General features: G+C 39.0%; 7 protein-coding genes across 10 annotated transcripts; 5 read left to right on the forward strand and 2 right to left on the reverse strand.

Annotated features, from left to right (window-relative positions):
- The first annotated feature begins 4640 nt into the window (after positions 1-4640).
- Positions 4641-14524, forward strand: papolg (poly(A) polymerase gamma). 3 transcript variants are annotated; one of them, XM_017696505.2, is made up of 23 exons: positions 4641-4793; positions 6375-6542; positions 7005-7071; positions 7155-7236; positions 7364-7473; positions 7563-7616; positions 8099-8210; positions 8337-8426; positions 9329-9467; positions 9563-9635; positions 9731-9851; positions 9974-10058; positions 10146-10199; positions 10337-10456; positions 10690-10799; positions 10941-11065; positions 11161-11324; positions 11465-11574; positions 11724-11923; positions 12233-12313; positions 12625-12684; positions 12779-12894; positions 14183-14524. In XM_017696505.2, the coding sequence occupies exons 1-22, from the start codon at positions 4777-4779 to the stop codon at positions 12875-12877; spliced, it is 2241 nt and encodes a 746-aa protein (XP_017551994.1). In that variant the 5' UTR covers positions 4641-4776; the 3' UTR covers positions 12878-12894; positions 14183-14524. The 3 variants fall into 3 exon arrangements, with proteins under 3 accessions (XP_017551994.1, XP_017551993.1, XP_037394806.1); XM_017696504.2 differs by lacking the exon at positions 14183-14524 and having other exon boundaries at positions 12779-14141; XM_037538909.1 differs by lacking the exons at positions 10941-11065; positions 11465-11574; positions 11724-11923; ... (2 more) ...; positions 12779-12894; positions 14183-14524 and having other exon boundaries at positions 11161-11322.
- Positions 14525-16987: 2463 nt separating this feature from the next.
- rel (v-rel avian reticuloendotheliosis viral oncogene homolog) lies at positions 16988-26719 on the forward strand. 2 transcript variants are annotated; one of them, XM_017696506.2, is made up of 10 exons: positions 17054-17108; positions 17697-17717; positions 18886-19025; positions 19145-19293; positions 19989-20080; positions 23176-23316; positions 24268-24372; positions 24580-24795; positions 25021-25146; positions 25244-26719. In XM_017696506.2, the coding sequence occupies exons 1-10, from the start codon at positions 17102-17104 to the stop codon at positions 26044-26046; spliced, it is 1800 nt and encodes a 599-aa protein (XP_017551995.1). In that variant the 5' UTR covers positions 17054-17101; the 3' UTR covers positions 26047-26719. The 2 variants fall into 2 exon arrangements, with proteins under 2 accessions (XP_017551996.1, XP_017551995.1); XM_017696507.2 differs by lacking the exon at positions 17697-17717 and having other exon boundaries at positions 16988-17108.
- A 14593-nt stretch (positions 26720-41312) lies between these two features.
- Positions 41313-46725, forward strand: pdlim1 (PDZ and LIM domain 1 (elfin)). The gene is made up of 7 exons (XM_017696508.2): positions 41313-41516; positions 42358-42509; positions 42975-43059; positions 43992-44176; positions 44407-44552; positions 45361-45478; positions 45819-46725. The coding sequence occupies exons 1-7, from the start codon at positions 41424-41426 to the stop codon at positions 46003-46005; spliced, it is 966 nt and encodes a 321-aa protein (XP_017551997.1). The 5' UTR covers positions 41313-41423; the 3' UTR covers positions 46006-46725.
- Positions 46726-48100: 1375 nt separating this feature from the next.
- On the reverse strand, positions 48101-48839 carry neurog3 (neurogenin 3). The gene has a single exon (XM_037538666.1). It carries the CDS (start codon positions 48837-48839, stop codon positions 48213-48215), a length of 627 nt encoding a protein of 208 aa, XP_037394563.1. The 3' UTR covers positions 48101-48212.
- A 10201-nt stretch (positions 48840-59040) lies between these two features.
- On the forward strand, positions 59041-73038 carry sgpl1 (sphingosine-1-phosphate lyase 1). Its single transcript, XM_017696509.2, has 14 exons — positions 59041-59192; positions 64667-64832; positions 65332-65399; positions 66099-66246; positions 66551-66630; positions 66833-66961; positions 67225-67313; positions 67465-67573; positions 67673-67771; positions 67890-68036; positions 69378-69616; positions 69812-69958; positions 70232-70352; positions 70862-73038. The coding sequence occupies exons 1-14, from the start codon at positions 59181-59183 to the stop codon at positions 71024-71026; spliced, it is 1719 nt and encodes a 572-aa protein (XP_017551998.1). The 5' UTR covers positions 59041-59180; the 3' UTR covers positions 71027-73038.
- A 293-nt stretch (positions 73039-73331) lies between these two features.
- pcbd1 (pterin-4 alpha-carbinolamine dehydratase/dimerization cofactor of hepatocyte nuclear factor 1 alpha) lies at positions 73332-78550 on the reverse strand. The gene is made up of 4 exons (XM_017696510.2): positions 78447-78550; positions 76726-76857; positions 76527-76607; positions 73332-73873 (listed from the first exon to the last, which is right to left on the reverse strand). The coding sequence occupies exons 1-4, from the start codon at positions 78447-78449 to the stop codon at positions 73781-73783; spliced, it is 309 nt and encodes a 102-aa protein (XP_017551999.2). The 5' UTR covers positions 78450-78550; the 3' UTR covers positions 73332-73780.
- Positions 78551-80969: 2419 nt separating this feature from the next.
- On the forward strand, positions 80970-116976 carry si:dkey-192p21.6 (uncharacterized protein LOC565246 homolog). The gene is made up of 18 exons (XM_037538493.1): positions 80970-81084; positions 81772-81866; positions 82303-82424; positions 83641-83774; positions 86832-86901; positions 87530-87596; positions 88269-88348; positions 94547-94623; positions 95768-95798; positions 96294-96454; positions 102938-103050; positions 104767-104888; positions 105785-105908; positions 107006-107092; positions 107962-108039; positions 112817-112887; positions 115525-115637; positions 115837-116976. The coding sequence occupies exons 1-18, from the start codon at positions 81006-81008 to the stop codon at positions 116016-116018; spliced, it is 1806 nt and encodes a 601-aa protein (XP_037394390.1). The 5' UTR covers positions 80970-81005; the 3' UTR covers positions 116019-116976.
- The last annotated feature ends 991 nt before the right edge of the window (positions 116977-117967 follow it).

The following is a 117967-nucleotide window of genomic DNA, read 5'->3' on the forward strand; positions in this document are numbered from 1 at the left end:
CTTGTTTTCATATTTATTAATTGTTCATTTGTAAAAAAAATAAAAATAAAAATAAAAAGGCACGCGAGCGCCCCCCTGGACAGACGGCGCCCCTAGCATTTGCCTATATCACCTAATGGAAGGGCCGGCCCTGCGAATGGGAGTCCTGCAAAACTTTAAACCAGGCTTTTAATCACATCTGTCGTGCAACCTACTCCGCAACAAATTTTGGCATATTTGGGCTGTTAGTTTAAAAACACCGAAGAAAAGCGAGCAACGCAAATCAACGGCAAGTGCAGTTGTTTTCACCCCACTGCGTGGGCGTGGGCTACATGCGCTCTGGCTCACAGGACGACGTGACGAAGTGTCAGCTACTAACGTTCCCCTACGAACCCGCAGTCAGAAAGCAAGCATGAAGCATTTCCCCAACGTTAGCCAAGATAACACCTAGCCAAATACAGAACCTATAGGTTATAGGTATCTAGTTAAGGACAATAACTTATCCTCTAAGAACACAGTCTAATATACAGTGATACTACAGTATAATCATACGTACATTATTAAGTTAGCTAACCTCCAAACAGAAACACTGCATTAATTTAGGTTAGCTAACCTAGCTGCCACGCAATATGAGCTAGCTGATATGGTCAATATTAAACTGTATGCAAACATTAGTGGATATTTTACATTTTACTCCAAGCGGTAGCCTTAGCTGGCATTTTAAAGAAAATCAAAACAGGTTTTAGTAAGGTTAACTAGTTAACGGCGTGCTACTTTTAACCTATCTATCCTGAGCTTTCCAGATGTAATGTTATTGGTTGTTACAACTTCTTGAACTTACTACAAGTTCAATTTTCTATATTAATACCTCACAACCTTAGTTACACTCACCTAAGTCATGAAATTACACAATACAAGTATGTATCTGAATATTACGCTACCTTTTTGAAGTAATACTCTCTTTTGTTTTCTTTTGTTTCATCTTTGCTCCTGCTGCTTCATCCATTTGAAAACCAGGTGAAACTGAGCGGGAAAGTCCGTTAACATTTGAACTCTCCACGGGGGCTGCGCATGCTCATAGCGCACATCCACTGTGGCGTTCCTTTTTGAGGAAAAAGATTCATCTTTATTTTTTTTAAATGAATACATAAAATCGTCTCGCTAAATAGCCCTAAGAAACCAGCCAAACGATCTTTTAACTGGAAACCTGGAATTTTTAACCTGAATTTTTGTCACTTATATATAAGAAAAATCATATCCTAAAAATACTCCCCCACCTAGGCCTTGGTTAAGAACCCACTGTAATACATTTAATGCACCAAATGCAATTCACTGTCATCACTGGTAAATAACTGTCAAAAGAAATTGAATCTACTCTTCTGTAAAACTAAAAAAGTAAACAATATTTGCACAAGAAACAAAAATACACTGCTCAAAAAAATAAAGGGAACACTTAAACAACACAATATAATTAAATATAAGTAAATCAAACTTCTGTGAAATTAAACTGACCACTTAGGAAGCAACACTGACAATCAATTTCACATGCTGTTGTGCAAATGGAATAGACAACAGCACATCCTAGATCTGAATGAATGAAATATTCTCATTGAATACTTTGTTCTGTACAAAGTTGAATGTGCTGACAACAAAATCACACAAAAATCATCAATGGAAATCAAATTTATTAACCAATGGAGGCCTGGATTTTGAGTCACACACAAAATTAAAGTGGAAAAACACACTACAGGCTGATCCAACTTTGATGTAATGTCCTTAAAACAAGTCAAAATGAGGCTCAGTATTGTGTTTGGCCTCCACGTGCCTGTATGACCTCCCTACAATGTCTGGGCATGCTCCTGATGAGGTGGCAGATGGTCTCCTGAGGGATCTCCTCCCAGACCTGGACTAAAGCATCCGCCAACTCCTGGACAGTCTGCGGTGCAACGTGGCGTTGGTGGATGGAGCGAGACATGATGTCCCAGATGTGCTCAATCGGATTCAGGTCTGAGGAACGGGCGGGCCAGTCCATAGCTTCAATGCCTTCATCTTGCAGGAACTGCTGACACACTCCAGCCACATGAGGTCTAGCATTGTCCTGCATTAGGAGGAACCCAGGGCCAACCACACCAGCATATGGTCTCACAAGGGGTCTGAGGATCTCCTCTCGGTACCTAATGGCAGTCAGGCTACCTCTGGCGAGCACATGGAGGGCTGTGCGGCCCTCCAAAGAAATGCCACCCCACACCATTACTGACCCACTGCCAAACCGGTCATGTTGAAGGACGTTGCAGGCAGCAGATCACTCTCCACTGCGTCTCCAGACTCTGTCACGGCTGTCACATGTGCTCAGTGTGAACCTGCTTTCATCTGTGAAGAGCACAGGGCGCCAGTGGCGAATTTGTCAATCCTGGTGTTCTCTGGCAAATGCCAAGCATCCTGCACGGTTTACAGCTTGTCCAAGGGGAGGGGTCAAATGCTGAACATAATGAAAACCAAAAAGAAGACTCGAGTGAGGGCATTCATTTTTTCAGAAAATTCCCTTTAGTCTTAAGGGCAATTTGAGATACCCCAAACCTTTCCTCAATTCAAACCCTGCATACATGACAACCTAGACTAACTGTCAATGCATGATTGCTCCACAAAGGCACGGCTGGGTGTCCTTTTGTATGATCCTAATTTGTGGATTTGTGGCACTTATACATTTTTCACTCCTTCTTTATTGCATTAACTTGATACTTAAGGAGTGTCAATCTAATATGGTAACAGTAATCTAATACATTATGGAAGCATATCAGCAGCAGAAAATGTAATATGTGAAAAGACAGTGTATGTGTTTGTTTCCATGTAACTCACATAAGCAATGATGGTCTCACAATGAAAAACCCCTACTGGGCAGAACTGAGCAGCTTTGCAATGGAGACACAGGAGCATAAAGGACTACAAGACAACAAGCTGTCTGAGTGACGTACTGGTACCTCTCCTCAGTCTAGCCTACATACACATGCCTGTTCCATGTGGCTTAAAGTTGCATACAAGCCAGAACACTAAAGCTCAGAGACATGAGATAAGAACTTGTTTATGTCCGACTATGCTATGCTTACGGACATTATGGAACCATTTCTTACTCATTGAAACTGAATGACAAGATGTACATTTGCCACTACCCACACAGTCTATGTTGGTTAATACTATCCAATATTCTTTCCTGTAGTTATTAGTATTACATTTTTGCATGATTTCAAGACCAATCATAGATGTATTAACAGCGCTGAATTTAATATAACAAATAAAAGTCTGATTAGTGTGACAGATGTATCATTTACATTGAAGTATATTTGTTTGGGAGCAGAGAAAAAGCAAAGAGAACCTGCAGCTGTAATAAGATTTTAATGATCTGCTCTACTTTAGTTTTGTTTTTGGAGATTATTCATCCAAGATTTTTTTCTTCTGTCTCCTGTTCAGTTCATTGTTGAGCATGCATGTAATGCTGAAAAGATTTTCAAAGAGGAATTTGAACCTGATTTTAATTTTGAAATTTGAAATCTTTTTTTTTCCACTTTTAAAAATAACTTTCAAGATTTTTACATTTGTCTTTTAAGTGCACTCTTACGGTGGCAAATTATCCAACACTTTTTCTCCTAAGCAGATTTAGCAAGTTGGCATTTTGAGTATTTTTGAAAACATTCACTTCTGTTACAACATACACTCTGGTTTGGGAACGTGTTTTTAAATCCTAATTTTTTCCAGACACGAAACAGAGCCCTGGCATGTCCTTCAGATCTTGTAAATATAGATAAGGGAAAAAAACAGGGCCGTGGCATTTTTTTCGGGTCTCGTTAAGGACATCTGTAACATAGGAATGACATCAAAGCAGCTACATGTCAGAGAACAACCAGGTAAATGAGAGAGACAAGACAAGAAACAGGCAAGAAACAAGGCTCTAGTACTGTTGGGCTCTGGAAATTGTGCTGTCAACACAGAGTTTGAGTGAGCTTGGTTACAGTATCTTGACTATTTTAATTATGAATGAAGCTTAGAAAATATTTACATTTACTGCATTTGGCAGACGCTCTTATCCAGAGCGACTTACAATTTGATCATTTTACACAGGTGGGCGAAGGTGGTGTTAGGAGTCTTGCCTAGGGACTCTTATTGGTATAATGTAGGGTGGTTTCCCTGGTGGGGGACTGAACCCCAGTCTACAGCACAGAAGGCAGAGGTGTTAACCACTACACCAACCAACAAATAATAACTATAAATGTATTAATATTAATATTAATACATAAGATTAATAATAAACTACAAATGTATTAATCATTCCAGCTACGCTTCATGTGTATATATGTATAAATGTATATTTTTACGTGCACCTTTTTACTTTTGTTAATTGATTATTTAATTCATTTGGTTTGATTTGTTTATATTTATTTTTATTTTTTGTGGTATAATATCATTGTGATTTATGGCTTCCTGGCATATACAGTATGAATTACCGCGTGTACACTTCGATTTTCATTGTAGCAACGTGGATAAGTTGGAATAAAGTAAATAAACACACACACACACACACACACACACACACACACACACACACACACACACACACACACACACCGTCATCGCTGTCTAGGCGCAAAGCGTGTCGGGACACGGTGGTCGGTGGGCGCCATATTGGAGTAAAGCTATTGTTATAAGGAGAGAGGGGAGGAGGAGAAAGAGGGGGGCTGCTGCTGGCTGACTTCATTTTTTCTACTGTTGCGATCTATACATAGAGGGTCTTTTCTACGAAGGGTCATGAGAGAAATGTCAGCGTAAGTAACGCGCACTTGTGCGCGGGCTGCTCTGTTTTCGCTGTGCTCTGTCGGGGTAACGGTAACACAATAGTCGCCGCTAGGCTAGTTTAGCCAGCTAACAGCTTGCTAGCAGGTGGAAGATCAACAACCAGCAAAACTGTACTTTACATAAACATTTCCCTGCAGCTTCACGAATCCTTCGTGCGCTTAAAAAAAAACAGACAATCTCAGCGTGTAATGTGGGTCTGATTTGCAGTGTCTTCTTTGGGGTTAGGCTAATAATTCTGTTTTGTTTCCCCTCCAAGTCGGGTCGCTAAGTTGGAGTGAGTCGGATAAAGGAACTGAGATTTGCAAAGCTGCAGTTCAAGCGCTTTGTTTTGTAGCTTTAGTTAGCAAACGTAGTGGCATACAAGCTAGAGAACAGCCGACACCCTAGCAGTTTCTGATGGGTCCTGGTTATGTGTTTAATTTAGATATGTCACATCTTATTTACGGCTGTTGGAAAAGTCTGCTGATCGTTTCGCAGCGTGCGATCTTAACTAGCTTGAGTTGGCTATGTTTTAAGAGTTCAACAGTTGGAAGTTAGTTAGCTTAGCTAGCGAAGGCCCTGGCAAATAGCTTGGCTAGTTAGTTAATGACTCCGTTAACCAAACTTGTATGTCAAATATAAATATGGTGATGTTCGATTACTGTGTTTTGATAGAAGATCCAGTGTAGTGTAACATAAGTACCCCTCATTTTTTACGTGTCTTCTTCGCCCGAGCCGGTGTGCTGGGTGTCTGAGGTCGTCTATTCGGTTATAGTAGCTTATAGTAAAAGTGACACGCCACCCGTCTCGACGTGTGTTACTGTCAACTGGAGACTATAGATTACTAGTTCATAGTCTACATTCTCATCAGAGTCCACACAAACTGTATGCCCAAAAGGTGAAGCCAGTTGCTTTAAGATGTGTACCGATTGTTTACACAAGTGTGCATATACACGTATCTTATATAATCTCTACAGCAAAGCATTGTTCATAGAATGAGTCGCCCTAGAGCAGCTGGACATGAGCTAAGGTCACCGTGCTCAATACTAAGTATCAGCTGGACAGGTAGGCAGCATCGATTACCAGTTTGAGAACCACTTCTCTTGGGAGATGGAACACAATTGAATACCTCACTAATGCTCTTGCGGCTGGTTGTATTCAGATCTTAACAGCAGTGTGCCAAGATCTAGATAAAATCCCTGTAGGTACCCTTGATTTTATTGGCAGAGCAGTTGGACTGTTGGACATATAGTGTATGCACAAGCTTTTGATCGGTCTGTTGGCACAAAAGAAATTGACTTACTTTGTCTGCAGAATTCACGCAGAATTCAGTTTTGTTAGATAATATGGCATTCTTCATCATTTAAAGTGTGAAAACAACAGATTAGCTTAAGTCTTTTTCAGTTATTCTTGATAGTGGAGATAAAGCTTTATGTATGACCTCATACTACAGTCCTTTTCTCAGTTTAGGTCCTCAGAGTTGTGATCTTAACGCTGAATGGTGTGGTAAATTGTGGTTGATGAGAGGGAAAGATGTGTGCTTAACTGTTCTTCATTGTTCTGATCACCAGAGCCAGTACTAATATGCTTAGTGGGCAGCAGCCTCAGAAACACTATGGCATCACGTCCTCGATCAGCCTGGCCTTTCCCAGGGAGATAGACCTCCTGTACACTCAGAAGCTCATAGAGGCCATGAAACCTTTTGGAGTGTTTGAGGATGAAGATGAACTCAATCACAGGTGAGGGCTGTGAAAGAAGCTTATTAAGCTACAAGTGGGCCCTGAAGATTCTAATGCTGAGTGCATGTTTTGATTAATGTTTAGCTCTGTGTATATATACTAACTCATACTCAACTTCTGCTTGCTTTGTTCACCTCTGAATCGGCTCTTAAACGAATTCTGCATACTGGCCTGTAGTTAGTATCACATGCACCTTTGGGTTCTGTCGATTTTGCCAAGTGCCTTTGCTGTTAATGTTGCTAATGTTGAGAACTGCGTATAATTGTGACTACACTGCTTAAGTGGAGGAAATTTAGACTTGCAGCTGTCTAATGTGTTTTATTGGTGTCTTTCTTGTTTGCAATGTGACACTTATGAGATTTTCTGTGATAGGATTTGTGTGTGGCAGAGACAAAGTTTTGTGAGCTGTTTGTCATGGTGAAAACTAAGCTAAAGTTTTTTTTGTTGTTGTTTTATTGTCAGACTTGCAGTTCTTGGAAAACTTAATTCATTTGTTAAAGAGTGGATTGCAGAAATCAGTGAAACAAAGGTAAACCTGCTTATGAATTTCTTCCTTTTCATTTGCCTTTTTATGGGCAATAAGCAGTCATAAACAAACATCATCTGTTACAGAATCTGCCACCTTCAGCTGTAGTGAATGTTGGAGGCAAAATCTTTACCTTTGGGTCTTACAGACTGGGAGTGCACACAAAAGGTATTCTTGATTATGTTGATCAGCTAGACCCAAGATAACCTTAGAATTCAAATATATGCATCTCATTTATGACGTTTAACTAGAAGGAAGAAAGTGCCTCAGACATCAAACTTCTGTTCTGGTGCAGGTGCTGATATAGATGCTCTTTGTGTGGCACCTCGTCATGTTGAGAGGAGTGACTTTTTCTCATCTTTCTTTGAAAAACTGAAGCAGCATGATGAGATCAGGGACCTACGAGTGAGTACTCCATGTTTCTTCATGTGCTGCTCTGTTACAAAATTGTATACAGGTCTGTCATTTCAGGTGTCACAATGCTTCTTTTTTAGGCTGTGGAAGATGCCTTTGTACCAGTAATCAAATTCAAGTTTGATGGGATTGAGGTAAAGCAGCTCTTTTTAAATTTTATAATAGATTTCTGACAGTGTTGTCATGACCATATTAAGGAATCCATGTCTAATGTGGTTTGTGTGTTTGCACCTTATAGTAAACAAAAACATTTCAAAGCCGATACATTTTGCTATACATGCATTTTTCTTCAGAACGTCACCAGATCTTCCAGAATAAAGGAGCTGAACAAGGCGATTGCTGCATGCAAGCTAGTGCTGCTGCACATTGAATTAATCTCATAAGGCTGGCAACCTCACCAAATGTACACAGGACAAAACATATAGGCTTTGTTACATTTTTGTTAATCACTGAATGCAAGAGGGTGTTGGGATTTTTTTTTTTTTTTTTTTTAAAGTGACTCTCTTCTTTGCCATAGACATAATCAACTTGGACCCAGAGTTTCTAATTGTTATCCCTACGACAGAATGACCCTTTACTTTAGAGGTATTTTCAATCTCAACCTGTTTGTCCACAGATTGATCTTCTTTTTGCAAGACTTGCTCTGCCGTCCATCCCTGATAACCTGGACCTTAGAGGAGACTCTCTGCTTAGAAACCTAGACATAAGATGTATTCGCAGTTTAAATGGTAAGTTCCTGAGTTTCTCCTTGATGTGTTTTAATATATTGTTGCTGTTTAATTTCTGCACCTAGTTAGTCAGTCTTACATGTACTGTTATGTCTCACCCTAACTCTCAAATGGTGATTTGTACAGGTTGCCGTGTTACTGATGAGATCCTGTACTTGGTTCCTGATAAAGAGAACTTCAGACTTACCTTGAGGGCGATCAAACTGTGGGCTAAGCGTAAGTTAAATTGAAGTCCTAAAGCTACTTTTGGTAATTTCATGGTTCTGTGTGGTGTGGGTTTTTTTTTTTTTTTTTTTTTTTAATTTATTTTATTTTATTTATTTATTTAATAAAACGCTTGAACTCAACATGAACAGTCTGAAGTTTGAAAAAGCATGTCCTATTTCACTCTGTGGCACAGAAATTGTTACCTGACTGAACAGCTTTGAACAACACTGCACATAAATTTGGTGAAGGCAAAGTATAGCCATCTTCTTTTGAGGGTGCATTCTACAGCTGTACTCTTGGATGTAGCAGTTTGCTATAGACCATTGAATTCTACACTTTTTTCATCTGCCCAGTTGTAATGCCTTTAGACCAGTGATTTGGATGTGCTATTATTTTACCACTTTACACTCTTTATATTATTTTTTTAAAAGCTATTTTTTTGGGCTTTGGAGACACATGGTCACTTCTGACGAGTGCAGTCTTGAGGGTTTTTTTTTTTTTTTTTTTTTTTTGGTCCTCCAACAATATCCTAAAGGTCCACTAGGGGGCTGCAGAGTACAGCTTCAGAGTTTCTGTGCTTGGATACTGGCCTGTACTCATTAAACTTGGGAGTAATATTACTGTTTATGTTCTGTAAATAAACTACATGATGTCTGAATGAGAAGTTGAGCCTTGTAAGTGCAGCTTTTGGTGATTGATATAGGGACACTGATGTATCTCAGAGAAGATAAGTTCATATTCGCATAGCATTTATAGATGGAAAATATCACTATAAATACAGGTAGTTAGTTATTGTAATGATTCTACCATATGCTGCCATAATTCTAAAAACATTCTATCATAAATCAGTGAAAGACATTCTTAGACCAGAGTACATTTTGGTTTTCATTATTTTGAAATGCTTCCTATAGGCCGTGGAATCTACTCCAACATGCTCGGTTTCCTTGGTGGTGTGTCCTGGGCCATGCTGGTAGCTAGAACCTGTCAGCTTTACCCAAATGCTGTGGCTGCCACCCTTGTGCACAAGTTCTTTCTTGTCTTTTCCAAATGGTGAGGTCCTTAGCTTACTGTGGTTAAATCTATACAAATCTCAAGTATTTAAACAAATGTTTTTAAACACAATTTTTATTTTGTGTGTACTGCAGGGAGTGGCCAAACCCTGTGCTTTTAAAACAGCCTGAAGACAGCAATTTGAATCTGCCAGTCTGGGATCCTCGGGTGAGCATATTCCCGTACTTGCACCCAAAATATAAGGCCCAGTGTTTGTAACCAATCATTTTTCTATCTGTCGTTATTTATGGTTGTGCCCCTAGGTAAACCCTTCAGACAGATACCATTTGATGCCGATTATCACACCTGCATACCCCCAACAGAATTCCACCTACAATGTTTCCACCTCTACGCGCACTATCATGAGCGAGGAATTCAAATATGGTGTGTGTGTTAAGGAATAACACTCTGCATAAAATTATTTACTCACATGCACATACTTGTATTTGCCAATGTTTAGACTTCTCCTCCTCCTCCTCCTCCTCCTCCTCCTCCTCCTCCTTCAGGCCTTACAGTTACAGATGAAATCCTTCAGGGTAAAGCTGACTGGTCCAAGTTGTTTGAACCGCCAAACTTTTTCCAGAAGTACAAGTAAGTGACTGCTTATTGCAGTTCTGCTGTACTGTGTTACTGTGTATCAAGGCTTCAGCAGTTGGCTTGTTTGTATGTTTGTTACAGGCATTATATTGTGCTCACTGCCAGTGCATCCACTGAGGAGAATCACTTGGAATGGTAAGCAAAAAGCACTTATTACTGCTTTTGCATAGAAAACCTGCAAATTGTTGTTATTGAACTTCACACATCAAGCGGGGGCTGTCCCCATGCAAGTAGCACCACAGACCTTTGATGCCTCTGTCTTCTCTTCTTAGGGTTGGTCTGGTAGAGTCTAAGATCAGAGTTCTGGTCGGCAATTTGGAGCGCAATGAATACATCACTCTTGCACACGTAAACCCACAGTCTTTCCCATGGTCAAAGGAGAGCCGCAGCGAGTAGGTATTTTGATTTCACCGTAGAACTGGAGTGCACTTAACACTTCATCATTGGGTTTGCACAGCACAAGTTCACTTGTGCAGAATGCACGTCAAAGCATTTGAAATGTTAACCAAGTCGTGGGCTTATGTCTTATGTCATACCTTATGTCATCCTTGATACAGTATATCTGTTGGAATAATCTTTTGCTGGTTTCCCTTCAGTGGCATTTACTTTAAACTTGTTTTTACAGGAATGAGTTTGTGTCAATGTGGTTTATTGGAATCAACTTCAAGAAATTGGAGAATGCTGATTGTGTGAACATTGACCTAACCTATGACATCCAGTCCTTTACAGACACCGGTAAATTACTTTCTTCATTTGTGCTAATGTTTTCATGTACAAATTAACTTTATTTAGATAAGTGTGGTCATAGAATTTAAAGTGTCCTGAAGATTTGCCTAAAGGAACTTTATTTATTTATTTTTGGGGGGCGGGGGGCAGTCTACAGGCAGGCCAGCAACATTAACATGTTGAAGGATGGGATGACCATTGAAGCCACACACGTAAAGAAGAAGCAGCTACACCAGTACCTGCCTGCTGAAATGGTGCACAGGGGCAAGAAGAAGGTTTAGACAGCTCTTAAAATGGAAATGTTGACTAAAACGATGACAGGGTACTTTTGCACAACTGACATGAAATTCTAATTTTGCCATCTTATCAGAGCCTAGGAGACCTGAACCGCAGTTCTAACAGTGGGGGGTCAAAACGCTGTTCACTGGATGGCAGTCAGCTTGATAGTTCCAGAGATACAGATACAGGCACCCCTTTCAGCTCACCCACCCCAGTCAGTAAAGCATGCAAATCAGCATCCACCCCTGGCGACAGGTAGCTGCAAAATCATACTAGGAATGTTTGGATTGAGTTAAACTGACAATGCTATTCTGAATATTCTTGTGTCTTGCTTTTTTTTTTTTTTTTTTTTTTTTTTTTTTTTAAATCAAATTGTTTTGTGATTCTTTGATCAGTATTACCCCTCCCAAACCTCCGGCCCCACTGTATGTGGAATGCTCCCCAGTCTCTGAGCCCTCTCCTTCTGAAAATGAGCTGGGAATGTCCATACCAGTCATTGGAGCAAGTGAGTGTTTGCATGCTCCTGTGTTTATTTGTTTGTTAACTTGGCTCATGCTGAGTTTATTGTGGCTTGTTTGCACAAATATAATGATGTATCAATGTTTGATCTGGGTCTGTCTGTGTCTTTTTTCTTTCTCGGCTCTTAACCTTTAGCTGCAGTAATGGCCAAGTCCACTGCACCCCCTGTAGGCAGCACTATTCCCACTGTGGTGGGCCGAAATGTCATTCCGCATATGAGCTCGCCAAATGCCAGCCCATCTGACCTGCCCAATGGCCTTAATGGAGCTGCCCCTAAGAGACCCCATTCACCCTCATTGGAGGAACCACCCAAGAAACTCAAGGACACCGAGCAGGTAAACTCAGTGTCTCCATACATTTACAGTTGTTTGAAATAATCACCATGAAAAAGATATTTAATGCAATATGTCTTACATCTGTGGTCTGTTCTGTATTTTAAAGTTGTCTTCTCTAAATGATCAAAAATGCATTCACTCAGTATATATTTAATGTCATGAAGAGTGCTGAATGTTTTCCTGTTAGATTAGCTTTTGTTGGACACATGCTTTAAGTAATTTAAAAGTAACAGTTTATGCAGTTTTCCATTGTGCTTAACTGAGGTACTTCTCTTTAAGAATCTCATAGTTCTTATGTTTTTACTCCAGATGTTCTCAGATGATTCTGCATTTAAAGAACCCTACCCACCATCTAGTAATGGACAGGATCAAGGAGATGGCCCTGCAGTGGTGAGTTTAGTCCACAGGTGCATGCAGTTAGTCTAGATTGCAACTATATTTTACTTTATCCACTTAACATATTCGGTGATAAATGTATATATGCTTGTCTTAAAGGCAGTCTACTGCAAAGGAACTACACGTAATTCGATTAAACACAAGCCTAATTGTTTTTTTTTTGTTTGTTTGTTTTTTTTTTCCCCCAAAGAAAGATGCAGTTGGTCAGTTCTTGATGTACTGCATGTTATTATTTATTACAGTATGATGAAATATGTTGCCTACCTTTACAATCAACTGACTGTGAAATCACCTGTTTTAAACAGGAGGGCCTTGCAGTGACACAACCTATGCCTATTCCAACTATTGATACATCAAGGACACAGGTATTTAGTATATTCAGGATGTCATTATTAAGGACACTGATTAAACGTGATATTTTGTGACGTGTAGTTTGTGGGTTTTTTTTTTCTTTTTCAGAGACTGCCCAGTAAGGAGCTGCCAGATGCCTCCTCTCCCATTCCCACAAACAACTTGCGAGTCATTAAGAACTCAATCAGACTCACTCTTAACCGATAGCAGTGAACTCTCCACAGGTAATGTTGAGTGTGGCAGCCACTCCAGGTTTTTGTTTCTCTTTGAGTTTGCCCTCTTTCACACAGCTGTCTGCACAGAGCCAGACCAATGTGGCCAGAGAGAGTGCTCTCGCTGCCTATAGTGTGCATCTGATCTTCCAGATGACTTGTAAATGTTACAATTGTAAAGTATTAGACTCTTGAATTTTTTTTTTTTTTAAATACCGCCTTAATGTGTCAATGCTTGCTGAGTAAACACCTATCTGAGAGTGTTTTGAAGCGTAACTTGTACAGTAGGTGTAGTTTGTATATAATGTCTTTAAAATCCATTGTTAGTCTTTCTATACCATTCTAATGTAGTTTTTACTAACAAAAAAAGGTAAAAAAAAAAAAAAAAGTCTTGTTTGTTCTTGTAAAAAAGAATCCCCATTGTTTTTGTCAGTCTTCCTCCTCACTCACGGTCTTTTGTTATCACTGTATATGTTCTGATGGGGGTTTGAGGAGGATTGGAGGGGGGGGGGGTGCGAATGGGCCTGCATTGTCATAACTAGGACCCCTTTACTGATATCAACCCAGTCATCCATTACAGATGTATTTATCCTTCCAGCATCAAAGTGAGAGGGCTGCTGTTGGGTATGGTTAGTAGGGCGAGGATTACTGAGCAGGTCATGAGTAGTCTTGTTTTGCTGAAATGGTTTATTGCTTTGCTGAATGGCCTCAGAGTGAATTTAGTGTGTATGCGTGCATGTGTGTGAATGACAGAATTATTCCCTGACTTTAGGGCTTCACCCCTGCGCCTCCCATGGAGGTTTCTTTGGCAGCATCTGAATTTCATTGAGCGCAAAAATGACATGTTGAATTTCCCATTTGTTTTTTTCCATAAACTACTGTTTTGCCCCTGTTGTACAGAGAAGCATCAATATGTATTATTTCAAAAAGAGGCTTAATATTCATTTTGGGGTTCCTTAACCTTTTATTTATATTTGCTTATTTGTACCATGTAATTTTTATATCACAGGCGTTGCAGTTGGAGTTTTCTTCAGAACATCATTTACACCATTCAGTTTTGAGACAGACTTCTTGTTGAATTTGCTTTAGGGAAACTACTGTATATGTATTATATAGTAGTTAGTTGTCCTGTTATTTTATTTTTTTTTTGTTTAGTTTTTTTTTTTTTTGGTAGGGTAAAAGTTATTTCAAAGTGTATTTTTGTATGTAATGTATTCTGCCTCCTTTAAACAGAGACCATAAAATTTCACAAAACCCCATCCTGACTCTGTTGACTTTACTGCTCCTCTTCTGTTTATAGAACTCTGTACATTCCATCGTATTGCACAGAGGGGTCGATTTCCCCATAGGAAGTTTGGTGGAATAATCCTTTTCTGCTCCTGCGCAGAACGACGTGACGTCAGCGAACCTCCACCGTTTTGCCTTGGAGAGGAAAAAGCTGAACTAAGCTGAACTGCACCGAACTGCCAAACCTGCCCGGGTTGCGAGCTGTTTTACACGGTCGAAGCATTTGAAGTTGCGGAAGCTGGAAGTGAATGTGGTGGAGTTGGAGCGTAGGGCGAAATGCCTTATAGGCTGTTAAAATGAGATCGTATAATTTACTATGATTACAATAGTTATATGGTAGTAAATTGAGACCTGATGCCTGGTTGCTTTGCGTTTCATTATATACTCTAAAAAGTGATGTTAAAAAAAAGCACGCTAACTTATGCTACAGAGTTTAACCCTTTGTTACTGTTTTCTGATTAAATACATTCGGTGCTAAAAGTAACCAAAAATGACATCCATAACTGACTATAGAATATTTTCAATAAATGGTCTGTTAAAAGTAACACACTGATGTGTCTCGTTTGAGACCGAATGTGTGTATTTTTTTATTTTTTTTTATTATTATTATTAAAAATCACATCTTTTTTACAAGTGCGCTGTCGTTCTCTCCGTATAGTTTGCCCCCTTCTCCCTGCTGTGATGAATGTCGCGCCGCAGTTGTTTATTTTTTTGTATTTATTTATTTATTTTGAGAGAGAGAAAGTCCCTTTGAGGCGTCTTGTGCAGAAGACGAACCGTCGCCCCGCCGCATGTAGTGTGTTCATTATTATTTTTCTCGGCTGTGGTGTGCTACAAGTAGAGAAGGTGACAGACCCGCTGTGTGTGTTTATTGTCTGGACCAAACTTCCTTGTTCGTGTTGTTTTTCTGGGAGATTCCCGGTTGTCCGTGTAGGCGAGTGACGTCACGAGGGGATTACCCTTGACAGCGGCACAGGCCCTCTCATTACTGCGAGGCACTCCTGCCTCAGTTTTATCGGACCTTTTTACCGAATGCGTCTCAAGATATACTGTGTCCAAAAGTATTCAGACGCTCACGCTCATTCGTGAATTCAGCTTCTTTAAAGTGTACTCGTTCAGCTCCACTCACGGCTTGATGCCCGTACAAAAAAAGCATATGCAGCAGAAGGAGACGCACAAGAGCAGCCGCACAAAGCGTAAGGTTGCCATGCTCGGTACCAAGCGTCGACTAGAGGAGTATCCGTCTTCCCAGCGCTGAACAACGTTGCGTTGAATGGAGTTATGGAGCTCCATCAAATACATTCAGAATAAGCTGGAGTGGTGTTTGTGGTCTAGAGTTAGTCGTCCAGCCTGAGTATCTGACTTCACTAATGCTCGTGTGACTGCAATCAAACCATCATAGTAGCGTTGCAACATTCAGTGTAGCCCTTTATAAGAGGAGAGCCTGTTTCTGCAGCAAAGGGGGATTAATTCCTTATTAAAACCATTGATTTTGAATCAGCCAGTGGCAAGCGTTTGGACATTCAGGATAGTCATGCAAAGTGTTTAATAAACTTTGAAGCTCTGCTTTCACCTAAGCAGAGATAGAATGGGTTATACAGAAATCATTCACCTTCCTAAGTTCCTGAAGGTCAGTCAGTTGCTTTATATTTTTCATAATAATCAGGAAAGGTGTCAAATCTAAATGGCAGACATCCAAGTGTCCTTTTTCGAGTTCCAAAAGTACTGAAAGAGCCTGCGTGCAACATTGCATTCAGTTTTGAGCTTAGTTTTCACACCAACTTTAATTGTATCTATGAAACACAAATATTCAAGACCTCATATTGATGTCCAAAGAAGTAAATCAGTAAACTTCACCTTTTGGCAAGCGTTCTGACATGGTGTAAACATTGCTATGATGACCCTTATTACTGAAAGGAAGTATCAATAGGCTAGATATGTACTTTTTTGCAATTACAAACATATAAATAAGGGACAGGAACAGAGACGTCAAGACAGAAATCATTTATCTTGTGTGTTTTTGCCAGAAAAATCAAAATATACAAACACAAATAAACATAAATACCATAAACTAATAAGAAATTTATGCTTTCAAAAAACGAGTTGATCTCACGAGACTGTCTGTGTTCCAGGTTTCAATTCGATGCCCCCAGTTCAAATCCACACACCTGACTTCAGGTTTTGGATGCTAACTACAAATAATACTGGACTGCCACGAGGACAGGCTTTAAAAGGGTTAAATAAACATATTGACAGACATATCAATAAGCAAACCAATGTGTAATGCCCAGAAAAATAGAAACTTCAGTGCTGCTGTCCACTCACTGTCCGCCGTATTAAACACACCTACCTCTTTGGTCGACCTTGTAGAGTGAGAGACAGTAGCTGATCTCTTGCTGCACAGCTTGTGCTGGTCATCCGTCTTTCATCAGGGTGTCGCAGGACGCAGCTGGATGTTTTTGGTTGGTGGACTATTCTCAGTCCAGCAGCGACACTGAGATGTTTAAAAACTACAGCAGCACACACACTAACACAGCTCCACAACATCAGTGTGCAGGATAGTCCATCACTCAAATGATACCTGCTCTGTGGTGGTCCTGATAATTGAAGAACAGGATAAAAGGGGCTAACAAAGTATGCAGGGAAACAGATGGCTGTAGAACTACAAAGTGTCCCTATATGGTAAGTGATATATATATATATATATATACATATACATATATATATATATGTGTGTGTGTGTGTGTGTGTGTGTGTGTGTGTGTGTGTGTGTGTGTGTGTGGGTGCTCTCTGTGTGTGATTGGCTGCGTGGTGGAGGGGAGGAGCTCGGAGCACAGTGGGAATTCCCCACCTCTCTGAGAGTAACACTTTACTCATTCACTTCAGAGCTCATACAGATATACAGTGCGCTGCCGTAAGGGTGTCCACCAAAATGGATGGTGAGTAAAAGTGTTTAATGATTCTCTGAGCTAATTCACTTTTCCCGCCTTAACAGCTTTTCTCTACTAATTAAGATGTCCGACTCCACAGTTACACAGATGCGGAACAAAGGATAACGAGTCTAGTTTGAACGATATTAATGACAACAGGCTCCCAGTTCTGTGTTAGTGGACTGTTCTGTTCTAGTAGATTAAGCGCTTGTATTTTGTACTTGATTCCAGTTACCACTGGACTAGAACAACCAGTTCATCCGTTAAAATAATGATTGCTCTTTGTTTCTCAACTTGGAGGAGGTCTCGGCCAGAGGCAAGATGAAGAAATGCTTTTTAATTTCCCGATTCAATATTATAACGAATGTCCTTCGCGTTTTAAACGTCATGGTTGATGGTAGAATGTAGTCTACATGAACGATCTGACTGAGATCCATGACGGCTAAATCTGCACCAGGAAATCAAAATGAGGAACCTCCTTCTACTGGTTTTGGCTTGAAGTTCCCATTAGCAGAACTGCTCGCAAATGTCTTCTGATTTTGCATTTGTCTGTTCACCGTATTGATTTCCTGATCCATTTCGTCTTTCCTTGCGCAGCTCATTTTCCCACGCTGAACAGTAAGTTAACAACACTACTTCTCTGACAAGTGTGAAGCTTTTTCTCTACATGCTTATGTGCTAATAATGATCTATAACTGCCTTTATAACTTTTTTTGACTACTTCCCTCTTTTTGGCCATGGGTGGCTTGCCGAGTGTTAGTTTGTAGAGTGACACTCACTTCCTGTGTGCTGCAGAAAGCAGGTAGAAGTGAGGTCAACTCTGTGGATTCACTGCTCTACACACTCAAAAATGATGGTTCTTTTAGTAAAAAAAACGGTTCTATAAAGAACCATGAACACGAGCTTGACATAGTAATGATAGAAGACCCATACAGAACCATCTACAACACGTTCTCCATCAATCATGATGCAGAGAATCCTTTAATCATGCAAAGGGTTATTTGAGCATTCATGATTCTATATAGAACCATTTTCTGTACTAATGAACCCTTGAAGGACCATCTTTTTTAAGAGTGAGCCCTGCTGAAAAAAGACCTTCAGAACCATTAGGATTAAAACCTGATGTTTAATGGGAATCGGTCCAGAGATGACCAGGTTCCTGTAGCACACCTTTAGGACCCATTAGGGAACCATGAAATGCAGTTGGAATCAGTTCTTGGACCCCTGTGAAACCACAGTAGTCTCTGCTAACACTGCCATGTGTAAAGGTCAGACAGATGCACTTACTTAAGGTGTTAGTTTGTGTATAAAGAGAGAAAACTGGAACAGGAAGCGTCTCGTGCCACACACAGCTGCGTCTGAGCAGCTGTATGAAGCAGCTTTGTTAATCATAATCTGTCTTTGTGGTCCACTGTGGTCCACTGATACGAAAGGGTCTGTGGGAAGTGCACTGACAGGTGTAGCAAAGGGGAAATTATTTTATGTTTTTTCTTGTTTGGAGTGGTTTGAGCAGGTTCTGAGGAAAATACAGCGGTCTGCAGATGTTTAGATCTTTACAGTGCAGCGGTTCTACTTAGGACCTCACACTGCTTGCTAATGGTTTATGATGTCTTTCTGCTGTCTGTCTTGATGCTTCTTGCTTTAAATCTTTTGCTTTGCTTTACTTTGGAAAAGTCTATGATTAGCTATGGTGTCTTCTAAAGCTAACTGATACAAACCATTGTAAATGATTGCAATCAAGCCTCACTGTCTCACCTCTGCTCTCTCCCGCCATGTCTTTCATTAGTGGGAGAGCCCTGTGTTCAGATCTTTGAACAGCCCAAACAAAGAGGCATGCGCTTCAGGTATAAATGCGAGGGCCGTTCAGCGGGCAGTATACCTGGAGAGAGAAGTTCGGATAATAACAGGACTTACCCAAGCATTCAGGTATCAACAGGGCCTTTTCTTATAGACTCCTACAGTATTGTACTGCCCTCCTTTGCCAGTGTTTTCTCTATGCAGATAGGCAGTGATCGTTTTTCTAACATTCTGCTTTTTGCTATCAGATTCTGAATACCTGCGGAAAAGGAAAAGTGCGCGTGTCCTTGGTGACCAAGAATGATCCCTACAGACCACATCCACACGACCTGGTTGGAAAAGACTGTAAGGATGGTTACTATGAAGCAGAATTTGGACCTGAACGCAGGGTCATTGCGTAAGTCTGCACTATCAATGAACTCATTCGTCAAAGCATTAAAACAAAAAGTGAGCCAGGACACTCTGTATGCACTCTAAATATGACTATTTATGCTGAATCATGCTCTCTTTGTACATTATGTTTATCAAATGCCCATGAAAAAACCTGTAGATGGAACAGTCAGTGTAAAACTTGTGAAGAAGCTGGCTAGAAAATCCACTGCTTATTTGTTCTACAATGTGTTTTTGTCCTGTGCCATTTTTTACCTAATGAAGTTAAAACATTACTGTGCTCCACATCAAAGTCATTCCTGCTGTCCTGCTCTCTTTGTGGAGTCTAATGTCAGAATACCATACACCCACCTACCCACCCCCATATGTACACACACCATGTGCATGCTGCTGCAGTTCTCTTTAAAAGATCTGTCTGTCTTTTTTTATTATAAAAAAAAATGTCCCAGAGAGGGGAAGCAGTGAGGGGATTCCCCTGGTATGCAAAATGCATACCTTAGAGCTGCAGTGTTCTGTCCAGCCCTCAGAATTATCAGCCTGGCCATCTCTTGTGGTTTAAAATTCAGAAAATCAGTATGATTATTCTTAGTGTGGTTAGTATTGGACTTACTGGAACCACCTAATTTGTGCGAATCGATTGACTTACTGACTTCACTTTAAAAACAAGGGGTCAGTTTGACTGTCATTTAATTTATTTCACAGTTTCCAAAACTTGGGCATCCAGTGTGTACGGAGAAGAGAGGTTAGAGATGCCATCATGCAAAGAGTGAACCGAGGCATCAACCCCTTCAATGGTGAGATCTGTTTGACTTTTTCCAGTTTGCCAGTGATCAACCTTTACAAGTTGTATTAAGAGTGAAAATAAAATAAGAGTGATTTAAGATCAGATACATGAACAGGTGACTAATTGTAAATCACTACAACATACAGACCAGTGACTTTCTTTCTGTTAGTCCTGTAGTTAAAGCTGTGGTGGTATCATTAGGATAAGTGAAAAAAAAAATCACTTCTCTTTTTTAACTGTTGCACAACTGGCTGCGGTGTAACATTGCATGTGACCAGGGGAATTTATTCAGAGCAGGAATAGAGGCGCATTCCTGAAAAAAAAACTCTTTATTTTGCATTGCATGAAAACTTCAAGAGGAAGTAGAAACTATATAATGTATTTTACATGGCCATGTTTCAGTAATTAATAGGTATTATTGCTTGTATTTATTTATCAATGAGCATTGGGAGGGAATCGAAGGGGTGTGAGGAGAACCATTCTGAGACTTTGTAGTATTAGATTTTTTTCATTATTAGTATTTAGAACCACCAAGTTGTTTTGGAGTTTTGTGTAGGTTCTGTACATTGAAGTGTTCACCAAACCCTCAAAAGTTACTGGTTCAACTGGTATATAGGACCTTATTCATGGGCACAGTGACTAAAGGAGGTGGAGGAACAGGGATGTTATAAGACACAGATCAGATATCTGACCTAATTTGGTCAGTGAAGGTATTTCATCATTCTGAAATGACGGATGGCACTGTACCAATAAGCTTTTACCGTCAGCATCCAGAATTCTTTAGTGATGCTAATATGCTAACATGATTCATCTTGCTGGCAGGAACCCTAAGGGTGAATGGCTGCATCCATTAGCCCACAGTGCATCTTAGGATCTTTTAACAATCCCTTTTTGGACACTGAAAGAATCAGATCATCAGTTGGTCACTGTAGAAGTACATTTCACAAGGGGCCACATTGTCCTGTTATTACTTCCTCTTGGTCGTTAGTTTGTCTCCAAGGTGACTTGGTGATCACTCTCACTTCCGCTCTGAGGGCTCAATGCTTCCTGAACTGATGATGTGTCCCACTCTGTTGCTTCCTAAAACCAACACAATCCTTTACGATCAGAGAAAGTACGTTTAGCATGTAGAAGAATCTACTAAAGGTGGGCAATGTGGCTTCACAATCCTGTAGACATTTTCACAATTAATTACATGTATTCTGATATTCAGGTTTTTCTGAGGGTTAAACAACATGAATGCACCAGCTGAGAGTTTGCCATGTTTAAAAAAGGCTAACAATTTTGGATATAATAATTTGCTATTTCTTGCAGTCTGTGCTGCTACTGTGCACTGTACACATTGTTGGCGTTTCCATGCTCTGTTTTTCAGCGTTATTTATGATAGATTCAGTTGATCAGCGTAGCAAGGCAGCGATAATCACTCAAACACAATAACGATATATCACAAGTGATAATAATTTATCACCATACTGCAAACTTATCATCATTTTGCCTACTGCTAGAGTCTCCCATGGTAGTCTAAGTAGACTATGACTGTATCATTGTAATGAGAATGCTTTTGATATTAGTCGTGATGTTTGGTCAGGCTTGCAGTGCTATCACTTTCACTAAAGTAGTCCCACAGTTATTGGCCTTTCTGACTCATGCAGTGACAGCACGAATGGCTGGTAATTAGCTTTCCACAACTGTTTGAATAATATCTGAATGTTATTTAGATTGATGACGACGTGCGATTTGGGTATGAGGTGAGGGAACACTGCCAAAAAAGAACTCATGAATAATGTGAGAAAATGTGTTAGACAGTGCAGTGGCTGGAGAGGTGTGTAGGTGCTGGTAATGGCACCATGCCCACTGGATGGAGAATCTACCTTTCCTTCAGCTCCCTCTCTCTGTGTTTCGTCCGCTGCCTGCCCACACTAACCCAAATGCGCGCCCTCTCTACACCCACAAGCCTTGAGTGTTTGTCTATGCGGCTCTCTGTCCCCTTATGCACACACATTTATGTATATGCAAAAAAGCATGCACGCACACCACCTCCTCATTTTCACACTCTGCCTCTATCTTCTACACCCACTCACAGCCTCCCACCTTCTCTCTATACATCATCTATCTGTCTGCTTAGCTATTTTTCTGTCTACTTCTCTCCCCTAGTGTCTGCACACTCAACTCCCATTTCAGCATCGATCCTCCTCTCCCTCTCTTTTTCCCTCCTCGGAGCTTTGTGGTTTGAGCAGAGGCAGTGTTCTAAGCGTCAGGTTAACAGCCTCTTCGCTGCAGAGTCGTCATCCGTCCCCAACCCCTCTGACTTCTCGCTTCGCTGTGATATTTCCACCTGTGACCTCACCTCAGGCTGTCACCCGCACGTCACACAGGCAGTAGGCGGGCTAGTCCACTGCGAGTGCCGAAGGAGAAGAAGAGTGGGCTAGCATGCACGCACCGAGAAAACGTCGCACACATTTTGTGTGGGATGTGAGTGTGTGTGTGTGCGTCTCTCAACATAAGCCAATGTCTCTGTGTTTGTGTGGGCGCATGTGTCAGTGGGGATACCACTGAGTAGTTTTTGCAGTGTTATGACGTTGAGAGAGAGAGTCACTCTGAGAAATTCAAAGAATCAGCCTTTGAATTAAGTCATTTTTTCGTCTGGCACACGCGTTATCATGGTGATGCCGTCTGCTGCTGTTTTTGTTTTTTTTCTTCGTCTGGCTGTCAATCTTTCTCATATGATGTGATAGCATTAAAGGTTAATGAAGTTTTTGTCTTCTCCTGAAAAGTTACTACTTTGGACAGCAATATATAAATAATATATTTATGTTTATTAATTATAATGACGATAATGATAATAATGTTTGTAATAAATAAACTATTATGGATTATCTGATAACTACTTTAAAACTAACAGTTATTAGAGTCAGAAACAACCGAGTTGTGAGCCCAAGCCCTTACAAGTTTAGGGGGTTATGGACTGCAAAGGAAAACAAAGGAAAATTAGAGGGACAATAGAAAACACAATAGAAGAGAACCCAACAATGAAGCACTGCGCTATCAAACACAAAAAGGAAATACATGCTAATGTTTGTGCTGTTTGTGTTTTTGAATGTGCAGTTCCTCGGGAGCAGCTCTTGCAGACGGAGGAGTACGACTTGAACGTGGTGCGTCTGTGTTTCCAAGTCTTTCTGCAGGACGAGGCTGGACGTTACAGCATTGCACTGCCCCCAGTCATCTCTAATCCCATCTATGACAACCGTGAGTGCCCACCAAATATACCCACAGTAGTCACTAAGCAGCACTAGAGCTGAATAGGCTTTGTGGCATGATACCTAATGAGACACTTTATTTGATGATTTACTGAATAAATTCAGTTTTAGCTTCCAGAATGCTATATACAAAAATGGAGCATCAGGATGGAGTTTCAGTTAACTTTTATTCAGCTATTAATCTTAAGGCTTATTATTCAGTAACAACTATGAATTATTTAGTAACTACTATAAATCATTAAATTTTACTATAAAGTTAATACATAAGTTACATAGTTATGAGAGTGAAGAGCTCAATTTCAGGCTCACGTAGAGCGAGTTTAGGATTGGGGATACCTCACAATGCAGACAAGCTTAAGTAACATGCTAGAATATGCATGATGTTTCAGAAGTCACAGAGCTGTCATTGGGGCATAGTACTTCACAGGAAGTGAGCATGGCCCCATTCAGCGCTTCCTGAGTACAGTGCACAGCGGAAGCCACTGCACAGAGCAATTTATGAGCCACTGTGCTTGTCCATACTACATGTTGTTAGAGTGGATGTCACAATACAGAGGGGAAAAATGTTTGGGTGTTTATTGTTATAAGAGTTTTGGGAAGCCAGGTGAGATGAGGTAGAATTCTTTTTGCAGTGCCAGATACGAAGCATGGTAGAATAGATCTACTGTTATTAATACTGTTATTTCAGTTGCCCCTATCATAGACACCTTTCTGTTTTCAAAGTCAAGGCCCCAAACAACCCAACCATATTGTTCTAAAACAGCTACTTCATGCACTTCTTGGTGTGTTGACATGCTTGCAGAGAGCAATATAGGAATTCCCAATCATCTTATATGAGCTCATACTTGTCTCTGTTTTCATGGCCTCATGGGCATTTTTTTGTCATAAATAATGACTTGACATTTTAATCTATGACCTCATTGCTTTTGTCGCTCTCCAGGGGCCCCAAACACAGCAGAGCTGCGCATTTGCCGGGTCAACAAAAACAGCGGCAGTGTGAAAGGTGGCGATGAGATCTTCCTGCTCTGTGATAAAGTGCAGAAAGGTAGAAACCTTGTTCGTAGAGCATGCAATGAAATTACTCATTTGAACCTCTATTCCTCTGTCCATGTGTTCATTTTCCTCATCCACTCATTCATCCTTTCATAGATTACATACCTTCAGCCATTCATTAATGAATTCATACTCACATGTTTTCTTCCTCATTTCATTAATTCTTACATCTTTCACCTCATCCCTCATCATAATGTAGATGATATAGAGGTGCGCTTCTTCACCCAGACCTGGGAGGCCAGAGGCTCCTTCTCTCAGGCAGATGTGCACAGGCAGGTGGCCATCGTCTTTCGTACACCTGCCTATTGTGACACTTCCATCACATCTCCCATCACTGTACACATGCAACTGCGCCGCCCCTCTGACCAAGAGGTGAGCGAGCCCATGGAGTTCAGGTACCTGCCTGATGACAAAGGTAAGACTTCTCTTTCTCTCACTTTAACCTGACCCATAAAGTAATTTATGAATCAGCATGTCACCCTTAAATCGACATCTATAGTTGTTACACATTTGTTACACATTTATAACTGTATGTAAGGTTAAACAAAAAAAGAAGGCACCTAACAAATGCTGAAATGTTTGCACCATGTGTCCTAGCCTCAAGTTGTTCCCTTGCTCAAAATGTGTTCATTTCATTTAGATCCTTATGGCTGTCAAGAGAAGAAGCGAAAAATAGACAGTCTAATGAAATCCTTCTCCAGTTTTACATCTGGACCTATGGGTCCTATGAGCAGGACAAAAACAATGGCCCAAAGAATTAAAACTGGTAAGAAACTGTCTTTTTGGTTTGTGTTCTTAATGCATACAAACTGCCATGTAGGACTGTACATAATATTGTACATATCAACATTCATCTCCCACAGAACCAACAAATTTCTATGGAAAGCTCTCCAGTCATGGAATGATGAGACAAAATCAACAGAGCATGTACAACAGCACCTACATGATGCCATCAACTTCAGCATCTCCAGCTCCTGCAACATTCAGTCAATGGCCCGGTTCTTCACTTCACTTTAACACAGCAAATAGTAGCCCTGGGCCCAGTAATGGGGTGGGCATGCAACAAGTTAACCCAGTTAACCCTGTTCCCACCGTCAACACCACGGGTGAGAGTGGAAGCAGCCTACCTATACTGAGCTCAATAGATCTGGCATTTCTCGACACCCAGAGCCCTTCAACCAGCCAGCCTCGGCAGGAGCAACAAGACCAGAATGTCCAGCATGCCCAGCAGCCTCCCCACAGAAAGGAACCTGTTGCTACTGGAGAACCACTGTGGTTTAACTATGAGCTCCAGGGAGCTCAGGGGACACAGAACGGGGCACCAAACACAAGTGGTATGATGGGGATGAGCTACCCATACACAGAGGGCCAGGATGGAAGTGAGATTCTCCAAAGCCTGGTGGGCACTCAGACGGGTCTGCATTTAAAACAGGAGCCTCCAGGTCAGAGTAATCTTACCATGTTAGGACCTGTCAGCTCTTCCTCCTCTGAGTGCACACAGTCCTTCACCTTGCTTAACTACCCATCAACCAACGGTAGTTCCCAGGAGGCCATGAGGCATGCAGCCAGTAGTGGAACCAATGGGCCAGGGCAGAGGAACACACAAACCCCATCTTACAGCATGACCAGCATGGCCCATGAACTATGGCCCTACTATCCAGAGTAACAACACACCACAGTTCAGTGAAAAATAATTAAAAGTATCAAGTTCAACACTGCACTGAACTATGGAGAGTACGATATACATGCTATTGTTTTGAGATTTGATAGCTGAAACTGTTATTTCTGCTATAAATATAGGCTCAATTTAATGCTTTGTGTTTTTTTTTTCTTTGCTTCAAGATCAGGTGTGCTCATTTAAGTATGAGGTAAATATCACCTCTGTCATATCAAAAAGGCAGCATGATTTCAATGAACATTTTGTACATAGATTTTCATTTCATTTATTTGGGAATTCTGGAAAAAGCATCCAAGCTTTCCCAAGTGTGGCAAAGTAATTCTGTTCTCTGGAACTTGTAGGGACTTCAAACCCTGCGTAATGGCTATGTCATGTTAAAGAAATGTTCCATCCATAGTTCTCAAAATACTATGTTTAAAGAAAAGTTTCTTACACAAAGCCTTTACAGAATAACTGAAGTTATGTTATGCCTTTAGAACATGTTGATATTTTTTCTTTTCTATTTTATAATATTCATTGGCAAAGAGCCTACTTTGTTGCTTACTGGTTTCTGTGCTACTTGTTTCAGCTTCACTGTGAAATCAATTGTACTTCATATTTTTCTGAATGCATTTTTTAAAATCTTTGATATTTTTATACAATAAAATGACATAAAAACCACTGTAGGTGTTTGTGTGTGTATGTGTTTTAGACGTTCTTCCTGTTGAACTAACTGCATTCATCCACAATGCTTGCAGCAGTGCTTTAATAACATATTTGCACAGAAAGGACACAGTGAAATATGTATTTTGGGGTTTGAAGCCCATAAAACCAATTAATGTGTCACATTGCTTATTCTGTGGTTATGAAGTCTTTCACAAGGGCCATTGCAGCATGCCACCATAACGATGATTACATATACTTGCTCAGCAAAGCAGCATGATATATTTGGAATATTCTGACTATGAAGGAAGTCTGTGTGGCACACTTTTTATTCCAGTATTTCAGTAAAGCCTAACATTAACACAAGAAATACATTGTTAGGTGGGTTGCCCAACCTCTTTTACAATTCTGGATTGTCTTGACTGTCATATGATCATTTTGAAGCAGCCAAAGTACTTTCATTTCACTTTCTCTTTCGCATGCAGTGGCGCAAAAAGGGGGTATGCAGCGTATGCGGCGCATATGGGCGCTGCACTAGAGGGGCGCCAAAACGATGCCGGAAAATTATTTCTAGTCTGCATTTTCTGTAAGAGCTGTTTGTTCAAGTATGATAATACACATCAAAAAACAGCACAGCACTAATCAGGCGCCCATCCACTTCTCAAAGTGGTTGAAAGACAGCAGGTTGGTCAGTTTATAGGCTTTATTCACCTACGTCACCTTTGTCTACCAAAACGAGACTGTAGGGTACGAAAGTAGCGTTGGACCACTGGTTTCTAGCAAAGCTGCCTCACTGCTGCGTTCCCAAATGCACTTATTCAAAAATAAAGGAATCTAATAGAGGTCAAACCTTCCATAGTTTCCTCAAAGATCCCGTATTTCACCGTGAATAGATTCACACAATCAGAAGAGATCGCCTTTCCAGTTTAAGATGTATGTTACTGTGCTAGCTAAGGCTAGCCATATTAATATTACCCAGCCAGCCAGATGAATGATAGCAGTGAGGCAGCAAGCTAACGTTAAAGCTAAACTTGGTTCTCCAGCTACGACCTGATTAACCCTGAACTGGTTATTTTCTCGGTTTAACTTCAAAACGAGTGACATTAGTCAAGCCATAGCTCTTTATAGTAGCCTGTTTAGCTAGCTAACCTAGTCAACATTCTAGTTAATATCCTAACCGTGGTAGCCTGGTCTAAAGCTCAGCTCGCTGGTGTCACTAAATCATCTTAAACTCTTAGTTTCTAGCCACATTCAGACACATTCAGCCTGTAACTGTTTTAGTTGAGTTTTCCTTTACATTTTTATTTATTTTGTCCTTTTATTTATTTAATTTTCTGTTTTACCTTTTTATTTATTTTATTCCATACTTTTCGCCTTGTACCTTTTTATTTCATTTATTTTTTCCTTTTATTATTCTGTCTTCTGTTTTACTGTTTATTTTATTTCCATAATTTACTTTTTTTATATAAACTTGGTGTTTTAACCCTCTTTCTTTGTGCTTATATTTTATTATTCTAATTATTAATCTCTATTTTATTGCGTTACATTTTAGCCTGTCCACTTATCAGTTTATTCTGAATTATTTTATTTCTTCTTAATTAAATCCTCATTGCTTGTTTTTTGCTCTTACCATTTAATTTGTATTCTGTTTATAAAGTTCCTTATTTTAGCTTGCCTGCTTAAATATTTGATTTTAATTGTAATTTTTTTCAGTCACTTTAAGTTAAGGTGCGGGGTTTTGGGGGGGGGGGGGGGGGCGCCGATAATATGTTTGCATCCACCTCAGAAAGTATGTAGTTGCACCCCTGTTTGCATGTATGTATAGATATACACATACATCATACACACACTGTTCACTGTATTAGATCTCCCTGAAATGTGATGTGATGTCAATCAAAAGCTTTACACTTTAAGTGCACTTCAGTGAGCAGATCCAGTAACATCTTCACATTATTCATATAAGAAACATTGTGTGTGTTGTGATGAATAGGATATTCACCCTGGATCATTGCCAGGTCAAAAACATCATCATAGTTAGTTCAAGCATGAATAGCATGGAAACCCTCTCTGCCCTGGAACACTGCCAGGGCAAAAAGATCATCACAATCAACTATTTCATTTTCTATCATGCTCCTTGTCATGTGTATTACTCACACGACACAACACGCCTTTGCTTTGGTCCACTGGAGTACATGTGAACTACCACAAACCTCATACATCATGAGCCAAACAATCGTAAGTTATCATGAATATTGCACTACCAGCACAAGCCAATACCGAGCGGCCCACTGAGTAAAATGCTGACTAGTTCCTGTAACAGAAAGTACCTCTACTTCTTGTACTCTGGTTGCTCTGATGTACGTATATAAGCTCATTTAGACATAAGAGGCTGTGTGATTGTTCTTTTATGACGCACCATCCTCGGAGCCTTCGCAACAAGATCTGGCATGTCGTCTAATAGCCTGCTGTGCTGCAGTTTAGAACATTAGGTTTGGTGAATCCCAGCCTCAAAGAGCACTGCAAGCTTTTATGCATCAAGTGGTCCAAAAGTCTGAGGATACAAGGGATGAATAAAGTATTAACTGTGAATTTAAATGTAAGATGACTTTTAAAGGCATGCGCAAAACATGATTTGAAAAAATTATGTACCTTTTTTTTTGTTTACATCATTTCTCATATTATTTTTGTCAAAATTCAATTATACAGCTCTACCGCCAAACTCTGTGATGCAAGAGAAACACTGTTTCTTGTAATATAGTCCATTTCTCCTTTTATGAATCACAAAAGGTGAGAAGTCTCTTCTCACGTCAATACCTGAGAATTTAGGACCTTTCACGTCTTATCAAGAAGACTGCAGGTTAAAATCGTAGCTTCCTGCCTGTCTGTAGCATAGCAAACCACAAACAGCAAAACAATTCAGGCATGTGCAGTTATAAACAGAAGGAAGACGATAGGAGGGAGATTAGCTGAAAGCTGCTCTGGTGACGAAGATATCACTAAAGGATTTCCTTCACTTGGCTTTTGTCTAAGATACAGGCGATAATTTGGATTGAATATGACGTTTGTTTTAATTAGAGACATCAGTCACAGCTATGTAACCAAAATGTAGTAAGAGGTCTGGTTTGATCTGCCTTGATCCAACCTATTGAGGTTTTACTGCAAGATGAAGCTCAGGATAAATCTAATCTACATCTGTGATCTAGGTTTGTGTTTTAGACCGGTTTGAGCTGAGAAAGGGTGACTATGGGAAAGGCCACCACAAGCATCCAACTGCTGTGAAGTCCTAACCATGAATGAACAAATTTCTAGCCTAGTTCTGCAGCATATTTTCTGTTGTACGTGTCTGTATGTGGGAGGGAGGTGGGGGCAATTACGACAGCTTGCAGCTAGGATACAAATCTCATATTACACAAACTGCTGGGCCAATAAGAGATATGCACCAGAGGTTTACTGTTCTTTTTTGTGTGTGTGATTAAAAGAAACATTGTGAGAGCTATAAACGGTATTTCTGCCCTGGAGCATTGCCAGGGCAAAAAAAAAAAACATAATCTCCAACAGCTCTATCAGTTCCAGTCAAGCTCCTCCCTCATGCTTCGTCACAAGCGCGCACACACACACACACACACACACACACACACACACACACACATTAGTTTATGATGGCACATATCAAAAACCTGCTCACTGTGAGCTTTGGGCCTCTCCAGGAGAATGGGGAAGTTAGGAGATTAGGTTACAGCTCATACAGGTCACATCCATCATGCACACAAGCCATCAGCATGCAGTACACGTGTGAGAAAGAGGGCTCCAATCAAATCAAACATGCTAACTATCACACACCATAGACATATAGTGTAGACAACCTGATTGGTCAAACATTGAACTTGGTCTAAAGTTGAACTGATCCAACAACCGCACTGAGACTGAGTGGCAATGCTTTTGTACTTGTCCTTATTTACTTCTAGATTACAAAAGTCTTTTCATCAAGTTCACTTTCTTGTAAAGACTTGAGACCCTTCAGAGGCTTATAATGCTACAGTAATCGTTTTTTTCATCTCCCAGGAGACAGTTGGCGGAAAATAATCTTTGTGAAGCTCTGCTTAATTACATACTTGCTGTCTGTTTGGCTGAAATGCTTACCTCATACAATGAATCTCAGATTTCAGTGCACAGGGAAAATCCCTATATCTTGCAGGTGGCTCTTACACCAGAATGCTTGCATTTTTCTACACCACTAAACTCAGACCATTCGGAGGGCACCCCTCATTTACTGATTCTGCCAAACTGCAGGTTCATTTAATTGTTAATATAGTTTGTGCAAGAGAAAGGTTTCCCATACATATAGTTAGATTATTTACTAAGCAAACTTTTAAATGTAGAGATATAATTTTCCACTTGGCTTTTTATTAAACAAAATTAGACTCAAACATACTATGACAGCATTCAATCAAGAAGACAGCTAAAACAGGAATATAAAACAACAATCAGTTACTGAATTTGGATGGGCATTTAAAGTAAAGCTTTTTAAAACTGTTTAAAAGATGAGCCAAGGTCCTGCTTAGGGCGCCCAATATGTTAAAGCCGGCACTGCATGAAGGCAATAGCTGCGTATGTGTGTACTGTGGGACCACAGTTTGAACTAATTCCCTAGAATACTGTATATTGGATGAGCCATGTAGAAATAAAAGCAACCAAACACATAAACAAAACTGGAAATAAAACTGACACTTGGCTTGCAAATATTTTGAAATCAATGCCTTTAGCTAGATATCAGGAGACACTGAGTATCTTCCCTGGTGATGCTTTGAGCAGCCTATAATGAAACCATTTTCAGTTCCTAATGTTGCCTTCAGTTTTCAGTTAGTAAAATAGTGGTGGTGAAGCCAAAAAAGCCAAGACTGCTTTCTGACTCTGAAAAACTCCAAAGTTGCTTCATGGGTGGAAAATACTTCTTTGAATTGCTCTTCGTTAGGAGAATTTAAATATTACTTTGGAAGACTTGTACTTTACTGAAGTATCACTGAAACTGAACAGTTGTACTTTTACTTTTTTAAATTACATTTAGAAAAGAGAATTACAAACTTCTCATGCGCCTGTGCATTTGAACTGACATCCAACCAAATTCATATCATTGTAAAATGAATCTGCTCATAACTATGCTAATTTATCTTTTTGTAAGGACTGATACTGCCAGTTACACACCATCACAGAAAACCTTTCATTTATTTGTTAAACGTTTTACTTTTTACTTTTATGTTATAAACTAACAAGCAGATACTTTGAACTTTCACTCAAGAATCTTTTTGGCTCCATATTTCTGAGTAAGATTTTGACAAATGTCCTCATACTTTCACTTAGGTACTTCTCCAACCACTGAGTTGCGATTCAGGTCACTGCCATGCTGCCACGTAAAGCACTGTGAACTAGGTTTTGAAGCCTTGTGTTGGATCTGAGAGGTTTAGATGCTTATGCATCTATCAGTAATACCATCATCAATAACAAGGGAGTCAGTTCCATTTGCAACCATGTAAATCTGTGCTACCCTGTTCCATTGAGAAGTTGATATGCTGGCAGTCTGCACTTTACATCATGTACGTCACATTATTGTCAATTCAGGGTGAATGTGCTGGAAAATACAGATTGTACAACAAAAATTCTGTCATAGTTACATATAGACTGCACTGCAAGCACTGTAAATCCTCATATAACTGCTTATGTAGCAAAATACGCTTGTTATGGTACCTCACTATGTAGAAACCAGACTACGTAGCGTTTTAAAACGAAACGCTGATCAACTAAAATGCACCCTTAATTTTTTCAATCTAATCATTCAGCAATATTAAAGTGGAGTGTGTTTTTAAACACAGCAGACTATTTAAACTTAAAATTTCCTTCATGCTAAACTGAATTAGGTGCCAAGTAGGAATTCCTTAGACTCCATTAGAATTTGAACCAAAGAAAGCGGAATTTTATCTCAAGACATTCAAACCAAGCCAAAACACTTGCATGACCAAACCGATGCATATGAGAAAATACAAAATTCTGTTATTATGCTATTTTCTTAAATGCAAAGTGCTACAAACAAATGGTTAATACAATACAATTAAAATTATAAAACAAAATATCTCATGTTCATGACAGGCATTCAAGTTAATCATGGAAGTTAAACTAAAAATAAAAATATGCATACAATTTTCACTTATAAAATACTAGAACAAATTTTGGAATTTCTGTTTTCATTAATTATGAATTTAATAACTGTAATTAACCAGCTCACATAAAGTAACTTCTGAATTTATAACTGCTTTATTTTAATGTTTGTGACAGGAAAAAAGCCCACTGGCAGCGCCCCCTCTGTTTCACTTTGTTTCATGTTAGATGGTATCTCACATGTTGTCCTCTGGTTGTATTGTAATAAATGTGCCCTCTGCACCTGCTAACAACAGTGGTCAAGCCCATGTACGTCAAAGTCTCTGGATGGGGGAGGCTCAGTGGGAGAGAGAGTGTAAACGCAGCTGTAAATGTCACAGAGAGCCCCCGAGCCCAACAAAACCACAAGCTTTCGTTCACTTTCGCACTCTGACATCAAACGGCATGTTCCAGTGTCACGATCCGTGTCCGTCATTAGGACCCTAGACCCACGCACTGTCATCACACAAGTCCTCTCTGGCGCTGCCTGTGACATGAGAAGGGCAGTAATGAGAATTTGTGGCTGACCAGAATCCAAACAGAGTAAAGGCTACTTTTGAACCTACTCTGACTCTCTACCCTGGTCACATGGTTCACTTCTGCTTTTCAGCTGTGCATATTTTCAGAAGGGAACCACAATAACAAGCACACCTGCTTAAGCCCTCTTTCATCTACCTAACACACCCTTAGCTCTTATATCAACCTAAATATAAGTAAGAATGATTTTCATAAACTGAACAGTCACTTCATTTAGTGTCTTTATGTTGCTCAAAATAGGAGGTTTACTTTCCCCAATGAGGCAATAAAATTCTACAGATAGGCTTTTACATGTATATATAATACACATCCAAAGATGCAAGACATTCACTTGCTTGTCATGTATATACACAAGTGAACCACTTTCAGTGTTTTATCTGTTCTTCTTTGTAACACTGTCATGGAAAAGGGGAGTGGAAAATGAAACATCATAAAAGGGCCACCTCTGACTTTAGTCTCAGCAGAATGAGTGTGCCCTCTGCTGGTGGAAAAGATTGTTACAGTTAATGACTCACAGCGACAGTTGATCATCCATGACCACACTGAGACTAGCTAGAAGCAGCTAGCACCATGATATGATATGACACATGATATGTATGATATGACACAACATGAGATGACATGACATGATATGGAAAAGTTTTGTACTAAGCAACTGTTTTTTTCCCCAGAATTGATGATTTCCCCTGTGTATATAGTATGCTTAGTAGGAACCTCTTCCAAAGTATAAGTGGTGGATGATGCCCTTGGTTTATGTATCATATAATATAGTGAGAAGTGGGGTTTGTTGGTACAACTTTCACCCTCTGCCCCATATACCATACATTAGAATAACACAGCTTGTTTTTTTTTCTTTTTACTTAAAATAAAAAGTTTATCAAGCATGAAACACGATTTTTGTTCTGTTAACTTACTATTCAAAGTTCAATTAATTCACAATTTTAAAGTAGCCCAAACACTAACATTTTAAAATTAAAACTCCATGTTTTTACAACACATGGAGTTGTTTGGCACAAAAAGTAAATGAATAAACAAACAAACAAATAAAAGCAATAATATAAAAATAAAAAATTACAAATAAAAGCATTAAATGAGGAACAATTTCAAATGAAACATTAGGAATGTTTCATTTATTTTACTAATACTGTATACTGAAGACAAATCATTAAACAAATAAAACTGGACCATCTTATTTAAAAGACCTTTTGTTTCTTCCATTAGACTTCATTAAAACATCCCAATTTACACATTATACACATTTGTATATATATTTAAATATTGATTTGTTAAACATAATAAAATATAAGTTATAATATAATAAAAGTTTAAAACTCTTTTGTACTAAGACATTATTTAATGCATAAATACTTTGGGTTCAATTTCATTTTAAGTCCCTTAAGATGGACTCATTTATCACTAAATGGCCTAAAGCTTAGAGGCATAAACAAACTGTTACAAACTTAGAGCAAATTTAATCTCAACAGTAAAACTAGTTATTCATTATGTTTGCAGTGTATAATATAAACTACTATATGTTTGTGACACTAGCCCTCCACTTTGGGCAGGGCGAGGCATGTGCCAACAAATCCATGTGCTAGCCAACCCCTTTCTCCTCTACTTATAAAAAGAGAGAAAAAAGTAAAACTTCCAAATGTTTAGAATTAAATAAGTAATCCTATTTATATAGAACTTTTTAAAGTTAGTGTATATTGTGTTTCATTACAATGAAACACAAGGGGAAAAAATTAAACATGCTACATGTGTAACAGCCAAAACACTGACGAAAAGTTGGCCAGTAAAACATAAAATTAAATGGAGCTCAGATCTTCTCTTAAAACAGCTGTTGACTCCGAGAGCCTAATATCACAGAGGAGACTGTTCCACAATTTATGGGCAGTTTATGAAGTGAAAGCAGCCCCTTTCACTTCAGTTTAGTACTTGGGATGACTGAAATCTTTGCTTAAAAAGGTTAAGTTGAGTCTTTGTAAGAAGACAAGCAGCTGCATTTTGTGAAGTAAAGTTGAGCCAGAGCTCCTTGACTAAGTCAAAAGTCCATATAAAGTTAAAATAAAATAGCACTAAGAACAGGGTCCTGGGGCACCCCACATGTAAGATCAGCAGTAGAGGACATCTTATCAGCAACAGATTCTAGACTAGTGCTCACCAACCCTCCTCCTGGAGATCCACCTTCCAGCAGAGTTTAGTTCCAACCTGCATGCATCTAACATACTACTTCCATGCATCTGATCCAGCCAATCAAGACTTCTGATGAAGTTATTTAGCTGGAGCAGGTGTGGCAAATGGTGAGTGAAATGAGTCTCCGCAAGTAGTTATACCTCCAGGACCAGGGTTGGTGACCACTGCACTAGACATTAGACAAGAAACTAAAATAATGTATAAATAATATAAAAACAATTTAAAAAATCTGAGCAGTTTATGCCAATCCACTGACTGAGCCAGATGATCCCCATGTGCCAGCAAATATAAACATGCCAGCAAATAAACAGTAATTGTGCATTAAAATGTATGCATTAAAAAGCATGCTCTGTAGAGGATGTGTATTTATGTTTACTTAAATCAATAAGACAGTGCTATGTTTCCAGAGGAATCCAGATTGATTTATTTTCTACCTCCATTGTCGACCAAAGTAGATTTTAGACCACTTAGTCCAATAAAAGTCAGTTTTTAAATACTTAATCACTGAATGGCCTAAAGTTTAGCGGTAAGAATAACTAAAGAATAACTAAAATTATTACAACTGGTTGGTTAAAGGCCAGGTTTCCTAAGAAGAGGCTGAGCACTAGTCAATTAAGACAAACCCCTGAACACACTCTGAACAGTTAAACAGTTAACTCTAAATAACTTGTAAATGGGCACAGAGAGATTATAAAACATTTTGGAGAAAATTGTCAGTTAAAAAAACTAAACTAAACTAAAAAGATTATTAGTTTGATCAGTCCTTTAGCAGAGCACAACAACACTGAGATCAATAACTGGTCATCACATTGATTTATCAGTCTACTCAGGCTTTAGCAGAGCTCAGTAACACTGAGATTAACAAATGATAATCACTTTGATTTATGAGTCTATTCAGGCTTTAGCAGAGGTCAGTAAGACTGAGATTAATAACTGATCATCACTTTGATTTATCAGTCTACTCAGGCTTTAGTAGAGCTCAGTAATACTGAGATTAGTAACTGATCATCCATTGATTTATCAGCTATTCAGGCTTTAGCAGAGGTCAGTAACACTGAGATTAACAACTGATCATCACATTGATTTATCAGTCTACTCAGGCTTTAGCAGAGCTCATTAACACTGAGATTAACAACTGATCATCACATTGATTTATCAGTCTACTCAGGCTTTAGCAGAGCTCATTAACACTGAGATTAACAACTGATAATCACTTTGATTTATGAGTTTATTCAGGCTTTAGCAGAGGTCAGTAACACTGAGATTAATAACTGATCATCACATTGATTTATCAGTCTACTCAGGCTTTAGCAGAGCTCAGTAATACTGAGATCAGTAACTGATCATCCATTGATTTATCAGCTATTCAGGCTTTAGCAGAGCTTAGTAATACTGAGATTAACAACTGATCATCCATTGATTTATCAGCTATTCAGGCTTTAGCAGAGCTTAGTAACACTAAACTTAATAATTGGTTCATCACACTGATTTGTCAGTACTCAGACTTTAAAAGGTTTGTAAAAAAAGCCATTAATTGATGTCCTCTTTAGAATTAGTCTAACCAGTTGCTTTGCTACATGTGCCTGATTCTAAAATAATATAAACAAGCATTGGTGATGTTTCTTTATGGGTAAACATTCTAAAAATGTAAAAAGTAACTGCCTTTACATATTGTACTGAATGGACAATACAGGACTGAATACACTTAATTTCATACACTGAAACACTTAATTTCTATATTCTTAAAATTCCCTGATTCTGACATGCATTCTGATTCATCCCAGCCCTGTTAATTCATGACTCTCGCATCCCTAACCATCCTATTACACAAAATCAATAAGCACTTAACACAGAGGTAATGAACCTGAAGCTCAGTCTGTTTCCACCAGTGCTTCAACTGCCTGCATTCTCTTTTCAAATGCTTTACCAATACAACCAAGGGGAGGACTTACTTAAGGGTTTAGGCCTGATAATAAAAAAAAACAACATCAGCTAATGTGGCAGAGCAAAATCAGGCTTGTAAAACTGAGGGCCTTCAAAGCCAAAGTGCTGCAGAGATTAGCATTTACCCTCATCAAATGCTCTAAAATCAGTTCATGAAGGCCTTACTGAAGTGCTGAATCAGGTGTGTTTAATGAGGCGGTGTGCTGAGGTCTGCAGTGTTTCGGCCCATAAGGACAGGAGTCTGACACATGTGGCATAAATTATTAAAGCATCTAGACAAATCATTGATTTAAGTGAACTGAGAGAATTCTGCACTTAGCCAGGTAAAAATTGCTCCAATTTTGGCAATCCAGTTTATGAGCACGAAGGGCCAGGAACATTTGCAAAAACCTAAGACATTCAATATTCCTTAAGAATTCTGAGGTAGGTCCATCAGAAACATCATCTACACGAGTATTACAATCCAAAACTGAATTTTATCATAAGCAAATAGTATGGAAAATTACTTTTTTAAATAAATAAATACAACTCTTTAATTTTTTTTAAATTTATGCAGGTAATAAATTGCAGTGCATATTTCTGGTTTGCCACAGAGAACTTTAAAGGCCAACATTTCAAAGCTTGAAGATTCACCTGAAGAAACAGAGAAAACTATTCCCTAAGTACCCCTAAAGTCACAAATTAAAACAGACAAAAACTTATGCTGAATTTTAAAAAATGTTAAATTGTGATGATGTCAGAGGGAGCTGACACATCATCAAAATTGTTTTAGCGCAATGCACCTAAAGACTCTGAAGAGACATTCAATTATGTATTTATAACATAATAAATGTATTCTTAATGTATTCTATGATGGAGGTTAACTGGGGAGTCAGCTTGAACTTTTGTTTTTAAGTCCTCTTGAAAAGGTAAATACTTCTTGTGTGTAAACACTTCAATAAAAAAGGAGCTCTTGAACTTGAACCTGGATGTATCTGTGGAGTTCTTTTGTAGCAAACCCATCTCTTCACTTCTGCTCAAAGTCACACTCTCCATCACATGAGTAGTTTTACACAGTATTGTTACACCCAAGAAAATGCTTAAAATGGCACAGGAGCATCCCTAACCCTCAACCCTCATTAAGAATTTGAAGACATAAGAATATGCACAATTATCTAATCGTTTGATTTCACTCCCTCAGATTTGAGTTTTTATCCTCTAAACTTGGAGCATTCGTGAGCCAGAAGCACTGGTGGTTTAACCTTCTTGCTATGTTAACATTAAGCTTTAGTGCTACAAAAGTAGCTGAAGCTAACACACAACACCAAACACAAGCTGACCTGCTCAGATTTAATCTCATTCACTAAACTTTAGTGAGCAAGAATGAACTTGTGGGCTTATGTGTAAAGCCTTATGTTAAGGTAGCACTTGTTTCTAGTGAATGTGGTCAAACATAGTTTAAAAGTCACTTAGGCTAACAAGCCCACACTTAAACACACAGGTTTACTTGCTAGATTTAAGTTTTTACACTGAACACTTACATCAGTGAGGCTAGGTGAGCTGTGCTGTTGTGAAACTGTTGCATGCTGGTACTAGTGCCAGGTCTGACAAGAGGCAGCATGAGGCCAGCTTGGACCAACAGGCTGGTGAAAGCCATAAGTAAGTAAGTGATACTTTTTTGATCCCACAACCATTGAAATTCCACCTCCACATTTAACCCATCCATGAAGTGAAACACCACATACACACTAGTGAGCACACACACACACACACACACACACACACACACACACACACTAGGGGGCAGTGAGCAGCCCTGTCCACAGCACCCGGGGAGCAGTTGGGGGTTAGGTGTCTTGCTCAAGGACACCTCAGTCGTGAACTGTCAGCCCTGAGGATCAAACCGACAACCTTCCAGTCACAGGGCCAGCTCCCTAACCTCCAGGCCACGACTGTCCCCTAAAGCAACCACAGGTCACGCCCAACGTGGGGCACGATGGGAAGTGATATGAGTCCTGCCATAGCCCCCAGGCCAGCCCTTGCCTCATTGCTGTGATGGTCAAACAAGCTCTTTCTGCCCTGAACCAGAGCTAGGTGATGCTGGTCTTGCATTAGCAGTGTAGACGCATGCTGCTTCTCACAGCTGGCCCCCTAATCACCGTGCCCTACATTTGAAAATCACTATATAGAACACTATTATGGCACACTATGGGGTGGCACGGTGGCGTGGTGGGTGGTGGGTAGCGCTGTCGCCTCACAGCAAGGAGGGCCTGGGTTCGATTCCCCAGCCGGGTGACCGGGGTCCTCTCTGTGTGGAGTTTGCATGTTCTCCCCGTGTCTGCGTGGGTTTCCTCCGGGTTCTCCGGTTTCCTCCCACAGTCCAAAGACATGCAGTCAGGCCAACTGGGTGTGCTAAATTGTCCCTAGGTGTGAGTGTGTGAGTGACTGTCTGTGTGTCTGCCCTGCGATGGACTGGCGACCTGTCCAGGGTGTATCCTGCCTTCCGCCCGAAGACTGCTGGGATAGGCTCCAGCTCCCCCCCGCGACCCTGACGGAGAAGCGGCTTAGAAAATGGGTGGATGGATGGATGGAGAACACTATTATAGAGAACTGAATTTGTGATGGCAGTAAATGATTTTGGACACTACACTATACAGGTTTGCCCATTACTGTGCGACAGCTGATTCCATCACATAAACACTATAAACATCATTCCACCAGCCCACTGTAACCGCTGAGTTTGACTGCACACATTAGAAGAGCTTACTTACATCCTCAACAGGTCTGAATAGAGGTGTGTGGAGACATTGTAGCTGAGCTCATTAATCTTACTTAGAGAAGTGTCATGAGGATCTACAAACCAAACAAAGTGCATTATGGGTATTACCTGTCCACCGGGGTATATCGGCTGTACACTGTTATTGTGGTGCATTGTGGGATTGTTTGAGTGCACTGAATCATCTGAATTATGCTTTTGGATACCACTACAAAATGACGGAACCCCTAAATAGTACACTATTTAGTGAATAGGACGCAGTTCCAGACGCAACTCGTGTTTATAATGGAAAAACATGAACTCTGTGTGATGTTAACACATTTGATCCAAATATGTCTGTCTACGTAGTTAACTATTAAAAACACTGTACAGTATTATAATTGAAATAGTCAGAAAAGTGAAGAGACATTGTTATACAGAGCAATAGGTAATTCAAACTAAGGATATTGTTATACCTGTAGTAGCAGGTGGAAAAGTACAGAAATGAGAAATGAGAGGGGAGAGAGAGAGAGAGAGAGAGAGAGAGAGAGAGAGAGAGAGAGAGAGAGAGAGAGAGAGAGAGAGAGATTCCTAGACTACCTTTACGCCATCATGTATGCTTACCCATACTTACATTGTCACATTTGGGAAAGCACCTTTAGCACATTCAGCCTTGTACATTACACAGGTATGTAAGCCTGAGAGACCGTTTGATTCTCACTCTTTCCCTCTTTGGTTTAGTCTAAACTTACCATCGATAGGTCGAGAATGTGACCCCCACTTCAACATGTTACCATCTGCCCTATCCTATCGCTGCCAGGAATTCGCAGTCGGGAGTGGCGCATTCCACATCCTGGGATTTGGCTCTACCATACATGGTAAGCTTCACAATGATGATGTAACGTCCCACCTCTAAACAAACATAGGAAATGGGTTCTTATCAGCGAAGAGCCCCCAGAGCTGATTGGCTCATTCTGCTGGAAGCCCCGCCCCTCTCCCCTCTTTTACCAAGTTACCGCCCTGCCCGATTGAACTTCCAAGAAAGATTTTGTTTCGCCTTGCTCGTCAAACAGGGAAAGCTAAGGGGTCTAACCTAAAGCTTTTAAGGAACCATCGTTTAAATATGCCGCTGCGAGTTGTAATGCAAGGTCCCGGACCTTGGGGCTTTAGGCTGGTCGGTGGGAAAGATTTCGAGCAGCCCCTCACTATTTCACGGGTAAGTAAGTGCATCGTTTTCACCCGGGTTAAGTATGGAGCTCTGGATCAGCGTGTTATTGGCCTTTTTTTTCGAGCTCTTGCTCTCAGCGAAGCGCTGACTGAAGCACGAAGGGCAAAAAGTTACAACTAGAGTCTTCGCGAGCTAATCGAAACCTTTTATTATAACGTGGTCGTATGGTTTCGGTTCATTGTGGAGATGAGCTTAAGTGATATCACTCTTAGTAAAGTAGTGTAACCTACCTTATTTGAGGTCACCTCTAGATCATGAATCCCTGAGATTCACAAAGTTACAGCCATGCTATCGCCATCTGCCCAGCGCCGTATGGTGGCTAGTGCTAGGGTAACAGAATATGTTTGTAGCTGCTGTATTGAACTGTATGGTCCTCCCTTGCTGGCTAGACAAGCTTTCAAGGAAAACTGTAACAGTCCCTAATATCTGTTAATTAACAACCTCTGTTACTTCAGTAGAAATTTTTCTCAGTTTCCATGTTTTAAGTGAGTGCATGGACTATGAAAGTCTTGCCTGCATAGCACAGCAACTTCATTCTTGGGCCTTTCTTATGTAACCTGCATCTGCAACCAACTGCCCAGAGATGACTTGCTGTTCTTGGGCACTTACAAGAGAAGGCTGTCCAGTTAGAGAACTTCCCTTATCTTCTAAAGACGGAAATCCTCCTGTGACAAGAGAACGTTTGGGACCTCGGGGAGTGAAAACTAAAAAAAAAAAAAAAGTTTCCCCTGATGTAGGCGTATTTCTCTACACTGTTTTGCCAACACAGAATAAATGTGTAAATACCAGGTGAGGCCAACTGACACCCCCATTCCTGTTACATCTCCAGGTGACCCCTGGAAGTAAAGCTGCGCAGGCCAACCTTTGTATTGGGGATATGATCCTTGCCATTGATGGGGAACCAACTGAAGGCATGACTCACTTGGAAGCACAGAACAAGATCAAAAGCTGTGTAGAAGAAATGATCCTCTCCATTGACAGGTACATTGGAAAGTGCTTTTTCTCTTCTCTGAAACCATCTAAGATATAACTGACCCAAGCTGAAAGTATTGTCCACTCAAAGGCCAAGTCTCAGCAGCACTGTGGTGCCAGTGGCATAATTTCACTGCTTTTTTTCTTCCAGACCAGTTCACAGAATTGAATCTTTTGCATGTCTTGCTTCATTGACTTTTCTCTGAAACTTTTGTGTTGGTTATCTGTATTTGCTCTTGCTGTCTCAGGCCCTGGGTTGTTGCACATTTTCCTGTTCTGTTTTCAAGTAACTGAACTGTTATTGATTAAAATGAGGCATATTGCCATGGAATGGAGAGCCATGGCAGTTTTTTTACAAACTGAAGCTTTGCTACTCCAGGGTCCTGCTTGCATGTGTTTAGATTATATTATCATAATGTAGCTTCTCACGGTTAAATTTCTTCTTTGAAATGTCAATTCCTTTTCTATGTTTAGATCTGAATCTAAAATGTGGTCTCCTCTTGTTGCTGAAGAGGGGAAAACCCATCCATACAAGATGAATCTGGCATCAGAACCACAGGTATTTGTGCGAAGTTAACTTTATGTGGCTTTCAAAGGGACCTTTGACCAGGTCTTGCTGTTTTACAGTGGCCACTAAAGGCATGCAGAACAGACTTTTCTCATAGACAAAAAAAAAAACAAACAAAGGCAGGGCCGCACACGCTGCCAAGTGAAGTCATTATTTATATTCCAACAAACTATATCCATGGAGACTGGGGTTTATGAGCCAGACCATGACGCAACACACAGTTCCTGTAGGCTAACTTGGAAATTTGAGGTCAAAGAGTGAACGTGTCCCGGAAATGTATGTGCTTGTCTCTGGGGAGAGGGAGGTGTAATATTTCAAATTCTTACTGTCATAGTAGGAAAGATGTTTTAACTAGATAAAGCATATGATAACTTAAAGAGAACTGAAGGCAGTCTACTACTGCTGATGTGCAAGAAGGATAAATTCGCCTGTAAACTAACAACTTCCAGAATTTAAATTATTTTATTTATTTTGTCTTTTGTATTCTTAGGCAAACTCTGAAGTGACATTTTTAGAAAGGAATGAAAGTTTTATTTGGCAGCAATAAATCAACTTTGTTAATCCCCTGACAAATTAATCCTTTTTTTTTTTTACGTAATTTGAAATTTGCATAATGTCAACATTCATAATGAACGGACCAATAAAATTGGTCCGAAGTTACTTGAAATAAATTCTGCATTTCCTTCTTTTAGAAGTTAAGAACACATTTCCCTTCTCCTGTAAAGATACCATTTTTGAGATGAGGGTTTTTTTTCTGACAGTGACATCATTTTCCATGTTATGCAAAAATTTATTTTTTCACAGAACTGTACAAAATTGTTATTCAGTAGTATTGTTTTATATGGTTTTGTGTCTTATGGCTGTAACTCTTACTACCTTATATTCTTTCTGGAATCTGTGACCTCTTCCTCCACTCTCTATAGGAAGTGAAACACATAGGCTCTGCTCACAACAGGAGTGCCCTTCCTTTCAATTCACCTGGTTCTAAGGTGGTTACTAGCCAGTACAACAATCCTGCAGGCTTGTACTCTTCTGAGAACATCAAGAGCTTTAACAGCACTCTTGATGGTGTCAAGACTGTTGCCACATCTAGCGAATCCAGTAATATGTAAGTATTGTGTGGATTTCTGCTGTCTGGTCATTGTGCAGTCATAGTCTAGCCTGACAACCTATTGTGTGAATAATTTTACCGTTTGAAAGCATGAATGAGTCGTGTGACACCTTTTACTGACACAGATCCTATTTCAGTATGTTTTGGGTGTTATAGTTTTGGACTATGTGCCATCCATTAAACTGTTCTGTATCTTTTTTTCTTTTTTTCTTTTTTTTTTTTCTCAGCCCAGAACCTCCAAGAACTGGCCAGCCAAGACCACCAATTGCCGCCGACTCTGAGGTCTACAAAATGCTGAAGGAAAACCAAGAGACAGATGAGCCTCCACGCCAGTCTGCATCATTCAAAGTCTTGCAGGAGATCCTTGAGACTGGTAAGAATAAATAAATAAAAACAACACATGCACTCTACACCTCTGCATGCAGCATTAGTACATGATTGTCTCTACCTATGGGCAGAAGCTGAGTGCCCACTGTAGTTGGGCTGGAGGTTAGGGAACTGGCCTTGTGACCGGAAGGTTGCCGGTTCAATCCCCAGGGCCGACAGCACATGACTGAGGTGTCCTTGAGCAAGACACCTAACCCCCAATTGCTGCCCAGGCACCGTGGATAGGGCTGCCCACCGCTCCGGGCAAGTGTGCTCACTGCCCCCTAGTGTGTGTGTGTGTGTGTGTGTGTGTGTGTGTGTGTGTGTGTGTGTGTGTGGTGTTTCACTTCACGGATGGGTTAAATGTGGAGGTGGAATTTCCCCGGTTGTGGGATCAAAAAAGTATCACTTAAATTATATATTGTTACATTTATAGGTAACACAAGCACTTATGTTCTGCAAATTTTAGTGAGCAATTCCTTTTTTTAGAAAATGTGATAACTTTTTCACAGGGCACATTTGTTTTTAGTCCTTCTAATTTGTTAAATTCAACAAATAAACAGTACTTGTGCTAAAATTTGCAGATTAATGTTTTTTTTGTGGAAATTGTGTATTTACTTTCACATAATCAACAAAACGTGAAACTTGACTGGGATTCTCAAACTTTTTTGCATACAACTATATGTATTATTGGTGTATTCCTCAAAAACAAATGTAAGCAAACTTTTAGCACCCTTTGAAATTGCTTTTCGGACGTTCCTGAAATAAGGCCAAACGTTAAGGTGAGCTTTGTTGTTTTCTGAATCTTTGCACAGGTGATTCTGACAAACCTTCTGGCTTTAGAAGCGTGAAAGCTCCTACTACAAAAATTGCTTCTTCTGTGGGCAGTGCTGAGAAACTCAACGTGTGTGACAAATGTGGCTCGGGGATTGTGTAAGTAAATCAGTCTGGGTTTTGTGAATTATTTTTATTTTTATTATTTTTTGGAACAAGAGTCCTAAGTGCTAAGCTGATTTTACTGCATGTGGTGGTTTCGCCACCTAGTGGATGGATGTAGAATTTCCCACAGCTCTGTTTTTCTTTTGATTTACTGTGGCTCAGTATTTACTGCACTAGCCTTTGCTACTGGTTGTAGCTTCTTTGTTTTTGTAATTTGTATGATTTTAATGAATGGAATGTAAAAACAACACATTGTGCTCATTCATGTTTTGTTATTATATAGATGTATCTTTTTAAATTTATTAAAAAAAAATTTTATTCACTTTTCAAACAGGGGAATGATTGTCAAGCTCCGAGATAAATTCCGACACCCTGAGTGCTATGTCTGCACGGACTGCGGGATAAATCTAAAACAAAAGGGGCACTTTTTTGTTGAGGACAAGATTTACTGTGAGAAGCATGCACGTGAACGGGTGACTCCACCTGAAGGCTATGATGTCGTCACAGTCTTCCCAAAGTAGAGCCTTCTCCAAAGCTGCTTCAGAATTGCACATTTTCCCTGTTCTGGGGAATTCCCCACAGGACATTTCCATCACTTCATTTGGATAGTTTTCCAGAAGCTTTTATTGGAATGTTTTGAGGGGGAAAAAAACAAAAACGCTTATCTGTTCAACTTGAGGCTCTGTGGATGTCGATGGCAGTATTTGGTTATTCTCTCCACATCGTATTTCTTCGGTGACTATCCATATGAAGTGGTACTTGCATCAAACATTCCTGTATCGTAGTCATTCCATATGTAAAGTAGTAAAAAGAAACAGCGGTGCATTTGTGACAGAACTACAAAAGCTGAGACTCAAAAAGACAAAATACCTAACGTTTTTGCACTTGGACATTGATTGTGTGAATAACTTACTGTAGTGAATATTGACCTTTTGGCACATTTACTATATCTCAAGTTTTACCACTTTATTTTGGCCTTCCATAAGGATGAAGGGACCAACTGTTCTCATCTTACTGGAAAAGTGAAATGTTATCATCTCTAAATATGAGCGACATCACAGGACGCTCTATAGTCTCTAAATTGGTTAATTAGGGACTGGTTGTTTTATGTAAAGTATTATCTCCCACTGGCTTTGCTGCAGCATTTGTAATAAATATGATGGAACAAATAATCTTTTTTTATGACCACCATGTACAGCCTGCATAACTTGTTTCAATAAATAAATGTTTACATAAACACATGGCCACAAAGTTCTTCTCAATGATGGTATTTATCTTTATGATATTATTACAATAATTGTTTATTATATTTAGGTATAGATATGTTCATTTGTTAGTTTTTATGTGTGTGTGTGTTAACTGAAAATCCCTTTTTGCCCATTTTTATTTGTGCATTGTTTTATATGCCACCTGTCATCATTCATCCATCCATCCACCCATTTTCCAAGCCGCTTCTCCGTCAGGGTCGTGGGGGATGCTGGAGCCTATCCCAGCAGTCTTCGTGGGAAGGCAGGATACACCCTGGACAGGTCGCCAGTCCATCGCAGGGCACCTGTCATCATTTTGATGCTTTTAATTTATTTTAAGTGAATTATTTTGACTAATTTGCTTTCAATATGAGAGGGCTAATCTTTACAATGAGAGAAGGTGGTGGGTCATGCTGGAATACAGGAAAAATGACAAAGCCCCCCACCACAACAAAATATGTAGAAACTTGCCAGAATGTCAACTGAGAGAAAATCCTGAAACAAATGTATTAATCTTTTACAGTGTGGGGACCATCAGAGAAAAAACCTGATAGATTCTGAGTGATTTAACTTTTCCTGTAATGTAGCAACAGATGAGTTTGATTTATTCCCCCATGAATATACTAAAGGGTAAAAACAAGAACACTTAAGCCCATGTTGGGCTATTACGAGTGGAAGCAAGGCTGTTGTCCTAGTACTCATACTGGGTGCTTTCATCAGATGCTACTAGCTTTGCTCATTTACTAGTAGTTTACAGCATCTGATCATCGTTCTTTCAGATGATTCTGAGGAAACTGATCTTACTTTATATCATGAAATTATGTAATGTGATCTAGTTAAACCCCAAAATGTAATAAATGATCACTGGAAAGCTCTTAAGAGAAATAATCCACTCACTCTATGTGTGAGGGAATCTTTTTTTGTGTGTGTGTTTGAGGCACAAGATGGTAAAAAGGTGAACTTTCAACTGTTACAGTAAGAAACAGGAATGTGATGTTCCACTGAAATACAAGTGTATTATATACACAATTAAATATTATCAAAATACAAAGAAAAATGTTACCATTTTACTTCCCTTCTTTGAGGGAGATTCATCGATTTTTCAAATAATTCTGCAAAATTACAAAGTTGAGATGTAAACAGTCATTCAGAGACTGCTGTAAAATGCTCCATTCTAGAGATACTTCAGTCCGAATTGTTCACAGTGGTGGTGATAGGAACCAGACGGCTGAACCGTTTAATGCCTTTAAACATGACATGGTTATGAAAATGCTGCCTGTTGACTGAGACTTGGTTTTAGGATAGAATTGAGATGATAATATCATGTTCGTGGCGGAGGAGCACATGGAGTCATTTTCGTTCATCATGCCCTGTGAACTGATTCATTTGATTTCATTTAATTAGACGCATAAAATACATGCAGCACAAGTAACCAAAATGGCAACGTCTCCAATTTTGTCGAGAAAATTCTCTATCCGTCCTCACAACTTGCAGTCATTAATGCCAGAGCTGTGTGTCTTTGGAAAACACGCCCATCCATTCCTAAACACCTCATCTTCATCAAAAGCGAGCATCAGGTTCTCTTGAAACCTGCAGTCCACCTGGTGCAGCAATATGTCCGTGTAGTGTCCTTGCGCTCCGTGCCAGCTCGCTGGACACGCTGCGCCTGGCGCGTGGACACCTTCCACGTCCTTCTCCAGGTCCGCAGGGCGCCAGGCGGGCTCAGCAATTCGGAGAGTCTCGGTCAGCGCCCAGATGTAATTGTGCGCAAATCTCAATGTCTCTATTTTGGTCAGCTTCGCGTCGTCGGGGAAAGTGGGCAGCACGTTCCTCAGCGCGTCCAGGGCGGAGTTGAGGTTGTGCATGCGGTGCCTCTCGCGGTCGTTGGCCTTCGTCCTGCGGTTTCCCCCGCACGCCCTGGACGCGCATCTGCCTGACCACTTGGTGCTCCGGCGACTTTTCCTCGGGGTCGAAGCGAGAGCGTCTTCGTCGTTGCTTAGGTCAAGTTCACTGCTGGAGGTGATGACGTCGGCAGTAAAATCCCTTGCGGACTGAGCGCCAGATGCGCGCGTGCCATTTCTTTCCATGGATGCGCACTTAGGGGACATCCTGCAAAATGAAACAGAGCAACAAGTTATCAACTCAAAGTCCTTAATGTAGAGGTGTCTGCTCAAAACTGGTAAAGAGAGCACGTGCCAAATTTGACTAACTTTTAAACAGCAAGTCCGCTTCAGTGTCAGGCTCTTGGAGTGCCAGGTCTCACTAGACTGAGAAGTGAAGCGAGAGCGCTTCGTATCCCCACTATATAAATCTGCAGAGACAATAAGCAGGTGATGCTCCCCCTGTTCATGTATGTTCCTTTTATCTTATCTGGATTGTGTAGGGCAAGAGCGCCGGTAAAAAGAAGGGGGGAGGGAGGAGGGCAATCAGATTTCCCTGAAGAGCGAGCGCTCTCTTATTACTCGTGCACACACAAAAACTCATGCTGAGTCTTTTTTAGGGTCAGCTTTGTTTTTGATCACAGTTAAGAGAAGGTCTGGGGAACAGGTGTAAGAGCAGATCATCAGAACTCCATGGTAACAACAGGCCGAATTTACCAGCATTTCCAATTATTCTGGCACACTCTGTGGATACTGGACTTCTTCCGAGGCATATATTGTTTGCAGACACTTTTACCGATTCAATTATTTGTGCTCAGGATGTCAAAAAACATTACAAGATGATATATTTCTATATGACACATAAATTACTTAATCAGTAAAGATATCTCGTGGCAGTTCCCCTCGCTCCACTAAAAGTTACCAGAACCAAAGCGCAAAGAAGACTGTATTGTTTTCCATGTTTGTTTTGCTTTCAACCATCTAAATCTGCCTATTATAAGTAGGCACGCACGAGGACAGCCTTCCTTTAAACCTCTCTCAACAAAAACTGACTTTATTCCAAGTGTACTTTGTACTAATATTCTTTGCACCTGTGCCGTCGTCGTGCGCAACAAACACTTTCTTGTGCGCAAAGGTAGTTTTGAACGCAAAAGGGCCTGGGAAATCCTTTAAAACAATCCTTTTTTTTAAACAGATGATGTCTATGGCGCGTGCCATTCACGGTCAGCACAATAAGTCCCCTCTATATCCAGACTAATTATTCAAATAAGCGTGCGCACTGGGGTCTCCAACTGGAGCTCCTGTTTGCTGATGGCCAATGCGCATTCCCTATCTGGTGGCGGTGGCGCATAAAAGAGTTTTAAAGATGAATGATTGACCTAAGTTTACTCTCTGCCCAAGTCTTGATAAATCTTGGTTTATTGGAGAGAGCACAGCATGTTACCGTGGACGAAAAATATTTGCCATCGTCCACGAAGTCTCCGCAAAAGCACTCATCTACAGTCTAACTAAATATGTATTTTGTAGGGTATCTGATAACCATATGCTTTCAATAAACTGGACAAATAAGGCAGGGAGATAGGGGGGGTGTCGTCGTGCTGTTGTAAAAGGCTCGAAATAATCCAAAGTAAACCAAATCTCACCGCTTTACAAATAGCCATTGATGCCAAATCTGTATTCGGATATCGCAGACAGGTGTGAGTTTGGGGCTGTCAGTTTTTTGGCCTCCTTTTTTTTTATCAGTGTCGTGTAATATCCTGCTTGTTATGCAAAGTATGGGCAAACATGAGCGAGCAGTTGCTGTGGAAATCTCAGATATCGGCAAAGAGTCGGTCCGAACGCGATTTAACAATATTTAACAATAAACGAGACTTAGGAGAGCAGGTGATACCTGCCCTCGCCTTCTTGATTAATACTTCCTCAACTACTCCACTTTACAATCTGTTGTAATTATTTATTAAACGAAATCTATTTATTATTATTTTAGCAAACAGAAGTACCAGGTGGGGCTTTATTTTCATCCTCAGCTTTTGTTTGGAGGACATTTGAAGAGGGCAATCAAAGACTAAAAACTCGCTGACCAGCTTTTTGCCATCCATTTGTCCTAAACTGGCAGACAAGCTATTGAATTCTTCCCTCTTGTTCAGACACGGGGGAAAGGCTGCTCATAAAGAAGAAAAGGAAACTTCGCTCCGGAGGAAGAAAGAAAACACACAACTTAAAACATTTAATTACAACCCGGATGCCATATGTACACCTCTTGTAAAAACTCAAACAATGTCAACTCTTTTGTGAGGTAAAACGTGCGCTTTTGGAGACGTGTGCGCTTTTGGAGAGGTGTGCGCATCAAGACCAGAATGACCTTGAGTACACTTCTTGGAAGAAGTAATGCTAGTTTAATGTGCTGTTGAAGCTCTTTTTAGAGTCCTCCCTTTGTGCTATAACGCATATGCTTGTGATGACCGAATACACCAATTATAAGTGAATAGGGAAGAACTCCTTGGTAAACCCCAATTTCGCTTAAGCAACTGGGGTCACGCAGATTAATCAAGCTTTGGCGCTGTGAATGGGCCAGTTCAAGGCAGAGGGTTTAGACACCGGGCCCCATTTGAGTGGTGCGCACCGACTCTAGTGAATTTGGCTCCTCTAAATATTTATATATTTACGCCCCAAGACAGACAGAGCACTATAGTGAGGCGGACCCATTAAAAACGCGGATTAGCCTTGTTATTTGATCGCGCACAAGCTTAAGGCGTGCTTTTTTTTCGAGGGGTCGTCTGATACAAAGTTGATTATATTTTGATACAATAAATTAATTTACTGTTTCGGTTTAATAGAAGTGTGACGCCACTCTAATGGAACATAACACATTTTAGTAAACACAGCTTTATTTCTTCATATTTTTTGACCTCCTGTTCACCAGAGAGACTAAAAATCTGTGATAGCACAGATAGCAGCGTGAGACTTTAATACTAACTCTGCACTCTTGAAAATAAGGGTTTCTAAATGTTTCTTGGCTTAGATGTATGGTAAAAGCCTGTAGAACCTTTGAAGTATGTGGAGGTTCTTTGAAAAAAAGTTCTTCACACTTGCACCTATCATTTACACAAATGGTTCCAAGGATTCTACAGGGAATCAGAAGTGGTTCCCCTTTGGCATCGTTCCAATGAACCCTTTAGGGTTTCATTTGGCACCTTTATTCTTACGAGTTTGTTTTGTCTGCCAATTGATTAACATTCACCACCTCAAGTGTCTTGACAGAGTGATGAGCAGTGATGAAAATGCCTTAGCTTTGAACATTGAGCAGTGAAAGTGCTTCTTGAAATGAAATCTCTCATTTGTAAGGATTTTTTTAGACTGATATGGATTACCTTTAGCTGGTCTTATAGTGGATTTACCTTAACATTACAAGGAATAGAATGTTAATGATGCTGAGAAGCTTGCCCCACCACTCCACTCTAATTTTTATTAAGTACATTTAAATAATTCAATCAAGTCATCAATACTAATATTAAACAACCTAAGAAGACAGTTAATGCTGATGATGTGTAACCTCTTGATCACACGAGGCAGTGCAAACTATAGCAAAAGCTTGTACAAGCAGTAACATGATGTGTGACAGTCATTCAATTTTTCCTTCCCCACTTTCCTCTTTTTCAGTTAATTCAATTTGTCAGTAGCCTAGGTTACCCTTGTACAGCCCAGCAACACTCTTGGAGCTTCAAAATCCAACCCTGTCATTCATGGCGAGCTGTGAGACAAGCAACTTACCTGCTCATATTACTCTGGTCAACATACACTATATGGCCAAAAGAGTGTAGACATTTCTTCTTAGTACTGAGTTCAGGTGTATGAAATCAAGCACACAGTAATGCAATCTCCAGAATGGGTCATACTGAAAAACTCAGTGACTTTAAACATGGCACCGTATATTGCATATTATATCACATTTGCCAAGTCAGTTTGTGAAATGTTTGCCCTGCTAGATCTGCCCTAGTCAACTGTAAGTGCTATTATTGTGAAATGCAAACATATAGGAGCAACTAGAGCTCAGTCATGAAGTGCTAGTTCATGCTCAGAGTGGGGTCACCAAGCATTAAAGTGCATAGTGCATAAAAATCACCTGTCTTTTATTTCATCACTCACTACAGAGTTCCAATCTCCCTCTGGAAGCAATGCCAGCGCAACCTGTGTGTCAGGAGCTTCACAATATGGTCGTTCATGGCTGAGTAGCTGTTAAACCTAAGATTTCTATGTGCAATTCCAAGGATTGGCTGGAGTGATGTGAAACATACCAACATTGGACTCAGCACTGGAGCAGTGGAAATGTCTTCTCTGCAGTGATGGGTGAATAATGCTTTGCTATCTGACAGTCTGATGGTCTAATCTGAGTTTGGCAGCTGCCAGGACAACGCCACCTACTAGAATGTATAGTGCCGCTTATTTTATCTGTATATTGGCCCCTTATTTCCAGTGAAGGATAAATGTAATGCTACAGCATACGATGACATATTAGACAAATATGAAATCCCAATTTGTTCCATAAAGACATGGTTTCACAAGTTTGGTGTGGGGGATCTCCAGTGGCCTGCACAGACCTCTGACTTCGACCTTACTGAGCACCAGTAGGATGAATTTGAACGTCAATTGCGAGCCAGGACTTTTTGTTCAAGATCAGTGCCTGACCACACAAATACTCTTTTGACTGAATGGGCACACATCTTCAGAAAAGCCTTCCCAGAGGAGTGAAGAATGTTATAGCCTTTGGATACCACCATATATATTCTGCTAAGTCACAAGCCCTGAGTTGCCGTATCAATGCCATATCAGATAAGCAAGCTACTTCCCTTACTTACTTCATAGTTTGGAATAGACCATCTGAGACAAGCTCTGACCTGTTTTGGGTGCCCCTGGCCAAATTATATATTTAGTTGATTCTCTGCAGCAAACTTTAAAATCGAGAAATATTACATTAAAAACACATAAAATCTAAACTAAAACAGCAATTGTGGCATGTCCAGTAGGTTGGACACTTGCAGTTGTACAGGTCTCAGAAATTCATTAACTTGTTACACCTTAATTGACTTGCTAGGACTGGTTAGGCAGGTCAAGAATTGTCACTAGGAATTGTTAGCTGATGACAAATCCAGAGTGTAATAATTTTGTGATTTTTTTTAAACCTTGTTCTAACATTCAATAGCAATGGGCTTCTCTAAGCAGCTGGCTGAGAATCTGAAAATGAAGCTTACTGATGCCTACAAAGCAAAGGAAGGCTATAAACAGATATCTTGTTGCAGTTCATAATTTCCACTTTCTAAATTGTCATCAGAAAAATGGTGTTAAGGCAAACCAAAAAACTCTTAGATAGAACTGTTCATACCCTGTCACGAAAGGATTTGCAGGAAGGTTTAGCTGACACAAGAGTGGTGGTTCCTTCGTTCTGCTGTGAGGCACTGCTTACACAACATAATCTGTGTTGAAGAGTAATCAGAAGAAACCTTTACCTGCCATCTCATCACTAAATCAGTATGTATAGTATACACAACAGCATCTAGTTAAGCCAGAGGCTTAAGACAGGACAGCATTTGATGAAAAGAATATCTTACCAAGAGTTATGCATGTGTATCTGCTATGATTTGGCACAGTGTGGCAACCTAGGACACAGGAAATACTGCATGGGTAGATGGAAAACTGGATTCCATTAAATATCACTAAATATTCTTCTTCTTATTATTATTATTGTTGTTGTTGTTGTTGTTGTTGTTGTTGTTATCAGTAGTAGTAGTAGTAGTATTCATATTATTATTATTATTATGTTCCCGAAGCAAATGGGACAGTCAATCAGAAAAAATAAGCTGTAAGGAGTCACTGCTAAAAAACTACATGATCCACCAAAAACTACTTCAAGAAATGCAAGTTCAAGCTATTATTATGGCCCTTACAGTCCCCTGACTTGAACATCATTGAAAATCTGCTGGTTGATCTCAAACATGTGTGTTGTGTATGCAAGATTGCCCAAGAATATTGCAGAACTAGAAACATTCTGCCAGGAAGAGAGGGTGAAAATGTTTAAGCAAGAATAGAAAGACTACTTTCTGTACTGGCTACAAAAAGCATTTGCTAGCTGTAATACCTGGCAAAAGGGGTGTTACTATGTACTGATGTAGTAGGGTGGGGCACTTCAAGAGCTATGGCTTTTTCTCACCATTTTGTACAATGCTGACTAATTAGGAAGTTAACCACCACTCCCCAGCTAGTGGTAGCCGCTTCATCTAGCCACATCCTTCCTTAGGTTTCATTACTCTAGACCCTGGTAGCTGCAGCATTGCATACACCTCACAGATGCCGTAACCCAGATGCTAACTGTTATCTTTTGGTTATAGTGGTTTTTGTAACATCGTGTTTAGCTAAATTTTTTCAGTGAGTCTGCCTGTACTAAGTATTGTGGGTCAGCCATAGCATATTTACTTCAACTGCAATTGCTGTTCTCTCTTGGCCAGTTCAATTACTTAATGTCTTCTTTTCATTTCCCTTCATCCTGGGAATGTCACACACAACTCAGGGTTGCAATCATCATGTTTTACTAATGGCTTTATGAAATACCAGACAGCTGCTCCCCTCACTAAGCCTGCTTCCTTCACCAAGGACCTCCAGTGATAGCTAGGGGTTTGAATGTAAGCATTTACATTCTAAATGAATGTGCCTCTTGTCCAGAGACTTGGCTGATGGACTGTAAGCCAGCAGACCTAGAGACCATATGGAAAGCATGAGCCTTGCAAGCCTTACATGACTGTAATTGATGAAAAAAATGAGAGTCATTTCTAGGAGCACTGAGATGTTTTAGATGGTCCACGCTTAGGTGGACCAAGCATGTGTTAAACAAATTTCACCAAAATTGCTTTATACTTACAATTACCAATTAAACGTGTGGGAGATCTGCATGCCTTTGCAGTGAAATTTTGATATATAGGATACTCGATCTTCTCTGTTATCCTGAGTTCACACTTTGAGTAAATTTGCATTATGTAAATTTGCCCATCAGACAATCATTTATTTGTTTTTGCTTCAGTGCCAGGATTGAAGGAGTTCACTGTCAAAACAATGGCTTTAACCTAGGTGGTATACAGATTTGCTATGGCCTGATTGCAAAAGTCCATCAAGCAACTAATACCATGGCCAATGTTATGTCACACCCTCAAAAATAAAGGTACTAAATTGTCACTAGGGTAGGGCTACATCTCAGTACCTTTAGTCAAGGAACATAACTGTACCATAATCCATTAAAATAAAATTTTCTAAGTTGTACTGACACCATACACCCCGTCTCATCTCCAGCCTTTTTATTTTATTGTTCTGTTTTAAAAAATTAGGTTATGAAAATGTAGGACTACATACTTTTCACCCGGGAAAAATTTACCTAGGGTACAAGTCAAAATCAAATCAAATGTATTTGTATAGTGCTTTTTACACAAGGATGTCACAAAGTAGCTTCACAGAATTCCAGAAAAGACAAAGTTTTAACATGAATGTAAAACCCCCAGGTGAGCAAGCCAGGGGCGACAGTGGCAAGGAAAAAGTCCCTCAGAGCTGAGGAAGAAACCTTGGGAGGAACCAAGGCTCACAAGGTGGGACCCATCCTCCTCTGGTCAAACTAGCTACAAATGATTATACTATTAATATTAATAGCAGTAGTATTAGTAGTAGTAACAGCTAGGAGTCTATGAAAACTTCAATTTAGGGTGGGCAGCTAGTCCAAGGCAGGTGGCGGTAGCTGGGGCGTGGGCAGCTGGTCTGAAGCGGGTGCCAGGAGAGCTCGACAGTCAGTTCTCCTTCAGTGTCTGGCCGGACATGTGGGCAGTCTGTACACAATTGGACCTTAAAACCACTGTTGTACCTTTGAGGGTACATATATATTATTTGTACTGTGATGACTGAAAAATGTACCTGCACAATACCTTTATGTCTAACAGTGCACTTCCTGAGAGCAGGCATAAATTATTGGTATTGGTATTTGTATTTTGTATTTGTTATATGGTATTGGTATTACAGATCATGTCATATAATTAAATGTACATAAATGTCCGCTACACCCAACATTTTTGTACATTCTTAAAGAAGGTTAACAATTTGTACCAAAAAGGATTCTGCTACTGTTACGATGTCAAGCTTGTAATAATAAAAGAACCCTTCTGGTTTAAGAACGTTAATGATAAACAATCCATTAAAAAGTTTTATTAAGTCATTAATTATTTATTAGTTACATCTTTATAGAATGTAAAGCTTGACTTATGGTTCTCCAAAGTGGTTGGCTGATAATATTTGAAAATCTCAAATTTTCGTGGCTGTTGAGGAATGTAAATTTGTTTTTGATGTAATTCTGTCTGGAGTTTTAATGCTGCCGAGGAACGTTATCTTATGACAGCCACTTGCAAATTCTGTTTCTAAAACTCATAATGAGGTGAATTTCAACAGAGCATCAACGATGGCACAGAATGCAGTTGTTAGAGCTTCATCCCAGAATAGATTTCTACTTAATCACATGGACATGTTGGGGTAGTATAGCAGGGGAAAAAAGTTTAGTCTTTACTGTTATGAATCTTCTTATTAACAAAATGAAAGAAGTGAGTGAAATGGCACAGAACATATAGTTGAAATTAATCCATCTCTACTTAGCTCTTTCTTTAGATTGAGTACAATATAGATTAAGCATTTTATGTTTAATTAAGAAGCTTTCTATTTTAAGAATGTTTGCTAAATACAGAGCAGAGATCTGCGAGCTCAGATGCAAATGGACTGTTTGGTTGATAGGGGTCACTCTTTCTCACTTATCTCTCTCATAAACTTAACTCTTGTTGGATTATGGCAGCAAATGTACTTTGTGAACCAGAGATGTATGAAAATGTCTGAAAAATGAGTGAAAGTGTGTTTAAAAATATGTGGCGTTTAAAGTAAAATGTGAAGACTTTTTCCAGTTTGAGGACTCAGTGTAACAGCAAGTAACCTACAAGGTCTTTTATTCTGTTCAACTGATATTTTGGTTGCTGTTCTGTTACTTCTTCAAATGAAGATGTGAGCGTGAGTCAATAAAAACTGACTGAGCCGCTTAGGACAGTGGATGAGGCTGGAGGCCATACAGGACTGGGGGTCTGTTTGTATTCAATAAAGGACAAATGAGTTTAAAGGGCCCATCTGCATTTTCTTGTATTTTATTATTTTCCTAGAAATCCACAAATAATGTTTATACAGTTTTATGAAATACAGCCACAATTCATATTTACATGTTCATTTTCCAGCAGGCTGTTTTTGTTACTGATATGTAAATTACCTCTGTTCTAACTGACAGCCCTGCATTATACTCCTTATATCCTTCAGTGTGAATGGTCAGACTAAACCAGTGTAGCCCGATGCCACAAAAACAACAAATTCAAAGCAGCCTATTTTTTTTTTCTTTTTTTTTTTTTTGCTGTTTCTTCAGAATATCGACCTAATGAACTGGAGTGTGAATGTTTTGAAACCCTTTCATATAAATTTCCCACAACATGGGCCCTTTGATATTTACCATTGTGCATTCCGGCCACATTTAAGGAAAAGATTCTTTGAACAGTGCAACCTCATACCAGCGTGTCCAAATCAAGCTCTCTCTACTTTTACTCACAGTGTACACAGTGCTACCCACCGAGAGCTGCTTGAGTGTAGATGAGAAAACAGCTCCTCACTGAAAGCATCATCTCCTTCTGTTTGTTCTTATTGAATGGGCTTATTAAATAATATAAAATGGAAAGCAGTTTGGGCTTATTATTATTTGTTTACAAATTCTTTTTATAAAGATCCACAGATATTACCCTATTCATTCCTACAAAAGTTTTAAAATGATATCAGCCTTGGCTAAAGATTCTGCACAGAGCATCCTGAACCTCTTTTTCATTTATTGTAGGAGTAGGCCTACTGTTCATATACAATAAAAATCTGGCAAGATTTCTCAAGACATGTAATTGACAATATTTTATTTGATTTCTTTGCTTTTTAAAAACGTATTGTTTGGGTTCCAAAAAAAAAGTTGTCTTATTAATTTATTAATTTTTTATACTAAATTCAATATGCACAAATAAAAATATTAAACACTATTTTATGGCTATTGAACATTCAAAGAACAACAAGGCTATACAACAATCCAGTAAAAAGAAATAAATTAATAAAAAAGGGATCCTACTAGTCTTCCGGAAAACGTCACTGGAGACGAAAGTGCTTGGCTCAGCTCTCGGCGTAGATGAGAGGAAGCGACTGCGCAGATCTCCATATCACGCGTCGCAATGAGCTTCTATGCGTGAGGAAATGGACATGGCTTGTAGATCTGAGCTCAGCGCTACCCTCCGCCTGCACGCTGCCAAACGAATCGCACTGGCTTTTACTGAGCACTTCCTGATGGAGGGCTGAGCCCGTGATTGGGTCATGTAAGTCGGTCGTCGGTCTTCATGTAACTACTCAAACAAAAGGTCTCAGCAGTTGCTTTTCTTACTACTAGGCAACAGCGACATCTGTTTTCTGCTGGTGTGCACTTGACAAAGCGACATGGACTACTGGGTAAGTGTGTCTCATGTTTAATGTCAGTTCAAGAACGTGTCTTTGTGTTAGAAAAGAAGTGGAGCAGCGCTTCTAAACAAATGTGTCATGATGAAGGACCACACGAACAGCAGCGGCTCAGGGAGGAGTTCACACCGGGTGCACAGAGAGCAAGTTTTAACCCCAGGTGTTAGCTGTTCAGTTGTTGCGGCACGGATAAAGATTCATGGTCCGTTTTGAGATCTGCTCAGTCAGGCAGTGGCTTTGACACTTGGTATCACGACTGTGCACTGTGAGCAGTAGCTGTGTTGTTTTGTTGTTGAGCATATTCAGCACTGTTTTACTTTGCCTTGTAGGCTGAAGATTCTGTGTGCTAAACTGGCCTAAATTCATAGTTATGTGAAAGTACTGTTACTTCTGTGAAATTATGACTCAAGGAGAAAAATAAAAGCAGAAAATACAGTTAAAAATAAAGTAAAAGTCTCTTCCTTTCCAAAGAACAACCTGAGCACTGAAAAAACAGTACTGAAAAACAGAACCTTCAAGGGGAGTTCCACTGATTTTCAACAAAGCCATACAGAGTGCTTCGCTGTAAGATGGCTCACTGTAGGATACTCTGAAAGTTCTTTACAGTGGTGGTGATCGGAATCAGGAGTCCTGATGTCTACTACATCAATGTTCCCCTTTTATTTAGTATCCAAAACTATTAGTAAACCTGCATGTGTCTTCAGGGGTTCATATTTGTGCTGTTGATGATGGTAAAATAGCAGTGAATCAGGAAAAATAAGTTTACTTTGGGGACTGTTTTGCCTTACGGCTCTGTTCATGTACCTTTCTGTCATGAATGGCTTTGAAAAAAAGTGTTAGACCAAAACCTTCTCTCAGCAGTGTCTCACGCAGAAGTGTCAAGGTCTCTAGAATGGAGCATTTCACATCAAACCACCCTGAATGACTTTGTCAAAATCAGCCATTGTAGTTAAGACAGAAATGAGGATAAATCAGTGGATTTTCATTTTACAGAACTGCAGTGGAACTTGGTTTATTCAGCAGCATCTATCAGCATAGGAACTGAAGTTTGTCTCTTTTGAAGGCACTCATGGTCTTGGGGGAAAAAAAAGGAGTAAAGCTCAGAAGTCTGAGGTGTGATCACAAAAGAGCACAGATGCTTTTAACCAATGTAACATGATGAAAGTAAGTGCAAAATAGATTACTTTCCTCACAAATGGTTTTGATTAGAGCACAAATCCATCAAAACTGTACTGGAGTGCACGTAGCCGAGTAAATGTAACAAGTTGCTTAAAAAGCTCTGTACCCTCCTAAGCACTTACCCACAGGCACCTCATTCTAGCCATCACTAAGTGAAGAAATCTCTTAAAATAGATCTCCACGTAGCTCGTGAGGAGTGAGGTCCTCTGTACAAACAACATGTTGTAACGTGAAGTTTTCTAGTGAATGTTGAGACTGGGCAGATTAGTCTGACTGATTACATACTTTTTTTCTACAGAATCTCTTTCGCATCGTCACTGGAGCGCAATACAGAAATGTTGGGCTTTGAAATATCTCTAAGCAGCATGGATTCAGGCCAGGATGACAGTCCTATCAAAAGGACATTGTCTGTAGTTGGTAAAATCTGCTTATTAACCATCCATCCTAGTGAAAGACCCCCTGTCTGATTCAGTTGTTTCTGCAGGTGCAGTAGAGGGGAATTTTTAGTTTGAAACAGTTTATTGTGTGCTTGTCCATCAAGAGACTTCCTGTGTGAGCTACAAACGTACAGGAAGTGCTATTATTAACAAAGCAATGTACAATGAGGGCAGTGGGCAGATCTGCTTTGACTGCTGTCCAACAACATCTGCTCACTCTGTTTCACAGCTTAAGTCAGGCACTCGTGATGTGTTGTGCAATACAATGTTTGTGACCATCGTGGTCCACTTCATCATGCACTGATTCCATCATGTTACTTGGAACTGATTCATATTTGCTTTTTGAGATTGCAGCTCAGTTGGATATAACATGAACCAGTTGGGAAGGAACAAATTATGATGCTGCATTAGCAGACTGTTGCCATCTAACTAACATTAGTACTTCTCAGATAGAAATATGATCTCCTTCATTGCAAAGCCTGTGTAGCATGGGAGAAGCAAGGGTGTTCATATCTGCAACACAGTGGGCACCTATGGTCCTTGCAAATATTGAACAAATATTTCTCCAGTCTGTAGTTCAAAAAACATATTCACAAGTCTTGTTCAGCAAAATCAATCCCGTTATCTTGCAAATACAGAGAGAACTGTGCTAGAGAACAAAGCAGCTTTGTATGAGGGTTCATCTGTTGAAACATATTGCTACTCTCTTTGCCTTTTGCCCTGCGTAAGATAACCTAATCTCCAGTTTATGACCACTGATGCGTCAGCTTGTGAGCTTATCTGCTCTGTGAACATGGATACATTTGAGGAGACATGACAGGTTATTTTTAGGATCTTTAGAATGTATAAATTGATACATTGAAGCAGCTGTCAGTCACTGTTTTCTCATTAACAATTTTTTTTCATCACATTTCATCTTTCTTATGTTTAAACGTGTGACTTTTAGGGAAAGTGTTGTCTTTAAATGGACACATAAATGTGTTAATAACGCTTCTGTGTAATTTCTAATGAATTTGTTTTGCATTGGTGTTATAACAGTGCCATTCCACGCCTTTCTCTGATAAAGGAGGATGGATGTATTGTGTTGTATATTTTTGTATTATCTTCTGTTACACTGATTCCTGCCTGGTGCTGGTTCTGAAGTAATAGGTTAGGGAAGTAAAAGTGTTAGGACCTGATTAGGAATTGAAGGGATTTTTTTGCATAATTAAACAAAACATAAATGAAATCATACTGAGTGGTTTCGTATAAAATGCTCGTCCTTAGGACTGTCATGATCAAGAAATCTTAGCTGACAATTAATTGACATATAATTGCGATTAACACTTTGTCATTTATTTTCCATTGCATGCAGCTACAAGCCGAGAAATGTCCACAGTTATGCAAAATCATGTGTAGAGTAAAGCAATGCTAAATTGCTTTCTTAAGAATCAAAGTATAAGCAAAAAAATTTGACAGCATACATGCTAAGCACATTTACATTAGTTAAACAGGTAACAGGTAAGCAAACGTTTCTTACCGTGCCATTAAAACATATTACAGAGTACAGAGCTAGAAGTTAAAAGTAGAAATCTTCTTGTGTTCACAACTACTGCATTCTCTTATTTACATTAATGTGCCTTCACCCAACACACCCAATTCACATTTTGCTTGTTGTGGCATAATAAGAGTGTGAAATGTGTAGATTGTGGAGAATAATTGTGATCCTCTCATATGATTGCCATTAGGTGTTTAGATAATAATTGTGACGGGCCTTCCATTCTAGAAAAACGTAGTCAGAATTGTTCAGTGGTGGTGATAAAAACCAGACATCTGAAGAGTATTATGCCCCTAAAAGCAATTTGTTTTGTAGATATAATACAAACTTGTTTTAGATCTACCACAACTTTATCATTATTAACCTTATATATGTAAAAGCTCTGAATACATGTATAAGTTTACCGTTCTTTTTGGCTGGTAAATAAATAGCTATATTTGTGTTGTACATATTGCAACCCCTAGTTCCTAACAACATCTGAAACATGATTCTGAAACAGTATGTTTCTCTACAGTGAACCCTTTTGCGTCAAACCACTCTGAATGACTGAGATCAGGCAGAAATGTGTAAAAATCTAATTGGCCTTTAAAATGCTTGCTTAAGTTAATCGCGGAATGGAGGCAGGCTTGCTGATGTCCATGTTGAATCATGTTATGTTAATCAAAATCAGACTTCTAAGAAATCACTCAATTACAATATTTGCTGTTAGTCATGGAATTGTATAGTAAGTAAAGTATATCTGACAGTCAGGGGGTTTCTGTGGCTCTTCTGTGACCTGTTTACCTGCTTTCCAGTCTTGGCTCACCCTGTCAAACCTGTCAGAGAGCTTGGACTAGATTTTAAACTTCCATTCATTGGGTGTAGTCTTAGGTAGTGATTATGCTCATTAACTAGTTCATTCGTTACCCCTCTGACGACCCTAATAGCAGACTCATGCATAACGTTCATCGAAAGTGAAATGGGATAGAGTCTGAAAGTGGTTTACATAACACTAATGAAGATCACTGTTCCAGCTGAGTCTTATCCATTTTTTATGTAGTTTAGAATCTACAAACAAGCCTTTCCTTTTGGCTAATTTAACTTTTTCACACCACTGTTCTTTCTGCTCTTCTAATTTAATCAAAGATCTTATTGGGGACATGTGCACAATGGTTATTCAAGATAGCCATATGTGCTGACACCTTCATTCAGCAGTTATGAAAGTAGTTATTCAAAATATTTTATCTTATGGACCTTCAGCCTTCATCTGCATGTGTCTCTTGAGAAACTCCCAGCATTGTTATCTAGTGTCTTTGTGTTGTAAAAAAGAAGTGCATTTGCAGAATAGCTTTAGTGTATTAGTGCCCTTACAAAAGGCCTTAGATATGCAGTAATGATTTCACGTGAAGATTTTTTCAATGTGTATTTTTATGCTTGCTTACAAAAATGAGGGCAAAAAATAATAATAACTTTGATTTTCATTTAATACTGTATTCCATTTGCGTGTAGTCGTGTAAACAGTTTTGCATGTGTTTGCTATCTGGGTCAGTTTCAGTGTGAGATTGCAGTCCGTGTTTCCGACTGATAAAAAAACAGCAAAATGTCTCAAGCAGGATAAAGTTCGGTTTCCACCGGACTGTCAGGATTAGTTAGAAGTTGTGTAGTCTTTTTACTATTTTCACTTGTGGCTTGTAGAGATATAAAGATATTTCACTAATATAAATACTATATTACTTAAAAAAAAGAAGTTTTCTCACACTTCTGGCCATTTCACCATTATAGTAACATAACAGTTTAAAACACCATCAGTCATCCGTCTCATATACAATATAACATTAAACCTGGAACACTGATGAGTCAGAAAGGTCTCAGCTTGGTGTACATGGTGAAATGACAATTGTGTAACCTTGACATTTGAAAGTTGACAGCCGCCTTTGTTAAACAATAGTGAGGAAACTTGAGTAACAATAGGAATTGTTCAGCAACAATAAGTGTTTTGATGTGAATTCAGCAATTATTGCAGTCTGGTGAGTTTGTAAATTTTATTTTGGGCAAGTATTAAATGTCACTAGAAGAAGAAAGATGATGGCACAGCAGTTACCAGCAGATTTCAAGCTGTATACCTCTACTTTATAATATTTTTAGAGATACAGCAACCTGAGATTTTTCAGTAAAGCAGCTATGTGACCATGAAAAACAATAAAGATCATTTATTGTGGGTCGGTTTATCAAGTGAGGAGCTGTGTTTCAAAATGTCTTGAAATATCATGGCGTTATTTTTTTTCAAATAGCACCAGTACTGTCCTGATTTACTGTATTTGTGCTCTTCTGTTTAGAGTGCCTTGGAATTGTATAAGGAGATGTTGCTGCTGCACTGTGAGGAGGCAAAGAATTACGTCAACTCCCAGTGTGCAGATCTGGAGCCATGGCAGATCATTGTGGCCACACTGCTGCTCACCCTTGGGACAGTGTGGGCCAAGGGCTTCCTCTTTCAGCAGGAGAGTAAGTAAATCCAAATAGCCAAGACCAGCACATCAGAAGAGTGTGATGAGTTCTTAAGCCAGAAATGTGTTAAAATGTAACTCGAATCAGTACAGTAACATTTTGTAATTAAAGTGGTTAGGTAATAATAAAATATTACATTAAAGGGTACTTTTAAAGTCACCATAGTTTCTCCACTAAGTCCTTCTTCAAGCAGCTGCTTGAATTATGTCTAGTAATGTCATATATATCTTTTTAAATGTTTGTGTATGTGTGTTGTCTTTGTTTTGTACTATTTGAGGTCTAGTATTATGACCCATTACTCTAAAATCTACTGTATCTCTGGTTAATTGCCCAGACTTGAAGGGTTTGATTGTGGCTGCTGGTAAGCTGCCATTATCTGTTAAAAAGTAATAATAATAAACAAATTTAAAAGCCTGTAGTTTTGTATTCAGACATGTTTGTTCCCAGAATACGTCACATTTTTACCACAGTCTGATGTTTGTCTTGGGATCTGCAGGTCTGACGTCTCGAATCAAGAAGCAGTGCTTTCGACTCATCAGAAAAATTCCATTTATTGGCACGTCAGTAAGTGTCTTGTGGTTTTCTGTTCTCTGCCGCTTCCTTAAAAAGGCTTTAGGCTTTTATTTGCTGCTGATCTAACACATATGACTCATTCCTTATGATGCTGTAGCAGCAGTGAAACTTAAAAAAAAAACATTTTACATCATGACCCTTTAATAATTCTAGGGATTACTCCAGGTCATAGTCATGTTTTTCCAAAGGAGTCTTTGCTATTTAAGTAAAACATTTGTGGTCACTAATAGAGAAAATGTTTAACACCACAATGATTTGATTCACTTATAAAAAGATTTAGGAAATCTCTGGTCATACCATGGTTGGATTATTCTAATCCAGTGCAGAATTATTTAAAAAAACAAATACCTTGAATGATGAATGTTAGTACAAGAACGACTCAGACAGTAATGTGCGACAGACAATTGAAAGTTAATGCTGAAGCTGTTAATACGCTTTTAATACACTGTATTCTTTGACATTTGATTTTAGACCAAAAATGAGAGCATATTTTATTGAATATTATTATAATTGATTACAATTTCTATAATTTCTTCTTTCTAATAGGTGTGCCATGTAACATTTGTGCAATTTCACACCACTAACATTTATTTATAAGCTTAACTGTGCTGCTTATGAACCATAGGTACATTTCTTTAGAAGGTTTGACAGTAATTTGTCATTTCTGTCTTTCTCACTTCCCCTTTGTAGATCCAAAAACAGCTGAACAAAGCTCTGGATGACATGTCGATGAGTCTGTGCACGCTGAAGGAGGGAATGAGCTACACTCAGCTCCTGCCAGCACAAGGCCTCTCTCAGAAACAAGTCCTGGATAGCATCAGACAGTACCAGACACTGAGTGAGTCACGTCACGCTGTCTGTTGTTGGACTGCATTTAAAATATCAATACAGCACTGGATTGAGATTAATACCGAAAAACATTGGTCAGTACATGGACACTGAGATTCTTTCTGTAAACAGAAACATATGTTTTTCCTCTTAGCATTCTTCACCCAGTTCCTTTTCCTTGTGATTACCATTTTAGATCACATTGTAACCCCTATTAGACCATATGTAATACACTGTGTCTCCACAGCACAGTTTGTACCTCAGGCATTCAGTGTGACCACAACCTTTTCCCAACATTTTTCTCTTTGTTACAGATGAAGTGCAGTGGACCAAAGGCAAAGTATCAGGGGCAGTCTACTGGGGGGATGAAAAGCTCACAGAACTCCTAGTGAAGGTAAGGTTTATCAGCAAGTCTGATATCAAGTGCATTTAGCTGCTGTTCCATTGTTTTCCATAGAAACTGAAAATAATAATTTGCACTTATTGAACTTCATCTGCATCAATAATTAACTCAGGTTTTATGTTGGAGCAATGTTAATTATTTTAGATTATGCTAATTATAAATGTATTTAGATCTGTTTTTCACCCATCTCCAGGTGTATGGTGAGTTTGCCTGGAGCAATCCCCTCCACCCCGATATCTTCCCTGGGGTGAGAAAGATGGAAGCAGAGGTGGTGCGGATGACATGTTCTCTTTTCAATGGCGGGCCAGACTCCTGTGGCACAGTCAGTCTGTTTTCATTCTTTTCGATCAAATTATGATTGATGTTTGAGCCTCAGGGGATTTCCTTCCAAAATTTAGTTAACCCATTTTGATTAGCAGCCAAGTGCTCACATAAGGGGACACTAATTGCAGGGGAAGCATATCCTGTACTAATTTTCCTGTTGAGACGATCCAATAATTAACCAGTTAAAATTAAAAAGATGTACAACACACCATACTGACGCTGATACGGCATCTGTTGTGTTCTCATTGTGTATTTGATTAGGTCACCTCTGGTGGAACTGAAAGCATTTTGATGGCCTGTAAAGCATACCGAGATTTGGCTTACGAGCGCGGAATCAAGTATCCAGAGATGTACGTCCTGTTTTAGCCACTCCGAGTTTTCTGCTAGTGTGTGTAGTGATTTAATTTGATCCTGCATATTATTTTCATGTCATGTGTTTGTCACATCTACTATAAGTACTGTCTTCTGATGTTCTATGTTGCATACCTTTTCTTGTTTAAGAATTGCACCAGTGAGTGTCCATGCTGCGTTTGACAAAGCAGCAAATTATTTTGGAATGAAACTCATTCATGTCCCTTTGGATAAGAAGACCATGAAAGCTGATGTGAAGGTAGCATGGTCTAACAGTGCACATGATAGACAGACACCTTTTTAGATATTGTATCTAAAAGTCAATAATGACTGGATCGTTTCCTTAATCTCCTTCTAGGCAATGAAGAGAGCAATCTCTAAGAACACAGCCATGCTGGTGTGTTCTGCGCCCCAGTTCCCTCACGGAATCATAGACCCCATTGTAGAAGTGGGGAAGGTAAAGCCTTCTTGATTCATATGTGCAACAAAAGAAGCTCTCCATCAGATTTTAGAATAAGTTAATGCTTCAAAAGTGTTTGTAAATATGAATGTTATAAATACTGTTTTATGTTTAGTTGGCAGAAAAATACAACATCCCTTTTCATGTGGACGCATGTTTGGGTGGGTTCCTCATAGTGTTTATGGAAAAGGCTGGATTCAAACTTGAGCCCTTTGACTTCCGGATCAAGAGCGTCACAAGCATTTCTGCAGACACGCACAAGGTGAGAGATTTTCTTCTTTAAACTTTAAACTTAGAAGCAACATGGTGTCTGCTACTCTGATTTTGAGGATTAGAGGATGATATGTAGATGTGGATTGAAAAATTACCGAATGTTTTTAGTGCTTTGTCAGCACTAAAATTGTATTAATCATTGTATTAATGATTACAATAAAAGTCAAAATAAATGCAGCTCATATGAAACAAAATGTTTTTTTTAGAATCTGCTCAATATGTTACAAGGTTTTCTCTACAACAGTGGTTCCCAAGCCATGGTCTCCAGGGCTGCAACATTTATTGGTGTAGTCATGGATAGGGCCTACCCCAACTGATCACCAGCCTACCCAATCCAGTATTGACAGAATATTTATTGTGAGTGCAGTCACTATGTTATGGCCAACCAAATCATTACACTCTCTGTTAAGCTCTGCATTTTTTTTTCAGCCCTACAATCACTGCTTAGCAACTATTGCTATACACCATTGCCACAAGTCATGTATTCTTTATCTAAGTGTTTGAATATGAGATCTCGCCCCGACATTATGCCGTTTTCTAACCATCCAGATTTTGGTGACATTGTTGTCAGTGGTCTGTGAATTGGGTACTTGACTCTCTGGTACTGACTGTCTCAAAATGTTAAATCAAGTCTTCTTCATGGCATTAAATTACCAAAGGTGAAACCTAAAAGCTACATAACGTTTTTTCACACTAGCAAGCGGCAAAGCAACAGGCATCCAGTCATTTCCTATGGGATTATGTGATTTTGTACCCATGATTTAGCAAATTTTATGCAAATTAACTGTGATGCAGTGAAACAGCAGTCTAACTGATTAGCACAAATAGAATCCTCAGTCCAATCGTAGACTCTCTGAATTTTTTGTTTCTACCAGCATTTCATCTTGTTCCCAGTAGTATCACACCCACAAGAAACAAATTTAAGGGCTTTATAGTGAAGGTGTCTGTTGGTTAGTGAAGTGTGTTTATATGAATTTTGATTGATGTGTACACAGTCTTGCTATTGTTTTGTATCACTATAGGGTGGAAACATTGAAATAAGTAGAGTGATGACTCTACTCTTTTCTGGAATAGGCTATAGCCTATTGGCACTGCAGGACATAGGTTATGACAGCGCATTTGGAAACTGTATCAAGCAACTTCAGTTTACCCAGTTTTTCACTGTCTAATTCATAAATTTATTTCCACCTGCTCTGCTGCTCAGACGGTCACCATTTTTGCTCTGACCCAGCTCACAACACTTAAGAATGAAAAACATGGACCGTCCAGCAGGCCCTGAAGATGGGTGCTGGGAACCACTTCTCTAAAAGGTTTGTTGTTGTCTTTGCAGTATGGTTATGCTCCAAAAGGCTCCTCAGTGGTGCTCTACAGGGATAAGAAGTATCGCCACTACCAGTACTTTGTGGCACCTGATTGGCAGGGGGGGATTTATGCATCTCCCTCGATGGCTGGTTCTCGGCCTGGTGGCATCATCGCCGCCTGCTGGGCCACCATGATGCACATGGGAGAGAATGGCTATGTTGATGCCACCAGGAAGGTTGTTCAGACTGCTCGCACCATTGCAGCAGGGTAATACAAATTTTTCTCTATAAGAGCTAAATTCTGTTAAATGTTTATCTTCTTTAGTGTAGGGTGCAGAGAATACCAGAAATGTCTCATTGGTGTGACCTAACACATTTAGAATGATGGATGGCTGAAACTACTGTGGCAAATTAACTGAATTTTGAGAATGCAACAAATTTACACTGTTGTTTCCCCCCTTAGAATCCGTAAAATAGAAGGAGTGTTTGTGTTTGGTAACCCTGAGGTGTCAGTGGTGGCCATAGGCTCCAATGTCTTTGATATCTTCCGTTTATCCAATGCACTCACATCAAAGAGCTGGAACCTCAACACTCTTCAGTTCCCCTCTAGGTAAGAACAAAAAACTCTTTTTCTATGGTTGATTACACCTAAAATATTTATAGATAAGACTTGCTGGTAATGCAGACGTAACTGCTGAACTTCTCCTTAACTAAGTATAAAACCTAAATGGTTTTAAATGCATTATGTTAGGTGAACAGTGTTTATTTGGTTGGGAGACGCGTTTGAAGCAGGTGATAATCTTTTGAAATGGCACTGTCATCGGTGTGGCCATCAAGAACTGCTTGCCTGTGGGGTCCATTAGTTCTGTTTGTTCCTTCACAGCATCCATATTTGTGTAACTATGCTGCACACAAAGCCTGGTGTGGCTGAGCATTTTATCAATGATGTGAAGGAGGAAGTAGCCATTATCATGAAGAATCCACAGGAGAAGACCACTGGGATGGTGAGTCTTTTTTCTAACAAAAAGCTTTTTTTTTTTTATTTAAATACTTAGATGTAGGGAGTATTTGATTGGCTTTGAAGTAAAAAATGACTTATCCACATAAAGATCCACATGTAGAACATGTTGAAACTGGTGTGGGAATACAGATGTCCTGAGATGCATTCTGTAGCTTGTGATGTTCCTCATAAAAGTTCTCATCTTTATGGATGACTCAAAAGAGCAAAAGCAGCTCTGTGGTGAGTCACATGAATTACAGCTGCCTCTGCTCCTGAGAACCCAGTAAATTGTCTCAATCTGACCTCCATTTGAAAGAAAAGCCCTGTGATGTTACTTGCCGTAAGAATTACAGGGCATTGACTCATTGAAGTCTGATGTTCACCCATCTGGACTAGAGTCTGTTTGCTTAATTGGTTTGTTTTATTTCAGTGACTTATTTTAGACATATATCTTCAAGTAGAGTTGCCATGTTCTTGCATGTTCATTGACTGGCGATTGAAACCTGAATTTAGGGAGCAATCTATGGCATGGCACAAACCATCCCTGACCGGTCAATGGTGACGGAGATATCATGCGGTTTCCTGGACTGCCTCTACAGCACTGAAGTCTCCAAGGTCCAGAACAACCATCACACCAGCAAGAAGAACCACATGAATGGGAGCTCCAAAACGCACTGAGTCTGGATTGGCTGCTAGGGTATTTGCCTGCAGCTTGCCAGTGGGTTCCTCACCACATTTGTCTCCAGTTATTCACTAACTTTTCTGTCCCACATTTCAGCCACCCATTTACTCATATCTTATTTGAGCATAAGCCATAGTTCTCCATGCAGTTTGGACAGTTTGGCTGTCCTGAAGTTTGATGATTTACTGTAGGTACCATGGTATCAGCGTCAGTACAGAAGGTTCAGGGACATCTTTGTTAATTGGGTGAAGTGTGTTTGTCTTTTAATATTTGTGATATCAGTTTACTAACAGTTCTCCTTTTTTAGTTCATATTACTCTTACCGTCCAGTTGGAAATAACAACTCCAAACTAACTCTCAGGTTATCATTGAGGGAGATATCATTATTGAAAATGAAACATTTTGCTCTTAATTACAAACTAATGTCCTGCTGGGCCTAAGTTCGGCAGATTCCCTCAAAAAGTTTCACATCATTTTTCAAGGTACTGTCATCACAGTGGATTCATGCAAAAAAAAAAGTCTTTTCCAAAAGTCTTTTAAAGTGAGAACCCCAAGTCCATTCTGGAACCATGTTCTGATACTGATCAACATCAGATATCTGTTTGTACATTTTCATTAATGTTAATTTAACATAAATGGACCAAGCAGCATTCCATAGCTTCTTTTACTAAATATTTCCAGCATTATACCATTGTCTAATGAAACTTGAAGCACAAAATATGCTAGTATCGTAGCACTGCTCAGGTGAACCCTTATTAAAATATATTTTAAGTTTTTACCCCCAGAGATTATAATAGGCCAAAAATAATCCTCTCTGAATCAATAGAAGAGAAAGGCATTCTTACATATACTAGAAAGCTAACAATCTTACAAGATCTTAACTTTTTTCCAAAAACACTAGATTCTTCAACAAAATTAGCCTGAACTGAAATTACTGAGTTCTAAATAGTTGACTGAAACAATCTCGGTTTCCTTCCTGTCTACCTCAGATGTTGTTCCAACAATTCTGCATTTTAAACTTTGAGGGCTTCTTCCTTTTTTCCTGTTAGTTGTTGGACTAAGTGTCTTCTTCCCATGGATCAGTGATCGGATATAGTGATCAGTTTCTCTCTTGGCCTTGCACAAAATGGTAAAACTTGGGAGTTCTTTGCAGAGGAGAAAAAAGATTGTTATACTAAAGTGGTTAAAAAATGTTTCTTTATTTTGCTAATTCTTAGTCCAGGAAGATGGTTAAGCAACAGGTAAAAGCCTTGCCTAATGTTCCTGAAAAAGGGAAAGCAGCTGTTGGATGAACAGGGAGATGATGAGATAATGACGTGATGACACGGTACCATTGAATCATGACTGCAAACCTCATCGGCTGTTTAATTTCTTATGCATTCATAATGTCTCTGACCACTGTGTGCGTTTTTACATTATACATCATTTATGTAGTGTCTCGTGTTTCAATAATGTAATTATAATTTTTAACGTTTCTTATTTTTTATGTTATTACAGGGCTATAATTGTGTGAGTGTGAAACTGTATGTGGTGGACACTTGGAGACACCATACATAGCACAATACCACTAAAGTAGCATCATAATATTGAATGTTTGCCTTAGGTTAAGCTCATGATGTGGAAAAGTACCACTTCTTATCATAGCAGGAATGTTTTGGAATTTTATTTTCATATACAAGAATTTATTTTTAAAGCGATTGTCCCTTTGCCTCCAGAGAAGTCTTATAATTTCCCAAGGCAACATGTCTGTCAATACTGAACGACTATCTAAGTATGAAGCACCTTGATTTCTGAAATCTCTGGAGAACCCATGACCTTCATGGTTATGACTTTCTAAAATCCATGAACAACAGTGTTCACCTTCATGCCTTTTCCAGGCTCTCGGGCTCATGCAGTGACTATACAGCCTCAGGGAGAGGGCCTTTATCACATCATAAAATGCACTTCCAACATTACCCTGTATTCCACTGTTCCTGTAAAAATCATTAAAGTCTGTTTTTGTGCTTTTCCTTTGTTTCTATTATTGCTCCACATTATATCCTTAAAATAATGTTGTACCTTTTGAAAGGCATTCACTAATGGTGAATAGCTAATGGAGATATGTGGTTAATGCATTATCTAAATAGGTGTAAGATGTGAGCATGAACTATATATATTTTTTTTCCCCACAGAAGCCTCTCAGCAGCATCGGTGTCCGTGTCCCAACAGATTTCAAACTATTTGCATTTCGGTCACATGTACCTGATTCGCTCTAAGATACACATTTATCGTCTGAGCTTTGTTTTAAAATAATGCACCCAATTTCAAACTTTATCCACTTTATTTTTCAGTATTTCACTTTGCTATCACAATCAAGTGTTGAGAGTTGAGAAAATGTAACCATACACAGCTCCGTGTACACCAAATAGAAAATAAAGGCACAATACTTTTAAGGAAAGCGGATACTGAGTTAAGAGCTAGAAATCACTTTAGTGTTTCTGTATTTCCCTAGCGATCTGTAGTTATGTAGATACTTGTCTCACAGCTGTGGGAGGATTTTACAGGTTTTCATTCCTGCTAGTGACTATATGACTGTAACAGGCAATAAGCAGTTTTCAGTGGGAAATCAATGCTACTTGCTCCAAGTCTGGGCTTAGTCTGTGTCTGGGCACCCAAGACAGGGAATACTTCTAACACAATAGTTTGAGGGTTGTGACCGGTGAAGACTGGTCACATAATCTGACAGGCAAGATGAATGAGGAGGATCTGCCTCAGAGAACAGAGACCTGGTCAATGAAAGTGGCAAGAGTAATGTCATGCTGGGAGAGCCCTCCACAATCATGTGTGCTCAGAGTGATCTGGACCTGACGGAGAGAAAACCCAGAGAGGACTGTTATGGACTTGCTCTTCAACACATAAGCCATGTAAAGAAAAGCATACTTAAGTACATCAGTAGTATATTTGAGGTATATAGAAAGTACAAATGTACATGAATACATTTAATTTTATGCACTTAGAAATATTTTAAAATGATTAAATTATGACATTTTATATTATAAATATATTAAATAGAAAATAACATTGAATGATGCTTTGTGCTGTGAGGCAATAGACTAATACAAGTATTTCTTAACATACTGAAGCATACTTAAACAAAAGCATATCTAATTGTAATCAACCTGAGTGTATTGTTTAGAAGTAAATTTTAAATCAATGAGTTTACGTACACTTTAGTACATTTTAGTGGCTGTTTTATTTCAATAAAATTATAAAACTAACTAGCTATCAAATGAGTATTGGTGCATTTAAAATACATTTCAAGTGAAGCAAAATTTGTTTGTTGCTGAAGCTCAATCTCACTGCAACACAACTTGTTCCAGTTTAGAACTGAAAAGCACTTGTAGGCATATTAGATGTATTTTAATATGACAAATAGAATTTAGGCTCATACAAAGGTATCCTAATTGTGTTTTATAAAAGTATGCATAAATGTTTTATTAAATTCAAATTTAACAAGTGCACTTTAACTTCAGTACAACTCAATGTATGCCTTTAATATATATATATACAGTGTGGCAAAAAAGTATTTAGTCAGCCACTGATTGTGCAAGTTCTCCTACTTAGAAAGATGAGAGAGGTCTGTAATTTTCATCATAGGTACACTTCAACTATGTGAGACAATATGAGAAAAAAAATCCAGGAAATCACATTGCAGGATTTTTAAAGAATTTATTTGTAAATTATGGTGGAAAATAAATATTTGGTCAATAACAAAAGTTCAACTCAATACTTTGTAACATAATCTTTGTTGGCAATGACAGAGGTCAAACGTTTCCTGTAACTCTTCACCAGGTTTGCACACACTGTAGCTGGTATTTTGGCCCATTCCTCCTGCAGATCTCCTCTAGAGCAGTGATGTTTTGGGGCTGTCGCTGGGCAACATGGACTTTAAACTCACTCCACAAATTTTCTATGGGGTTGAGGTCTGGAGACTGGCTAGGCCACTCCAGGACCTTGAAATGCATTTTACGGAGCCACTCATTCGTTGCCCGAGCGGTGTGTTTGGGATCATCGTCATGCTGGAAGACCCAACCACGTTCCATCTTCAATGCTCTCACTGATGGAAGGAGGTTTTGGCTTAAAATCTCACGATACATGGCCCCGTTCATTCTTCCCTTTACACAGATCAGTCGCCCTGTCCCCTTTGCAGAAAAACAGCTCCAAAGCATGATGTTTCCACCTCCATGCTTCACAGTAGGTATGGTGTTCTTGGGATGCAACTCAGCATTCTTCTTCCTCCAAACACGACGAGTTGAGTTTTTACCAAAAAGTTCTATTTTGATTTCATCTGACCACATGATATTTTCCCAGTCCTCTTCTGGATCATTCATACGCTCTCTGGCAAACTTCAGACAGGCCTGGACATGTACTGGTTTAAGCAGGGGGACACGCCTGGCACTGCAGGATTTGAGTCCCTCTCGGCGTAGCGTGTTACTGAGGGTAGCCTTTGTTACTTTGGTCCCAGTTCTCTGCAGGTCATTCATCAGGTCCCTCCGTGTAGTTCTGGGATTTTTGTTCACCGTTCTCATGATCATTTTGACCCCACGGGATGAGATCTTGCGTGGACCCCAGATCGAGGGAGATTTTCAATGGTCTTGTATGTCTTCCATTTTCTTACAATTGCTCCCACAGTTGATTTATTCACACCAACCTGCTTGCCTATTGTAGAACGACTCTTCCCAGCCTGGTGCAGGTCTGCAATTTTCTTCCTGGTGTCCTTCGACAGCTCTTCGGTCTTGGCCATGGTTGAGTTTGGAGTCTGACTGTTTGAGGCTGTGGACAGGTGTCTTTTATACAGATAACGAGGTCAAACAGGTGCCATTAATACAGGTAATGAGTGGAGGACAGAAGAGCTTCTTAAAGAAGAAGTTACAGGTCTGTGAGAGCCAGAGATCTTGCTTGTTTGTGGGTGACCAAATCATTATTTTCCACCATAATTTACAAATAAATTCTTTAAAAATCCTGCAATGTGATTTCCTGGATTTTTTTTTCTCATATTTTCTCTCATAGTTGAAGTGTACCTATAATGAAAATTACAGATTTCTCTCATCTTTCTAAGTAGGAGACTTGCACAATCAGTGGCTGACTAAATACTTTTTTACCCCACTGTGTTTGTGTGTGTGTGTGTGTGTGTGTGTGTGTGTGTGTGTGTGTGTGTGTGTGTATGTATATATATATATAATCATAGTTTCATTTTACACTTGTCATAAGTTCCAAAATAGTACATTTACCATGCATTATAATATGCTTAAAGTGTAAACGTTAAAAGTACTTGCACTTGTGAAAAGTATACTTAAACCAATTTTTCTTTTCAAGGGTCATTTTATTAAAGCGTGTGATTGTGCCATGTACCTTTTCATGTACACTGTTTTACAGTTTTATTTAAACTAACAAAGCACTTGGAGCTGCATAGTTATATATGATAGATGCTATATAAGTAACACAGTTATTATATACCTTATTGTAAACATTGAACCACTCAGGGTGATGATCCATTTTCTCCGCCTGTAGTGCTACTCTAGACATGAACCCAAAGGCCTAAGAGACAAAACGCCATTCATGTAATTAATTAACTAATTAATAGGTGGATTTGGCAGGTGTTTTGCATTTAATGCAAGAAATTCACTGTGAGAAGTAGTTTTAATAGTTTATTCACCTGGTTGAAGTCTTTGAAGATAAACTCCTTGTAGATGGCATCTCTACCCACCACTTCCACCCACTGTGCGTTGCGCAGCATTGGAAGAAGCTGTTCTCTCTCCTCCCGAGTCAGAGCCTGAATCTTACCAGCCTGTGAAGTTACAACAGATACAATGTTACAGCTCCTTTGTAATCTGTTCCTTAAACACAGAGGGTGCATAATGTACAGAGAACAACAGGCAGATAAAGTATAACAGAAATAACTTACAATCTAATTCAGGTATCCTTATATATGAGGATGTTCTAAGGAAAAGTTTTCCAATTATCCAGATTTGTTACTGCATATTTTAGAGAAGTCTCTAATTAGCATGAATAGAATAAGGTAAGTCCGTTTCACAAGAGGCTGAATACAAAAAATAAGGATAGAAAATTTCATTAGATATGCTCTCTTAAAGACAGGCTTTGTGTATGATATTACTAAACAACATGATAATTATATACAACATTAATCACACTTTATGTAACTCATTTGTGAACTCAAACAGCACAGTACTTCTGAACAACCACTCTGTAGGGGGACGTTTCAAAAATAAGGACTGTGATTGGTTGTTGTGAACCCCATCTGGAAGCAATGATGACTTGCATTCTCAGTTTTAAAAGACTTTACCATATATTTGTATGGGTCACACATAAGTTATTCAAACCTTCCCCTTTGAACAGACCAGTGAATTCCATGAGATCACATGAGTTTTACACTTAATCCTACTTGCAAGGGCCTTGAAATTAGACATGTTTTCGAATTATATTAAAAAAAACTAAAAATGTAAATGGTTTCACATTATGAAAACAAAAACATCACCATTGTAGAATGTTGCCAACAATGAAAAAATGCAAAAGTATTTATTTATTGTTTATGGTTTTAATGACTTAACCAAGCAGCTTGTTGGTTCATACAGGGATAAAACAGCAGATATTATAAGGCCTCTTAACATGGTTTCTTAAATTAAGTTAAAACATTACAGGTTTTACATTAAAAGTATATACAGATCAATTGTATTTTCCATATTATTCTGTAGACATACCTTTCAACCCCATACTGAAATCTATTAGCACCTTTTTTATCCCTATGTGTACCATCAGAGTGTTGCGCCACACAGCAAACAGATGTCTCAAACAGTCTCATTGAAGCTACCAGACTGATAAGGCTGGCTGACAGCAACAGGTCTCCTAGCAACAGTCTAATCTGCCCTCTGCCTACTAAAGCAGAAGGCTTTAGGAGCCTAACACAAAAGACAACAGCATGGAAGAAACAAATCTGGCATGTTGGACTCCTAGAAAAAGTCAAGCACATAAACATCACACATTACAGCACATATTGCTTAATACATGAGGCAGTTTTCTACAGCTAGATCACTTGAATTACTTCAACTGTGTCTAATCAAAGTGAAGCTCAAAATAGGAACCGGCATTAGATGTAATCTCTGCCTTACATGATAAAGCAGCCAGCCTAACGTAGCCTTTGGCCTAGCCTTAGGTAAATATGTATTGCTAGATTTTATTTAAAAGCTCTACTCTACTATGAATGATTTCAATTCTGCATACCTACAGCTTCACAGAGTAACAACAGCAACAGGTGAGACACTCGGTATGCAGTGTGACACACAGCTCAGGAGGCATGCATATCTTATCATCAGATCAGTGCTCTAATATCATAAAATCAGGGAGGCTCAGCAGTCCTACCATGTTGTGGTGCTCTGCTTCTGCCTCTCTCCTCTTCTGATTCTGAATCAAAGTGGCAGAGTCAGCAGCTGGAATTCATCCTAAGGCCCAAGGTACAATAGGTGCCCCAGCAGAAGCCTGAACAAAAATACGGCTAGAACAAACAGTGGCATGCTGGTGCGACTGACATAAGCCTTTAGCTAATTTATAATCTGTCAGCACACTCTATACAAATAGACCAACAACACAGAGAAATTGATATTAGCAAGATATTCCAAGCTCAAGGGGCTTAAACTACTTCAAACTGCTCTACTTGTGTTACAAAAGATCTACACCCTCAAAGCTGACCCCATGGTTTTCAAGGTTGATTCGTTCTTAAGCCGAGGGATTAAAATTAGCACCCTGTGAATTTAAAGCAATCATAGTAAGAGCATTCTTTAAAACCAATTCATTAGCCAAGAGCGACAGCGATTAAGCAGGACATGTGAGTGAATAAGACAAAAAGGTGCCCTGCCCTCTCTGAGTTGGACTTGGGTAAGCTCACTGTATGTTAGTACTAGAGTTCATCACGTCCATTTTCCCTATAAGAAAGCTGTAGAAGGTTGATCTTCAAGTGAATATATTATTTGGAAACTGTATACCTTTTATTTCTGTGTGAATAATGATAATGCATTGAAAACTGGCCTATAACAAGTGCCTTGTTATAACACGCTATTTTTATAACTATTTTTATAGGCCCAGAACTTTCAAGAAGCCAAATATGCAAAATGTAAGGAACCTCAGCAGAAAAGACAACAGCATGGAGGCATAGCACTGTGCAAAAGTTAGAGACCACCATTCATGTTTTTTCTTTTACAACCCCAATTCCAATAAAGTTGGGACGTTATGTAAAACATAAATAAAAACCTATATTCAATTGAATACACTACAAAGACAAGATATTTAATGTTCAAACAGATAAACTTTATTGTTTTCTGCAAATATTCACTCATTTTGAATTTGATTCCTGCAACACGTTCCAAAGAAGTTGGGACAGGGGCAACAAAAGACTGGGAAAGTTGAGGAATGCGCAAAACACCTGTTTGGAACATTCCACAGGTGAACAGGTTAATTGGGAACAGGTGAGTGTCATGATTGGGTATAAAGGGAGCATCCCTGAAAGGCTCAGTCATTCACAAGTAAGGATGTGGCAACGTTCACCACTTTGTGAACAACTGCGTGAGCAAATAGTCCAACAGTTTAAGAACAACATTTCTCAACATGCAATTGCGAGGAATTTAGGGGTTTCATCATCTACAGTCCATAATATCATCAAAAGATTCAGAGATGTCAACGGAGACCCCGGACTGTTGAGCAACTTAAGTTGTACATCAAGCACGAATGGGAAAGAATTCCACCTACAAAGCTTCAACAATTAGTGTCCTCACTTCCCAAATGTTTATTGAGTGTTGTTAAAAGTAAAGGTGATGTAACACAGTGATAAACATGCCCCTGTCCCAACTTCTTTGGAACATGTTGCAGGCATCAAATTCAAAATGAGTGAATATCTGCAAAAAACAATAAAGTTTACTCGTTTAAACATAAAATATCTAATCTTTGTAGTGTATTCAATTGAATATAGGTTGAAAAGGATTTGCAAATCATCGTATTCTGTTTTTATTTATGTTTTATATAATGTCCCAACTTCATTGGAATTGCGGTAGTAATTTCCAATCAAAATGACCATTAAGTTATCCATTCTTCAGCATCAGGGAAAAAAGCAGACTTACACAGAAGAAAAGATTTACACAGAAGCTTCAACAACTGAATATAATATTTTTATATATTTTTTTTTCCGTATTTAGTGTGTTTTTCTTTTGTCTTCAGAACTTCTCTGCATTTTGGAATTGTTTTTAATTTTTCAATAGAAATCTGTTGAGGTTTGGACTGGGTGGTCAGTCCACTGTTCAGAGAACTGCATAGTTTGATTTGCGAAGGCTTTACTTTTTTGCCATTTTTTTTCCTCAGTAAAGGCTTTTGACAGTTACTTATCCCTTTAGACCCACAGTGTTAACGTGACTTTCCACCATGGAAGGATGGACAGAACAGCCGTTTTGACTTAAAAATAAATAAATGAAGAGTGGTCTCTGACTTTTGTGGTCTTAGCAGATACTGCCCTTCTGCAAATATCTGAGGGAGAAAATGTGGAGTTTCTATGCTTTTAAACTGTGGAACTCAATTCTACCTTTTTATTAGACAGTCAAGCTGGTACACAGTTTTAAGACATTTTTGAAAATGTGTCTCTTTAATTTATCTCTTCATTAAAATTTTACTGTTTTCATTTACCTTTTAAAATGTTTTATTTGTACATGTTATCATTTCAGGTTATTGAAGTTAATTCTGTTCATTTATCACTTGTCTATAAAGCATGTTAAGCTGTATGAAAAGGACTCTATAAATAAAGTTCCAATCAGGAATTAATGAAAGGGTATCTTAGAGGTCCCAGTTGATACAACACACCTACCTGTGCTCTTTGAACCCAGTTTATATCCATTTGTACCCATAAACCCCTGCAGCAGAGGAGCACATTTCCGACCGACCATGGAGCTCTACAGCCAAAGACTTATTTTCTGGTTTCTTATTCTCTCAACAGGGCCATGTGAGACAGCCTCTGATTCAGGTAGTTCATAACTTACTACTAGTGCTTGTAGCACTAGTGTTAGCAGCCCCAGATAAGCATGTTTATTATTATTTTTCATTGCATGTGTAGGCTTATGCTTTATATAGTGGCTCGTATGACTGAAACTGTTCATTTTCAGTGAAGTTGCTCATGATTTTGAGTGTTCAAGCTTCAAAATCCAGTGTGATACTAATGAGGACTAATCATTAACTATGCACTAGGAACTTCTTCGAGACACTGTTAAAGAAAAGATGCAGAAAACAATGGCTTTAGGAGCCATGTTTGATATTTGTCCTCCAGATGTCAGTGTTGATCATGTGGAGTTGTGGCTAGGCTGTAAGCGCTTTTTTTCATGAGAGTTTTGCTGGCATCCTTTATCTTGATTGTTCCTGAAGAGGAATGTGTGAATTGCAATTGATTGCCCCAGTTCTGTAATCTCAGTGATGTTGTGAGATATGAATAATTGCACCTAGACACTTTATATTAGTCATAATAATGATGGTAGATGTGTTATGCCCAAGATTCACTTCAATTAATCAAATCCGGTAGTTACTCAGTAAATCTGATTCTTAATATAACGGTTTCCTTCTTGTGGTGTCAAACATGCTGTATTCATAGAGCAACTGTATCAAGACAATTGAAATTCAGGTTTTAAGGTATATTGATATATCTTTCTTTATCTTTCAGAAGTCATGCTAAAAATGGATGAAGCATTATTAACAGTCCAAAATCAAATGTCCTATGGCTTGCATGTTCTCTACACTTCAGATTACTGTTATAAGGTATTCTGGAAATCTATTATAATCTATTATAATCTATTATTGCAATAACTTCAGCTTTTTCAGTTATTTTCACTAACTATATATAATTGCTTATTAAAGGAGTTTATGGTTTTAAAAAAAGTATAATCAGGGTATTTGCAATATTCAATGTTTTTCAGTTAATAGATAACGTAGTGAATTCAAAAGTGTGTAAAAAGTCTGTAAAAATGTTTCTATCGACTTGTATCAACTTCCATCACTGTATCAATTTATTCTAGTGGTAAAAAGTCTTATTAAAAAGCATTTTTCTCAAAAATACAGCGCACAATCAGTCTGATAAAAAAAGGACATTTTTCCATGTCCTTTTTTTTGGACATCTTTAAGCATGCCAATAATTCTGGAGGGGAGAATTACATGTCTGCATATTATTAAAATGATGCACATATAATTTGTGCAGTGTCTGTATCAGCCTTTGGCCAGCATGGCGGCTGGACCAGGAAATGTGTCTGTAGTGGTGAGCACACCTTTCACTCTGACCCTGAAAGTCACTTCTGTGAATGGCAGTAGCACTTTGTGCAGGTAAGGCTTAAACTCACCCTACAGCTGCCAGGACAGACTTGCTTCTATTTTTGTTAGTCTTGAACTGATTTGTAATGCAATAGAGCACCCCACTTAAAAATCACATGCTGTGTATTCTTGGGTGCAAAATCCATTTTTCCATTTAGGCAGTCTGTGTTAACATCAAGTCTTATAAATCATTGTTTAAGACAGGCTCATTCCATTTGTGTGGCCTAAAGGACCTTGACATAGACTAAATATACAGCCTTTATAACTGAAGATTCCATTTGCAATCTTTCAAACTACATCCTATGTACTGTGTCAGCGTGTGACCTGACTTTTAGGTCCTGAGTGCTGGCCTTTGGAGGATATCTCATTCGCTATTGATCTTGCTGCCTTTTGGGGTTAATAGGAGCTGACACTCCAATAATAAAGAAAAGAGCCATTAAGACTTCAAAGCTGTAACAGTCCTTAGAATCCTCAGACATGTTAAACACAAAGAGTCAGTAGACATATTTATAAGCAAACTGGGCCTAAGAGTCATCAGGACTGAGGCATTCCATTTGGGGTCATTATTAAATGGGTTGTGGGGTATCTAGTTACGTAAGACAAGGTGCTGTGTCTCCCCCCTCCCACTGCCCCCCAGGCTAGGGTATAGACTTGGGCTCCTTACAGATCAATAGTGAGGTCCCTTTCCAGACGGAGCTGTTATTGATTCACCCTCCTCCCCCAGTGAACATGCCGGCTGGTATGTCATTCCCTGGCCAATCAATAAAGGCTTGTAGCACATTTTGGGGATGAAACAGGAGCTGGCAGAATGTGATTGAGAACTGCAGTTCTACCTGTTGTGCTCTAGATGGCTCCCTCAAGCCTCCTGTACACTGTACTTTGACTTAAACAGTAAATAACATTCAACAAAAAGATTAGTTGTCAAACTTTGTTTATTGCCATATAGAGAAATGCATGGTGGGGCAGCTGTCCATGGGATATACAGTTATCAAATGAGTTTGTGAATAGTAATTATATAAATAACAATATACATTAAGAAGCAAGCATAGTTAGATTTTGTATTTTAAAAATTGTCATACAACACAATGGCAATAGTTAAACCCCTACTATGTAATCAGAATGTGTATGGCCATTTATCACCTGCAGTATGGTAATGTATCCATCCTGCGTTTTAAACTTAAAATACAATCATTATTCTCAGATTCATTGGTATATTATGTTCATTTAGTCACCCCAGTTTAAGCTACTCCTTCGAAGAGGCAGGGCATTATTCTCTTTGGGTGAGGCCTGGAGACACAAACTTGGAATTTAATGTGACCTGCTTCATTTCAATGGACCAGTCTCCAAATGATACCTATCTACGTAAGTACAAGCTGTTTACATTACTTAATCAATTGATCAATTATGTAGATGTCTGTGGAGACTTATAAGTGCAATTTACATTGCCAGTTAATGTCTGCAATATTAATTGCAATGTTAATCTCTTCTTTGCCTTACAGTGTTGTGTCACACAAGTATACACACCGGCCACTTTATTAGGTACAATGTTCAGCTGCTTGTTAATGCAAATAGCTAATCAGCCAAGCACATGGCTGCAACTCAATGCATTTAGGCGTGTAGAGGTGGTCAAGACAACTTGCTGAAGTGCAAACCGAGCATCAGAATGAGGAAGAAAGGGGATTTAAGTGACTTTGAACGTGGCGTGGTTGTTGGTGCCAGACGGGCTGGTCTGAGTATTTCAGAAACTGGTGATCTGCTGGGTTCTAGGGTTTACAGAGAATGGTCCAAAAAAGAGAAAATATCCAGTGAGTGGCAGTTGTGTGGACAATAATGGCTTGTTGATGTGAGAGGTCAGAGGAGAATGGGCAGACTGGTTCAAGATGATAAAAAGGCAACTGTAACTCAAATAACCAACCAAACCCTTTGAGGAATGTTTCCAACACCTTGTTGTAAGTATGTCATGAAGAATTAAGGCAGTTCTGAAGGCAAAAGGGGGTCCAACCTTTTACTAGCAATGTGTACCTAATAAAGTGGCCGGTGAGTGCATATTTGTACATTGTAACAGGTAATAATATAAACTTACAGTGTCACTTTTGGAGCATGTAGCACTTTTACCCACTAATCTATATGATTGAATCAAATCAAGGATCCCTTTTGATCTGTCTCACCCTTAATTGAGTCAGCAAAAAAGGAAACATGTCCTGTGATCTGAACTTCTATAGTGAAGTGCTTCTCTTGTGTCCCAGGGGCTGAATACATGGGGTATTGATTCAATAAGCTGGCCCTTTCTTCAAAAACAGTACAAAGAAAGGCTTTTCTGACATGTTTGTTTTGGAAGATGCCCCATGAGGGGTGCATTGTGGGAAATACATTAGAGGAGCGTGGAGGATTAAAGCATAATGGGATTCTGAAAGCAGCATGCTCCATAATGTAGAGTCTACTTTACAATAGTGCAGATTATGTTGTAGATCAGACTTTTAAGGGCAAGTAACCATTATCTGTGAGATATATGGCCAGTGTGACTAAACTGTTGGCTGCATGATGAGCTTCCATTAGCTGCACTGTCCGGTGATTATATGCAGGCTCCAGTGAGCTTTCACAACTTAAGTAATGGGGCTGGTGATCAGCAGGCTGGAGGCAAGGAGAAGCTGACCACTGCATATTCAATATCAGGTCTGGACTGACTTGGGATGCAAAACTCATTGCATATGTATCTGCAGACTATATGTTTTTCAGATGGATTGAGTTAGTGAGCAGAATATTTTGTATGGATAGCAGCAAACTACTTCTGGCTGTGATTTCTCTGCACTAAAATCCAGCAAGATTAAATATTGCAAGGAAGCACTCATCCCAGTATTGTTTAGAGATGGTAAGTCCTGCTAGCATTAGCTGCCTCTGAGCACTGAGATGCATTCACTGAACATTAAGTGTAATTAACTTACACTTTAGAATCAATACATTAGTTTAACTTGCTAAAGTATAAATAGATAAGCTGAATGTTTTCAGGGCATTAAAGGGGACATTAGGAGGGCTTTATTTAGACCTTTTTTGGTCATTATACTTCCCAGGGACTATATTAGGATATTAGGTGAAAGTCACAAAATAGTCTTAATGGGTCTTTTGAGGGAACTTAACAAAATGATGTCTCAGTGATTTTTATTAATGTGCAAGGACGTCCTCAAGATATTTTCTTGGTTGCGCCAGTATCACTGCTATGAAGATCAATTCCATTTTACTGCAGATCATCTGGATAAGTCAAAGTTTACACATGTAGTTTGTGTTGATTAATTTCAAGGACATGGCACTGTGGTTCTTTAGCTCAGTCATCGCTACAGAGTTTATAGTGGGACAGAAAGTGTCATGGTGTGTATTTGCGCGTTGATTAAAAGGCCATTTCCATGTTTGTTTTTCCACACAAACCCCTCCCCTTGTACCTTTGGTTGTTGCCAGTATTGCGTCTTACCCTCTGGAACCTTTATCATGGATGATGCTTCCTCGCATCCCATGTCATGTGTTCCATCATGTACTGTGAAAATAGGCCTCTGTGCATTGTGTTATTGGTGATCCAAGGTTTAGGTTGCATAAATTGATTTTACTCTGACAAGCTGGTTTCAGGTTTTGTGAAGAGGAAGTGTTGGGCTGTCGAGAACTCCCCCGTGAAACAGAGTAATGAGGTTTCTGTTTGGCCCCATGATAAAGAAAAAACTAAGAAAAAGGATGTAGACTTTATGCTATATGTTTTATGTTATGCATGAAGACAGGTTAGAGGGATCTAGCCAGCATTCAGTGTAGCTGGAAAATAAATCAGTATTGAATATGCATTTATATGTCTGAGTGGTTTGGGATAAGAACAAAAATGTTAACAAAAATGCACTGAGCCTGTCTAAGCCTGTGTAAAAGGCCTGACTGCAGAATACATGCTCCTTTAGATCCCAACTGAGAGAGTTGTGTTGCTTTGCATTTGTGTATGGATGATGGGGTATTTTTCTATTGTGTACCAGCAGCCAGGGCGTCTAACTATTAAAATACAAATTATGCCACTATGGCCAACATCATGTGAAGTAGGTACTACAAATTTCATGAACAAGTAGACATGTGCAATTCCAGTTTTGTTCAAAATATGGTACAAATCCATGTGTCCTCTTGCTTATTTTTTACATATAGTATATTTGTCAGAATGAAAAATGGTGATGATCAATAATGGAAGCTGTAATATTCAGAGGTGACAAGTTCAGCTTGTAGACTATTAGAAGTAAGAATAGGAGAACATACAGTAGTTTTAAAATAACATAGTTTTTCAAAACTTTGTAAAGTCCTGAGGTCTGACCGTGAATGAAGTCTTAAGCGTATGCTGATGTTATGAAATACTGCAGTACTTGTTACAACTGAAATATTCAATACTGATATTCCTTTTCTCAGCGCTGCTGGTGGCTGCCCTGGTTTTAGCCCTTTTGGCTTTTCTATGGCTCTGTGTGCCTCTTCTCCTCAGGTAATGATGTGGCCTCTTTTTCAGTCTGCTCACTCTTGACTCTTCTGGTTTTACTTTGTCACCACATGTTTTATCATAACTGGATAATTCAAAACACAGATACTTATACATATATTGATATAATTCACCCTCTGATCTGGTGTTTATCAATTTCATTGTCATAATCAGCTTGAATTGCTCCTAATTTGTTGCTGTTGCTGTTATAGGGTAATATAACTCAGCTAATAAAAGTGGGCAAAAATTTCAGCCAAGTACTACAATTCCATACATATGTAATACAATACAATAAAGAGAAGTGAGTGATTGAACTGTGTTTTTCTTAGTTTAAGTCAACAAGCTCTCACGCCTATTGTTTTCTAGCACAGCTGCTTGATAACTGTGAGTTCAAATAACGCCTGATTACCTTGCAATGGCTTTATTGAATTATTCATACAAACATTAGCTCTCAGAGCACAGGAGTATGAGATGTAGATGCTGATGGTTTTCCACAGATAATGATGGTTTGCTAAAGTAATGCATCAGTGACAATGTACAGGTCTAGCTATAAGTATTAATCAGAAGATTCCAATATTTTCAGTTTACTTAGCTTTGTATGGTTGTATAAAACAATTTCTTTTATTCCTTATAGATGTACCTGCATGTCCAAACTCAGGAGTCTTATGTGCTGCAATAGATCTCGATACTCCATGGAAAGGGTAAGATTGGTGATGGTTAAATGTAGTTTCTCCAGGACACTGTGTCCCATATTTGACATAGAACCTACACAATAAATACAACAAATACACAGATCCAGAATACAATAGTCTTCTATACAATATACAATAACTATACAACTATACAACCATTATGCAACCTCAATTAAGCTCAGTGTGATTGAGTTAATTGTTATGTTATCAATAATGAGCGCTTGTTACCAAGCTGCAGCCAGTACTTGCTTTGAAAATGTTTCAAATGCAGACATCAGTGGCTTTTTGTTTGTTTGTTTATCAGCTTTTTGTCTGTTCAACCAAGAATGATTTGCCTGGTCTAAAATTCTTAGTTTGATTAGCCTGGTCTGTAGTGCTACATTTAGGGGTTGGAAGAGCCAGAGCAGGAAGAGGTTTGTGCTAATTCCTCTGTGATGGATCTCTCTGCCAACACAAGGCCATATGGGAAATGACAACCTCTTCCCTGGGAAATGAGAGAAACTGTTCATAGTCCCCAAATATATTCAGCCAGTACACAGGCATTTTAGAGGGGCATTATATATAGCCTATCAATTTCTAGTACCATTAGTATATTCTTTAGTATATAATCAGAATGTTCTAAAAAATATATCAAGACTTTCTTGATGTATTGTATGCTATGATGCTTTTTGTTTCATGCAGGAAGAGGCAAATACTGAGGCCTGTGTGAACCAAGACCGGCCAAAATCATCTCGTCTTAAATCTTTAGACACGTTCCGAGGGTATGTTACATAAAATGACAGTTCATTCTAATGAGACCTACTTTGGAGCACTTGTTCGTGGAGAACTCTTCCAGTCTATGCATTTGTCTTGATTGCTCATTAATTGTTTTTGGCATGCCAACCGTGTTTGCTAAGAGAATGCATTGTATAACTACCGAGATGAGAGAGGTCATAGTCTGGACACATGCTCACTTGCGCCATTGTTATCTGGCAGTTGCTCTAGGCATCATCTCTAATATCTTTTGCGTCTTTAGTAGGGAACAGTGGATTGCTGTTGGTCAGGAGTGATGTGATTTAATCTGCAGGCCCAGCAGGACTTAATAGTGGCTGCAGGGCAGACACAAAGCACGGCTCTTTTGAAACAGGAAACTGCTGTAGCTTTGACCTCCCACTTGCCCAAAAACTGATGTAATAATACAGGCAACATATCAGCACATATTCAACAGGCTGTGAATTTAGAGCTACAGAGGATATGACTTCTCAGATCAGGAGCTGAGTAAAAGAGATCAAATGTCCTTGTTGGCAGATTATTGTTACCAGATAATCGCTAATGGTAATTTATTTAACAGGCAATATCATGGCAAGTAACCAAATTTGAATCATATTTCAAGCTGCTGTGGCTTTTAGATCTAACTTGTACCATGCAGACCTGTTTTTAGTATGTTTTTTTCTTTCAAAAAGTAATTTGCTACTTAATGTTCCAGCAACTTTTGCCATGATATTCCTTATAAAGTAGAGCACTCATAAAACCAGATGTCTTACTCTGCACCTGCTTTTGCTCTCTGAAATGCACCGGCCCATTTCCTTACGTAGCCTAATGGTTTTACCCGTGTGATTTGAGAATGTGGCTTTGTCTCCAAAAGTCTCCTACCCCTGGTCCTAAGCCACATGAACAAGTGCTTGTGCCTACACAGTTGCGTCATCACCACTGACCTCAGTTCACTGGCACAGCTGGTCAGTTAGCAAAGCAATAGAAATTGGTGGCCCAGTGAGAGATCTAAAAATGACCCTTTCTCTGTTTTTTTTTTTAACAATTTCTTTCACATAATGTTCCAAAGTACTGCAACTCTCATAATATCTGTGCAGACTTTGTATAATTTCCTGTAATATAATATAGTCTGTAATTATTTGCAGAAGTTCAGTCAATAATTAAGTCAACAGTAATTTAATGAGATGTTCAGAGGCAGACGTGCAATAACTACATGACACTTGAATAAAACAATGATTATATACGACCGGCCATTTTACTGTGTACACTTCTTTGTGTCTGCTCTCATTGTCCATTTTATTAGCGCCACTTACCAAATGAAAGGGTCCAGCTAAAGTATTAAATGATCAGGACCACCACAGGGCAGGTATTCTTTGAGTGGTGGATCATTCTCAACACTGCAGTGAAACTGACGTAGTGGTGGTGTGTTAGTGTGTGTTGCGCTGTTGCGTGGATCAGACACAGCAGTGCTGCTGGAGCTTTTAAACACCTCAGTGTCATTGCTGGACTGAGAATAGTCCACCATCCTAAAACACCAAGCCAACAGCGTCTAGTGACCACTATGAAGGACTAGAGGATGACCAACACAAACTGTGCAGCGGCAGATAAGCTATTTTCTCTGAAAAAAGGTGGACCAACAAAGTACAACAATACAGAGACGCAGACAGGCTACAGTCTGTAATTGTAGAAACACACTGTGCATCTGTACAGTAAGTGGAGCTGAAAATGTAAAACGAACATTGAGCCTAGATAGAAGAAAGTCATGCACTTAATGAAGTGGCTGGTTGGTGTACATTTTAATTAAAAATCATTCATGACAAAATCCTGAAAACGGAAAAGTTTTAACTTTACTATTTAGCTAATCATAAAAGCCAAATACAAAAAATGCATTATTATATTAATGCAAATGCAAATTGAACAAGAAAAAGAAAATATGAAAGTGATTCTTTACAGAGAATGTAATATGGGGCAATATCAACTGTGATGTAGAAATACAATTTACACCCTTTAGTTCATGGAAATCCAATAGCAATCCAGAGAGCTCTCGCTGTGGAACATGTTTATCCAAATCACCTGCTCTGTCCCACTGTACCTGTTTTCTGTGTTTGACATCTAAAGTTGTCTTTTTATTCAGTTCAAAAGTTGAGCTACTGAGAAATTATGTCATCCAATTGTATAATTCTTTGAATCACATTATTTTCCTCACTGGTGTGATATAATTGTGGTACCACTCAGTGTTATGACAACAGATTCTTTTCAAATAAGCCTTCATAAATATCTGTATAGATTTGTGTCAGTTGTTGTGAAAGACTTATGTAGGAAGCCTTATGAATGCTGTCCTACAGTGCAGTGCTACTGTAATTACATTAATGATGATATATTAATACGGAAAGTCTAATATTCTGTCAAAGTACTAATGTAAAATTATTGATATTTGTTCACTTCAGAACCAAACTACTAAATAAAAATATTAATGGACAAAATGTGCTTTGAAAAGCATTAAAATTTTCTGTGCATTAAAGGTTTCTGTGCACCTCTTAAAGGAAGAAATACTGCATGTCATTTCTGAGACAGTAATCAAATCCAGTATTTTGTTTTCTACCCTCGACTTCCTAATCGATTACAATAATTCTTAGGACTAATTAGATGTTGGCAGGCAATGTTAATTGTTTAATCTACCAAAGATGGGTTTCCTCAACAGAAAGGGGAGATATTGTGTCAGACACTGAGAGGCTTTTAATTAAAATGATTGGCAACGATGTCCTATATTGCCAAAATCTGCTCAGTCTCATCTAGAAAATGACTTAACCTTTGTCTTTGTTACTATGGATACTAATGGATGGAGTCACAAAGTGTCTGTGAGAGTGTCTGTGTGCACGCATATGTGTGTTTGTCTGTGTGTGTGTGTGTGTGTGTGTGTGTGTGTGTGTGTGTGTGTGTGTGAGACAGAGAGAGTTAAAGGACGAAAGCGAGAAAGAGAGAGAGATGTGCTTTGCTTTAATAGTCCTCTTTAGAGGATGGCATGTGATTAAAATCTTGTATCAGCAGGTTAGGCCTAAAAGGGGCAGTAATGGTCTCTGTTCTGATCTCTTAATTGAATTTCATGAGGGAAAACAAGGGAGGGCCAGTATAGATACAGTATGCTTTATCAGAGTCTATTCTGAGGGTTGGCTTTGATCTCCTTGTGGTACTTAAACAGGGCATGATGTTCAGGTTCCAGAGAGTACAAACCGCAGAAACATAATCTTGATGATGCCGGTTTTACAGTTGAGCTATCATTGGTGGTGTTGTTATGCTGGATGCTGAACAGGTTTTAATGCCGCTCAGGGTGCACTGCTGATGTAGCATAACAAAAACATGCATTTCTTTAAGAAGCAGGGGAGAAGCACTGACGCTCCTGCTGCTAATTCAATGTAGTTTTTCATAGTCACTGCATTGCCACTTGGGCAGCTTGCACTAAGCTACGTGTGTATAATAAATTACAGCAGAGAGCTTTAGTCAGCACTTCTGGGTGAGGAGATTCAGAGGACAAGCATTCATTTCCTGAGTGATTCATAATGCTTAGATTGCATTACCTTGCAGTGCATTTCTTACATGATATATAAAATATAAGCCCCACCCTTCAGATCTGCAATATGATGATGCCTCTTTCTGTAGCCTGTATTGACAAGTAAGCATAACACTTGGAAAGTTAAGATTTGTGAAACACTTCTCTATAATGAATCATTTCTTCACTCATATTTTGCTTTGTGTTTTGTAGGGTGTTTAGTTATACTTCTGTGTGTTACAGCAATATCAATTACAGCCACAATTGACAATTTAAGTAACAGGAATGCACTTACTGCATTCATAGAAGGCACTTAGAAGGAAATGATCAAATATAAATACTGTAAAGTAGCAAAAAATGGAGTAAAAACATCCACATTTGGCTCACAGTGTACTGTCTTATTTGAAAAATGAGACCTCTAAAATGTGCATAAGAGATATTTCATGTTAACAAAATTACCTTCACAACTTCTATGGCTTTAACAGCCATCGAAAAATTAAGCATTAATTGTGCTCTGCAACAAAAAACAGCATACATGTAATTTTTTGTTAAAATTATATAAGCGTGGTACAACATTGTTTGATGTATTTAAAATGAAACGATCAATAAAATGTAAATAAATCGGTCCTGTGTTATTATGTATAAGTTTGTACAAAATAGAATAGAAAACAAAATGAATGATTATCAAAAACAGGTAGAACTGTTGAGATATGTGTTTTTCTTGAAGAGGTTCAATTGGCAACAACATCATTAACCATATCCTTGCTTACATTTGGCAGGTGCTGATTTATGAGGAACCACAACACGTGACAAAATAAGCCTGTGTTTGTCAATGATATGACTGAGAGATAGAATGCAAGCTCTAGCTTATCTTAGGACAACAGCTCTATTCTTGTTGTAATCTCACATATAACACATGATTAGAGAAGGTTTGTACATTGGCAGTCAAAGAATTGCTCACGTGCACCAATGTCATACACTGACACTGTTTTTAATTTATTCACGTAAAGAAGGAAAACCACGAGTGACAGATGTTCCAACAAAACGAGTGGAATTTAATTGAAGTTCAGACATGGCTTAAAACATGAGATCTTGTGGGGCTACATTTGGAAGTGTGTGTGGAAGAAAAATCCAACTATGGATGGTCTGGACACCAGTGAAGAACATGTGGGAAGCAGTTCCAGCGAATCACTAAAAACTCTAGGAAATTAAGACAAAGCTATATGAGGTTGTCTTTAAGACTAGACAACCAACAAAAGGCTGATAAATACTACACTGTCAAGAAGAACTGCTCAGAGCTTGTTTTTGTAATCTCTGACACAGCAAAACACACAACAAAATACACAGTTTCTTGTGTTTGTCAACATTGTGGCATTTTGTAGCTCCTCTGGTCTTGGAGACAACCTTACACTGCGTTATCACACTTTGTCATACATAAGTTGCTTTGTCATACACTTTTCTAGTGAGTTGATGGAACTGTTTCCCACATGATTTTCACTGCTGTCCACAGGTGATCCATAGTGGTTGGATTTTTCTTCTCTACACATTTTCGAATGTAGCCCCACAAAATCTCACAATTTAAACCATATCTGACCATATAATGAACTCTGTGGCATTTTGCATTGTCTTGTTTGAATATCCATCGCTTGTTTTTCACCTTTAAGTGAGCATACAGGATAAACACAACGGCTGTTAAACATCACTGTGTGACATGAGCAATACTTTTTTACCGCCAGTGTATTTATGTAACATTTCAATTAAGGACAAACCAGGCTGAGAATTTATGGAATATGTGTATAACAAGATATAGTCATATGCAAAAGTTTGTACAGCCCAGTCAAATTAATCGTTTTCTTGATTTTCTAAGTGAAAATAAGTGAACACGTCCTCTACAGAGAACCAACTTTAATATAGCAATTTTCAGCACTTTTCAGGTATTTGCTGAGCTTATCATATTGATAGATTCACTGGCTGACTGACTGACTGATTGATTGATTGTTTGATTGATTGACTCATTCATTCACACAGCGATGTTTAAATATTTAAATAAATAAATTACGACTGCGATGATTGTACAGTTTACCTGATTACACCGTGTAAAAAATGATCGACTGAAATGTACCTTCACAATGAATCAGGAGTGATTATTAGCAGTTAACAAGACAATGTATCTCTTAAACTGCTCTACTGCCCTCTCTCTTTCACCACATCGAATCACTTTTTTTGGCCATGTAGTGTTTTATGCATTTCTTTAATAAAGTCTTCAAGGCCTTCCATGGTTATCTTTAGTTCCAGTAAAGTTTAGAATCATTGAAATGCAATCCACACGTTATTTTCCTTGAACAATTGTCAATATAATACATATTATGAGCAGGCAGATTACTGGATTACTAATACAATTGATACTGACACCCCTAAAATAACAGCCAACAATTTAAAAATACGGTTAAGCAGCTGTAGGATAATGTTTGAATGCTGGAAAAGAGGCATCAACGCTACATAAATGAATTGCCAAGCAACATAGCCTGAATGATAGCATTAATGCTTTAATATATGTGTTTCAGTGTGTGGCATCATCAAAACTCATTACTGAGTCCTTTAATGCGTTGGTGATTGCAGTTTTAACAAGGTACTAATTTAACGCTTTTTTTTTTTTTTGCAGTTTCTCCTTAACAATCATGGTATTTGTGAACTATGGAGGTGGAGGATACTGGTTCTTTCAACATGCACCTTGGAATGGTTAAGTATTCTGAAAGTGTATGATATCATAGACACGTGGTTAAGTGTTATTTTCAGATCGCATGTCTGTCCAGCATTGCTGCTTTATGTTGTTTGTTTGCTCTTCATGAAGTCAATTCAAAGTCACATATCACATTATTGTACAGTTGTAAACAAAACATCTCATTTCATTCCTCAGAAAATATGAGCCAGGTTTTATTGAAGCAGAGTCCGTTTGTCCTCTGGGGTAGTCTGAGGTCACCCTGAGCTCAGTGACGATGCTCCCCATTTCAAGGCACTGCAGATTTATGCTATGGTGCTGCTAAGGGCATCTGGCTCATCTGCCTTCTGGCTTAGGTTTTAGTCTGGACTGATTTCATGACCTGTAGTAATTTCTACACTTGTGGGGAACGCCTATGCACTTAGTAGTTTGCTTTTTCCAGGTGATTTAAAAAGTATTAGTGGTTTCGAAAAAAAAACAACACAGACAAAAATTGATGTCGGACACAATGCCTTCTTCTTCTTCTTTATCTTCTCCTTCCTTATCTTCTTCTTCTTCTTCTTCTTCTTCTTCTTCTTCTTCTGCATCTTTGCCTGTTTGATTGCACGTTCTTCATCAATGAGACCTGGGCTATCTGCATTATGTGAATTTCTTTCTTCAAATCTAGAGTTTGCCTGAAAATCAATATCACTGATCATCCTCATAGGAGGCAGATAAGGATGCATGTTAAATTTTAATGGAGACTATTACAAAGTGCATCTCCAGGAGTATTCACAGATGAACTCAATTTAAGCCTCATAATAGCCTCTTCATCACATCAGCAGATCTGTATTGATCATAGAAGAAAGCAGATGGATTTTCATATAACTGCAAGGCCTCCTTTGTCATGGCTGCATGAGCATATATAAATCACTCACTGTCTGAAAATCAAAGAATAATAGGAAAACACTGTTTTGTGGGTGTGCAATGTTTTATCATTTACAACGTTACAGAGCTGACACCATTTGGTTATAATAAGTGCTGATGATGTTGATATCACTAAAGCTAGACATCGCCTGTTTGTCTGATTCATTCATTCAAAAACATGTTCATGCATATTAAACCCAGTATGCAGTTGACTGTATATTAATGCATGTGTGGGTCTTTTTTCTTTCTGTTCCACAGGCCTTACTGTAGCTGATCTTGTGATGCCTTGGTGAGCTTCCAGCAAGTACTTAATAAATCGATGCAGAATTATTACTTTCCATTTTTCTGATTATATGGAAGAGGTGGAATACGGTCCAACAACTGAATCTGCCTTCAGAATGATTCAGTTCCAGATCTTTTTTCTCCCTGTCGCACAGTGTGTGCTCAGCCCATTAATCCATTCCCTTCCAGTGGTACATTAAGCCTGAAAGATATGAAATATATTACATATATATACAGATTCTGTATGTGGGAAAACCTAGCAATTCTCCATGCACTGCTAACTGAAATTAATTAAATTAAGAGTGAATGAAGGTACTGGCAGTAGATGACACACGCAATCAACAATAATTCTGTAGTTTTGCTTAAATTAATAATGAAGTTTTCAGTAATAGGCTGCAGTATTCAAGCAGTTAATAAATGGATAATATGTCTGACTGTACTAACTTTTTTCATCATGTTGATAAAGTACAGCTCATTCTAAGGCATCCACGTGTTTTGTCAGGTTTGTGTTCATCATTGGAACATCTGTAATGCTAGCACTTAACTCAATGCGAAGGAAAGGTGTGACAAGACTCCAACTCTTGGGCAAGCTGACCTGGAGAACAGTGGTGCTGTTGCTCATCGGCTTCTGTTTCATCAACTACAGCCCCAGAGATGGCTTATGTGAGTAAGACATGAAAGTACAACTCATTCTAGACTTACAGCAGTGATTTCCTGTCCAGCTGTTGGGAATGTCCAGCTTGTCCACATTTTTGTTCTGTGTCTAAGACCAGCACATCTGAAACCAGCTATTCTATAGCCTATGATTAACCTTTGATTACCTTGTTCAGATGTGGACTGGTTAGGGGACCCTGAGGGTGCCCTATGATATATAGTCTACTGTAAATGTCTAGATTGCAAATTCTTCTTCCTTCACCTCAAAGCACAGAGTCCATTTGACATGCATTGTGCAATATAACACTGAAAATAAAAATGTTAGGAGATTTTACATCAATAGTGAGTCATTTTGCAGACTATGCCATAAGACTTCGTTTAAAGTCTTTATTTAAATCATCATTGTCGTTAAATGTAGTTACTTAATCCAAGTATGGAAGGTATATCTGCAAGTATTAGTAATAATAAAGCAAAGAGAGCTGGTATTGGTAGACCGGGATCAAACAGAAGCAGCATGATCCTGTTGAAAACCTGACAGCGTTAAGTGAGAACAGCAGTCAGATTGCTGTGAAAAATACTAAACTCCTGAGAGTAGGAGAACATGGGGGTTTCTTGTACATTAGCCACACTAATGCAGCAGTGTTGGTAGATGTATCGGTAACTGTGTTAAGGAAAATATTGTGATGTTTTCCAATAGCAATGATCATATCTAGGGACCATTTTGTACTGCACAGAGGTGCACAGTGCAAAAACAGCCCATGCGTTAATGGTCAATTATGACCGATAGGGTTTCACTGTGCCAGCTGGACTGCAGGTTTTATGGAATTTTGTGTAATGTAATTACAGCGTTTACCATAGATGGCAGAATTTACACACTTTTATCTTAGTGGCTTTCTGGTGTTTTGAAGGGAGCACATTCTGATTTTTACTTACTTTTATATTTTCCCCCTAAAAGTCCACTTGTGATGCATATGCGGGTATATATACCAAAATGATAATTCATTTTAACGTGGCCAATTTCCAAACTTTCCTTATGCATTTAAATGAATTTGCCTTTAAAACTGATAGAGTTGAGTGCAAGGTTTGCATCCCCCATGGTCTCTGAATGATTTCAAAATCTTTTCAGCTGAATTTCTATCGCTGTTCTACACTGCCTCTACAAAACAGAAGTCCACGTTTATTTACAGGTGTTTGAATTAATTAATGAATTAATCTGCTTACCACATTAGTGTCAAAGTAGTGTCCAGGTCAACAATTACCTTTTATGGTAAGCTCAAAAGCTAAAATTTCTCTAAACAAGCCATTTTCTGTGAACAATAAAGAGTGAATTCAAGTTACAATGGTATCAGAAAAGCAGCTTTCACAAGAACTAAAAGGGTATATGAAGGGTCTACAAAAATATTACATCATTTAAGGATACCATAACTAGCAGTAAAGACTGAAAGCAAGACCAAGAAAAATTAAACAAAAAATGTTTGAAGCATTTGCAGTAATCCAAAATAAACAGCATAAGACCTCATAAATCTCCAAAGTCAAATGCCCACTCTACCGGTCAGGAACATTTGAAAGAACATTTTGTAGGAATTCTTTGCTAACTGAAATACACATGATGTGCAAGAATATACCAAGGAACCAATAAGTTTGTGTAATCTTGTGAGAAAAAGTTGAGTTAGTTAATCACAACAAGCAAAGTGTAAAGATAGAACACTGCTTATGAACAAAAGAACACTATTTTTACAGTCAGATATACTGAAAGTTCATTTAATGTTTTGAGGCTGTGTGTCTTTATCAGACACTAAAGCTCTGTAAGTGTAAGACAGAATGAATGCAGTTCAATATCAAGAAAAAGCTTCTTACCAACCTGCAACCCCTTGTGGAAAAGTAATGCTATCATAGTTATATACTTAATGTTATTTTGAAACCACTGATTTGTACTAAATCATTGAATTTAATACGTTTGTATGTTTTATTTATGCCATTTATGCCACATAATATCACGTTATTTTCACCATTCTTAAAATGTAATTTGAATGTAATAGTTCAGCCAAATTGAACTCTTAAAAACACATTTCAACTGTGCTAAAATTATATTTGTAAAATCCTGTGCTCTTTAATCACATAATGAGTGTGTCAAGTTTTATAGTCCCAGTATATATTTAGTATATTTACAAATACAGTGAAGTATATTTACTGAATCTTTCTTGTGCTATTGCAGTACTGGTGCAGTATCAGTATGCAACCACAGAACTTAAATTACTGTTTATTTTATACTTTGTAATTTTTAATACAAGATGGTCATGATGGTCAAATAGTTCAAATCTATAAATAATGGACATCATTTTATATTAAGAATAATGTAATTACTGTATCAACAACACAAATAGTTTTCTTAAAAACTTGTACACACTTTAGTAAAGAAAACGGTTTAAGTATAGAACCATGAACACTCAAAGTCCTGCTTGTATGAACCTTTTCACGATGCAAAGAACACATTCACTGTTCAATATATTAGAACCACTGGCTTTTTTAAGAGAATAGGTATACACTGTATGTATGTATTTATGTAATACTCTAAGATTTTGTGTATTTCAAAGGTTTTTTAAGAGTGCTTCTCCATTTTTGTCAAAGTTAAATTTTGCACACAATTTTTAATACAAATATTTGTCTTAAAATCACAATGGTTAAATACACAGTCAACAGTTTCTTGAATAGGAAGGCTCCTCTGGTGTCAGAACATCATCAAACATGTAATTCCTTGACAAATGTCAGTGTGTCCAGTGTCTTTAAATGTCTCTGGTACAGTTGTTTCTGGTGCTGTGCTAGACAGTTATGTTGTAGTCTGTGTTTCATGAGGTTTCTTTTTCTACAAAGAACATTGCTACAAAATGTGCATGACTGCTAGGCCACTAGCAGGAAAGAAGAAAGAGTAAAATAAATACATTTACATTTTTACATTTACATTTACAGCATTTAGCAGACGCTCTTATCCAGAGCAAGAAGTGCTTTGTCTATCTACAGAAAGTATCTTTGCTAGTTACCAATAGGTTAGAGAAAAAGACTGAGCTCAAGTACTGCTAGATACAAAAGTCACTGTAGATACCCAGAAAAAAGGAACAGAGCTGAACACAGAACTATGTGCCATGCAGTGCCATGCAATACAATACACTACAATATACAATGCATTCAACAATAAAGTAAACTACAAAACACAGTGCAATACAATAAAATATGACGTACAAGTGGAGCACAATATATTGCAAACAATACTTAATTCAATGTTCATTTAAGTGCTGTGTAAAGAGATGTGTCTTCAGTCTGCGTTTGAAGACAGCAAGAGACTCTGCTGTACGGACAGCCAGTGGGAGTTTATTTCACCACCAGGACAGAGAACATTCTCGATGCTTGTCTTCCACGCACCTTGAAGGATGGTGGGTCAAGCCGAGCTGTACTCGAAGCTCGAAGGGCTCGTGGTACAGTTCGAGATTTCACCATTGCCATCAAGTAAGTAGGGGCTGGTCCATTTTTGGCTTTGTAGGCAAGCATCAGGGTTTTAAATCTGATGCGTGCAGCTACAGGAAGCCAGTGAAGGGAGCGCAGCAGTGGGGTGATGTGGCTGAACTTGGGCAGATTGAAGACGAGCCATGCTGCAGCATTCTGGATGAGTTGCAGAGGCTTGATGGCCTGCATGGGAAGACCAGCCAAGAGCGAGTTGCAGTAGTCAAGCCTTGAGATGACAAGGGACTGCACTAGCACCTGGGTGAGGAAGGGTCAGATCCTACAGATGTTGTACAGGAGATACCTACATGACCGAGTTAGGTTCGCAGTATGAGTCGAGAACGATAACTGGCCATCCAGAGTTACACCAAGACTTCTTGCCTCTACAGACGGAACAATCAGAGAGTTCTCGAATGAGATGGCAAGATCATGATGAGGACCTGTAGTTGCAGGGATAAATATCAGCTCAGTCTTGCTAGAATTGAGCTTCAGGTGGTGAGCTGACATCCATGAAGAGATGTCAGACAGACATGCTGAGATGCGACTGGAAACCTGTGTGTCAGAGGGTGAGAAAGAAAGTTAAATGTCATCAGCATAACAGTGAAAAGAGAAGCCATGAGAAGATATTACACCACCAAGAGAGCTAGTGTAAAGAGAAAAGAGAAGAAGACCCAGCACCGAGCCTGGGGGGACACCAGTGGAGAGCCTGCATGGAGAGGATGTGAACCCTTTCCATGTTATCTGATAAGAGCGATCCTCCAGATAGGACTTGAACCACTTCCACGCATAGCCAGTGATTCCAAGGTTGGTGAGGATGTGCAGAAGGATCATATGGTTGACTGTGTCAAAAGCTGCTAAGAGATCAAGAAGGATCAGGACAGATGATAATTTGGCTGATCTTGCTGATCCGCATGTTCACTGTGAGGTGTACTCACTTGTGTTACCAGCTATTTAGACATTAATGAGTTATTTTCAGAGGACAGTAGATCTATATCAGTGTACAGCTATACAAGCTGTACACTGACTACTTTACGTTATATTCAGGTTTCATTTCTATAGTGTTGTCCCGTGAAAAGATATAATAAAATATTTGCAGAAATGTGAGGGTATACTCACTTATGTGAGATTACTTCTGAGAAAATAACTTGTACTGGTGTTTAAAATAGTTTCCCTTGTCTTCTACTTTTATGAATTCAGTGTAAGGGGATTAACACACGTTTGCACTTAACTGTATATGTAAATTACCTCTGTAAACATCTATGTGAACAGGCAGGGCTAAACCCTAGGCTGTATGGGTGGATGTAAATGTGATGGTTTTTGTGACATCACAACAAACAATCATTTGAAATGATTTGTCTTTTGAAAAGTGTGATTTTTTAAAATTATACAAGCCATGTATACATGAACAGAGATGAATGGAGATTGCTTGTTTCACTTCCTATTATGTACAGTATTCTTTAAGATCAATCTCTGCTGATCCATTGTAGTGTTTTCCAGTCTGACCCAGCTCAGTCATACAGCACACCGCCGGCCACGGCTAAGAGCTTGATTCACGGAAAGGCAATAATGGTAGCATAAGCATTATTACAGAACAGCAGCCCAGCGGGCATTCATCAAGTTGCTGACAGTTACATATCTCCCAGCCACTAACAGTGAGCATGGTCAATAGCAGAGATGTGCTTTCCTGATAGCATCCTGGCTATATATCAAACAAATGTATTAGAATTAAATGTTACCTGAGTTCCCAGATGTATTACATAAACTATAAATATACTAATTGGAATGTGTAGTTCTGGCTATTCTATTGTATGAAAAAACTCATATTAAACTCAAAGAATAAACTTGTACAGGACATTCTGAGGCTGACCATGACATTAATCTCTTAATCAAGTTCTTGATCTCTCGATACAGTAAGATAGGATAAAGTGGAGAGTGGATTTCCTCTGAAGAGCACGGTTGTGTGTTTTAAGTGACAGGCTCCATCAGTCACTGAAACCGCTTCCTGTCTTCCTGCAGCGAGGTGGAGTGTTTCCGCTTTTTATTTGATTTGTTGGATCAATGATTGGGATTATATTGTTTCACACGGTCCTCCTCTACGTGCCACAAAGAGGTTTTCAATTAACTAATGCGCAGATTACCATCAATCTTCTTCTCTGTGTCCGTTCCTGAGAACCCTCGGTCCTGAGGGCTCTGATAAGCGTGATTAGCCTCTGCCGGGCAGCTCACATCTCCACACTGACAGACACAGTCCTCACCTCTGACACTCTGCAGCACCATTAGCACTGGCTTCTGAGGGCAATTTATAGACCTTAGATTGAAGTGTAGCTACTATACCATACAATGGAACAATTAACAATGGCAAATGTAGATGAGGTTGTCTTCTTCTGAATATGTGGCCAAATCACAATGCCCGGTTATTACTCAGAACATAAAAACTATTCTAACTAAAATGACTGATGAGAAGCATTATGGCTATATATAGCCTGATTAGCACTGGCAACTCTTTTTCTGAGCTTTTCAGAAATCTCCTTTGAACAGCTTGCTGTGTAGACACACATGAGTGTAGCGATGACCAGACTTTGATAGCGAATACATAGCCTTTGAAATATTGTGGGTCATTTAAAGTCACCCCCAATACTGAAAGGTTAATCCTAGAAGGTTGCATACTTTTTTCAACGCAAACATTTAAAATTGGACCATTTTATTCAATGAATGAGTGAAAAAGTATATCGCTGTGTGTCTTACTTTTTTTTCTTTTTTTAACACTATGATTTTAAAAATCTGATCACATTTTAAGTCAAATGTATGCTGAAATCTGCAGTATACTGAAGATTTTACAACTTGCTAGCACCAGCGTATTTATACATGCCATTGAACACATTGTGTGTGTAAATCTGAAGTAAATAAATGCACTGAAAGTACATTAAATAACAAAAATGAAAGTTTCCCTTTGTCCTTCATTTCTCATTTGTATTTGTGCATGCATGTGTGTATTAGTATCCTGGTCCTGGCTGCGGATACCTGGAGTGCTTCAGCGTCTGGGGTTCACTTACTTTGTCCTGTCACTGATGCAGACGTTTTCACCCTATCGAGAGATTCCACCAAAGGAGGTGGGCTGGCACGTGTGGCACTGACCTTTTTCACTAAAGCTTTAGCATTTGGCAGTATTCAGTTAGCTGTTATTATTTGTCAGTATTTGGACTGTACAACATATAATTTCTTAATTGTCATTGCAATATTCATCTTTGCAGACTGCAAAATGCTACTACTCCCTCTCAGAAATTACTAGATGTATTTCTGACTAACCTCTGATGGTGAAAATGATTTTCTTTGAGAGTTTAGATGAGTCAAGGCACTTATTTGATCCAAAAAATGCAGATCATTTTTGACTATAAAAAATGAACATCATTATTTAACATTATTTAACCATATCAATAGGATTCACTAATAGTAAACTCTTCACTAATCATGTCAGTGAATCACTAAAGTGTTTTAGTATGTTGTAAGTTATATTGCAATTGTAATATGTAGCAGCATAATAACAAAAATAATAACAGTTTCATCTATGTTACACAGCCCTATGAATGATGAATGAGGAAAGCTACATGGCCAAAAATATGTGGACCATATTGAGTTTGAGCCATACCCATTGCTAATAGGTGTATATAATCAAAGACATGGCCATATAATCTCTATAAATAAACAGTGGCAGTAGAATGGGCCATACAGAAGAGCTTGTTAACTTAAATATGGCACTGTCATAAGACGCCACAAGAGCAAGCCCTGCTAACTCTTCCCTGGTCAACTGTAAGTGCTATTATTGTGAAAATAGCATTTACAGTTGCATCTAGGAGCAACAACAGCTCAGCCATGGAGTGGAATGTACCATACAGACTCTCTAGGGCTGATAAACACGCTGAATCACATAGCTAAAATCGCATGCCACTGGACTCTGGAGAAGTGGAAATGCAGTAAAGTTTGGTTGAGGAGGGATACTGGGCTGGGGCTGTTTTTAAGAGTTTGGACCAGGCCCCTGTAGTTCTGGTGAAGGGCCAGCCCTGACCTAAACTCTATTGAACACCAGTGGGATAATATGGAATGTTAATTGCCAGGCCTTCTGATCTCACAAATGCTCTTGAGTGAATGGGTACAAATTCCCACAACACCCTTTAAAATCTCCAAAAGCATTCCCAGAAGAGTGGAGGCTGTTATAGCCACAAACCGCTATATATATATATATATATATATATATATATATATATATATATATATATATATATATATATATATATATATATATAAGCCAAAGTAGGTGTGATAGTCAGGTGTCCATGTACTTCTGGCCATTTAATGTACGTAGGAGCAGGGACACTGCACCAAAACTTTGGTTAGCACGTTACAATACTGACAAACACCATGAGAGTTTTATTGGGATCTGTTCCCAGTTCCTACTAGAGTAGTTCATTGTTCTGTAAATGTATTTTATCTGATGATAACTACTTCCAAAGTTAATTCCTTTTTGTGTTCATCCATTAGTGATGAAGGATAATGGATTATTAATTTCCAAGAGTTATTTGTTCATTATTTGCCTTTAAAAAGTTGACTTCTAAGGAACCATACTTTAAGTATTACTAAGCTTTGTTACTTTGCTGACCTTCAGGAACTGAGTTTAGGAAAGCTTCACTCATAAAAACAGGCTTCATAAATGGCTCTTGGCACAGGGTATAGGAAAAACCTTTAATTGGTATTGAATCTTTACATAATGTGGAGCTTCTTTAAACTTTAAAAAGGTTCTTACTCTCATTTACAAAGCTCTTCTTCTCCAGATCCGCTGGTGGAGCCCTGTTCAGGACGTGGTGCTCTACTGGCCAGAGTGGATCTTTATTATGCTGCTGGAGGTGGTGTGGCTGTGTGTCTCCTTCCTGCTACCTGTGCCCAACTGCCCCACGTAAGTCACAGTTCAAACTAGAAGCTTTAGAACAGAAACACATGCATAAATCCCAAATGCAATAAAGCATTTGTGAACATTACGTGTCTCTGACACCTGTTTTATCTACATACCTGAGTTTGATCTTAATGTAATATGATCGTGATATTATTCATATATCACATTAGTATTATAAAGCAGGTGACGGGTATGTCAGTATCACTGTTCGTCAGTGTCAAAGCGTGCTGGCTATTTAAGCATGCAGATCTTGTACAATGCTTTTATATTTTGCATGGGCACACATGTAGGGAATTGTGATTTGATGAATGAACATGAATGTGTGTGTGTGTGTGTGTGTGTGTGTGTGTGTGTGTGTGTGTGTGTGTGTGGTGTGTGTGTGTGCAGGCAGATCGGTGTGTTGGGCTGCTCTTATGAGACACTCCTGGTGATTTATGAGTGTGTGGCAAATGCTTCAGAGGGAATAATTAGCCAATCTCAGTCTGTCATGTGCACTAAAAGGAGGCAGGGGCAGAGAATCCATCTTCCTTTCCCTTTCTCTCTCCATGTTTTTCTCTCTTCTGTTTTTTTACCCTTCCATTTATGCTCTCCTTTCTCCTCTCCTCTCCTTTCCTCTCCCTTCTGCTCTTTTTTCATTCTGTCTGACTCTGTAAATGGCATTGACACGCACATACAGCCTGCCCTGTGCCCAGTTGCACATTTTCTCCTTCATATGCACTGTCCTTGTTCCCCAGAACATAATGCATACACATTTGGCTATTGCTATGTATGTCCAAAATATACAGGTGACCATGCTCCAAATAAAAAATGAAGGAGAAAAGGATTTATTTCATCCACTCAGTTTAAATGCAAGCATGTCTGATTGGTTGAAGTCATATACAGCTTGTTGCTTTCGACAGTGGGTATTTGGGTGCTGGAGGAATAGGAGATAATGGTCTGTACCCTAACTGCACAGGAGGAGCAGCTGCATATATAGACAGATGGCTATTAGGAGACAACATCTACTGGCACCCAACATGCAAGGTGAGAATCACAGACCAGAGAAAATGAAAACAACCAGCCCCAAACATAACCAACTCAGTAAGCTTAAATTAAGTGTAGCCCACTCTTAAAAATAAATGGTTCTTGACTTACACATACTGTTCTAGCAAAAACATGTAATCAATATGAAACATTTTAATGATATTGAGGTTCTTCAAACTTTAAAGTGTTTTTTTACACTCACACATGACTTTTACAAAAGTTGTTCTTTGACTCAGTTGTGTACATGTTTGGTCCATATGTTCTCTGGGCTTGATCAAAGCACAGGTACTAAAAGTGAGTTTTTATCACTTATCATATTGAATCTAGTCTTTTAGTCACCTTGGACTACTGATTTATCAAAACAAAATCAGTGTGTAATCAAAAGAAAATACATTGAAATAGGCACTGCTATATGTTTAGCCAAGTTGCAGCTGTACATTATGTCATTGCTTTAGGCGAACTACAGCAAGTTCTGTTGCCTTATTTTCTTATCGTGGTCAATTTTAGAGGTGGACTGATATGGGAATTGTGGGCCTTATCATGTATATATCTGTCAATGCCAATAAGTAAACATGTAATAAAAAGGTAAAACTAAATCCACCTGGATTAGCATCACAGAGATATATACCATTTTGTTGCTGTCATGCATAATTTTTCTAATTTTTTACTTTTTTGCATAATTTGAAACTCAAACTTCACATTGGGTTTGTTTTCATAACAAATGGACCAGTAGAAATGGAAAAATTACTTTACATGTTCTATTAAACTTTCAATACAAATTAAGAATGTTTTTTTTCCTTCTCTTGCAAAGTTCTCAACTTAGAGATAAACGATTTTGTCTCTACAGTGATGATTTAGGATTTAGGATTACAATGCAGTAAAATTTATAAAATGCAGCCATGTGAGCACAGTAGTCCAGCATCGCCTAAACATTCTGCTCTTCCAAAGAGCAACAAATACACCATCAGAGGACAGTTTGAAATATTGATCTCTAGTAAGTAAGTTTAACTGCTAAAAAGAACCTTTTTTAGCACCACCATGATTTGACCCCCAACTGATCAAAGTTGATGTTATTCTGTTGTTGTTCACTGTCACAGGCCATGTATCGTACAACTGAGCCCTTTGACCCAGAAGGTGTTCTTGGTACCATCAATTCAATTGTACTGGGATTCATTGGGATGCAAGTAAGTTAAAGAGACCCTGCTTGTTCTGCATTGAATATTGCTATTAAGATTTATTTTATTTTATCAAGATCAATGAAAATTCAAGCTACAAACTCCTTCTTTCACATCAGCGCAAAAAAGACCATAAGGGTTGTTTCTTAAGGTGACCACAGTTGGACCGCTTGACCACTTCCACAGCCAGACAGCTGTTTTCTCTCAGGGTCACAGAGCAGAGAATAGTATAGTATAGTCTGCAGTGCAGCGTTCTCTGCTAGATCACTGAAAAGTTTTTCACCCTTTGATAGTGACAGTGTCACACCGGCTGCTGAGAACTCACCCCGCAAACCTGGACACATTTCTCAATCCCCCAAGGGCGGAGGCAAAAAACAGTTAGCGGCAAGCTAGTCAATCAACATGTCTTAGAGAACACGGCAGGTGTCAGCCTCTCCGTTTGTGTCCGTCCGCCAGCGCGTCCTCGGCTGAGGCACATTCGTCATCACCAAATTAATCAGCGGGCGAGGCCGACCCTGCAGCAGCGCAGAGCAGCACAGCAGCACTGAAACCTGAGCTCCATGTCAGGGACACAACCAGCACATCCGCTCACAGCCTAACCACATCCAACATTACACAAGTGCACCACTTGATGAACACTATAGCCCAGCAGACCCTCAGAGCAGTTTTAGACAATTCTGGTTTTAATGCATTCAATTTTATAGGCCTTATGTATGTGCCAACCAATCACTGAACTACTTATATGTGATTTTTAATTGTGATGTTTAATAAAAACTCGTTGAAAATGTCACAGATGAAGTCCAGTGAAGCCCTTTCAGCCAGTAGAATGTGAACTGTGTTTGAAGATACTGAGCTGTTTCATATCTGTGTTTCTACAGGCAGGGAAGATTTTCCTCTTCTTCCGCAAAAAGAACTGGAACATCATGATACATTTCACAATCTGGACCATCATACTGGTAGGTTGCACATTACATATAGTGCTAAAAGAACTGCAGTTCACTAATAAAATACCTACTCTCTGACATACCAAATTCTCTAAAATGCTAAATAATTTTTTCCTTTGAATTTAAAATTTACAACTCACTCATTATTTTGAAGTAAGATAATGCGCCTCAGCCCTTGGGGATTTGATGTAATGGTGAGTTTATACAGGTTTTGGAGAAGATCCCAGGGTTTTTCCTCATTTGTTCTGTTTTGATTTTTTTCATTTACACAACCCTACACTAGCATGCCTCATTCAATATTGTTGCTGTCCATGAAAACCCACGTATCTGTAAAATAGTGAATTTACAGAAAAAGACAAAAATGTCTTTAACATTAAATGGAAATCAATGCAAAGAAATCTCTTGATATGTCATTTTGGAGTATTTCTATTACTTCATCATTACATTTTCACACAAAGAAAAGAACAGCTGCTATGCTCTGTGGTTTGCTGTGATCTGATGATGAAAATCTTGTACTTCAAAAAATGTTGTACTGTATATAATGTTTGTTTTTGTGCAAACTCTAAGTACAGTTCTCATGCCATGTTGTGAGATATTCTGTAATGGTATTATTATTAATATGTGTAACAAACTTTTTCATTATTTAAATGACTCCCAAAGATATTAATTCAGTATTCATGTAAAGCCAGTAGATATTGGGAAATATGAGTTACATGAGGGAATAATTCAGCTTTACTCCATGTATCAGCTATCAAAGCTCATCAAAGATATTAAACACTTTACTCTCTATACACACAGCACTGTAGGACTTTTGCAGCACACAAGTGTTATATTGCATGTACTTGCAGACAGTTAACAAAATAGGTAGACGTCATATGATCTATCTGTATGTGCATGGAATGGGTTCCCAGGCAGAGATTGGTATCGGACCCCTCTCGGGACCGGACCGGATGGCTCTTGTAGCTTGTGGATCTCTAGTGGTCTTACCATGTAAAGTATGTTGTTAATGTTACGTATTAGTTACATAGCATGTGAAGCAGAGAAGTTGTTTTGTTGACCACTCTCTTGTTGTTATCTAGTTGTGGTGACAGTTTCTGTAATTTGTACACATATTTCAGGTGAAGAACTGCACTATTATAACTATTCAACATGTCATCGATGTATACTCAGTATCTAGGGTGTCACAACCAAAGATGTACCCTAAGTTGCCCGACTAATTAAAATTGTGAGAGACTCTGTGGATGGTGAGATATACTTCACTATATATGTATATACACTGTATACTTCACTGTAATAATAAAGAAATAAGTAGATTGGTTTGATGGGAAGAATTAAATTGGTTTGGTGGAAAAAAGCAGCTTGTTGATTGTAAGCGCCATTTGGGTGGTCTGGAAAGCAAAGGGGGCATATGCTTTGGTGGTAGTGTGGTGTGGGAGGGCATTTAAACCTCTGTCCCCTGGGGAAAGAGCTTGGTTATGCGAGATGTCCTTTCAGTGAGGCTGCTTGGACAAACAAGTGAGCAGAGTTCACACACTGTTGTTCTGCAGTCGTTTGCTCCATTTAGGGGCTTGTGTGTGTGTGTGTGTGTGTGTGTGTGTTAACTCTGTATGTGCACTCACATGTTGTCTACATTTTTACAATTGCTGTCATAAGAAAACATCTGAAAGAGTAACTTTACAGGAGGATTTTCATGTATTTATCAATATAACATTTTTTTTATTTTAAGCAGTTTTCAACCATGTCTATTGGCCAGTTAATCATAAAATATTTTAAAAATGTTTTACAATGTCACAAATTATGAGGCTTTCATATGACAGTGACAGTAAGTCAAAAAACAGTTTAGATGGAAGCATTACCAGATTAAGTCACAGATTTGGCTTCCAAAGCATTTTTTGGCACTCTAATTAAAGGCTGTAGATGAATATGAAGCTGTATATTGCAGGAAAGCTCTGCTGCTGGTTTGTTTTGGGGTTCTGGTGGCAGAGTCTCTGGAATGCCCTCTCCAGAGAGCACAGGTGCTGATGGAAGGCTTTTGTCTGGTAGACTGAGGGCATTAAGCACACCAGCAGAATGACCAGTGGGAGCTTTCTTTGTGACTGAATAAAGGGAGGAATTTCAGAAAAGGTCTTTTTATGAATGATCTGGAATCTTATCATTATGTGGTTTTTGAACATCTTTAAGAAAAGAGCTGTGCTAAACCGCTTAAAACAGTGTGTCCCAATTCCTCTCATAAAGTAGATGTTTAACATTTTCCCAGCTTTTCAGCTTCAGTTCATAGACGGCTTGAAAAACAGCCAATGAACTGAATCAGGTGTGAGAGAAGGGAAATCGCTTAACTACACAGAACAGGGGTCCTCAAGGAAAGGGCTTGTGAAACACTGCCCATAAGGTCCAGCACAGTTGCTTCAACCTGCATCTTATGAGAAGGTCTCTGAGGAACTTTATTATTCAGTCTGAGGATCTAGCAAAAAGAAATTTCCTGGGCCAGTTATTTTCTTCTCAATGGCTACGGCAGATATTTCAAAATCCATGTGACCAAAATCTGACATAAATGCAAGATGTAGCATTCTTTCTGCTGTCAGTGCAACAGGAAGGATTATGTGATACGAGACAGAGAGCAATAAAACAGAGTCATCATTCAATGTGCACTGGCAGTATTGAAGAGAAGATATTAAAGTCTTTTCTGGCATATACTCATAAACATTGTGTGAGTCCTTTAAACAATGTTCTTCCAAGGGTCCACTGTCCACCTCCATCTTGCAACATAAGGTCACTGGATGTACCAACTCTTAATTAAAGGTCTGCTTACACATTATTCTTCTCTTTACAGAGACCTCATGAGTGGGTTGCATAAAGCATTACACATCTACCCTTGTCACTTTTCCAAGTAGAATACATGAAGGGAGACCACATGTTGTGAACCCAGTGTTAGCAGATGCCTGATTCCAGTATTTTAAATTTCATTATCCCCAGCTTCTATGACAAATTGACCCATTACAGCTCTATGTTGAACCACACTGGCCATTATTGCGGTGCTATAGCGCTCAGGGTGCTGAAATAAATGAGGGGAGATCTATTCTGCTGTGCCTAGAGGCACAGCATGATAAAATAAGCTAGCCAACAGTAAAACATTATGATGATAAAATAAACTTGCTAACAGTAAAACATTATACTCCCACCATTCACCTCTGCTGGAGCCTCCATTGTGAAATGCGAGGCTGGGGGTGGAGGTTTGTCTTGAAATTGTCTTCAGAATGTGTCATCACTTAGGGTGCAGATGATTTTGATAATTGATGATAATGACTAGTTCTGTTCATGTACAGGAATTGTGGATGCAGTTAGAGTTGTCTGCTGTTATGGGCTGTGAGCAGAGAGGTGTAGAAATACCCTATGAGGAGTTTGTTGTGAAATACAACCTTTTTTCTGCACAGGACTGAAATGGCCAGTCACAGAAAAATATGGATTAAGATATTTATTGACCCACAGAGAAAGGCGGCAAGGCTCTTACAGACACAACCACAAGAACGACTATCAGTTATAACTGACATCTCCGGAGAGCTGTATGGTTTGAGGAAACACTGCAAGTTGAACAGCCTCTTTTATGGTTAATGCAGTCTTGACACAAGGGATTTTTACCTGGTTAAGCATGTGCCTAATTGTCTTCCACCATATCAACAAAGTCATAAAGCATATGCTAAGAGAGACTGGCTGCTGTGGCATAAATCCTGCGGCAGATTGTGAGATGATCACTTGAGGCTGTTGTGCCCCTATGTCCTAATAAGCAAGGGCCCTGAGTTAATTAAAGTTCAACGATCAGTGGTCGGCAGTGCGAGATTGAAATTGAGCGATTGCCCCACATAGCAGCGATTGTCCCACATCCTGCCTACATAGCCTGGAGACTCAATCTAGAGCCAGCCAGGCTATTTCCACACCATTGATTCTGTCATCTATACAAATGATGGATATCCCTCTAACAAGCAGGTTTGGACGCTGATATGTCCACCCTCGCCAAAGCAAAATACTTTTCTGAATCTGTCCATTGCCTGTTTTAGCAAAATATATGCAGTATTTACAGAGGAGTTGCGCTTTTGTCGATGAGGGCATATTTTCAGAGAGTGCAGGAAAGTGTGAGTGTAGTAAAAGAGGGTGGAATATGCTTCATCTAATAAGGGTGTAACAATTTTGATACAGTATTGAAAAAAAATGAACATGTATCAAGCTTTAAAACAGAATGGCTCCCACAGCACTGGGTCTCCTCTGAGGGTCTCTCATTTTCCATATTTCATAGAAAGCACAGGCATTTGGGTGCTTCATATGTAGTTTCAAATTGTTTCATAGTGTTGTCTTATAAGTACACTACTTTACACATGAACATGCTGCTTCGCAGTCTTGCTCCAAAATAAAATTTGCATTTTTCTGTGCCAAACCAGGTCTGTGTAGAATGTTTTATTGTTCTGTAGCATCAAAACATTTTTAACACATCAAAAATCAAACCAAATTTGGGCTTCATCATGTCGAACCAGAAAATACATGTATCTTTACCGCCTATCTAAAGCTAAGCTGTTTTACGTAAAATCAAAAGTTTACCCTGAATTATACCAGTTTGACTGGTGAAAGAGAGTATTGTGTCGTATAGTGTTGGGGTAAACAGGAGTTATCTTGGCTCTCCTCTCAGACAGTTGGCTAATCTGCTGGACTCTTTATTGTGCTGCTGCAGGTCTTTGCTGTCCGATAGTGCTTGCTTTATGGCTCAGCATTGATTTGAAATCTGTTTCATTTTGACCCTCAGGGAATCTTGGCGGCCATCCTTTCTAAGTGCACACGAGACGAAGGATTTATACCTGTCAATAAAAACCTTTGGTAAGTGCTTCCTGACCCTCTAAATCCAGCCGTTTCTCTCCACACTAAAGAAGGGATGAGTCTCCAGTAGGCACAAATCAGAGCTGCTAAAACACGCGTTTACTTACTTCTAACCACAGATCTGCCTGTAAATAATCACCCTTACTGTCAGAAGAGTGAGGCAAGCAGGGTGATACATCCTCTTACTAGATCACTCTTCTTCTTCACAGCCAAGACAGAGAGCAGTTTTATGCTCGCACCTCTGCATCATGTCCAAAAGCTCCTTTTCACTTGCACACTGGAATGGCCACAAAAAAAACTTCACATTACAGTGGAACATTATTTTCATCATTTCATTTGGAATAAAATGTGTTTGCCCCTTAAATGCCCAGGACTCCCAACAAGGTCAATTTCTCGCTCGTACTCACTCACTTCCGAATTTACATTGTTTTCCATTAATTACTGAATAAAAAGCATATGGGTGTATTAATGGGGATTTCAAAGGCTTTAAGAAAATAGGTTGCAATTAGGGGTGGGCATGACAATATATTACTGTTATTGTAATAAAATGCTTTTCTGAGTATATTTTCAGTAAATTTAGAGCACTGGACAGCTGCATTTCTAATAAAAAAGACCAGCAAACATCAACAACCAATGTACAGCAAATGCTCAGAAACAAGTAGCCATTTGAATGTCAGTATATTATGTTAACATCGTATTTCATTCATTTATTTTAAATATTTTATTTTCTTGCAAATTTTAATTTTAATTAGATTTAAGAAATCAGTGTTCTAATAATTTTTCGTAGCCTTTTACAAAATATGGCACTGCCATCTTGCCAGTGTATCTTGACACCTCACATATTGTGAAAATGCCTTCAAGTATCTGGATTGATTATCATCAGTGTCATATTTTTGCCATATTGCCCAACCAACCTTGCTTTTAGTGAAAAAAATGCTCACTGTTACTGATACATTTCAGATGTACCTCTATGAGCCAAACATTCTGACCACCTGCCTTATATGCTATTGATCATCCATGTGCCACCAACATAGATCCAAACTGCCAAGGAATGGCTTCAAGACCTCTGAAGGTGCCCTGTGGTATCTGGCACCAAGACATTAGCAGCAGATTCTTTAAGTCCTGTAAGTTGCGAGGTGGAGCCATCACTGATCAGACTCATTGTTTCGACACATCCTACAGATGCTTAATCGGACTGACATCAGGGGAATTTGGCGGCCAGGGTAACGCCCTGAACTCTTCATTATTTTCCTCAAACTATCCCCAAACTGATGTGTGCACATGAATGTCTGAATCCAGAGTTTCCCAGCAGAGCATCACTCAGAGCATAACACTCCCTCCATCAGCTTGTCTTCTTCTCATTACTTACTGGACTAGGCACCTTTCTTCCATTGCTACAAGGTCTAGTTCTGACACTTGTGTGCCCATTGTAGACACTTTCAGTGGTGAACAAGGGTAGCATTTGCACTGGTTTGCGGCAACACAGCCCCATACACAGCACTGTGTTGTGTGATACATTTATCCTGTAAACATCATTTAAAATTTCAATGACTTTCAGTGCTACATGAGTCCCTCTGTCAGTTCAGACCAGATGAGCTAGCTTTCTTTGCCGTCCTGCATCAATGAGCCTTGGCCGCCCAACACCCTGTTGTTGGGAGTGCCCTACAAGTCTGTCTGCTTACGCTGACCTAGTTGTCAGACCGTAATAAATTTTGGCCCTTGTCATAGTCAATCAGGTCTTCACACCTGCCTAATTCTTCTGACTTCAAAATGTCAACTACAAGAACTGTTTCGAGATATATATCACAGACCTTGACATGCACCATTGTTCTGTGATAATCAACGTTCTTTAGCTTCATCTGGGGGTGGGCACATTTGGGGGTGTTGATGTGTATGTTTTCTTCTTTGGGACTTCAGTCTATGCATGCTCAACTAAACCAATTACCTACCTGAGCTTTATGAGCAGTTCATCATATACAGCTTATTAGGCCCCTGAGTATGTCTGTCTCGATTCCTAAAAGTAATTAACCACGAGCTGAGAGTCATTTTTGGCTCTGATTCAGCTCAGAATGTCTGCCTGAGCTCTCTGGGATGCAGACATTTTACTTTAGATAAAATTCCATCCAACATCCTGGCACTTAGGAACAGATGGGGACATGACTTGTTGGCGCAGCTCTAGCTTTTCTGAGCATGTGCCAAGGATTCACTTTGGATGCTAATGATTCTTATAGGAATACTTTCAGAACAGATACTACTCTATTCTATATTCCATTATTTATCTTTTTGTCTTACTTTGTGGTGCCCTCACTGTTGCTGCTGTTTGTTCAGTTCACTGCAGCTCAATCAAACCATAAAAATGACACTGCTAAGACTTTTGTGTGCAGTTCCAACTTCCAATATTATAGAAGCTCTGCCATTTAAATGATTAAATACATTCTGCCATTCAAGCCAGGTCAATAGGCTCAGTTGCTTTAGTTAAAATTAAAAAGCAAATTTACAATGTTTCTATGGAAAGAAAGGAATTAGGATTAGACAGAAATGTAAGGGTTATTTCTGAGCCAACACATGATAACATGAGGATAAGCTCAGCATATGCATTCTGGCTTAATCTCTTAGAGCATCTCCTTTTTGTCTTAGGTCTCTGTCCTATGTAGCTTGCATGGGCTGCATGTCTTTTGCATTGCTTGGTGTTATATACTTTGTTGTGGACATCAAGGGATGGTGGGGTGGCCAACCTTTCATTTATCCAGGTGAGAAGAAGCAAGGATGTTGTGTATAACTCATGGTTGTACTTTACATGCACCTGCATTTTTGTATGCTGTTGTAAAGAAAGCTGTAGAAAAAAATAATTCCTGATGTAGTGCACTTCAGAATTTTAACTGATGATCTTTTAGCCTGTTTATGAATTTCACTGACAAATCTGGTGCCATAATCTGAATTTGTTTACAGGAACGAACTCAATCTTTGTCTATGTTGGCCATTCTCTGCTGGGCTTCTATTTTCCCTTCAGCTGGGAGATGCGTTTCCAAGACAGTCACTGGGAGCAGCTCTTCCAGAGCCTTTGGGGCACTGCACTCTGGATCTTCATTGCCTATCTGTTCTACCGCAAACATTTCTTCCTCAAAATCTGATTCAAAAACGCTTGACTGTACATAGCAAAGCAGAAGACAGCCAGATTGTTTCCACGTAGATTGGATGCTTAGGTAGACAGATGGTTAGATGACCTGACTTTTGCCTTTTTTTTTCTTTTTCACTCAAATTAGTGCAACTCCATTAGCCTAGATTTGTTAGTTTGGTCCATAAAACTGAATGTAGAGTATTCCGTCACTCAATTAGTAAATAGGTGTCTGTGGTGAAAGCAGAGTATCTGATTTAGTGTCTCCTGAAGACACCTGCGATGTTTTATTTGATGTCAGCTGTGTAAGGCCCTGAATGTACTGATTAAATCAAACAGACTGAAGTGGTACTTAACAAATTAGAATGAGTGATTCCACCACTTCAGGGGTGGCCATTATGAATCAGTTGCCATAGCCACCCACCCCCAAGTGCCGTGAGACAGAGAGAGGGTAGCATCTGCTCTTCAGCTGACAGTTCTTTAATGGGGGTCAAGCTGGACTGCTCACCAAGGAGTGGCTCTAATAAGACCAACACTTTTCAGACCCACACTAACGTGAAATCAGAGAAATTACATCGGCAGCTCACATGGTCGTTCACAAGTGGCCCTTCACCACATAAAACAGATGTCAATACAAGCAAACATTTTCATTTGATGAGACTCTGATAAATGAAATATAAATGACAGATGTTGAACAACATTTCTGACCTCTGTCCCAGCTGGGAGCCACTATTAGAGGGAACTGGCCAGGGTCTGGAGGTTTTGCCTCGCTCTGGATCTCAATAACTTTATACTGAACACTCTCACTCAGAAAAAGCCTTCATAATGATAAGAATTAGTCATTATTGTTTTCTCTCATACTTCTTATTCTTCTGCTCACTATTCTGTGATTAATACAGCCAGAACCGTTTAACGTACAGACTCCGTTCAAACTGCGTTTCGAAGGTCTCAGCGCTGTGACTTGTGCTATGTATTTTTGGAGTCGATCGGATTGGTAGTTTTTAATAAAGTTCAGTTTAAAAATTAAAAACCTCCTGTAAGAATGAATGGTGGAATGTTCAGAACTTCAAGTTCTAACTGACATCGATGATGTCACAGCAGGCCAATTAGTCTCATAGACACAGCTGTCACACAGCGAATCTGCTTTAAAATCCTTAAACTTTCACCTAGAAACTACATTTTCAGTTTTAAGAGGTAGAGAACCTCAAAATATCTCATCATTTTATCCGTTAGCGTTAGAGTTATGAGCATTTGTTTGGCACTAGGCACAGAAAACTGCCCCATTCACTCCCATGTAAATTTCTCAAAATCAGAATCTGCTTATTTCAAGATTTTCTCTGTGTTTAACTTGTCATAACTCAGACATTTTACTCTCAATACACACAACATTACACCAAAATAATCCTCAAGGGGTCTTAACTCACACCATCTATCTGGTTAAGCGATACAGTAAACATTTCCTGAGTTATGACTGTTTGTTCAGAGGGTGCAAATCGGACTCAAGACTTCTCCACTAAGAGGTGCATAATAACAGAGTGACAGTTAATTTGAATGATTCTCCCCCTTCCCCCTCAAACACATACATCTCTTCCTCTCACACACACCACACACACAGACACACCACACACACACACACACACACAAACAGACACATACCTAAGGAGGTGTTGTTCACCTACATAGAAACACATACATACATACACAAACACTTGCAGCTCTTTTCAATCACTCTTGCAGTAAAATGTACAGAGTGTTCCCATTACTAAAAAGGTCTGGGACTGCAGCAAAATGACTAGGCCAAAATTACTGAACAGGCAATATAACAAACAAATTCCTCCATTTTTTTAGCTTTATTTATTATCCATAAAATTGGCTGTTCCTCTGTTAGTTGAGATTGTTCCAGCCTGTATTTTTACATTCATTTAGTAAAAGGTTTGGTCCATTAATAAAAAGTTATAATCCACT

This window comes from Pygocentrus nattereri, chromosome 5 (genome assembly GCF_015220715.1).
Source record: "Pygocentrus nattereri isolate fPygNat1 chromosome 5, fPygNat1.pri, whole genome shotgun sequence".
Lineage (NCBI taxonomy): Eukaryota > Metazoa > Chordata > Actinopteri > Characiformes > Serrasalmidae > Pygocentrus > Pygocentrus nattereri.

Excerpts from the sequence above, each read along its gene's own strand:
- papolg (XM_017696505.2), top strand. Across the intron at positions 11,066-11,160 it reads TGCACAGGGGCAAGAAGAAG|AGCCTAGGAGACCTGAACCG; the intron begins GTTTAGACAGCT and ends CCATCTTATCAG. Across the intron at positions 11,325-11,464 it reads GCATCCACCCCTGGCGACAG|TATTACCCCTCCCAAACCTC; the intron begins GTAGCTGCAAAA and ends TTCTTTGATCAG.
- rel (XM_017696506.2), top strand. Across the intron at positions 17,718-18,885 it reads TCATTTTCCCACGCTGAACA|TGGGAGAGCCCTGTGTTCAG; the intron begins GTAAGTTAACAA and ends GTCTTTCATTAG. Across the intron at positions 19,026-19,144 it reads GGACTTACCCAAGCATTCAG|ATTCTGAATACCTGCGGAAA; the intron begins GTATCAACAGGG and ends TTTTGCTATCAG.
- pdlim1 (XM_017696508.2), top strand. The coding sequence starts at position 41,424 with ATGCCGCTGCGAGTTGTAATGCAAGGTCCCGGACCTTGGGGCTTTAGG. Across the intron at positions 41,517-42,357 it reads AGCCCCTCACTATTTCACGG|GTGACCCCTGGAAGTAAAGC; the intron begins GTAAGTAAGTGC and ends TTACATCTCCAG. Across the intron at positions 45,479-45,818 it reads AAATGTGGCTCGGGGATTGT|GGGAATGATTGTCAAGCTCC; the intron begins GTAAGTAAATCA and ends CTTTTCAAACAG.
- neurog3 (XM_037538666.1), bottom strand. The coding sequence starts at position 48,839 with ATGTCCCCTAAGTGCGCATCCATGGAAAGAAATGGCACGCGCGCATCT.
- sgpl1 (XM_017696509.2), top strand. Across the intron at positions 68,037-69,377 it reads TTTCTGCAGACACGCACAAG|TATGGTTATGCTCCAAAAGG; the intron begins GTGAGAGATTTT and ends TTGTCTTTGCAG. Across the intron at positions 70,353-70,861 it reads AGGAGAAGACCACTGGGATG|GGAGCAATCTATGGCATGGC; the intron begins GTGAGTCTTTTT and ends ACCTGAATTTAG.
- pcbd1 (XM_017696510.2), bottom strand. Across the intron at positions 76,608-76,725 it reads TCTTCAAAGACTTCAACCAG|GCCTTTGGGTTCATGTCTAG; the intron begins GTGAATAAACTA and ends TTTGTCTCTTAG. Across the intron at positions 73,874-76,526 it reads GGTTCAATGTTTACAATAAG|GTCCAGATCACTCTGAGCAC; the intron begins GTATATAATAAC and ends TCTCTCCGTCAG.
- si:dkey-192p21.6 (XM_037538493.1), top strand. The coding sequence starts at position 81,006 with ATGGAGCTCTACAGCCAAAGACTTATTTTCTGGTTTCTTATTCTCTCA. Across the intron at positions 83,775-86,831 it reads TCCAAATGATACCTATCTAC|CGCTGCTGGTGGCTGCCCTG; the intron begins GTAAGTACAAGC and ends TCCTTTTCTCAG. Across the intron at positions 87,597-88,268 it reads CTCGATACTCCATGGAAAGG|GAAGAGGCAAATACTGAGGC; the intron begins GTAAGATTGGTG and ends TGTTTCATGCAG.